This window comes from Magallana gigas, chromosome 7, assembly GCF_963853765.1.
Source record: "Magallana gigas chromosome 7, xbMagGiga1.1, whole genome shotgun sequence".
Classification (NCBI taxonomy): Eukaryota; Metazoa; Mollusca; class Bivalvia; order Ostreida; family Ostreidae; genus Magallana; species Magallana gigas.
The window spans coordinates 25,760,743-25,867,892 of record NC_088859.1 but is presented as its reverse complement, the minus strand read 5'-3'; the positions used below and the strand labels follow the sequence as shown (position 1 = coordinate 25,867,892).

The 107,150-nt window shown below is 33.9% G+C and overlaps 7 protein-coding genes across 21 annotated transcripts in view; 5 read left to right on the top strand and 2 right to left on the bottom strand.

Annotated features, from left to right (window-relative positions):
- The first annotated feature begins 2,900 nt into the window (after nucleotides 1-2,900).
- Nucleotides 2,901-25,157, top strand: LOC105317350 (interleukin-6 receptor subunit beta). Of its 3 annotated transcripts, XM_066066535.1 has the most exons (16): nucleotides 2,901-3,291; nucleotides 6,857-7,150; nucleotides 15,761-15,941; nucleotides 16,341-16,528; nucleotides 16,746-16,882; nucleotides 18,531-18,572; nucleotides 19,839-19,992; nucleotides 20,341-20,423; nucleotides 20,533-20,764; nucleotides 21,105-21,262; nucleotides 21,602-21,773; nucleotides 22,923-23,072; nucleotides 23,361-23,516; nucleotides 23,787-23,889; nucleotides 23,981-24,035; nucleotides 24,211-25,157. In XM_066066535.1, the coding sequence occupies exons 1-16, from the start codon at nucleotides 3,102-3,104 to the stop codon at nucleotides 24,865-24,867; spliced, it is 2,952 nt and encodes a 983-aa protein (XP_065922607.1). In that variant the 5' UTR covers nucleotides 2,901-3,101; the 3' UTR covers nucleotides 24,868-25,157. The 3 variants fall into 3 exon arrangements, with proteins under 3 accessions (XP_065922607.1, XP_034312167.2, XP_065922608.1); XM_034456276.2 differs by lacking the exon at nucleotides 18,531-18,572; XM_066066536.1 differs by lacking the exon at nucleotides 6,857-7,150 and having other exon boundaries at nucleotides 2,907-3,291.
- Nucleotides 25,158-26,202: 1,045 nt separating this feature from the next.
- On the bottom strand, nucleotides 26,203-27,041 carry LOC105317352 (uncharacterized). Its single transcript, XM_011413964.4, has 2 exons — nucleotides 26,614-27,041; nucleotides 26,203-26,493 (listed from the first exon to the last, which is right to left on the bottom strand). The coding sequence occupies exons 1-2, from the start codon at nucleotides 26,957-26,959 to the stop codon at nucleotides 26,348-26,350; spliced, it is 492 nt and encodes a 163-aa protein (XP_011412266.2). The 5' UTR covers nucleotides 26,960-27,041; the 3' UTR covers nucleotides 26,203-26,347.
- A 3,025-nt stretch (nucleotides 27,042-30,066) lies between these two features.
- LOC105317354 (regulator of MON1-CCZ1 complex) lies at nucleotides 30,067-41,145 on the top strand. The gene is made up of 22 exons (XM_011413967.4): nucleotides 30,067-30,285; nucleotides 32,571-32,647; nucleotides 32,867-32,951; nucleotides 33,129-33,191; nucleotides 33,504-33,590; nucleotides 33,721-33,792; nucleotides 34,289-34,357; nucleotides 34,500-34,603; nucleotides 35,001-35,087; nucleotides 35,210-35,315; nucleotides 35,724-35,835; nucleotides 36,151-36,201; nucleotides 36,335-36,388; nucleotides 36,507-36,565; nucleotides 36,837-37,010; nucleotides 37,246-37,344; nucleotides 38,553-38,630; nucleotides 38,837-38,941; nucleotides 39,266-39,334; nucleotides 39,730-39,800; nucleotides 40,310-40,464; nucleotides 40,927-41,145. Exons 1-22 carry the CDS (start codon nucleotides 30,178-30,180, stop codon nucleotides 41,007-41,009), a joined length of 1,968 nt encoding a protein of 655 aa, XP_011412269.2. The 5' UTR covers nucleotides 30,067-30,177; the 3' UTR covers nucleotides 41,010-41,145.
- A 352-nt stretch (nucleotides 41,146-41,497) lies between these two features.
- LOC105317353 (armadillo repeat-containing protein 1) lies at nucleotides 41,498-44,918 on the bottom strand. Its single transcript, XM_011413966.4, has 9 exons — nucleotides 44,793-44,918; nucleotides 44,312-44,417; nucleotides 43,817-43,891; nucleotides 43,498-43,589; nucleotides 43,177-43,296; nucleotides 42,766-42,850; nucleotides 42,541-42,657; nucleotides 42,270-42,344; nucleotides 41,498-41,901 (listed from the first exon to the last, which is right to left on the bottom strand). Exons 2-9 carry the CDS (start codon nucleotides 44,384-44,386, stop codon nucleotides 41,710-41,712), a joined length of 831 nt encoding a protein of 276 aa, XP_011412268.3. The 5' UTR covers nucleotides 44,387-44,417; nucleotides 44,793-44,918; the 3' UTR covers nucleotides 41,498-41,709.
- LOC105317355 (mitochondrial fission regulator 2) lies at nucleotides 44,863-49,636 on the top strand. The gene is made up of 9 exons (XM_011413968.4): nucleotides 44,863-44,958; nucleotides 45,454-45,544; nucleotides 45,815-46,030; nucleotides 46,412-46,554; nucleotides 46,646-46,911; nucleotides 47,360-47,520; nucleotides 48,030-48,169; nucleotides 48,706-48,889; nucleotides 49,309-49,636. The coding sequence occupies exons 2-9, from the start codon at nucleotides 45,470-45,472 to the stop codon at nucleotides 49,399-49,401; spliced, it is 1,278 nt and encodes a 425-aa protein (XP_011412270.3). The 5' UTR covers nucleotides 44,863-44,958; nucleotides 45,454-45,469; the 3' UTR covers nucleotides 49,402-49,636.
- Nucleotides 49,637-54,394: 4,758 nt separating this feature from the next.
- Nucleotides 54,395-88,123, top strand: LOC105317356 (uncharacterized). Of its 13 annotated transcripts, none has more exons than XM_011413969.4 (16): nucleotides 54,395-54,893; nucleotides 56,201-56,236; nucleotides 76,300-76,445; nucleotides 77,720-77,846; nucleotides 78,240-78,260; nucleotides 79,381-79,413; nucleotides 80,189-80,776; nucleotides 81,126-81,253; nucleotides 82,434-82,481; nucleotides 83,278-83,437; nucleotides 83,794-83,894; nucleotides 84,198-84,378; nucleotides 85,613-85,753; nucleotides 85,830-85,919; nucleotides 86,936-87,047; nucleotides 87,279-88,123. In XM_011413969.4, exons 1-16 carry the CDS (start codon nucleotides 54,645-54,647, stop codon nucleotides 87,458-87,460), a joined length of 2,343 nt encoding a protein of 780 aa, XP_011412271.3. In that variant the 5' UTR covers nucleotides 54,395-54,644; the 3' UTR covers nucleotides 87,461-88,123. The 13 variants fall into 13 exon arrangements, with proteins under 13 accessions (XP_011412271.3, XP_011412272.3, XP_011412283.3 ...); XM_011413976.4 differs by lacking the exons at nucleotides 54,395-54,893; nucleotides 56,201-56,236 and adding exons at nucleotides 71,681-72,085; nucleotides 72,245-72,274; XM_011413970.4 differs by lacking the exon at nucleotides 78,240-78,260.
- A 17,813-nt stretch (nucleotides 88,124-105,936) lies between these two features.
- The window catches only part of LOC117684384 (uncharacterized), a 4,073-nt gene continuing 2,859 nt past the window's right edge, over nucleotides 105,937-107,150 (top strand). Inside the window, exon 1 of the mRNA XM_034456239.2 lies at nucleotides 105,937-106,017. The gene's annotated coding sequence lies outside the window, so the exon portion shown is untranslated. The remainder of the gene's footprint in view (nucleotides 106,018-107,150) is intronic.

The window sequence follows — 107,150 nt, the reverse complement described above, 5'->3', positions numbered from 1 at the left end:
AATTATATTTAAAAAAGCCAATGAATACATATTACAGAAAAAGAAATCATTTTACAGTGATGTCACTTGAAACAGCTGTACAGGTAACTACGGAAGCTATGTGCAGTGAGGCGTGACTATCTCGTCTAGCCACTGGTCAGGTCAACACTGTCGGTAAAACTTCAAAGTGTGAAACTTACAGCAGAGTGTTTTTTCTCAGAAGAATGTAGCACGAGAAAAAAATGCTTAAGAAATTTTTAGGCTATCATGACTTAAAAGGAGCAGATATTATGCCTCTGTGATAACAATGACGATACACTTTTCCTACCAGGACACTGCAAATTTACTGGCATATTTTGCCAACTCTGGTTATGATTTACTAGCCCGACGGGCTACCACAGTTAAAGTTTTTGCTAGCCCGACCTCTAAAATCGGTAGCCCCGGGCGTCGGGCGATGGTAATTGCACACCCCTGCCAGTTTAATCAAATTTGACCCTTTTGTTTTCGCATAAAGGTCAGGTCAAGGTCACTACCTTTTTCCTTACCGCAAAGGATGTTAAAAATAAGTGTAGCTCTTTGTAGTTCTGTAGACATTTGTTTAAGATTTGAAGATTCTATTCTTCAATGAAATGATAGAATATCAGAATGTCTATCAGTTTATACTACTAAATTGGAATAAATATTTATACATGTACTAAAATTGATATTGCTTAGCCCGCATTTCCTCTAATTTTCTTAAATTTTGAAGAAATTTTGATTTTTTTTTATACTTCCAATAATAAAATATTTCTGATTTTTATGTATTATGAAGACTTTATTAATATATAAATTGACAGAAAGCTAATATAATGACCATTTAATAAGAAAGAAAAACTGATTTTAGTGATTTTTTAACAAAAATCAATGTATAGAATGGGCTCTATAAAAGGTTTATAAAAATGTAATTTGATAGGCAAATCATATTTCAAAAACATATTCTGAAACCCAAGTATCATATCATTTGTTCACATCAGTAAAAAAATCCAACATTAATGTTATTGTTTTTAAAATGCTAAAACAGACTCCTTAATCTGCAGCAATTCTGAATTGCGAAACATGTGATATTTTCCTACGCCAATATTACGCCAAAAATACAGTCCTTGTTAGATTCTAAACATTGATTACTTTTTCTATGCCAAGTTGTATGATAGTAAAAAAGAAAGAAAAATATACTATTTACTATAATAATATACTATAGTTATTAATTTCCTTTCATCTAGATTTAATGAACAATTAATCAAATTTACGTTTGGCACGTCGAAAACCAGAAAAGACGCCTTCCTTAATACGGTTCAGACTGACATTATTCATGTATACAGAGTTTTCCGAATTTTTGACAACTCGGTTGTTGCAAATCCCATTATACATGTATAATCAGTATCTGGGTTTCGAAAATCATATTTCGACAGGTACGTATATGTACCTGAAGCTATTTTAAGTAACAGGTACTTTCCACCCAAACACAGGTGTGGGCAAAAGAATGGGAAAATGCGCTATACCTCTCTTCGTCAAAGATTTCTCAGAAACTACCGGTATTCATGGAAGATGGGTGAAATTTAAAGTTTTTTTTTTTAGGCATACCATATGGTGGGTATCATATTTGAACAAATTCGATGACAATTAACTCCCCTTTACATGTAATTGTCGACTTCGCTTAATTTGTATATATTCACATCAGAGTGGGTTAGCATTGGCTCACGGATATCTGTTTGATCTTTGATCCCAGTGGAGAGGGTTCTCAGAGGCACCAGTCTACTACTTTGTTTAATCTACAATGTAAAGGGTTTCCAGGATGTAAGGTGAACAATACAGGTTTTGAAAGGGGAGGGGGAGAGAATCGTCCAAAATAATCTTGACAAGCCCCCCCCCCCCAAAAAAAAAAACCCTACAAAAAGACAACTCATAATCATTCATGAAAATCTTAATCCGCGTAATGTACAGTTTTATAGCTTTAATTTCACTTCAGTATTTTTACAAGCTCCTAAAAAAGTGGGAGGAGGGGACAACTCCACGTTAATTCACTTTTTATACCCCCGCCCTCCTTTTTGAAGAAGTGCATATTGCTTTAAATTGCTGTTGTCTGTCTGTCTACTTGTCTGTCGGTCGGTCCACTAACACTATCCGTTTATATTCTTTGCAGATATTGCACATTTTGAAATGAAAACTTGGTCAATCTAATTAAAAATAGACCTCTTCGAATCGATACGCTCCTCTACGATATGCTATACAAGCCTGTATATCGTACCGTAAAGGAGCAGATTTGAAACTCCAATTTTAATTAGATTGGAAATTTGGTATACAGATTCATCATAATAATATCTATGTCAAGTTCGATATTGGGTACGATTGAGCAATTTTGACAGTTATGTCCCTTGGACATTGTAAAGTTCAGTTTCCGTTCATTTTTTTTTTCGCAGAGGTGTCCAAGGGAGGACGGCATTAGTGTTTCACAAACTTTTTTGTTATAATGTAAATCTGCAAAAAGAGTGTGTGTGTTTGTGGGGGGGGGGGGGTGAATTGAGAGAGGGAGAGGGGGTCTCGAGGTTTGGCAAATATATTACATGAGATTTTTTAAATGAATTTACCAAGTTGGGTCTTGACTCCCCTTAACCCATTCTAGATCCACTCTGATGTTCCGTTTTTAAAAGTGTTTATGTCGTCCTTAAATTAGGCAAAAAAGCAATAAACTAATCTTTTCAAATCCTCTCTTTCACGGAAATTTTTAGAATATTCAGTTCAAATAATGTGTCTTCATGCACAAAAGCATTCGAGGTCATCTTCTAGTAATCAAATTCGGGCATGTTTTAAGCGGGTCAATCGCGATATGTACAATAGATCCGCTGCAATGCCTCGTTGCTTGTTTGGTTTTGGAAAAAAAAGGGACTTTAAAAGCCGCATGTGTTTTTAAAGTCCTCTGGATGGTTCTTCGATGTGTTTGAGATCAATATGTTTATTAGTACGTGAAAACATAATAATAATCTTACAAAGGTACATTAGGACATGTTGGTTATGCGGAATCATCCACATCGCTCGATTTTCGGTTGAAAAAAAAACACCCAACCGATCTTTAATTGCGTTAGTACATGTGCCGGATTGATATACTTCCTACTGATCCATACTGCTGTACAGTGTACATAATGTGTATTTGTTTACCTGTAGTACGTGAATGGAGAAGCATGAAAGCATTAAGGTGCACACTTCAAATCGTTTTATTTTTGTGTATTTGTACGCTTGTGACTTCGGAGGATCAATGCAATTTAACTTTAAAAACGGGTAAGTACGCTTGGGGTGACAAAGTAGTATAGGAGTATATTCTTATTTATTATTTATATATCTTTTTCTTCTTTTTTTAATTCTATTCTGCTAAAATTTATAACGACTATTATTGCATCACATTACCTATATTATTTTATTAAAAAATACATGTTTACGCATATTCAAATGTATACATGTAGGTAATTTTTTTTTATCAATGATCATGTATGACCATCGTAAAACCCCACTTCCTAACCCCCTCCCCCTCTAAAAATCTGTTAAAGATACATTATCCTAGACTTGTTCCAATGACATAAAATTCTGGATGGATGGAGGTAAAATATGCACCTTAAAAGCTTATATGACCGTTTCTCTTTCTTAAAAAAATATCTTTATATTGTCCGCATTTCATGAGCAAGTCTGTAGGTTTAATTGAACTGTACAGTGTCACATTTAAAACACACTTGCTGGGATTGTCCTATTCAATCGGGAGGAAGTTAATTCTAAGCTTTTGAAAAGTTTTTTAAATCCTAAAACTTAAAAGTTCAATGAACCAAAACCTTCGTGCGATTGATCAAATTGAATGTGTATGCATAGGCACTTTTTCAGTGAAAACATTCAGTGTAGATATCACCCGTTGATATATTTAGTATATATAAACATGTATCATGTTAATATTTAAAATTTAATAAACTCTTACACCTCCTGCATTCTCCTACAATCTAACCATGAATGGCCCTTCCGTTTTCTTTGTTGGTGATTTATACATATGTGCATGAGTAGATATAACGTATTCATTTAGAGAATTAAATTATATATTGAATAATATTGACGTACGTTTCGAAATTTTCTCTGTATAAACGACGCCATGGATCAAATCATCCTGCGATCTGGCCGACAACTCCATACAAATATTGCATACACGCAAACAGCTTACTATCTAAAATCTGTGCAGCGGACGAGTACTTCATTGAAGCTATTAAAGAGATTAACTACGTATTCAAGATTTAAGATCTAAGTCTGATGGCTTGATATGTTTAGACAATATTACAATCGTGGCAAGTATTCTTAAAAAGGTGGATCGAAAAAGGGAGTAAGTTAGCCGAGACCCATCCCCCAACTCCCATCTACTTATTATCTTGATTAATGATTTTCTTTTATGCGTATTGAAATGTTAGTGTATTGGTATTTTATCAGAAACTTCCTCTTTCCTAAAACAATTTCATATGTTCTGCCGTTTTATAAGAAAAAAACCCGATGTCATATCTGAGCAGTTTAACAAAAATACGGAAATGTAAGAATATTGTATTGTAATTATGAAACTATTGTGGAGCGATCTTTGTGCTGTCCTGGAGACAGTAGTATAACCTTTATTGTGTAAGGTAAAAAGCTGAAAGAATACAAAAAACAATTACAGCAATGTGACAATAGACTAGAAATAAAATGAATTATGACAGGAACAGTGTTCCATACTTTTTTAGAACAAATAGGGGAGGTTTGTAAATAATACAAATTTCCTAACAAATTTCTCGCTAAATTACTTATAGATAATAGTTAAATCACTTACAAAATATAGAAGACAGAATTATGAGTAAATCTTTCCTAAATTGCAATAATTAAAAGTTGACTGTCAACCACGTGTAGTACATGTGTATAAAACATCGAACAGTTATTTTGCAGAAATTAGACACCATGCATAAAAAAGGTTGCATCAGAAGATAGCCTACATTCATATCTAATCATTTACACAATGCATAAGACAAATAAACATTTAACTTACACTGTGGTAGGCCACAATTGCCTCGAACTACAAACAACGATCAGCAAACATGGCTGACGAGACTTTCCTAACAAGGGCAATAACTCCAACAAATGAAAAGAAAGATAACTCTTAAAAAACAAAGGCAACACAATCTTCAATTCAATTATAATGAATTCAATGAAATGCTTTTTTACATTTTCAAAAGAAAAATTGATCATTAAACAACCACACCTAACTCATAAGACTATAGTCTCAAAAAATATTTAAAAAAAACACACAAAAAAAACCGGGGTGTTAATATAAATGAAGTTATCGAATTTTACTTTTGAATCATTTTTGCTTAAGCAAGCTCTCACAATCCCCACCCCAGTGCCTTAAACCCACCATGCACCGTTTATTCCGCACCTACTGTAGTTTGAAATCGGAACCATTTTAAAAAGAGCTTGTACATTGGGCATCTGTATCATTCAAACAGCAATATGATGTATGCCTGTCTTTTTCGTCTGCCTTTTGAGCTACGACTATGCAATATTTAAGGAATCATTCTTTGAGTATTAAAAGGTGATACTTTCCGTCGGGGCGTGGTCAAATCCAATAAAGCCCGAAGGGCTTTATGATAGATTTGACCACGCTCCGACCGAAATTATCACCTCATATACATGCAAAGAATGATTCCTTATTACTTATATTTATATTATTTCTAATTTGTACACTTAAAAACAACATTATATTAAAACCACTATTTTGTGATGTAGCACATGCTATGTATTACTACGTGGCGCATCCAATACCGTTTTCGGTTCTGCTATAAGACACGCCCATTTTGTGTCACACATGTTTTATGAAATTATTGGTGGCAGGGGACAGTTTTTTTGATACAATTCATTGTAGCCAAGGGTTGCATGTCTTCGGAACTTTGTAACTAGAATTTCCTCAGTTCCCATTCAGCACAAATACCTTTAATTCACTCTTTATAAGGCCAATCACCAATTTCTGAAGAAAATTACTAATCAAAACCTGTAAAATTCTCTACATACTGGTTTTTATGAGATTTTGACCCTTTCATATTTTGCTAATTTTTCATGATTTTTCAGCTTTTTAGACCTCCCCCAGCTAATTCCCTGCAGAGGGTTGACCTTCCGTACCGCGTGCATGTTGCACTATCACATGTCACAAACTTACCGGTGTATAGTTTTCAATGTCCCCCATCCACCTACTTTTCGTGTTATTTCACCTCCCGTCTGTAACTTGCAATTTCACTGTGTAAAGTCAGCACAACAGTCATAGCCGCAGGTTTCGCATTTTACTTCTGATTCTCATGTACCTAACATAAGGGGCCTACATATTGCATATCAATTTCAACAAGAGACATCCCTCTAACTAATGATAATCATCAAAAATCATTTCATGAATTTTAGCAACACTCATAAGCCTTCAAGTACAGCAACTCTCAATTTTACAAAAATTTTGACGGCTACTTTATTCGAAACTGTCCCTTGCTACCTATTGGGCTTTAGGGTTCAAAATTGATTCGTAATGTTATCACAGACAAAGACAGTTGAAAATGTAAATATATGCACATAAAATATCACTCGAAACCAGCGTCATTTTTGGCTTGTTTTAATGCAAGAAATAGTTACGTCCAACCAGAAGCCCAATGTTTTGTTAAAGTGGTTCTAATTGTTTTTTTTTAAAATTGCACTCTATATTTTATTTCAGGAGATTTTTTTTTAGTTTTTGCACCTGCAATTTGAGGTCACTACACGTGTGTCTTCTTCTATATATCTTTGCTTTTCATTCTGTTCTCTATTATATTTGCAGATCCTTTATATATATTCTTAGGAGAACAGACAAATCTAACTTGCACGCTTTATAGATTTCGGACTGTTTACAACACCTCTGGCTCTGAAAATCACGTCTCAATCAGAAAATGGAATGAGCAAAATTTGAATATTTCAAGCTATGTCATAGAAAATGACAACTCCACTGTCACTGCACACGCACAAGATGTTGTTTCTGTTAATTCGGTCCCAGAAAGAGTGGCGTTTTTATGGTATAACTGCACCTCCCCGTTGTGCGAAGGCAAATCAGAGGAACGGTTCCTTAATATAGAGAGTAAGAAAATGTATTTCATGTGCCTGGTTTTTTTTAACTGCATGCATGTCTGCGTCAGTTTGTCTTTTCTTCCTAACTATTCCCGTGATAACATTTATCTTTTGGAAAGTAGTTACGAAAATACTTTTCCAAATTAGACATTGCGTTATTAAAAGTTATTTAACTAATGATACGAGTTTTATGACCGAACACGAAGGAATGAAATGATCCTGACCGACCTACTTTCTCCGCAATTATGTATCGGATTCCTTATTTTAGCTCACCTGGACGTATTTTCTAGAGAATTCTAATCGAATTTTTTTTAAGGTCAGACGCGACCTATCTTCAATTTTTTCTATCTTCACAATGTGAAGATTTCCACTTAGTCATTTTATAATTATATTTTTCATGTTATATGATTCTTTTTTTTTATTTAGATAAAGTGTTCAATTGAAAATGTATAATATGGCTTTATTTATAGGCATTCAAATGCATTTTGCATGCTATTTTAATAAAAACGCAAAATATTCTAGCTTCGAAAAGAGCATGGTAATGTACCATATGAATTTTGGGGAATTAACAGGTTTAAATTATAATAAACAAGGAATAAAATATCATAGAAAATTATATAAAACTGAGGAACGTCTCGTGTGTCATTAAGAACTGGGGTAACGGTATAGTCACTGGCACGATAAAGAAACCCCCAATGTTGTAATAGCAATCACCAACTGGCCAACAGAGATTTGACTGTGGAGGCCATTAAACTTATGTCACTTTTGATCTCGATAAATATCAATTTACATACGATATATACATATGGGCTCGGAGGAAAAGTAAGATTGAGATCGTATAAGTTTTTATGGCCCCGAATTCTTCTAACGTTTAAATGTGAGGGAAAGAATATTAATGGGACCCTCTATCGTAATACTTTGATAGGCTTTCTGCGTATGAATGAAAACTATAAACTGGTATTTAAAGTTTGTTCTTAAAAGCATGTATTTAATCGATGTGCAGTGTATTTAATCTTATAATCCTCAAAATTTCCGGAAGTGTATTAACATGCAATTTATTTTGTGTGATGAATACTATTTTAATAATATGTATACTTACTCACTCACTCAGGACGACATTAAAAACATAAAAACTAAAAGTATAATTAACAGCATTAATAAATCAAATATTAATGCTCACGTATTGTATTAAATTGTTTGAGATTTATCATTATCAGGCGAGCAAATTTTTTGTGAGGGTACGTTTCTCCTTTTTTTTTTTTTTGATAACGAGATGGGTTTTATTTTTGCAGAGCAGTTAAAATGTTTTAATGTTCTTGCGAATCAACCGCTTTATTAATCAAAGAGCAGACGTAAAAGTGACGTGCTTTATATTGCCTGCTATATTCTGCTATAATCCAAATCGAACGATTTTACTTTTTACGATACTCGACCTCGGAGTCTGTTGTTATACATGCATCAGTCGATGTTATCAACAAGTTTTTTCAAGTAAAATGTATAACGAGAGAAGAGGAAGAAAAAGAACTTGCAAGTTATTTAGGCATTGTCTTTGTTTCAATTTAACCACTGTTGGATACGCAGTAGTTGAAATTCAATCCCGAAACGGTGAAAACAAAACATTTTAAAACAACCCCCCCCCCAAAAAAAATAAATAGAAAAATAATAAAGCATGTTTTCAAAGACTTGTTTGTTGTCAACAATTGTATAGTTTAAATATGCACTTCGTGCCTTGTTTAACTTTTTAAAAAAATATAACTTTTGTCTTTAGTTGGACCACCGAAAATATTTTAGCTAAGATTACTGAGAACATTTGTGCTATTCTGTATCCATTTACTCGAAATTTACAGAGAACATTTGTGCTATTTCGTATCCATTTACTCGTAATGACTTGTCTGAGGAATTTTCTCTCGTAAATCTAAAGAAATCTAATTGTGTTCATACAGCTACGTACTGATAAAACCTGTCTGATTTTAAACGCAATATCAAGAAGTCAGTGTTTGGGGGGTTTTTTATTTGCAATTTTTTCACATTCATGCATACACAAACAGACCAAGTCAGTGTTTCGTTAATAATTAGGTGGCAACGTTTGATTTCAAGTGACTTTTATGTATTATGTTAACATATTTAAACTAGATGCTGTCATTAGACAGTAATACCCGCACCATGTGTTTGCCCCTAAATAACACTGTTTTATACCAGTTTAATTAAAAATGAAGGCTATACATGCAAACTCCGGTAATACATTTAAAAATTATAATTTTCATAACTGAAGGATGAGATCCCTGCCCATATGATAATACACATCGTGACATGAGCAGCACTTTATGTGCAATTTGGGGTAGAACTGTTTGCAGTGAATTTTCAGTTAATCAATAATCTTAACATTTTATGTCATAGGAAGTATAATGGTCTATATAATTATTACAAACAAAATTAAAAATTAAATTATGCCCCCTCCCCGTGGCGGTTGCCGGTTTTAGATTTGCTTCTGTGTGCCTACATGAACATCATCGTGTGCACAGATTTAGAGAAGGGGTGGGAGTGAGGGGTCCAGACCCCCCCTCCCCATGAAAATTCGTAAATTACCAAAAATACACCTTGGACCCCAATGCTCTTACAGACATGTAAACGCTCTAACCCATTGCGCTTCAATGTTAGGTAACATTATTTGGGGGGTAAATATTTAATCAATAGTCAACATACTTTATTGTTTATCTCAATAGGAAGTATACATGTACATCACAATATGCAGGTGTCCTGCACCACCTTAAAGCTGTTATTTACCTAATAAAATAGTGCAAGTGGATTTGAAGAATAGGTCATAAAAATACATGCATGTTACAAATGACTGATCTTTGTCTGAAGTTACGTACACAACACAGGTTTGCATGTCTCATTAGCGGGTACTAGTTTTACCCAGCTCTTCGATTAGATGGGTTCACGTGTATACATACATGGGTGTTGCTAAAACGCGGAACGGAAAACGGAACGGAAGGAAAACGGAAAATCTTATCTAATGTTATTTACCTCATAGATTTGTTAAGTATGCTCAAACGATATACTTTATGTACCTTTTTAATTTTTTTTGAAAGATTAGCAATATTAGATTATTTATTCAAGAATATTTATTTCCTCAAAATTAACAGTACATGCATTGACCACTATATTCTGTCCCAAAATATCCTCGATTCACTTTTTGCTGTATATTTATATATACCTCAGGGTTCAAGCGATTCTCTTTTAGAAGCATTAAACATTCTCATTATTCTTTCTTTAAAACGTCCTCTCTAGCTTATCAGCTGGTATAAATACACGGCTAAAAATAAAGAAGTCTACGGGGTTTTGCATTTTAACAGACCCGGATGATGGTGTTGAAAAATTGTGCAAGGTCTTCTGAGTGACTTCCAAATGGAGAAAAGATGTCAACATTTTCCATTATAAATCGTCCAAATGTGCTGCATGAATATTTTGGGATCGACAGACTATAGTCCCAATATATAATCGGAAAATCAAACCAGGCAACGTCTCGAGCTCTCTATTCGGATCATATGTATATAGTTGCTGGAATAAACAACTGCATGCTTTGTAATGCAAACGTAAACAAAATTGCATTGCTAAAAATACTAGTTTCACAAATTACTAGTTTCACAAATTACCGGGTATTTTAATGTTTACTGTATTTTAATTTTTTAATGTCGTCAGTCCTACAGTTTTTTTCTTCCATCTCAATGATACTGTATCGTCTGTATGATAAAAGATCGTCTAGAACACCGAAAATTCAATTTTGATGTAAGTATATACATGTACATCATATTTGAAAATAATATAAAAATACTCAAAACACGCATAAAACGCTTTCACTAACTGCGTACGTTACGCTAATATGCCAGCAATACCATATAAGAGAAATAAGTAAAAAGTTATAGCTAATTTGCTCGTTTAATCATGTTAATGTTTCACAATTCGTATACATTTGATTTTTCCGTTTCGTACTCAACTAAAGCCGAATGAATACAATGCTATAATTGATAGACATTCATATGAATATTAATAAGATAGCAACATGTTGATAATCATTCATTAGATATAAATAAAAGATACAAAGTAAATCGTTTCTGGCCAGTCTATACCCTTTTTAAGGGATAAACGTGATGATATTTTCCATTCCGTTCCGTTTTCCGTTCCGCGTTTTAGCAACACCCATACATACATGTCTGTGTTTTCCGTATGCAGAAAAGGATTACGGTAGTTAAGATCAGCTAAAGGAATTCATTATTGTGTTTTAATTGGATTATCATTATGATGTTGACCAATTTAGGTAAGCATAATACATGTAGTAGCAGTAGCACAATATAATAAGATGCCAGCATGGGATTCCTGCCAGCATACATACACATGTATATAAGTTCTACTTTCACTTTCTAAATGTAATCTCCCTTTGACAGCATACTGTATCATCATCTTTTTAATATTTAAATAAGCTTATCATCGATACCTATCCTATCGCATTTGTAAAGTTTCTGTCATTTTAGTTGCAAAAGTTATTTTTTTTCATTTGTCAGACTGCATGCACTGTTGAGTTGACCCCATATTGACCCTGTATAAACAATTTCTTATTAAATTTGTGTATTTCATATGTAAGTAAGTGTAGACACTTATATTTTTTATATGAGTAATAATAGGAAGGAAGGAGTATTTCTTTCTTAATGTATTATAATGCATCAAATACAATGTAGGTCATGACCTTATGGGACTGTTCTGACCCCACGAAACAGGAAAATACAAAATATCTTCTAAAGTCATTATGATGCATCAACTGGTGTAAAGTACATTAATGACCCCCAGGTGTTGTCTTTAACCCCCCCCCCCCCCCCCCCCCCCCCCCCCCCCCCCCCCGCCTTTATGAAATAGGAAATGATATGATACACTGTATATTTTGTTAACTTCTGAGATCTAAGATCCTCATCCCTAAACCGTTTAATTTATTTTTGCTCTTTGTGTCATTGCGCGTAAAATTGTATTGTAAGATTATGCCCCCTTGGAGACACCCTGACATTTTAGAACTAGAAATAATAATGTATTTTATCTTATTCATATGTTATACAGTAGTGTTTGATCCATGTGGGGAATTCCTAGCCTAATGATGTCACTGCTTTGTTTAGGAGACTTTACAATTGCCCCAAATAGGTGAATACACATGGCAGTGATGCATATAACATTTTGTTTATAAATCTTAAAAATTGAATTAAGCAATTTCCAAAATGTTAATGTGAATCACGAGAGAAAAAGCAATCAAGAAATGATTTAAAATTTGCTACTGTACACATGTAAGAATGTATTAAGAAGACTGAATCTTTATAAGCAGGTTAGATTGGGGGGGGGGGGGTGAATGTGGAGTATAAACATTTATAATTTGAATCATTTATTGTTATTAATTAATTTTAACTTGTCAATGAATACTACTTATTGATCCCAAGGTAGAAATATGACCTCTGACCGTATCTTAATAGATCATTTGTCAATTATGCAAGGTGTAATGTAATTTTTTTTAAGAATAACATTTTTTACCAGTTTATAAAAGTTTTTAGACACCCAAATTATATTTTGATTTTAATAGATTATTCGACAAGGAAGGGGGGGGGGGAGAGAGAGAACAGTTTATATTTGAGTTTGTTTGGGAGTGGGGGTTCCAAGTCATATATTTGACAATTTTTTAATGTAATTTAAAATAAGACTAAGCCATACTACAGTCATGAACATGAATAGTATAGAACAAAACACAAACTAATACATGTACATGTATATATACATAGGAAGTATTACAAAACAGATGATTGATCTATATCTGGGTTCTTAAATTGAATCATATATCATGTACATATTATATTATTGTTTCTTTGTTCAAGGCATTTAAGATGGTATGTAGGTCATGATCCCAAGTGCTCTTCCTGAAATTATCAAATATCATAAAAACCATTGAGATCCCCACCTTAATCCAAAGATATTATTCCTCCTTAGGTCATGCAGGCGCATCAGATCATTATGGCATGTAAGTCATGACCCTAAGGGGTCATCCTGACCCCCTTAGAATCAGAAATTGTCAATTATCTTTAAATTATTGATGTTTGATGATCCTATCTCTATTTAATCTTTATTAATTATTAAGTCTCCTGAATGAAGTTTGGAGACTTATTGTTTTTGTACGGTTCTTAATACATGTATATATTCTTCATCTTCTTTTTCTTCTTTCCCGCTCTGACTTGTTTCTCAGAGATGGCTGAACATAATTGTACAAAACTCAAGGATATGATAGGCCTGCAAATCTAGTTGTGCACCCTGGTTTGATTTTTCTCATTTTGGGTTAGACAACCACTTTTCGGGGGAGGGGGGGGGGGGAGGGGGGGTGTCAAAAGGGTGTGGGGTCTAACATTGAACCTTGTAGAAAGAATCATAGACTCTATTGTAAATGGTAACTTGAAAACGGACAAAGATAATAATATAGGGTTTTCATAATCATATATTGGCTGTTACTGGCAATATATAGGGTTTATTAGATCTGACCCCTGGGGTCATCCCCACCCCCCAGGAATTTGAAATTACCATATATCTCAGAAACTGTTATAATCATGACCCCTAAACCATATATATTCATGTTTCTGATGTCAAGGGGCATCAAATGTTATGTAGGTCATGGGCCCTGTGGGTGGTCCTGACGCCCTCAAACAGCAAGTCCCTTAATATCTTCAAAACAGTTGAGATCCCCACCCTTAAACCATATATATTCTTGTACCTTGTGTCAAGGGGCATCAAACGGTATGTAGGTCATGGGCCCCGGGGGTTGTCATGACCCCCCTTGAACAGGAAGTGCACGAATATCTCGAAAACGGTTGAGATCCCCACCCCTTAACCATATATATTCTTGATCCTTAAAGGGCATCAAAAGGTATGTACCGGAAGGTAATGGGCCTCAGGGTTAAATTTAATTTTTCAAAACCGTAATGCACATCTATGGAACAGTTCCTTTCATATCCCAAGATATGATGTGTCTATCCATTAAATCATAAAAGGAGTTCTAGGATCTATGTTTTTTTTTAAGTGATAAACGGTCAATTTTCTGCTACATTTTGACTCCCTGGATGAAATTTAAATTTTGAAAACCTTACTGCACATCTATAGAACAGTCCCTATCATATCCCAAGATATGATTGTCTATCCATTAAATCATAAGAGGAGCTCTTGGATCAATGTTTGATTTTTTAGTGATAAACGTCAATTTTCTGCTACTATTCGACTCCCAGGATGAAATTTAAATTTTTAAAACCTTATTGCACATCTATAGGACAGCCCCAATTATATCCCAAGAGATGATGTAGCTACTCCAAAAGTTGTAAGAGGAGTTCTGGGAACCATATTTTTTTTGCCAAAAAACGTCATTTTTTGTTGCCCACTGATCCCCTTAATTAAAAAAAAAATTCTGGAACCTGATCATGCCTCAATATGACACCCCCAATCATATTCTAGAAGATCATTTGGCTACTGCTTAAAAAAAATGACGTTTTTTAAACCAGTTTTTTTGTAAAAAAACGTCATTTTTTAGCCATTAAATGACCCCCAGGACAAAATTGAAAATTCCGAAACCTTATTGCGCATCTATAGGATACCCTAAAACATATTCCAAAAGATGATTTGTCTACTTTTGAAAATGTAGGAGGAGTTCGAGGAAGAAGGTTTTTTGTGAAAAAACGTCATTTTTTACCAATTATTTGACCCCCAGGACTAACAGAGAATTTTTGAAACTTTTTTACAAAACAACATGATACCCCAAATCAAACTCCAAGAGTTCAGTTTGCTGGTTTATAAGATGTAAGAGCAGTTTGAGAAAGTAAAACGTGACAGACGGACGGACAGACGGACGGACGGACGGACAGACGGACGGACGGAACAGGGTAACAACAATATACCCGAACTTTCTTTAGAAAGTGCGGGTATAATTATGATATTTTTTTAACTCTTCAGTTTGACCATGAATGTATCATTTCATGATCGAACGAAATTTTGGCTTCATTTTTAAAGCGAACAGATTGTCTTTAGACTTTCATGTACCCCGGCAGTTGTAGTTACTTCAAGAATTGGTTGAATATCTTTTTAGCGCGCTGGTCGACAATAACAATAAGCTATGTACTCTTTACTCACACTATATGAAAAATTCAGAGAGAGAGAGAGAGAGAGAGAGAGAGAGAGAGAGAGAGAGAGAGAGAGATCGGCCAATAAAAATGGTTATAATTATGCTTGATAATGCAAATATTAAACAATATATTATGCAAATGCTTTGCCTAATCAACAGGTTTTGAACAGTGTGTTTTGTTTGATTTTTTTTTTTTTTACATGTAATGCATTCAGAAGAATTCTGTCAAAAATATAATTATAACAAATGTAATTTTGTTTGCATGTTTTTATCTTAACGAATACTGTGAATTAATTGTCGCCTAAATTATTGTAATACGTACATGTTGTATTTTATTTTTCAGATAAATGAAGCACTTAACCTTTTTTCTTTGTATTAATTAAATAATGAAGAAATAGGGAAAATACTGTTTAATTTCACTGTTTTTGACAACAGATCGCCCGGTGAAAGTATCAAATGGCTCTTGTCTAGTCTACAACTGGCAAAACATGACGTGTGCCTGGGACCTGGGGGTGATCTACAGGAACACTCGTGACGTCAGCGTAACCGTCCAATACAACGACTCCGTCCCAGATTTTACTAACCTCGACTACGACGTTACGTTACTCTGGAGCGTGTAAGTTTCATCTATTGGACACTCAAAATTGTTTTGTGTTTCATCCTAAAAAATTCAATCGCTTCTGACATATATATATGTTCTATGGTAAATATGGAGTCCTATTAGGGTCATTTGCAATTTATCAAACGTGCGTTGAGAAGAATGTCACGTGTTTTGTGATGCTGATTTAGCGCAATGTGAAATTGTTTAGTGTTGTATGAAAGCGTTACGGCGTGTTATGTGACGGAACAGAGTAAATATGAAGGTGTGCTGAAGCAACGGCATTTTGTACGAAGCTGTATTGCCCAAGTGAACGGTGGGTCACTTTCAAGTGCATAAACGCACTTTTATTGCGAATGCGCCTGTCCTCATACAATGGGTAACATTATTTAGAAGTATGATCTTTATTTTCTGCAGATATACCCATTTGTCTCCTTGTAAACACATACAAATCAAAGGGAAATGTTTGACGTGTAAGATGTTGGAGAATGACGATAGAGAGAGTTACAGAAGGGGAACTTACATGTTTGTCGTCAATATCACCAACAGCAGACGACCGGAAGCAGGCGTATCGTCACGGTTCTACTTTAACACGGATGAACTAGGTACTTGATCATTTTAAGTACTCTTTAAATGGTATGTTTGGGAAGCGATGCATTTGTATCTTTTTTTCGACTTTATCTCAGAGAGAGAGAGAGAGAGAGAGAGAGAGAGAGAGAGAGAGAGAGAGAGAGAGAGAGAGAGAGAGAGAGAGCAAGGGTTCTGATTTATTCGGTATCAACCGAAACATAACACAATGAGAATTCAATTGTCTTTTTTCAGTTCAACCTGCGAAAGTCGAAAACGTTTTAACACGGGTGAATAAAACGGAAATAAATTTATTGTGGAGTCACTCCAAGCCTTATGTCTCACTTCATTTCAAGATAGAATACAAGTCTCAGTGGGAAAACGATTGGAAAGTAAGTCATTTTTTTAATAATGAAATTAATTAATTATATCCCATTGCTTTTTGTTTGGATATTGCAGTCTCATTTTTGTAGCTGGAAGCAATTAAACTGAAAAGCATGCCATTTTTTCAAATCTCCAATACATTTATTGCAAATTTGCATTGATTTCATCAAAAGACCAACCCGGTATCGTCTTTATCTGGATAAATTTTATTCACGAATTACACAAATTAACCAAAACAGTTTGAATTTGATTAATTTGTTTATGAAAGTCGTTGATTTGCTTTGACAGGTTAAAATGATTTTAACAATACCTTTTCTCTCCCTTTTGCACAATGTGGTTCATATTTCACCAACTAAGGCCTTTGAGTAAAGGGAGTGCAGTGACTTTGGTTCATCTTTCAATACTCTGTCCCGAGTTTTTGCTTCCACCACTTTTCCCTTGATATTTCGATAATAATAAATACCTTTTTGGTCAAACTAGGTTCATTCACTAATATGAAAAATGTCCAGATTATCTGTTTTGAAACGCTTCAGGTTTCAATACACATTCCAAAATAGAAAGTCTACGGGGATTTTGCATTGCACCAGCCATTAATAAGCCCGGATGATTACGTTGAAAAATTGCGCGAGGTGTCCCAAGTACTTCCGAATGGAGAAAATGTGTAAACATTTCCCATTATAAATCTCCGAAGAATTTTGTTTTCCTTCCTGTAAACTTTTATGAGTGAAAAAGGAAAATTAATCAATGAAGATGTCTTGGATATTTTCCATTTCATCGATTTCAACTGTACTTCTTTCACAGGTACTGTGGAATCATTAAATTTCGTAGGGGTCAATTTTCTTGGATTGCTTAAATTTTACAAGTTCGTGGAGACGTAATTTCGTGTATTCTGTTAAACCTACAGAGGAAATATGACTTTATAACCATAATTTATTAATTCGTGGAGGTGTTAATTCGTGGATGAGAGGTACATACGAATTCCACGAAAATTGAACCACCACGAAATCTAATGATTCCACAGTATGTGTATTTTTATTAAAAATCATGAAAAAGTGATGGAAGCAATAACTTAGGACAGACTTATAGATCATAGATTAAGGTCGTAAATAACAACTATTTATATGAAAATAATTTCTATCCTCCTTGGCCAAATTATTACGTCATGGTAATAAGCAAATCTTTGTAAAAATCCTTGTTTATACCATAATGTATATCTCTCTTTTGCACAACCTTGCTCAGACTTTACTTAAAGGCTGTCTGTATGCATGGTCTGTGTGGTGACCATCAATCGAGTTTTTTCCTGGGTCAAGTCAAAGGTCAAGGCAACATTTAAAAAAAATCCTTGTCCAAACAATAATTTCATTTTCTTTCTTTGGCAAACTGTTCTGAAGACTTTACTTAAGGACTGTATGGAAGGGATGTACAATGACGTCGAACAAATATTCTAAAGGCAAAGGTCAAAGCAAATTCTTTAAATATTTTTCATTGTCGTGCATTTATTAAAACATTGCCCTTTGGGATGGTCACCATCTCAATGATATGTTGCTTTCGATAGTCACCGATGGATTTTTATTGATTGTTTTAAGAATGGTTCATCATGATTACTGTATGGTAATGCATTGCAACTTTTATGAATATTATGTGGCCAATTTACAGGAAGAAATTTATAGCCGGGAAATCAGTGATTTTGATCCACGGGTAACTTTTTTGTCGGTGTAGATGTGTGGTATAGGATGCCTAAAAACAACAACAATACAGCAAGCTACTTTCATTCTAACAACAACTTAAAAAGCAATAACAATAATATCAACTGATATTTGATTTAAAAAAAACATCAGGTAATAGGATATTGAGAATGTGTTGTTAATACATGTGTTTTGTGTTTTTTAGTTACTTCTAACTTTGTTTTTGTTTCGTTTCCTTGTTGTCCATGTTCATGTATTTGAAAATCATATGTCATAGTTGTCGGTGAGGGGTTTTCACTTGCCTTATGTTTCTATGTGACTACCATTAAAATTAACACATGTATATGAAATATGTAATATTAAAAATTTATATATTGTAATATATAGTCAAAGTGTAACCAACATCATAGAAGGTTTTTTTGTTTGTTTTTGTTTGTTTTTTTGTTTTTGTTTTTTTACAATTTTGCTTTCTTGTGCCATTTTTGAGTGCAAAAACAAATACATGTACAACGAATGAAACATTTTCCCCCACTCATTGATCTCTTCTTCGTCTGAATATTCATACATACCGAGTATTATTTCCCTCCCAGTTCTCTCCAATTTCTTAAGAAATTTGATTTCATTCATACAACTACTGACAAAAGCAAATCACGGTCAATTTACAATAGGTTTGCATTCCTTTTCTTTGTCGTTTTTACTTGTTAGAAAGCCTTCAAACTTATTATTAACTTATTATTAACTGTATTCTAATTTCCATTCTTAGCGTACTCATTCCTATTTATCTTCAATATTCTATTTTTTAATTTGATAATAAATGTGTACGTTTTTTAAACGTTAGAAATTATCATTGGAAATCTTTAAAAAATCTTTGACGTTTTAAGGTTATTTCAGATTACATGTAATTAAGGTGGTATGGGACACTTCCATGTTGTGACGTATTGTTTATTGAAATAAACAATAAAATAAAGTGTAAAATTTTATATAAGTAGTTTCTTTCCAAAAATAGTCACCTAACTCCTTAGCGCAGTGGGTTAGAGGGTTTACTATGAACCTGTAAGTCATGAGTTCGAATCCCGCTAAGGGTTTTACAATTTTTACCTTTTCAAATATTTTCAAAAGCTATTTTTTGGTTAAATATTGTAAAATTTGAAAACTCTAAACCGGTGAAAGTTTTTCAATTATATAGTACTTTAATCCACACTAATATCGACAGATGTCCTATACCACCTTAAAAGCAACACATTCATGTACAAGTACTGATTTTGTAAATATCTTCTAGATGAAGCCTACTAAAGAAATGGGCATTACGCTGACTGATCTGACCCCATACACAATGTACGACATCCGGATATCGTGTATACCTATTGTCTCGGGGGAGGTCAAGGGCTTCTGGTCCGAGACGTTTATGACCACCGACAGAACTTTGGAGGATGGTAAGGAGATGTTTCTTTCTATCCTCTTTAGTAGACTCTATATGGGGTTCATTTGAATAGTGTAATGTGGCTCCTTTTTGGGTCTGAGTAAGAAAATCTAAGAATAAGACAATAAGATTCTGTTTTGAATATTAGTATTGTTTTTGGATTGCAAGAGAAAATGGCTAACAACCGGAAATGCTTTGCTTAGTTAAGCCTTTATTGTTTCTGACACATCAAAAAAGTCTCGTTGTAAATTTTGTATTTTTTGCCACCCGGTAAATTCAAAAATTACAACATGACATTTCTACGCATTTTATGGCGACTTAAACATCAACATGTTATTTTTAATTTTGTTCTTCACTATAGTTCCATCGGCAGTTCCTGTGGTACAACCGTCATTTTTCAGCTGTATTGCCCCGGAATGCAGCGAGATCCAAATCTACTGGCAGGTACTGGTATATCGGTATTTTTCCTTAAAGTATTTTCGAAAAAAAATATATTCCACGGTGAGAACTGTGTCTTTATTGAACTTTGTTTTTGTTTTTTTTTGCTTACAAGCCAATCAAAGAAGAAGACAACAGATGCGACATGATGCGGTACAAAGTAGAGCCGGTGTCGCCAAAATCGGCACACAGTAGACCAGTGTTTGCCACAGAAGACTCGGTATCGGCAAGGCTACCACTGAACACAAATGCCACCGTCCAAATCAGTGTCGTACCATTTAATGAAAAGACGAACGAGTTTCCGTTGATGGAACCTTCAATGTTAGTCATACCGCCGAAATCACAGTGTAAGTTTTTCTTAAATGATGATATGCTAAAATTCAAAGTTTTTATTTGTTTATTTTCATGGCGCGATGCCTTTTCTTCTATAATACATTTCTGAGGTATTCAGATGAATATTAACCATTTGGAACGGTAGAAAATAGAATAGAACCATTTTTTTGGTAAAGAATTTGTTGGAAAGTCCCTATAGCAACCTGACGGTACGATGATACATTGCATTCTGTTTAATGTCGAAAAAAAAATGTTATCGTTCTGATAGGCTCTTGCCAAATGCGATACTAGTATACTATCAAGCTATTGTTCATAAGAACATTCAATTGCATACGCTCTATAATTCGTTCTTAGGGCCAAGAGCTCCAGTCCACTTGGAAGCGTTAAGTGACGGCAAGGAGTCTAAAAGTGTCACCTTAACTTGGAGCTATCCTGATGATTTTAGAAACAAGCCCTTCAATGGAGACTTCACTGTTGTCTGGTGTAAGAAAAACATAGACGGAATATGTCAGGTAGATAACTTGTTGATAATCTTTTGTAGAAAAAAAAACTTCTGTTACAGATAAATAAACAAGTTAAAAGCAGGACACTTGATGATGGCAATGTCAAAATGTGGCATTAAGTTCCTATTCTATGTCCTCTTACCCCCTTGACTAAAGAAATACTTTCTGCTCATCGTGCACAACTTTGCTGCCAGAACTTATTATTTCCTTTCTTATAAGAATGATATTTTCACAACAGTGCAAGATCCAGCTTCCCTTAACAGCTTTTGGTCCTCATCCATGGACCCCCTCCCCCCACCCACGGAAAGTACACAAACATTGATATTGAGTAACATGATTTTATTGCAGAAAGAGTTAAATTGGTTAGGAGCTGTTGTCAACACAACGCTTCAATTAAAAGTATCTAACGGATCTACTGTTGACGACTACATTTACGGAATAGCTGCTGATGGATATTACGGGGGAGTAAGAAGTAGTAGTGGAATAGTGTGGGCTGACTGTGTGCATTTCACTAACAGAAGTATGTAATCTGATCCCTACTAGCAGTGGTGTGCAATTACAAAATTTGGCCACTAGTCCAGGGGGAGTACCAAAGTTACTAGCCCAAGATTCAAAGTTACTAGCCAGACTATTTCGGGCATGTCGACATTTCATTTTATTAAAAAAAAACCCTGTATGACACTAGTTAGTATATAATTATTAATATACGAAATATTTATTACTTGCATGTTTTCTGTGGTAGACTGGTTCAAAAATATTCAACTTAATTGATCTCTCACATTTTAGTTACAAAATTGGTTTGGGTACCGTTTATATAATAAAACCCAAACATAACACTGTGAATGTGAACAGACTCTATAAAATCACTGCAACTATCTATGTGTGCATGCATTTTATCCTGTTTAATTTCCATTTACAAAATACAACTATGCAATTAATTACGTAATGGTAAATTTAAATTAAAAATAATGGAAAATGCACAAATAATAATATGCAAAATATGAATTTTTTTTAATTCACCAAGCAGGTCACTTTAAAATGTGTTCATAAGAATAGTTAGTGCAGAAATTTATAATATCTCTGTAATGCATCTCTCTCTCTCTCTCTCTCTCTCTCTCTCTCTCTGTAAAAAAAATTATATTCAAAAAAGCCAATGAATACATATTACAGAAAAAGGAATCATTTTACAGTGATGTCACTTGAAACAGCTGCACAGGTAACTGCGGAAGCTATGTGCAGTGAGGCGTGACTATCTCGTCTAGCCACTGGTCAGGTCAACACTGTCGGTAAAACTTCAAAGTGTGAAACTTACAGCCGAGTGTTTTTTCTCAGAAGAATGTAGCAATAGAAAAAATGCTTAAGAAATTTTTAGGCTATCATGACTTAAAAGGAGCAGATATTATGCCTCTGTGATAACAATGACGATACACTTTTCCTACTAGGACACTGCAAATTTACCGGCATATTTTGCCAACTCTGGTTATGATTTACTAGCCCGACGGGCTACCACAGTTAATGTTTTTGCTAGCCCGACCTCTAAAATCGATAGCCCCGGGCGTCGGGCGATGGTAATTGCACACCCCTGACTAGTATTTGTTTTCTTATACATTTTTTGCATAGATATTATGACACATTGAATTTTAATTAATGGGATGTGCTACATTTGCAGCAATATCCGAGAAACTGGACGTGATATCTATAGTAGAGGAAATTGACCAGGGTATAATGAAGATTGCGTGGAGACGATACAAATGTAAGGAGTTCAGAGGCCAAGTCATACAATACATCATTACATATTGTGCTGAGCGGAATTGCAAAGGTATGTATAATTAATCTATAAAATGGATATTCATACGCTGGTCAGAAACTTTAAGACTTTTGTAAAAAAAATCTTCAGCCATATACCGTAGAATTTAAAGATTTGATAAAAATTGGTGACCTGTTAAAGCTTTTGATCGAAACATTTCTTAAAGATGTATCTTGCGAAGTCGAGTATTAGTACCTTATAGATATTCAGAAATGATTCGTCCAGTCATCCCGACTTGATTTCATGTGAAGTTCCAAAAAACAGTCTCGTGATGTGAGTGTCGTCCATTTTTCATAACAGATACCACTCAATCTCTGAACGTTAGTAAGGATGAGAGGAATTACACCATCAGGGGCCTAGCTCCGGCCAAATACAGACTGTGGGTGGGGGCTGTATCGGACGCAGGGAGAGGCCCCAGCCGACTAATCGAATTTATGATCTATAAAAAGCAAAACTGTAAGTATTAAAAGCAGTATTTTGAAAAACTCATACGCTGTTGTAATTTTTAGTGTAACTGTGGCTTTCGATGTCATCGTGGACAGGTTTGGAAGAGTTAAGCTGGTAATTTGACTGTTGTGCTTACCTTTCGATCAAGTTTCTTCAAAATTCTTACGTATTCTATATTAAGGAGTATTACCATTATAATCAATAAAAATTATTTTAGTTTGATCAGTCTTATATAACATGGTTGACCTAGAACTTTGAAAATCATTTCTCTTGCTACAGTTCTTGGTCAGAATGAAAATGATAGCGTCGCCGCGGCAGTTGGAATAACTCTGGGAATGTTGGTGGTCATTGCGCTTACTATTATGGTGCCATACTGCTTGTGGTAAGATTTTTTTATAAAGTCTTCGGTATTTTTTGCTTGACAGTAGTAAATGATTAAGATAGTGCAGAAAAGTTTTTACTTCTATCAACAGGAAGCATTTTAGAACACTGGGAAAAGACGAAATTGAATTACCTAAAATTGTACTGGTAAGTCAAAATCTCTCTCTCTCTCTCTCTCTCGCTCTCTCTCTCTCTTTTCATAAACTACAATAATGAACCATTTTAACAAGGCCTTGATAAAATGGTTCTAAAGTTCCATGCTTTATCAATAACATATAATTTTGTTTTACTGGACTGTTTATTAAATTGTGTTTGCTTGCAGGAAAAAAATTCTCAGACCACCAGCGGAAGGGAAAGCGGGGTGCTTAGTTCGAACGGCTCCTCTACTTCCACTCAATCGACGACCAACCATAGCGGCGAAACCCATGACTCCGGATTTGGGCCTATGAGAAGCGTCATGACCAGTGAGATGCCTACTCATTACCAACCTCTACAGATCATGAGCAGCGCGCGTGTCCCGGACCAGTACTACGACCCTGAATGTGTTCAGTTTGATGCACTTGATGAAGAAACGAGAATTATGGAAACAGATTCTTCGGAAAGCAGTCGATTACTGGAAATTAAAAATAATCCCATCTCTGAAGAAAGTGCTTACAAATCAGACTTGAGTTCTAGATACAAGAGTTCACAGCATTCGCAAAATTGTGACGAACTTCAGCAATTAGTGACAGGGACAGACAACAGTGTACACGAAGCAGACGACAGTTCAGTTGGTAGCGAGCGATATAGTATGGACGATATTAGTACTGTTTTAGACAATGATTGTGGCAATGAAGACATAACAGATTCAGTAACAAGCGGTGGTTCTTTGCCGGATTATCTCCCATCACAAATTAATATCAGTAATTCAAAGGGCCAGACAGTCGTTTGCTATAATAGTGATTACGTCACATGTAACGATTTCTCAAATTTTTCATGAAGGGAAATGTCGAATATGTTCGGTATGAGATTATTTAAAAAAAAAAAAAAAAAAACTCGGGAAAAACTTTTATTAACTTATGATAAACATTGTTCAATTTGGTTTTATCTATAAGCAAGGATACACGTGCATTGGATTGATATTGTATATTGAATAAAACATACAAAATATGCATGTCTATTGTAAATTTATATGGTCAGCTTTAAACGGACGAATTGTGGCATTATATTTACACCATATTTTTCTTCTTGACCTATACAATTTTAAACAATAAAATGCTTTCTTTTTTGTGATTTGTTCGGGGTATGAAGGTAGCATTGCAGAAAAAGCCATGACTAATTCGCGTCTTGTATGGGAATTTGAGTATGACAGCATCATGATTATTTCGTGCAGTCCCAGATTTTTTAAAAGTTGGTATTCGGTAGATGTAAATATTTATATCGTATAATGTACATGTATGTTATACAGTTTTTGACACGTCCGTCCGTTAGTCACTCAGTCCGTCGGTTCTCTGTTTTTAGTCCTTCTTAAACCACTGCATTGAATTTTCTGAAACTCTTAAAGATATTTAGGACTCAATGTAAAGATTTACATATTACCAGGAAGTAACGATTTTATTTATGTTTCTTGTTCATTGTTTATCGAACCGATTAAAAGGTATGTCATTATATAAATCATGTGTCATTTTCATTCTCTTGTTGTTAAGTCTTTATGAGTTGTAGATAAAACTAGTTACTTCATCACAATTCTCCACGAAGATTCGAATGTTATTGTACGAAGAAGAGAAAACGGTTGGTCTTGTTAAACGTTGCACCAGATATGAACATTGATCGACTATATCCAGCGAGATGAAACCAGTATATGATTTTAAAAAGTTCAAGATGTATACTGTTTCCGTGTGCATTCAAATGTTCTCTCCCTAGACGTTGACTGATAAAAAAAATCTTTGCGATAAGCTTAGAACCATTTTAACAAAAACTTGGACTTTGGGAAGTTGAGTCAAACGGCAGTGTGACATAGGCCTGTCTATTTCATTTTAGGCTACTCAGCCATGGCTCTTTGAAATCAAAAGGATTTGTCTGGCTTTTGAGCGAAGACTACGCAATCGGTGTATATTTCGCTTGAAACTAGCGTCATTTTAACTTGTTTTGACGCAAAAAAAATAGATCGTTACATCCTACTGAAAGTCCAAAGTCTTACTTTCATGGCCCGTATTTACTATCAAAAGGTATTTTATTGTAAATACTGTAGCTGAGTGATTTATAATGATGAACTAGCTTTTCATCTTTTATATTAAATAAATATCCCACACCCAAAAAAAATTAACACAAATCATTTAGGTTGTTGATCCCAACAATATATTTTAAATTAAATACATGTACTAGTATTTCAAAATCTTAAATCTTCAATATACCGTACAAAAATTCATTAGAAATATAATTATTGAACATTTGATAGTTTAAAATTGGCTTTTGTCTATTCAATCTTTCGAAGGAGTGCTTTCAATGGCATCTCTGGACCGGGCTGTCCTTGGTCTCTGGGCAGACAGCTTCTTTTCCTGGGTGATACGTTCTCTTCGAATCTTTGCTTTCTCGTGCTTATCGACCAGAAGTTTGTCTCTTTCAGCTAAAACAAACACACACACAAATATATTGGTTAAGTGTCGATACTAGTAATTTGACTGACAGATCATGTACCTTCTAAATTGAAACTGATGATTATTGTATCTGTTTATATAATACATACCTTTCCATTTCTCGTAGTCCTCGCCCCCAGCTGGAACCTGAACCCTTTTAGCGTTGATTGGAGGAAGCTTGGGTACAGTTGACTTGTACCCGATATCGAAGGCAACGCCTCCTTTCTTTTGCACAACTTCCAAAACTGGGCTCCCGGGGACCTCATCAGTAAAAGGTTTTGGGACAATAGGCTCTGTACAAAACATCATCCATGGTAGGGGCTTGGTCTGGATGTTATCATCCACTAGTTCCTTCTTTATCTCCTCTTCCATCTTACTGTAGGCCTCCGCCTCCTCTTCTGACATGACATCGACTTTGTTGCTTCTCTTACCAATACAACTCTGGATAAGACCCATTTTGCTGTTGATTGCAAGCCTGACAACTTGAAAACAATGCGTATTGTTATGGAATAATAATTATGTCACGGCATAGTGATGTCATTCCTTTGTGACGATTCAACGTCACAGATAAATGACGTCACTATATAGTTGTCAGGCAAGATAGAACAAAATGGGTCTTATCCAGAGTTGTATCGGCAAGAGAAGCAACAAAGTTGATGTTATGTCGGAGGAAGAGGCGGAGGCCCACAGTAAGATGGAAGAGGAAATAAAGATAGAGCTGATGGAAGATAACATCCAGACAAAGCCATTGCCGTGGATGATGTTCTGTACAGAGCCCAATACCAACAAACCTCAAGTTGATGGGGCCCTCCGTATAGTACATTGTCAGAGGTCGTACAGAAGAGCGGAGGCGTGGCTTTTAATATAGAGTACAAGTCAAGTGTACCCAAGCTTCCTCCAATCAACGCTAAGAGAGTTCGGCTGAATTCAGCTCTTACAGCTGGGGACGAGGAATATAAGAAATGGAAAGGTGGGTGTTTAGATGCTAACAATAATATGTTATCGTATTTTCTGAAATTAGAAATCCTGGGTTACTGTTTTTGATGGTATATTTTACTATTAATTTACATTAAAATATTATTATTTACAAGCTTATCTTTTAAAAAAGATTGGTGAGCTAGCGCTGTAGCAATCATAAAACCCAGAAGCAGATTTCTAAAACATTGGTTTAAATTTCTGAATCGATTAATTAACAATAGGAAGGCACAGTGGTGTACTGGAATTGTGCTGGAGTGGGGTCTCATGCAATTTAAAATTGTGAATTTAGAGTGGGCTTCACATCGGCAATGGCATAGCTCATTTACTGTGCCTTAATCATTATGTATCTACTGTAATTTCAATTTCGAGGTGAAATTTTTCAGGAACCATTGGTACTGTTTTGTAGCAATCGTATCTTCTCGGGCCTTTCCGGCAAGCTCGAAAAACATATCCGAAGTTGTCTTCCGAGCTTGAAGGAATTTAAGATAAAGCTATAGCTACATGTTATTTATTATAATATTGAAAATAACTTTGCTTTATAAGACCGACGCTACTGTTACTTTTTGACATTAACGATAAAACACAGAACTTCACTTGAAGATGATAAAACGAAATTCAAATGGTACAGTTTATCTACAGTAGTACAGTATTCCCAGAATCCCCTACTATGGAGTCGAGCATGCGTATTCCAGTGAAAAGGACTAACGTAGTTGCTAGCGCTCGAGAGCGCTAGCAATAATACACAATTCCCTACTATAAATGGAGAAAAAGATGAACTAATTATAATTATATAATATGGATTGTTTTTTAAGAGGAAAGAGACAAGCTGTTGGTGGATAAACATGAGAAAGCAAAAATTCGAAGAGAGCGTATCATACAGCAAAAGAAGCTGTCTGCCCAGAGACCAATGACAGCCCGGTCCAGAGATGGCAATGAAATCACTCCTCCGAAAGATTGAACAAACAAGAACAACAATTGATCAATCTGTTCAATAGCAATTAATGCATTTACTGTGCATTTATGTGGAAATTAAAACGTTTTATTAAAAGTGGATACCCGAGCTCTCTTTTACCTAAAAATAATATTATTTTTTTCCATTGAAATGTTTGGTTTCCATGGACCTTTCTATATACTTGTAAATAACCACAACATGTTTCCTGAAGTCAAAAAATGTTTATTATAGATTATATATATGTATGTCATTGTTTGTAACTACGCCTTGTCATACCGGTTATACCAGGTAAATAAAACCGTCTCCAACATTTTTATTTTTTTTTTCTATTTAGAGTACATGAATTGGGTGTTACTGATTCACATATAAAGAATTATTATAAAAAGGTACACGTTTCTTCCGTGGTTGTTTAAGAAATAAACAGCAATTTAAAAAGTTCACCGGGATATGAAGTTGGTTGGTCACGTGATCAAATCCTGTGAAGCCCGTAGGGCTTCTCAGTAGGTTTGATCACGTACCAACCAACATCATATCCCGGTGAACTTTTTAACATTGCTGTTTATTACTTATATTTACGTTTGAAAAAGAAAAATCGTTCAGAACTGTTTAAATCACCGGGATTTTATGTTTACAATAATCCAAGCGATAAGACCGTGCTATGAACATTGAGACGTCACGAAAAAGTTCATTATTGCATTGGAATCATGATTTTTTAAAGTAATACTATACAGTCTCATAACTGCAGCGGTGTGTGCATACAAATTGAGTAACGCGCGTTAGGGCGTTATGAAATTTATATGCAAACAATTCTGCAGTTATGAGACTGTATACTTAAAAAAAATCATGATTTAATGCTTATATTTTCATTATTTTAACTTCATGCCTTGTCTGCAAATTTGATTTATACCTTTAAATTCCTGTCTTATCCTAAGGGTAATATGTTTGAGATAGATCTACTTCTACGTGCATTCATTTAGAACACAAATTACTTTCTATATTGCATTTATGAACAATCAACTTGTAAACGACTTTTTAAATTATTTTTTTTTTTAATCGCACTTAGTTTTAAAATACTTTTTAATAATACATCTACTGAAACAATTTTGTATCATACAATTTTTTTACAAAAACTTTCAAATTATTCAGTGATACCAAACATTTTTACTTGATTTAGTAAAACAACAAAAATGAAATGCTAACGTTAGCCAATGCCTATTTAGTTACATGTAGCTACGAAATGACAGAAAATTTAATTTTTTATATTTTTTTAAAAAGCGGATTTAAGTAACAACTATAGAATATATATACAAGTAAATGAAAAAAAAAGTGCAATATTAGATATGGCTATCAATGAACAGTTCTAAAATTTATATATCGTATTGATAAAAATGTCGGTTTTATATAAAATTTATCACAGAATCGTTTGACCATTAAAATTCGAAACTCATTCGACAAATTGGTTTAAAAAGCTGATATGATTTATAAGGCTGAGTCTGAGACATACAAAATTCCTATATTTTATCAGAGACATAAATAACATTTACTAATATTATTTATGTTTCTGATTTTATTCTATCGGTGAAACATTTCCTATTCCGGAACCTAATTGGATTGGTTTGAAAATTTATTGTCCGTATTTTACTTCCTACTTGATTTTGATTTCGCCCCTTTCTTCACATATTGTTTACTCTGCTACCGTTAAACTTCAGATACAAATTATGTAGCGAAAGAACACAAATTTGCAATGGCAGACGAGGAGGGAAGCTTTTATATCGAACTCTGTAAAAATCCCATCAGATTTGATCCTGTGGACAAAGTTACCAATGTTTTTTACGATGATGCAAATAAACAGGTAAAACCAACTAAATTCAATCAAAATACAATTGCTTTGAGGACAATAAAAAGTGTCGAATTTTCAAAGAAATCCTAGATACCATTGGTTACAATGGTTGGTTATAAATCAATTACAAGTTGTAGTTGTAGCGTGTATAAAACTGGTAACATTGGTTAAAAAAAATAAGTTTGGGGTTGGGGTTAGCAGTGACAGGGTTACAATACTCTGTCCCGAGTTTTTGCTTCCACCACTTTTTGCTTGATATTTCAATAACAGTAAATACCTTTGTGTTCAAACTACGTTCATCCACTAATATAAAAAATGTCCAGATTATCTGTTTTGAAACACCCCCTATACCGCTTCAAGTTTCAATACACATCCCGAAATTGAAAGTCTATGGAGATTTTGCATTGCAGCAGCCATTAATAAGCCCGGATGATGTTAAAAAAGTGCGCGATGTATTCCGAGTGTATTCCGAATGGAGAAAAGATGTAAACATTCCTCATTATCAGGCATGGGGTAATCGTAATCGAGTAATCGTAATCGATTGTAATGATTACTCTTTTTGGAGTAATCGACAGTAATCTGTAATCGAAGAGATTTTCGATTACTTGTAATCGTAATTTAATCGATTACAGCCAAAAAGTTCAGTGTAATTATAATTACTTTTTCGATTACTTTCGATTACTCTTTACATAAACATATTGTGATGCACATATTGTATGAAAAATGCTCCTCAAGTGTTGTTTATAATACATTTGATAAAATATAAAATAAAATTGTTTACATTCATTTTTTATGATTTTCCATTTTCACTTAAAATATAACTATTGGTTCAAATGTCATTGAGTATATAATCAAATAATCAGTTCACTCTGTTTTTCACACTTCCTTGCAGAATTTTTTGATTATTTAACCTAGTGTGGCTTAGAAATATCACTAAGCTACTGACCATTATTTAAAGAGGGATAGAAAGAGGGAGAGAAAGAGAGAGAGAGGTTATATTTAGTGTCTTTTTTGCCAGAGAAAAAACAAAAGGGTGTGTAAGTGTCAGTAAGTGTGTTTGTTCTTGCCAGCTAAGAAATGCACGAAGCACTTAATGAGGTGTGACCACCCTAATCATGTTAAAAAAACTCAGTTTAGATAACTAATTGAAATAACCCCAACAAGGATCTATTAAATCAGAACAATTATAAGCTTCAAACCCAATTCATTCAAATCATGAAGCAAGGTTCCCTCAAAGTTCTTTGGATATTGCCGATGATATTTTCAAAATTATAAAATTTTAATCTAATTCCTATTGTAGAGAAATTATCAATAACAACAGAAGATTATGATGTTAATGGTGCAAGGTCAAGATTTCATACAAAGTCGTTAACTTCCAAGAAAAACCTTTGTTTTCATAATTTAAATGACAGAGCTTTCTTTATAATTGCTTATGATTTAAATAAACCGTAGAAATTATAAAATGTTATCTTATTAAAATTGAAATATAAAGTCTGAAATTTTCATATCATTCATATAATGAAAATACATCTTTAATAAAACCAAATTAACTTGAAGAGTTTATATGATATGTTCTGAAGAGGTACATGTACCATGCACATTTTAATGAATTATTTTTAGAGTAATCGATTATTAATCGATTACATGTTATAAAGTAATCGATTACAATCGATTACTGGACAAAAATGAGTGTAATCGATTAATAATCGATTACACAAAATTGCCCTATGTAATCGATTATTAATCGATTACATTTTTGAGTAATCGTGCCCATGCCTGCTCATTATAAATCTCCGTAAGGAATCTGTTTTTGTTCCTGTGAATTTTTGAGTGGAAAGGGATAATTGATCAATGAAGATATCTTGGATATATTCCCTTTTAACGATTTCAACTGTATTTCTTTCACAAGTATGTGTAATTTTATTAAAAATCATCAAAAAGCGATGGAAGCAATAACTTGGGACAGACTATAGTAGTTACGATTGATAGAGTTCATCACTGTATTTGGCACATGAGGTTAGCCCATCGGTTTTAGTTATTTATGTTTGCATTTCAGATTCAGACCCCTCTATAGTAACTGCAATTCTGCTATTTTTCAGGGCAAAATTACACACTTTGGTGAAAAATGATATAACATTGATTGGTGTCATTGATGTCATTTGATTAAATATCTACTAAAACTTTGGTAAAATATATCAAAATGCCCTGCAAGAAAGCAGTACCAAAGTTAACGTGAAAAGGTCTACTAATTAATGATTACAATTATTATAGATTTTCTTTCACTGTTTCAATTCTAGGTGTTCACAGTACGTTCTGGGGGAGCAGTTGGTGTGGTGGTCAAAGGGCCAAGTGAAAAAGACACCATTACATTTAGGTATGGACTCTACTTATGAGTAGATTTTGATGATGCAGTTTATTCTGGATTTTTTCCTCACATGTTTATGATATTAATTAAAAGTTGATTTAAATTAAATTTAGGCAAATACATTCATATATAATGGAGGTTTTAGCACTACATTCAAGCAGTATTCTTAAAACCCAAGCTTAACATTGAAATTTTCATTTAAATTAAAATATTTGTCTCTATTTGTAGAATGGAAAGCAGAGGAGATGTGTCTTCAATAAAATTCTCACCTGACAGAAGAATCTTGGCTGTACAAAGATCTCCTAAATCTGTGGTAAATAAAACTGCATGTCATACTTTTTATGGCAAATAATTTTCAGATTTATCAATTCTGGTTGGAAGGGATCAGGGATGTATAGTGAACTGATATACTTAGTACCTTTATTTTACTTGCATACAATGTTGGTATACTTAATATGTGCCTTAAAGCCAAGTAAAATATGTATTTCAGGAATTTGTTAATTTCAATGAGGATATGACAACAGATCAGCTGGAGTATTCACAGACCTGTAAGGTAAGGTTCCAGAGAGCATGTAAAATATGAATTGTTACATTAAAGACCATTCAAAGTACCTACATGTAAAAGGTAAGGCCTAAAAAAAAAGTTGTGTATTTAGGGTAACCCGACCTAACCTACAAAAATGCGTTTTTAAATATGACACAAACAAACATTCTTAGGATTCAAGCAGAAAAAAATATGATAAAATAAAAAAAAATCCCTACCTACCTAACCTAATTTTTTCATCAGTGTTACCCTAAACACACAATTTTTTTTTAAAGGCCTAATGTCACAGGATAAACAAAATAACCTTTCATCTTGTTGCAGGGGAAATCCACAATAGTCAGCGGATTTGTGTGGACCTCTCCCAATGAAATCGTCTTCATCACAGATCATGGAATAGAATTTTATCAGGTTTCATAAAAATGTTCTTTCTTTGATAATTAGCTATTATTATTGAGATAGATTAAATGATTTTTTGTCTTTTATTAAAAAGCAAATAGTATTGAATTTTTTCATATTTTTGGGGTACATTTTATTGCAGATAACTCCCGAAAGAAGGACTCTGAAGTGTCTTAAAACCATCAACATAAGTGTCTGCTGGTTTGTTTGGTTGGTAAGGAGATGTTTTACCTGTACCCCTAATATTGAAGAAGAGCTTACAATATAACTACCGTGGAATCATCTTTGTTCGTGGGGGACCAATGCTTGTGGCTTTCATGGGTAACCCTTGCCCACGAATTTACATCCCCACAAACTAATGCACAATCACTTACCGGTACTTACTATTTATCAAAATTATCCTGATTACACTACCAAAGAGATTACGCCCCCACGAACCAGAAAAATTGTTGCTACCCACGAACATTGACCCCCATGAATAAAAATGATTCCACAGTATTCTTTAAATTCTTTTAATCATAAAGGAATCAAATTATCAATTTTGATAAAAAAAAATGTAATAAAAGAATGAAAAGTACCTAAACTACAGAACAGTGATGCTCAGGTAAATTGAAATAAACTTGCATGGTACTGAATTTAGAATATTTACAAGAATTCTTCATTGAATACACATACAAATAAATCATTTATGCTTTTCATATTTGTTTAAGATGGAAAGCAGTTGCCTACTTCTAGCATCTGGTACTCAAGGGAACCAGCTAAATCCATTCTTCTTCAGAGTAAGACTATCAATTTTGTTTTAAATTAATATTTTTACAATACAACACCATTATTTTCATTGGACAAATGCAGGAATGATAAGCAAGTTTTTTTTACCCCCATGGACTGTCTGTTGATGTTTTCTTTGTTTTTTTTTTACAGCCCAGCATAATTACAAAGTTAACCAAGTTTGAGGTGGATCTGCCATCTCACCAGAAATCAACAAAACAGCCATTGTTAGAGAGAGATGTCAGCATGGCAAACATGTAAGTAAAAATAACGAAGATGTGAATCATGGAGAGCCATAATTACATAAAGTTCATTTCTTTGGTCTGTAATGCACTTTACAGTTGTTAAAAAAATATTTATTTTGTATAATATTTCCTTCAGACATATAATATTTCTTCAGACATGATGATATTTATAAATTTTGAATATCACATTGCTAATCATGTCAGAGGACAAAATTTAATATTTTCTGTATATATTTAATAACAATATGGAAGAAATTTACCAGATACCAAATTTATATTCAATCATATTTGGATCAGACAGCTTGTTCTTTTGTATAAAATGCTTTGTGATATATCAATCATAAACCAGCTGTTCTAAAACTCAGTTTATACTTTAACTCATAGAAATTTTTGTTTCATGAAATGTCAGATATGGTCAGCTGTATGTGATCGTGCTCAGACATCAGCCCAGACCTGGTTCTGTTGGAGCTGAAATAGTTTTATATCAGATTCATAGGTAGACATCTCTCTCTCTCTCTCTCTCTCTCTCTCTCTCTCTCTCTCTCTCTCTCTCTCTCTCTCTCTCCATTTTTAAGTCTGACAATTTATGGAAATTTTATTGTTTCCTCATTTATTCAGAGATGTGGCTGCACGGAAAACTGACATAATGAGATTAGAATTGAGTGGCAGATTCGCCATCAATGTGGTCAACAACCTTATTGTTGTGCACCACCAAGCTTCAAGGGTAAGAAACTTTATAATTAAGAACCAGCTACTTTTTTTTGTAATGATCTAAATAATTTTCTTCAAAGAAAAAGTCATGAATATGTGGGAATTTAGGTAAAATAAAAAATTGCAAGAAAAAATAATTAACAATTTAATATATCGATAGTTTTTATGATATCTTGAACCTCATTTTGCATAATTTTTAACATGCCCAATTGAATATAGTAAAACTCGTCTAGTACGAACACAGATATAGCAAAAAATAATATATAACAAGTGTTATGAAGTCCCTGACGAAGTGATTATTTTACTTTTCGGGTAGCGAAATCATCGTATTGATCTCAAAAATAGCTATACCGGGTAATTGTTCATTTGTATAATTACAGTATATACATGTACATGTATTTGATAATTTTTCCTTGAACAGACATCTGTGATATTTGACATTAATCTGGACGGTGAATCAGATGGATTTGTCCGCTATCACCATCCCGTGGTGTCTCCACTACCCATCAGGCCTTTCAGACTTATGCTTCCTTGTAAGTGTACTGTTTTATTTAGAACAATTAATCCAGACTTACACATAAAATATTATATGTTTACATATATAAATGTGTTCTACTGATATTTAAGTTTGCCAAGGGGATCTGATGCATATTTTCTATAACTTTACTTGTAAGTTTAAGAAATTTATATTTTCCAAGGGGTGGGGGTTCAGACTCTCTCGACCCCCCCCCCCCCCTTTTAGATCTACCCATGATTATATATTGATTTTATATTAGAATTCAATCTACTGGTACATAATTTGAATTTCAGTTACAATTGTATTTAATTTGCATAATTTTACATTTTAGCACTGGGTATTCAAGGTGGCCAGACAAAAATGGAATACAACTGTGAACTTTGTATCCTATCAACTAATATCTAAACACCTTTGTAATTAGAATTTAAATATTATGTATCATGTAAATCTGTGGTCATCATACCCAGTATTGAATAAAAGATGTGAGCAGAAAAAATCCTTAGCCTCGAAACCAGATTCTGCAAACTGGGTTGTTTTTCAGCCAAATGTTATCATTGATGCAAAATTAGGTAAGAAATGTCATTGAATTATTTTTCCTCTGTAAATGTCTGTTACCCTTAGCATATGTACACCTCAGAGTTACTCAAAATATCAAGTAAGTGATATTTTCTTTTTTCTTATTTTCAGGATGTTCATGGTACGTGGAACTGAAGTTGGAGCCCATTGTTACAATGATTCCAGATAAGGTACACCATATAACAATTACAAAATGAATATTTTAAAAGAAATGACTTCACACATGTTTTATTCCACCATGAGTGTAACTGATATCAGGAATGGACATCCAGGGACCTCTAATTAGACAATCATTGACCTTTTGATATCTAGTGACCCTCAATTTAATGTCTATAGCTGCCTGTCAGTAAATAGACAGACATATTCTTCACCTCTATGACAAATCACTTCTAAAACTGTATGAATTTATACTACCGGTAACCAGAGTAATTTTAATTTCAGCATGTGTTGGCGAAGTTCCTGCTGGCCAGGGATGACAGTAAGCGGGTGATCCTAAACGTCTGTCGTAGCATGCTATCCTCTGAGAGCCAGGCCACCTTGTCCACCATCTCTAAGGTGCTGGACATGTTGAACAAGGTGTACCAGGACTATCTCAACTCAGAGATCCATGTGCTAGTAAGTGTAATTCAATGCCTACAAATTACAACATCACAGGGCAAAAGTATTTTGGGGAAGGGGGCTTCTTTTTTTGACAACTCTTTGAAGATTTTTTTTTTTTAAAGTACAGGTAATTTTCATAACGATGAGTTGAAATAACAATACCAGAAAACCTGTGCTGGTTCCACTAAATTGCCTTTTTTAAAGGGAAATACATGCAGTTGATGCAATGTTTTGTTTGATGTTCATGTAGGCTGGTGATCCACCCTCCAAGCCTGACCCTGCCATGAAGGTGGTGATTGACCAGTCGGATATGTACACCCATGTCTTCTCTGTGTTTGAGGACAACAAGGTATGTCTCAGTGATTATAGCAATAGTCTGTTCTAGTTCAGACTAAGTAATTAAGAGTAATAGTGTAGCCCTCCTTTAATGTTTTGCTTAAATATCTCTGATTTTTATTGTTCTGACATCTAAGGTATTCTAATGATAATAAAAATCTTGCTCAACCATAATAGTGATCAAGGGTAAAAATAAAGCCCTCCTTAAATGTTCACTTTCATACATTTTCTAGTATGTATTTGATTTTTATCAGTCTGACATTTCTCTGAGGGGGGCTATTAGGGAAACATGGGGTGCTTTTCATTTAACCGGCATCGCCGGATTTGCCGGTGTTGCCTTCGTCGCCGATTGCTGGAACGCGCGTCGCAGGCGAGCGATTGTGGCAAAGCAATATACCATTGACGATTAGGAAACAATATGGCGTCGAGGATATCATATTCTACAAAACCAGTATTTCTAAAACTATAATTTGTCTTACTACATTGAAATACATTAAAACTGCAAATAGCCAAATTTTTTGGATCAAATTTTAAGATAAGTATCAGTTTAAAGCTGCAATCGTCATCGTTGGATCATTGTGACATTGCCAACCGTTCCATTAACGTCACTGTTTCCCGATAACGTCATCGGCGAGGCAACGTAAATGGAAAGCACCCTAGATAATAAAAGTCAGTACCGTAATCAGTTCTATAAAAACATCTAATAAAAAATTCCCAGGTATTTTAACAATAACATCTTCAGAGCCTTAAGTCATGTTGGCATATGCTTGCTGACCTTTGGCCAACTTTTTCTCATTCCGGTGAATATTAGTACATGTAATTCATGCTCTGTTCTGATAGGCTCCTTCACACTTTCCTTGAAGAAATCTCACACATCCTGTGTTTTTGCTTAACCACAAGGCTAACAACAGCAGCATGTTTTTAAAACATTAATGTTGTTTTCCTAGCTTTAAAAACTGAATAGTTTTGCTTTCTTATTAGTGAATGAAAAATAATTAATATTTTTGGAAACAAAAAAAGTTCAATGTCCAGGTTGGCCCACAGTCAATAAGGGTTAGTAAGACCGACTGTGGGTTTACAATGATGGTTTGCGTTATCTTTCCAAACTGTGAAACCCGGCCCTAATGTTTGTAATGTAGTAATTCTAGCTACACTGTACCTTACTTTTACCATCACAGATTCAATTTTATTTTGGTGGAAATTTTGATTTTTTTTTTCCAGAGTATAAAGTATAAATTTATGGTGGCTGTACTTATTGAGTACATCAGATCCCTGAGTGAAAACAACATCACTGTCCAAGTAAGATATTGCCTTAGAATAGTTTTAATAATTGTTTTATTCATTATGTGTATGTTTACAGATACCAAATTATTTGGGACACAGGCCTACACAGTTTCGTTGTCATCCTAAATTCTAAGAAAAAAATTTACCCGGTATCATCCTGTTGAGTTCCAGTGCTGTAAACCCGAAATAGCCATATAGTGTTAGATACCTTTGTATTTCAGCATTACTTGTATGAATTGATCATCAACATCCTAGTCCATAATAACTGCTTCTACCAGCTTCACCAGTTTCTTCAGTATCATGTCCTACAGGACTCTAAACCTCTGGTAAGAATGAATATCTATATAGTTTACCTTATTTGAAAGGAAATTTATTTTTATTTAATGAGGACAAAATTTGATGATGACACATGTAGAAAGAGGAAATTTTTCTCTGTAACATTTTACAAAACAATCATTGACTCAAAGGTATGAAAAACAATGTTTTTGTAATAAGGCGCTTCTAGATTAAGGAAATATACAACTCATATTTTTGTAAGAATGTTTATGGTGTAAGCTTTAGTTAATGCAGGATACATGTGTAATGTTCACACCTTTACAAGTTTGAAAACCGTGTAATATTGACACATTATTTGTTTTTTCCCTGCACAGGCTTGCCTAATGTTGTCACTTGAGAGTGTGTACCCCCCTGCTCATCAACTAGCTCTGGACATGCTAAAGGTAAAGTATAACCATGAGGTCAATGTCAAATGAATATGACAAAAGGTCAATAAAGTCAAGGTCAAAATCTGTCCCAATATTTCCAAGGTCACACTCCACAGCATAGTGTTCAATAAACATCTTGTACTAATCTTGGAACTACATGTATTTTTTAGTCAGCCTAACTTTATTTTCTAGCTTATCATTGAAGTAATAATGAATATGTAAATGAAATCTTCATATTTTCTAAATTTTTCAGTCATCAAATATGTAGTACATACAGTATGCTGTTTTTATTTACCAAAAAATTCACTAGAATGATTCTGGTTTAAAAAATTCATAATTTACAATCTAGATATTCCAGCTTTTCTGTTTTTGCAATGTTTGTAAAATTTAGATGGTTTTCATTCGAACAGAGATTGTCCACAGCCAATGAAGAAATCATTGAAGTCCTTTTGTCAAAACAACAACTTTTGCCAGCCCTGAGGTACATTTGACCACTGCAACAGTGTTTATGCTGATGAGAAAAGCTTTAATTGGCATGCACACCATACATCCTTATATTTCAGTTTATGGAGCAAAAAAAATAATAATTCAACACCAAATTCAAGAAACCTTGTTGATCAAATGTCATTATATCATTCATAGAAAAATGTTTAATTTGGAAATCCAAAATGTTGACAGTAATGTAAACTCCTTATTACACATGGGGAATTACTCAAAATCACCTGTGTAAAATCATGAGAAACTTTCCACGTAGATTCTAAAATCTCTCATTTTTTTTATATTGAATGATATACATGTAAGGAATCATTTCAGAAGTTCAGCATTTGCAATTTTCATGTTTTAATTATTAGATACAAATGACAGGATTGCAAAATTATTGATTCTAATTAAGAAACTAATTTACATTGTAAGCATATGCATGTATGGGAGACTAGCTGAAAACTACTACTTACATGTGTTGAGTGTTAATGAGTGTACCATATTTTGTAGATTCATACGCAGTGTCAATATTGTGGATGCCGTTTCCTCGCGGAAGTTCTTGGAGGCCGCCATGAACACAGATGATGCCATGTTATTTTATACTGTCTTTAAGTTCTTTGAACAAAGAAATGTCAAAATTAGAGGAAATCCTAGATTTCAGCGAGGTACATTTACTTATATAAAATTCTTAACATCAGTACTGCTAATTTAAATAATTTGACGGTTGAGTTCATAATTTTTTATCAATATATATTTTTTGTGGGGGGGCAGCAAGTTTTAAGAAAAGATTTACCGGGTATCTTGATGTTTTTGGGGGTTTTTTTAAACAGAAAAATAATGTTATAAAATCTATAATAATTTTTTTAAATATCCAAATACAAAATCTAAAAAAGTAGTTCACTATTAGGAGTATTATTTAACAATGATCCTGTTTAAAGGGAGGGGAAACTGCTATTGCTTGCTTCAAGACCAAGATTTTACTCTTTACAGACTCTACATGGATAATGATTTGCCCCTATTTTTTCTTTGAACTTTATAATTCATATTCATGTATTGTGCATATTTTTTACTGTTTTATATACCTGGTATGTACATGTTTTAGATAAACAACTTGACTTATATTACAGGAGAACACTGTGAGATGTATGTTAAACATTTTGAGGGATTGTTTGGAACAGATGCCTTAGCAGAAATGGTCGCAGCAAGCTGATGACTTTTGAATACTCAAATGCAAGAACTAGTTCAGGAACAATTTTTTAAGTAAAAGAATAAATTTTACAGGATACATGTGTATATGTAGCCATCAAGCTCAGCAATGACTGATGTTAACAATTTTGTACTCAAAACAAGCTTGAGATCATCTTTTTACAATTATTTTATAAAATAATGTAGTCTTTTATATATTGTGATGTTTTAAGACTTGCTTTTGATGAAATAACCAATGAAATAGCTTTTTTATCACTCCAATTTTTTTTTAGTTTTGCAATTTGTACCCTGATCCTTCTAAACTTTGAAAATGAGTGAAGATTTGTGAAACTAAAAATTCATGTACTGTGAAGTTGTATAGATTCATTATGTTTCGCTCCTAAATACCAAATATGGATGATAAATTTGTGCATACCAGTATACAGTACATGGTGTTGTTGGGGGCTTACTCCTTATCTTTTTTTTAAACATTAAACAAATACAATAGACAAATGATTGTTTTAAAATTTTAATTTATAGTATAAACCAATAAATTTTTTTTATCAACAATGAACATTTCTTGACTTGTTTCATTCACGACTCTTTTATACAGTTCAATCAATACATCATAACACATAAAATACATCTGTCATCGCTCAGTTCATACAAAATAATGGTTAAAAATTTTCTTCGAAAGTTGGCACAAAACAATATATATGGACAGACTACCAGTAGAATGAGTTGGTGATAAAGGTTGCTGCAGAGCTAAGCCAGCCAGATTTGTTATCATCCTTCTTGATCCGGGCGACAGAGTGGCTGTTTGCTTTTGGACTGTCTGGATCTTCTGGGAGGTAGTCGGGAAGAGTTGTGTTCTCTTTGTCCATATCCTGGGGATTGGCACCAAATGACACTAATACCTTCACAAAAGAGAAAGAAAAATGACTTGTAATGAATATGGCTCTTGGTTTTAGGACTGTGTGCTACAGTATTTTTTGGGGCATATGCCGATGCGGGGCAAAGGCAGAATTGCTCATTTTCAGACAAAATTCAGGGAAAATCCTTAGACTAGTCGAACTGGGGGATAAGCCGATTTTCAATCGATGATTACCGGGTACTATAGTGAAAGTATGACCGCTGATTAAAGAAGTCATGGTATTAAGTATATATACTTTCTGAATATCAATGTAGAAAGTTTAAAGAGTAATTAAAATTATTAATGTATGTACAGTATGTACATGTTTAAGTAAATACAGGAAGAGCAAGGAAAGATGATAAAAAAACTTACTTCTGCTCCATATTCGTCTTTGACAACCTGTTGAGCTGTCATTGTCATGGACTTGGCTACAGCCTGCACTACAGTCTGTAAAAGAATAAAACATATATGTATTATACCTATAGTGTATAATATATAATACATGTATAAGGTAGAATTGAGTGAAAACATTCACAATTATGTGAACATTGTAAATGTTAATTATGCTGGATAGTAGACATTGCTAAACTGCAATTCCATCTGTCAAGATACAGAAAATACAGGACAAAAAATTTCAAAATACCTCTGGTTTAATATCTGGTTTGACTCGCAGAAAGCATCGTTTCTTGTTCATGTCAAAGGTCACACTTATTACTCCTTTAACTTGTAAGACAAGTCGCATCAAAACGTCCCGATCTGTCTGCCAATAAAAGAAAACACCCACAGTAAATGATCCATTTACAATATTAACATGACTTGCGTTGCATATATATCCTGACAGACTTTGCTGTTTTATAAGGCTATATACCTTGTCCAGAAGACCCCTGATCTGTAGTGTAATGTGTCTTGTCCTGTGACCTTGGAGGCTTTTGTTTTTGCAAGCACTGTTTTTTCTGTGGATTGACCAAAAAAAAAATCCTTTTAAATAATAAGGACAAAAGTAAACAACGACTTGATTTGTATTTAACTATATTTGTATTTTTTTTAACTACCCATAGTAGGTCTGTACAAAGTATGTCTTTATAGATGTTGGAGATGTAACTTTACTTGTTTACATGGATATGTTAATTTTCAATGCTAGGACATTTGAATTATGAAACAAACAACTCTTAGAGTTTCCCCCCTTTTCCATCCCCCAACAAAATTTTATAAATGATGGTCTACCAGTTAGGTCTACATGTATGGCACAAAACATTGCAAGGAAGAGGAGACAGCATACCTGGAATTGGGCACGGAGTTGCTGGTATCTTTGAGTGGCGTCTGAGGTTCGCTGGTTTCTGTTATCATCACATATAGCTTCTCCGCAAGATTGTGAACCCTTGCATCACACTTTTTTTGACTGCAATGATTAAATAATATTCATGATGGTAAAACAAATAAAAACTGCATTATTTCTCCACAGAAAAACAATTCTAAATGTCTTTCTTTTTGCAAATTTTCTTAGTTTTAAGATATTTTCACTAAAATTATTTATGTTTTTATTAATTTATTGATAATCTTAGTACCGGTACATCTTGTACGTTTATAAATCTCTAGTCACCTGTTGATAATTGTCTCTAGCTGTTCCATCATTCCAATGAAATCTCTCAGAACTCTTCTGTGATCATTTGTGTCGGCCATCAAAATCAAAGTCTAAAAAAAAACCCATTAAAAATTCATTTGAATCCAATGGTTCATTTATTAATTTTGATGCAAATTGTGTACATGAAGATATAAAATGATACAACATTTGTGCAGTAAAATCATTTTAATTTCTGGTTTATACTAAAATGTGTTTTCATTTAGCAAAATTTAAGGTTTCCAGGGTAGTTATTATTTAATATAAGCCTGGATTACTACGCAGTGGATAATCAATATACCTCTAAAGCTGAGATGATTATCTTTGGATCTGGATTGGACAACACCATAATGAGCCCTCCCATGCAAGTGGCATCCTGCAAATAATAAAATCAAATTATTTACAAGATGTATTTTTAGAGTGAGCTTTAGTTCAATCCGTTTTCGTGAAACTTAGCCAAAGATGAGGAAGATATGGTAAAGACTTTTAAAAGAGTTGAAAGAACAGGCAGACTGACTGCAGAGAGAATAATTTGCAGAGTCAGAAAGGCCCTTATAATCAGCTATATAGTGTCTATAATGATGAACACTTTGAAAGCATAGGTGCTCGGGCCCCACCTAATTTTGTAAATGACAAACGATATCTGTAATCTACATGTCTACTCTCTATGCTATAGTACAGAAGGTAGATATATATATAAATTATAGATATCATTCGTCATTTAGTTTTAAAATTTATTAGCTGGGGAGTGCCCGTGTTTGAAAGACACGTGCACATTTATGATATAAAAATGCACCTTTAAAAGAAGCTTCCTTTTCAATGGATCAGCAGCCATCCCTTTCATAACTAGAACTGTGTCCGCAGATGCCATTCTGTTATACCTTGTCACAGACACTGCCAATCTAAAATGTGCATGGATGTTAATTGAATCCAGTAGTTGATCAATAGACATAAAAGTAATTGCAGTACATTTGACAATCGTTTAATAAACTTTAACAATTAAACACAGACATTACAATGATATTATCAAATTATAAAAAATTCATTGCCTTTTTACAGTAAACATTCGAATAGATATAAAATAAACAAAATGTTCAAATCCACCACCATGCACCCCCCCCCCCCCTTCCCATTCAGTGAGATCAATTCGTCGTTTTATGCGACAATTTTAAATTCAGAAAATGTGAAGCAGCTATACAGATATTATATTGAGGTAAAAATTATTTCTGTGCATGTGATCAAATCAAAAATCTGCAGTAAATTGCATATTTACTCACCACATGAAATAAACCTTTTTGAGTTGTACACAAATCAGACAAACGTTTTCATTGGTTAATGAGGAAAATACTGTTATTTCATTGGTGAATTCAGTCGCCGGAAGCCAGTTTTAAACTGAAAGCGGCATGGTGTTTACAAACTAACCGAAGCTTCAACTGGTTGTTGGTAATGTTTCTCCCTTTACTCAATGTAGTTAGCAAAAAATCTATTCTAGAAGTACGTAAGTGTCATCAGTGTACATGATTTGTCGCAGGATACAGTTTCAATACTTTATCTTGCTGGTTTAATGGGGGGGGGGGGGTGTCGGATATGTCTAATCTGGCCCTGAATTTGACCATGTTGAGTAATTGATCTCATATACGTTTATGCACTCTTGATTTCTTTATAGACTAAATTAATTATAATTGAGCGTTGTAAACCTGTCATATTTTAAATATTTTTTTTACAAATCTTGTTTGAGTAACTTTGCATTTACTCTCAAATTAATTGCATTTATCGTTGTAAATTATCAGATTATTGACATTCTCTTAAATTAACATCATCAATGTCTATAAGTAGTTTTATGATTACCAATTTGCAATAATATTACATATGTAAACTTGAGCAGTATGTCATTGAATTGATAGATAATTAGAACATTTGGTAAAATTATATTTTCAGACATACGCACCCTGAGATGGATGTTATAGATGATGCTGTTACTATTCTGAGAGTTATACTGGATTATGTAGGAGTTGATGCAGATGATTTGGTTAGTTAAAAAAATAAGCTGCACTGCCGATTTTCAGATTCTCACATCAAAGATCAAATTTAGGATCAATCTACTTAAAAAATGTTTTTTGAACATTTTTTGTTATAGAGATCTTGACTTCAATTACCTGTAACATATTTACAGTAAAATAATTCAATATCTAATTGGTAGTTTCTCATAACTGAAATAATGTAGATAATTATATCTTCTGAGATTATTATGAGATTTTCTTTTTGATTCAATGAAATATTAACTTATTTGTCTTAACAGGCTGACTATGTACATTTACTATATGTACGAGGATGCGATGCACAGAGAGATATGAGGGCCTCCCTTCGTAACAGATGGGACGTAAGTGTGACCCAAAGAAGGCGACGCATGATCCATAACTGGGTCAGGTGGCGGTCTGACATCCGACACAGAAGTTTGGTCAGGATTCTTGCCACAGCTATTCCAACAAAGCCGCCAAAAAGACTAAAAATCCAGGTAAATACACATTCTTCTTGTACAACTAAGAGAAATTTTACCCAATGGTAATTTTTTATGACAAAGATCCTGCAACAATGAAAACTAAAGGGTCTTTGTAAATATGTAACTGTAAATTGTTTGAACTTGCTTGTAGGCAGAGAAATACTGTATTACCAATTCAAATGTTTTAACGTGTCATTTCCTCTAGTCTTGTACACTGAAAAAAGGAGATATTTTTGGCCCATTAATCTACATGTATTTGTTAATTTTGGATCCAGCACATGAACATGCAAATTTCTTTATCAACACTGGATGCCATTAAGTTTTGGAAAGTTCAAAGTTCAAATTTCAATATTTTAAACTCCAATTTGATTTGAATTGCTGTCTCTGTCCTTGTAGCAACACTTGATTCGACCCCGACGGCAGAGACAGGATAGCTGGGGCAGTGACTCCTCCTTCCTTTCTCTGTGTACCAACGCTACCTCAGAGGGGGATCCACTATGGGTGGAGGAAGACCTAGGCAACAACCTCATTCGATTCAGGTCTCTACTGAAGCTCTCATGTTCCTTCATAGAAAATGTAGAAATTGTTCCATTTTGACATACATGATTTCATTGCTCAATTTTTAAACAGGGCTAAGAGAGAGGATGGTGAGAGCGACACAGAACTGGAGAGTGTGTACGGAGAAGAGGAGGGTGAGGGGGAACCAGGGGAGGACTTGTTCACTGTTCGACCGGACGACATGCCCCTGATGAACTCCACCATGATCTCCTCTGTCTCCATGACCTCTGACCCCCAAGCTGCCAGTAAACTGAACGCCCTACAGGACGAGCTGTCCAGTCTCCGACAACAGATCGCCATGTTGGTCATCAACCAGGAGCAGATCAACCGGTCTCAGTGTAGGTGTCACGCCTAAACTCAGTCATGATCACGTGTGATGTTGATTTGTTTGGATTGTTTACAGCATGTGTTTGACAACATACATTGTAATTGTTTTGTTTCTTTTTGATTCTAAGAGGAAGTGAACAAGTTAGTCTAACTGTACAATGTTTCATCGTAAACAAATTGTATGGCCTGTGGTTTTGTTTTAATATCAATATATTGTTAATATTAATATTTATAGTTGAATTGGGAAATTTTGGAAAAATCAACTTTTTTGGCATTGGGAATTGTTCTTTGTATCAGCACAAATTTATTCATAGGGAAGGGGGTTCGGATTTTATTTTCTTTAAAGTTGATCTCATTGATCTGTCAGTAAAACATATAGATTTCAAAAGTTGATTTGATTATAGATATCTGCATTGGATTGACCAAGTTAACACTTTATTTTTCTCTTGTTTTATATAGTGATGCCTCCATCGAATACCAACTCAGTGGCACAGACACCTCCCCAGACTTCTGGAGTGCCCTGTGCCCCACCCCCTCCTCCCCCACCACCCCCACTTCCCCCGCTGAACACGTCAACACCGGTCAAGAAGGAACCCAGCTTAGATGAAGTGTTAAGAAAGGTAATGATGTCACTGTTTATAGAAAAAATTATTTTGTATGTAATTGAATACAGTAAGTAATTATTCCTTTTGTTCAGTGTATTGTGCAATGAATGGAATTTACCATGGTATACATGCATATATATTTGTTTGTTGTAGTCTTTGATTTGTTTGGTATAGTCTTTGATTTGTTTTTGTTGCCATTGTGCTGTATGGCATAGTCTTTGTGCTGTGTGTTGTAGTTTTTGTGCTGTGTATTGTAGTCTTTGTGCTGTGTATTGTAGTTTTTGTGTTGTATGCTGTAGTCTTGGTGCTGTGTATTGTAGTTTTTGTGCTGTGTATTATAGTCTTTGTGCTGTGTGTTGTAGTCTTTGTGCTGTATGCTGTAGTCTTTGTGCCGTGTATTGTAGTCTTTGTGCTTTATATTGTGTGTTGTAGCCTTTGTGCTTTATATTGTGTGTTGTAGTCTTTGTGCTGTATGTCGTAGTCTTTATGCTAAATGTTTTAGTCTTTTATGCTGTGTATTGTAGAAGTTGGAGAACATAGAAGAAGACAGGGTAGAAAACAGAAACACTCCTGATGTTGTGCCAACTGCCTCAACAACAAAGGTTCCCACCATGTCTGAAGTGTTGAAAGGACTGGGATCAGTGAAACTCAGATCTATCCAGAGGTACAATTAAAAACTAAAGACTTAAATTGCAAATGGAAGGCTGTCTAAAGTTACGTTTAACATCACCTTAAAAATACCAAATCTAAGAGGAAGGGCAATAAAATTAAAATTTTCAAATGTGATTTTTGTTCATTTATAAATATTTTTTTAATACAAATACAGTATTCCTGTCAGTTTTAGGGACAATATCTCTAGGCATCCAATGTGTAATCCATAATGTGCCCTAAACATTTTGAATTTCTACAGATTTAAGTTGCAAAAAGTAAAATCAAACTGGAAAGAAATAAAATTCAAAATTTTTCTTTCTTTTTAAACAACAATTACTCCTAAACCTATGGACCGGGTGACTTTAAACATAGAATTAATTTTGGACAGCCTATATATGAAATAAAACAAATGAGTTACTTGTTTGTGTATGCAATCAATATTTAAAAAAGGCCCTTGGTCTAATATATTTACACTGTCAGATCATGCACTCAGGGGGTTTCGTTCAGATGTTTGGATTTTCATTAAACTTTTGTTTCAAATCAATGAAGGTCACCAGGGGGTACACCACTAAAGTCCAAAGTCCAGTCCCACCCCACCGCTGACCCCGCCTCAATGATTGCCCTGGCCCTCCAGAAGAAGTTTGCCAACCAGAATTTCCACAGTCCAGAAGTTGACAAGGAAAACGAAAATCACGATTTTAGTTCTGCTGATGAGAACAGCCCTCATGTGCCAGTAAGAACTTTATTAATACATCAACTCATACTATGGTTTCATCAATATTCGCTGAATACCAATTTTCATGGATTTCGTTGTTAAGTTTATTCATGAAATGAAATGTTCATTGAAGTGCAATTTCTACTATCATTTTGTATTGATAGGGTCATTGGCCACGAATTTACGTATCCTTGAAACTGTGATTTTCACTTTTTCCACGAAAATTGATACCCTTGAATATTAATGAATCCACAGTACTAATTTATTTCATTTGAAGAGGTGAGGGCAAGGATAATGGTGTTTAATAATTTGTTTTAGCATTTTTTTAAAAGGAAATTTTAGATTCTTTTAGAGAAAATACCCGTAGCTGTGAGTTTCCCTATTAAGTGAACTGGGAGCAAACAAACTCAACCATTATATTTGAAATTATTTTTCAGAAATCTTTTGCTGGAAAGAAAGCCAAGCGAAGATCCCTCCTGTTTGAAGAGAGAAGGAAGAGCCTCAATCCTCTTTGTGATATTAATGTGTAAACTAACAGCTTTTGTTTGAGGATGAAGTTTTAAAACAGCAAGACTTTTAATGGAAACATTTTGTAGCAAAGACATATCAAAAGATGCTTGAACATAGCACGGAGCAAGGCCAAATTCTTTAGAGCTTTTAGGGAGAAAATGTGTTTTATGTTAAGAAGCGAGTTTATACTATTGTATAATGACATCTTCTTTTTGCAAAATTTGCAAGAATACCAAATACACTTTTAACACTACATTTCTCTTTTTAGCATTATAACTGCAAATCAGCTCATCTTTAGTTTATCTTTAAATAGTTTCATTTTATTTTAGAAACAAAGACCATCAGTGCTATTTTTGATTTTATGTTAGTTGTTATTGGATACAAGTCTAATGATCATCAATAGTGGAAGAGGATGATAACTGCTTAAATATCATTGTCATTGCTAAATAAACATACAGCTATTACACTGTACATGCCTAATATAAATGGTATAGTCTAAACTATTGTCTCAAGGAAGGTGAAAGAATTTGAAAACTATTTCCAAGGACATATCTTCTACCAAGTGGCAATATTTTTGTTTCATAATTGAGCATGAAATATTTGGTTTTTACAAATATCTATTACATTTTAAAGCAATTGAATTTTTAATGAATTTTTATATATCACGTTAGATATATATTTGCAGTGTTTCTCTTCCCAAGTTTCAACATTTCGGATGATAATTTCAGGCTTTTATCTGACAACACAAGCAGTTTGTATGAAATATACAACTAGTTTTAGACCCTCAGGTTTGCTTCTGAAAAAAACACCTTCAACTTTTACAAAGAGTACAACACAAAGCCAGTGTAGTAATTGGACATACTGCATTCATTAGTACCCCTTAGTTTGAAACTTACTGTTAGCTAGTGAGGTAGATTAGATCCCAGATGTGGTTTTACACATCAAATTCAGTACAAATGTTTTATAATATATATCATATAATGTAAAGTTTTACAGGTGCATTTCTGAGTAAATATCCTTTATGATGTTAACACTTTGTTTTGTGTTATTTTTTATCCCCCCCCTCCCCGCAAACAAATATTTTCGTGGGGGGGGGGGGGGGTATATAAGGATCACCTTGTTCATCTGTCTGTCAGTGCACTTCACACAAAGATTGCTTTTTACCCGAGGATGATTTTGACCCAAGATTATTTGGGCAAGTTCAAGGTCACTGGAAGGAAACATGCAATATTCATGTTAGGTCTACATGTATATCTTGCGTATGGAGAAACATTTGAAGTTCTTACTTCAAACTAAGATTGCTTATGGCCGGATGCTATTTGTAAATAGTATTGTAGTATTGACCTTGAGCTTTGGTCATTTGTGCAAGTTCAAGGTCGCCATAAGAAAAATAGTTGCATCATTACTTCCAATAAGAGAAATACTTGAGTTACAATATTTTCTTCGCTGGGGGGGGGGGGGGGGGGTATCATTTGTGAGATTGCTTACAGTACCTGTACTTTCATTAATTATTATCAAGATAGAGAAATAATCAATGCATACACGTCATAGAACAAGGACCACTCTAGTTTAGCCCTGATCTTGACCGCTATTTAAGCATGTGTTTAAGAAACAAATTGTATATAAGCTTGTTCATAACAAAAAAGACCATTTATAAGGGGAGGGGATAAAAACGGAGTTCAATGATATAGCACAAAAGTGAAATTGATCAAAAGTGAGCACGTTAAATCAAGAGATCAAGTCCATTGAAACCTGGTCTCATTTTGTTCATATTTATCAATGGTTGTTCATCGGTTTTGTGAAATGAATAAAACACCTGTGATGTGTTACGTTTACTTAGTAGTTAACGCCACGTTAAATGAAAGACATGCATGTTATTTATGCTATTTTTGTCCACGCAACTGTATGGAAACAAATGGGACCAATATGCATTTATTTAAGGAATAAGGACTCATTCTTTGAGTATTATGAGGTGATAATTTCGGTCGGGGCGTGATCAAATCCAATAAAGCCCGAAGGGCTTTATGATATATTTGATCACGCCCCGACCGAAATTATCACCTCATAATATTCAAAGAATGAGTCCTTATTACTTATATTTATATAATTTTAAGCCATCGTACGATTAAATATTTAAATATAAATCAGCAAACCCCGCTGGTGCCTCAATTTGGCGTCATTTGAAGTTATGGGTTTTATAGTACATAATCGATACGTAGTGTTATCACAGGCAAAGACACTGGAAAATGTAAATATGATATAATGAATGCAACTTGTGATTGTAGGCATCTTCGCTAAGCCAAGGTTTCGGTCCACTTTGCTCCCCATAAACCCCTAAGGTTTTGGTCCACTTTGCTCCCCATAAACCCCATGCTTTATGGGGAGCAAAGTGGAGCGAAAACCCTTGGCTAGCGAGCAAAGTGGACCGAAAACCCTTGCTACAAAAAAAAGGTTTCCTATAAAAACCTTCTCTTCTCACCCCCCCCCCCCCAAAAAAAAATGGTGTAAAGTATTTCTATAATATACCATTTTCTGTGAGGCTAAAGAATCCACTGCTTTTATATTGATCCACCCATAATTCAGAAAGATTCAAGCACTGAATTTTTTTTCCAATATAGATTTAAGGTGCAAAGAGATAGAGATTCGGGAAACTTATCTTAATGAAGAGAGAATGAGAAACCTAGTACGACGACATCCGTTAAAATTTTTCCGCGGTCGTCTGTCTGATATATAATTCCCGCCCAATCGATGTCGTCTGTATAGAGTTACTATGTTCGCAGGTTTTCACCAACAGAGACTGCCAGAAAGACGAGAGCTGTTTGTTTTATTACTTCAATTACTCTTGTCAATATTACCAAAAACCGAAAACTTCTTGTAGGCAGCTCACCGCCATTATAAGTTATGTTTTAAGAATAGATTTTTTTTTCTCGCTCCCCAACACAGTCTTGGCTAGGCCTTTCCAGGACAGAAGGTACGATTTTGCAATAGAATGAAATTACTCTTTTTCAGCATTTTATACTTCCTCTAGAAGTTTTTCATTGTTTAGAGTATGATTTTTATATGTTTCAATAAGGGGTAGATGCTATTTGTTTCATATGATTTTGGATAATTGTTTTCGAGTTCATCTGATTCTGCTTCCACTGTAATATGTAGATGGCAGGTAAATCAAATTACTGTAATTTTGATTTAGTGTGCGAATTTTCATTTTTTTCCTATTTAACACACTCTGTATATGTGTACACATGTACAGTTATTTCATAGTTATTTGTTTTGTTGACCTACACAGTATTAGTGTACATGCTTTGTACCGTAGATGACTTGGAAATCTATATTCCCTCAGATTAATTGGTGATAACATAACTTCGGTAGTCCTAAAAAAAATTTAATATTAATCTTTGAAAATTTTTAAACACGTAAACGTCACCGCTATGATTAAAAATAGCGAATGTAAATTACTTCTCTGTTAGCTTGGAACCAACCGACCAATCCCCCCTCCCCCACCTCCGAAATGTGGTTTATTTCAAGCAGTAACTGATACAAATCTGTCTGATACAAACAAATATGTCTCGACATTTGAATGATTCTGGAGAAAAAAATTATGGGCCAATGATTTTGCAAGCGCATATCATGGATTCAAATGTATCGATCACCGAAAAATTCACGAAAAAAGCTAAATGCTAAAAAAAATAAATGGCTTGCTATCCCATTGTAGAGAATATTTGTCACCATTAGTACCAAATGGTCAAGTGTTTATGTATAGTCAGCATTAATAAATTCACCCATGATTTATGTTATGGACTTATCAAATTGATGCTGCTTGCATTGTTGTCCTTCGATTAAAGAGGATACAATGTAAAATGAGCAATTTAATTTATGCATTGAAAATCACGTAGCATGTAGTTTGCATTTCATTACTGATATTTCATACCCGATCGTTAAAAAATCGTTAGTATAATGGAAGGTAACGAATGCAATGTGCGAATACCCCTGGCGTGCATATTTGTTTTAAAATTGCCATGGTACATGTAACTCATTTGCTAAGGACCTAATAACATGTACATGTATATATATTTAATATAGTAGGGTCGGTTTTTTCAAATGAGGGGGCACATGTAACCCCCCCCCCCCCCAAAAAAATAAAAAATAAATAAAATATCGACAAACTCCAAATGTACGATTTTTTCTGCACTGCAAATAAAAATCAAACTATCAACTCAACAGTTCTCATATAATTCTATATAGCCTGTATACTAGTATCATCTTTCCATTTTTCATTAATTATTGTATTCAGGCGAACAATTCATAGCTTTATAATACATTTTCTTTGCGTGTGAGCAGGGTGGGTTCATTAATACATCAATTTGGTATATAATGTTTTAAACAAAACCTCCAAGATTTACTTTATTTTTATTAGTGTTAACCTTTCTCGCAAAATTCCGGCTTTATCCACAAAACAGAAAAATCTCCAGTTTCATAAAAATATTTCTTGCAATAAAACTGTCAAATAAATCAATAGGCAAACATCCCCCTAAAAGAGGAAAATAAATAAAATCTTTGTTTCATTTGGATATAAAAGACGTTCTGATTCATTAATTTTTTACACCTCAAAAAAAACCCCGCAAAATTAATCGACCCCCTACAATTGTTAGTATTTCCAGAGATTGATGTTTTTTCAATAACGCGTTTCTAGACCCAGCTGGCACTTTTTGAAGTATTTTATCACGTTTAACTCGCACCTTTGTTGCACGTGACTAATGCGGAAAAAAGTGACCCGATGCAGGTAATATAAATACGTTAATCCGATAACGAACCTTGTTTTAGCGTTAACTTTGTTTAATTCTTTATTTCTTTCCCGTAAAATCCTGTTAATATATACAACAGCTTGGACACAGAAGCGTCGAGTAGCTGAGGCGAAGCGGCGACAAACCCGGTTTCAGGTGACGGGGTGTTTACACATTGATTCGATTTTTTAATCAGTTAAGGGATTTGTTAACCAGACGAAGTATGTCTATCTGATCAAAGATGTATTCAAAGACCCTGTCCTTGTGTTAACGCAGGGCTGTAACACTGTAACCAAAAAAAAAAAAAAAACCTTACGTGGTTACCGACACTGCATTCAATTTTGGCTGATGTTGCAATTAAATGGATATTTAACGTTTAATTTTTTAGGAAAAATTCTGGAAATGTGATTTTAAGGATAAATAAGTGAGGAAATATAGTATTCAACTGCAAAAAAAGGAGACGAAAACATAAAACACACGACATGAGCGCCGTTGTCCGAGACGTCTGGCGTTATCACCACTGGCCTACCCAGAAGAGTTTCTGGTCCCGCCAGTACACGTCCCCAGGGATATTGACCCATCGGTCAGCCCCGGAAGTGGACACCCAGCCACAGGGAGTGAGCGGGGACTACGTGGGGTATGACCACAAAATCAGCCCCCAGAATCTGGAGAGGGTTCGCTACCATCACTGGCCGGAGCGGAGGCATAAACGCAACCCGATCTGGGAGAACGTGAGTCTTGGGGGGAAAGAAGTTTCTTTGGTATTCTGAATTGCTTTTACGGAGTTTTGTCTTAATTCATTCCAACCCATCATTGTGTTAGCACTGCAACATTTAATTTCTATGCATTGTTACTTTTTTTCCCTATGTAAAGGGATTTTTTGAATTTTGTGGGTGGGTAGGCGTTAAAGTTAACTGTAAGAACATTAAATTCACGACACAGTTATGGTATTATAGCTAAGGTAAAGCACAATTCGTTGTGATTTTGGTTTTATGTTTAATTAATATATGAGCCAATCAATGCATGCACTCTATGGTGATGAATATACGATTCATTCAAATCTGATTGGAGTCGCGTTTTTGAACTGATTAGGTTTTTCAACAGGTAGAACATAAACTGAATTGAACGACTTCGACGTACAAAAGGAACTATTACCTTTAAATCAAATGTCAAATCAAGTGTTGTCAACTTTAATGAAATTAAATTCCATCAATTCTTCCAGTTGGGCGTCAATTTTTGTTTAAGTTTAGAAGTGGCGAATGTGTTAAAATAGCAAATATGTAATGGTCTTTTACCGAACATAAACACAAAGGGTTTTTCACAGGGTCACAAATTCCCTCACCTTATGTAGCATACAACAAAGTCTTAATGCTCTTTACAGTATTAAACCAGTAAATCATCTTATTAACTGTCATTGATTGCAAGTTAAAGCAATTTGGAATGTGCTTGAAAAGATGTAGGACAAACGCAAGCCAAATACGATCTCGTAAAAGTTCTCTGTTTTAATCCTTTCAAGCAAAATACAAAACAAATACTAAATTCCACAATCGTTATTGGCGGATTAACAGGCAGCCCAGTTAAACGGTCAATGCCAAATATTTGTTTTCAATAGCATTTAGTCCTCCAAATCTACCCAAAGAACATCGATTAGTACTGCAGCTAATGAGCCAGAATCAACAGAGTCTACAATACACATGCCAATTTTTTAAAAATTTTAAATTGACAGAAATAGAATATTTTTGTTGTTTTTGCACATTATTTTGTAATTAGGTATACATGTATGTTAATTTACCAAAGTTTAGGTGTTTACACGCAAAGTTCCTTGCATGATATAATTACTTAAATATGAAGTATCTCGACAAGAACCTTGGTACGCCCGAACTAACTTCCCTTTACTTGTATATGTGTTACTTTATACTATAGTGGCATAGCTACATGCGAAATTATCACATGCACAATTCTGCTTTTTTTTTCTCCAATTAACAACTTTCTTAGTGTTAAAAACATTTTTTTTACGTCACATTAAAACTTTTTACAGGAGTCTCCAAGAAATAATAATACTTCTGTAAAACAAGTAGGTACTCAGTTCTTTACCTATGTAGCACCAAACAGCACAAATAATTACCCTAGCACATTACGTTAAGCACTTTTGCTTTTACATGTAGCACTTTTGCCATTGTTGTTTGGTTGTTGTGACCTCTTTAGCTTTTAGATATAGTTCTTTTTATTATCAAAGAGCTAGTTTAAGTTGCATACACTAGCACAAGAAACAGCACATCTGTTTACATATTTATAGACAGTTAAAATATATTATATTAAATATTAAATTGCGTGTATTGGTAACCTCCCTTAGTATAGTCTGTCAAAACTTTTTCAAAACTTTCAAAACCCCCAGATGATGAATTTTGAAAATAAATTTAACCTTTAAATGTTTAGTAAAGCAATGTTGGGAGGTTAATATTAGCAGCATTGTGGCAACGATTTGATGTCAAGATTTTCTGTAAATCTATAGCTTTTCAATTCAATTGCAAGTTTTGTCTGCGAATTAAGGTTTTTGTTCCTATTTTGTAAGAAAAGTAAAAAAGTAATTTTGAGAAAAATATATATACATGTATATTAACTTTAAAATTACATTTACATGTACTAGTAAAATATATTGGCGAATTTTATTTTTGACAGTATTGATTATACTTTATAAAACATACCCCAAAATGATATCGATGCAAACAAAATGCAAATCAAATATACAGACATTCACTATAAGGAAAATGTAAGACGTATCGACTTTTGAGATATACGAGTAGTTTGTTTTTATAAAGAGTAAACAAAATGTAGAATCGGAGAGAAAGTTTTTTCTCTGACATTATACGCACAAAATCATTAATATGACGCAGATATGTTCTTATGTGGTTCATTACTTCAATCTATAGCCGACAAAATCCAGATTTGATTCTTTACCAGCAATAAAAGTACGTAAATGTGACTTTATTTTTACACTCATGTTTGCAGTTATGTTTGCACATAAATGTGACTTTTGCACCCGTACAACCAACATTGCGTTTATTATAACACCATAAATACTTTTGCAAAGTTTAACAGAATACGAAGTAAAAGATTTCAATAACTACATGACATTATTCACTGATAATTCTAAACAAATTTGCCACAAATATTCTAATGCTCATCTTGGAAAACTAATATGCCAATAGAACAGGCCTTATAACCAAATTCACTTTTTAAGCAAATTATTCTACTCATTGACTACTCCATTCTCTCACCAGAGGTCGTGTTTCGCAAGCTTTGTGTAAGCGAAGCTTGCGAAGCCAGACCTCTGCATGAGAGAATGATACTACTTCGCCCGTTCACCACAATTTAGACTGTTTCATAGAAACCTTAGTCTACACGTATTTACTTTGAATGTTCTTTCTTGTTTTGTCATACTTATTGAAAAGAATTCACGAGAGTCAAACACACGTGTAACATTTTTCAGTCTTTCTATTTTTTTTAAAATTACTTTTGGAACATAAGCCACCACTCTCCATTGTGATCAGAGCAAAGAAAACGTGATCTATAAAGAATGAACGATGCTAATACATACTGTTGCAACTTTGCTAAACACGATTGTCCCCAATACAAGCATTTCTGAAATTTCACCCTTTTTCTGTTGAAGTAAATGTTCATATTTTCATTGATTGAATTGGTTATCTCACTGTCATGTTGTAAATTTTGAATTTATTGGGTGGGTGTAAATACAAAATTTACAACATGACATGTTGTAAATTTTGTATTTACACCCACCCAGTAAATTCAAAACTTTTAACATTACACCACCAAAAAAAATCCAATTTAAGAAGATCAATTACTAGAAGTTTATTAATATAGAGCGTTGTGTTTAGACTACGACATTATAAAGTAGTGTGTTTTAAAAATCGTCTTCTGGCGGCAGCTCAATAGACATTGCTGCTAGTTCTTCAGCTTGCCTCCCCTCTTATGGTTTCAATTAAGTAATCATATATTAACTTACTACGTACATTATGCATTATTAATTGTCTGCTGATCATATTTTCGACAATCAATGATATTTAAAAAAAAAATCCAATGACTAATCACGGAAAGTGAGTTTATATATAGCATGGAATATAAAGATTTAGTGTTTATATATTTATAAGTACATTTGAATAGTATATGCACATAGAAGTATAATCATAATGAAAAAAAGAAATGACAGATGAAGTCAAATAATCAAGTTCTACTTGTAAATTTTTAAAATGAAGTTTATTCATTAATCGCTCAAATTTCGGTCAACACAAACTCAAACGTAAATGAATTTGTTTTTCCTGGCGACGAAAAATCTATCTTAAATTGATATTGATTCTTTTCTCTCTCTAGTACTTAATCCAGCTCCCTCGTATATTTGCAACGTTAGCCAAAGTTTTAAATTTGTTTGACTTTCGTCGATTATACCATAAACTCGGCTACTACTATTTGCATAGAACCATTCCAAATATTGTTGTAAAATGATTGTATAATGAGCTATATGCGAAGGACTTTTTTCTTATCATTTTTTATTCACTTTTATGTTTGGGAGAAAGAATCAAGAGAATAATTCAACTTACATGCTTTGTTTTATTTAAACCCAGAATATCGGTAAAAAAAATTTTTTTAACTTTTGTCTCATCGATATTAATGAAAATCGAAGCAAAAAAAATCAACACGAGGTGTTCTAAAAGTTCTCGTTCATAATTCATGCCAAAAGTGTAAAATGCATTGACGGTTTAGAGAGAGATACTGACCTGCATAATTCATTAAGTATGTGCGATACAGGTACATATATTCTCTTTCTAAATCAATCTGTATAAAATTCATTCTCTATCTCTTATACAGTAGATTATCATTTTATGATTATTTATGAAATGTAGATTTTTTGAGATGGTAAGCGTCTATGGATACAGATGGCTAAGGAAAAAAAAAGACCAATTTGTAACTGAAGACTTTACACGATTTTGCATGGTTTTTGGGGTTTTTTGGTTGTGGTTTAAATTTTAACTTCTATAGCATACAAATTTTTTTCTGAATCGATCACTATTAGATATCTTGTTTATATAGAAACGGCAGAAGACCCTTGTCCCTAATCGCTAAACAATTGGTACCTATAGATACTTTCATGAGAGATCAAACAATGTTGTCATCATTTTCGGCCATACCTGTATAAATAATCAATTTTACTATTTAAGCATTGTTTAACAAGCATTGACTTTTTGTATCAGTATGGAGAGCTTTTACTCTAGGTTTATTGATTTTTTTAAAATTCAACCTACGAGTAAGCTCCCCCTCTCGCACCCAGAACGTCTAAAACGGGCTTTGGCGACCATTTGAAAACTTTAAATCGTCCGGCTTTACAGCTTTGAAAGTTTTTCTTTCGAGTCTCTGACCCCGCTGGTATTTTTTCTACCGTTTATGAAAAATATCAGCAAGTTACTTTAGTTTTGAGATATTTCATACGAAACAGTGGCTGGATCTAAGTTGGAAACGAAGTGACAGTGTAAACAGAAACGAGGCTACGGGTGACTGATTCTTTAATCATATGGAGCAATAGACGAAGAGAAAATGAATCGGAACTGATATCGTCCGCTAATATAGCAAAAGTGAATGGATAACTTTAAAAGCTAACTGCTGAAAACCTTTTAAAAATTCTGATATACTTTTTAACAAGGAGTGCTATTTAACAAGATTTTAAACAAAAACATGACATTTTAAAGGAAAAAAAAGAAAAACGAAATTCAATTTCATTTGAATGTTTTTTGTGAGAGGAAAAATACAGGAACCATGCCGAAACTTGGAAGAAGGGTATGTAAACGATGTTTATTTACATGATTTAAATTAAAACATAAATATGCTTCAGTACGCGAAGTTTTAAGCCAGTTTTGTTCCAATTAGGAATTAATCTGGTATTAATCTAAAATCGTGCAATTAATAATAGTGAACACTATGACATGCGTATAAAACGTAGAACCGTTTGAATTGTATTTATAAAGATGTGGCTTTAAGGGGTACATGTATTTAACAATGATAAATGATAAAAGATCAATTCATGCGCTACTCTGGGGATCTCTTTATGAATAGCGAACATTGGGGTCTGTCAATTTGACAGTCTGGTAATCTTGGAGAGTTTTAATATTTCTGGCAATACACTCTGAAATCCAATTATGCATAAAACAAATTTGCGACTTCAAACAGTATCGTCATGACAAAATATATAAAAGACATATTATACCACCAATAGATGAAAAAAAAATGTTGGCTATTGCAATGCATGCATGCGTGCTTTTTTTTTTTCTTGAGAAAAAAAAATATGCCATGTAGTCTTTAAAATTCTACCCTGATACTGAAGTTCAAAGTTCTATTAAAAAAGAATGGAGGGTGAAACGATCACGTTACAGAAAGGAAAAATACGGGTGACAAATCAACTGAAGTTTTTGGCTGCTTCTGCTGTTGTTAGGGCCGTGTCAGTTGTGTTTCTGTAGAATGAATAGGACCAGTACCATTCCTGATAAGCCGGTCCCTTCTGGAGTTTACACTCGGGGGGACCTTATCAATTTTCCCTTTCATTGTGTTCAACTTTCGGCTGATTATTGGAGTTTTGTTAACTGCCTCCAATGATAGGATTTTGTTCTTACCAACCCGTAGTGAGGGCTCGCCTCTCTGATTGTCTATACCATAGCTCAGGACCCTCTCTAGAACCTAGAAGGTGGCAGCCCCACGAAGACTTCGTTTAAAAGCTGATACACATATTTCATTTCTTTCAAGTGAACGCGAATTGACACGATCGCTTATTTGAATTTTATGATTTATTACTGACGTTATTGAATTTTATTGGCAAATATGTAAATTTGCCATTTAAAGTCCTATGATACAGTTATGTTTCTCCAAATCTGTATGAATGTCTTCAAAGTATACAGGCCATACAGTGGGCTGTGCATGTGTTGCCGCTGATAAAATAGCAATGCTTTTAATATATAGGACCACACATTCCTGAAAATAGTATTTCGTTCCATCGCGACGGTATCGCGGAATTATACAGGGTTAATTCTCAATTAGACCTAGATAAATAATTCACCTCGTTGTTTTGTGCTTAGAGAATTGGAGATCGAGGTCTTGCTACCTGTCGTTCTCCAGGTGTATAATGAAAAAAATAACATGCACCATTTATACTTTAATCCATTGGAACCGGACAATGAAGCACTTTGCACCGCGTAGGCTCCACATTTCCCTAATGCTTTGGATAAACAGAGATACGGCTTATCCGGGGGGAATTTTTTTGTCAATCAGTATAACGCATGGTCTTGCGGATTTCCGTTTTTTGTTAAGCGTCAATCGACACTTGCAAGAAAGAAATGGAAATTTAAATCGGAAAATAAAATACGAGGAGAAGATTCAAAGATATATTGTTACGGGGGATAGCTTGCACGGCCTTTGTTTGGTTTTGTGGTGTGGAAATGATATACGATTTTGGAGATATATTTGTCCCGAGTCCTCGAATACAGTTCACACCTGAAGAATGTTTACTCGGAAGGTTTTTAAAGAAGTCATTATCGTATTTGATGAGACTGGGGAACTTATTATATATTATTAAGTGACCTACTTCAGAGCCTGTCGATAAGGGGGTAATATCTGTTAAGTCAGTGCTATGTTGGACCATGAATGACTTATAGACTCTCGCCTTTTGACATCGATGGCTCCTGTTGCCTACTGCGATCGGTTGATAGGCGCAACTGTTTGCCGGGCCTGGCATCCTTAGATCTCTATGGGCAATAGTGTATAAACGATTGTGCATGTCGAATGCTTTTGATCCTCGTTAATAACGGAGCCGGGGTCATCAAAGTTCAGAACACCTTATCGATTTCGTTTTTATCATCTCTGATTTGATTTTTTTTTGTAATTTAAAACTGTATTCCTTCTACCATAGGCAACCATTGAAAGCAGATTAAATTTATCTATCGGGATTCTATTTGTTTCTTAGTGAACGTTTGAAGTCATTTATTATTTTGAATATAAATGAAATTGCTGTTGGTTGGGGAAGGGGGGGGGGGTCTTGGAATTATCTCCCTCGCCCTTTCTCTCTATCTCTCATACTGAATACATATTTTCTTTTCCCAACACTGCAGAGTAATTTATGGATTGTTATATAGTAGTTTTGTCACAATGGGGATTCTTTGTTCTTTGGATAAGGTGCATTGAAGCCGATATGGGATAGTAAAGATAGTATACACTTTGAAATGTTCTTCTGTTTATCTAATCGTTTGCGAAAAATGGAAGATAGGAACCTTTTCTTAAATATACGGTTTTTATATTGTCTTAACATTGATAGTTCTTACTCCTAAAGAAGCTTTTTGTGGATCACTCAATAATTGTTACGATTTTAGGATGTCGGTTTTCGAAGATTTTGGGTTTATATTTCTGACTTAATCGTGTTTTTTTTCGAATACGTAAACTTGTATCAAACTTTTCGTTGTATAAACCTTTTTTGATGGCGTTTGACGTTTAATAAAATAGAAGTAGTTATGTATACTAGTTTTGTGTATGTTTAGCTTTTCTCAATAAATATGTCTGATAATTTTTGTTCTGTAGTAGAATTGAACACTATTGGCATGCACTGTGAAATAATCTTTTTTAAAGGAATTCGATTTTTAGCAGATTATCAAGGATTTAAGACTTAACAATAACATTTCATCAACTTAAAATTGATTGACATTTTAATAAACACCATATAAGACCTACAATCATATTAATTGAATATTGACATTGTAAAATCAATATCTGAGATAGAGAGAAAAGAGTGAGAGAAAGTTTCGTGACATATTTAATATTCCATAAAGCTATTTTCATTCTGGTCTTGAACAATGAAAACAAACCTGAACCTTTTCCACTTGAAAAATTTTCTTGTATCTAATTGACTAACAAACTTTTACACATATGCGAACAATAGAAGGCGCAAACAATAACACGGGGTCTGCTATTCCAGTATTTGTTTTCAGACAGACCGTGTGTAACTTTTAAGAAGGACAAACCAAGCAGGGAACTTAATGGCCAATCTCTTTTAAGGATACACAGGATTTAGTGTAATACCTCACTTTAAATCCTATAAATAAAACAAAGAATGAGTGAATAATAAAAGTTACCGTTATTTGGTTTCCGAGTTATGGTCCCTGAAACAAGTTTTCTCTTTTTTCTTTTTTTTTTTGGGGGGGGGGGGGTTGATGGGCGATGGGTGATATCTGTCCTTAGTCTATATCATCATTGAATAAAAAAAAAAGAATACAACCTTTTTTTTTTCCAAAGTATAAGTGGAAAGGAAAACATTCAAAGATGGCTCACTGATAAGAACTGAACACAAGAATGACCCGACCGTAAAGTATTCTGTTATGTTGAATGAAAAACTAATGGTTGGAAGTCTTGTTGTCAGGCAAAAGACATGTCAATTACATAATGTGTCGTTCCTATTTACAAAACAGTACGCTTTGTCTATTTCAAGGCTATTTAATTATGAATATCACAGGTGATTAAGTAGGAGTCATAGAAATTGGAAAGAAAAGAGCATCAATTATGGGTGGAAAGTACCTTCACAATTTCTGCCCTTTCTTGTCCTTTCTTGTATTTGACATGAGTTGTAGATGTGGGTCATTTTTTAACACTTCACTGAAATTCAAAATAACATGCTTCTTGAATCATTACAGTTAAAAATAGATTCGAAGTTAATGGAAGCATATATTATGTATTTTGATGAATCGAAGTATTCCAACTCGCTGTATTCAGGTATTTGGAATGAGAGAGAGAGAGAGAGAGAGAGAGAGAGAGAGAGAGAGAGAGAGAGAGAGAGAGAAAATGTGTATTTTAACTTGATACAGTTAAAGAGATTGTACATAAACCATTTCCTTCTTTAAATATTCAATGGTTACCAAGAGTTAACTAAGGACAGATCTTTTGATCTTGGCGCATAGACTAATATGCAAAAGGGGTAGATGCGACGGAAGTCAAGAGATATCTGTATCAAATTAGCCACAAATCATCAGCGGTTATTGCTGGGAGAAATATGTGAAAATAAACATGCCTCTTTGTATTGGTAAAGGGTAGACTACAGAAACGCGACCGTCAAATTGACAGTATAATTTCTCATAAACGTCACTGTTTATATCTTTTGCCTGAAGATTTACGAATCTGTAATTAAAATTAGTTTTTGAAGTCGAATGAAAAGACGGGCATAATCTACCCTAATAATAAGCTATAACGGCTACGAGATTTTTCGAACGCCGTCTTAATGCGTTTGCAAAGAATTTCGATTTTCGACGCGGTAAATCTTAGATTTTTTGTTTAAAATGAGATGCATGGAAGTCATTAGAAAATTTCAAAAAAGGTGAACACTGTGAATAGATTTGTATGATTTTCCTCATTCGATATATCTGTTCTAGATTTTGGTCAATTCCGCGATGGAAATTCTTTTATGTGGCCATTAATTCTTGTTTAAAATCACGTGGGGGGGACAAAGTTTTAATATTTTAAGTGTTATCATTTAAAATACAGGGTTTGCCCTATTTCAATCAATGTATGGGTAATAATACCAACATACATATTAAACAAGATTTTTTTTAGCAAATCAACCACTCTATACTTCCTATTTATATTTCGAAGAGAAAAAAAATCAAACAAATCCGATAAAACACTTTAATCAGAGCGTTTCTTTAGCTTATTTTTCTGAATGGAACACAAAGAAAAATGTATACAGTGTGAATAAACCGTAGCAAAGAGAACACTCAGTATTTACCAATGTTTATTTTAAAAAACTACAACTCCTTTTAGGAATGTCCTATTGACTTGTTTTCAAGGTTCACAATTTTTTCTTTTGGATTTTGTAGTAGTTGTGTATGGATTTAGAATCGAAAACTAAAAACATTTCTAGCCATTCCTTGCACGTGTGACTTTGTCCCCGAGCTCCAGTAATGAGATTGCTAAACAAGCCGTAGTCAAATATTATTTTTTAATAATAATAAAGCCTGTGTAAATACTGTACAATTACGATACATTATTGGCAGTTCAATGAAGCATATTTAATAAGTAGCCCACTTTTTTGTTCCGATTCTATATGATTACTGGCTGGTTTAGTGTTTTCTATTACAAGCATTTTTTTGTGATCATGACTTTTTGAATAATGCGATTTGTCCAGAAAGGAAGAGACACATACATTTTATACAGTTTACTTATCAATGCGTAACATACATTTAATAATCATCAGCGGCTACACAGGCAATGATATAACACTGTAGTGCGACTTTCTGAGAGCAAATTAGTTTTTCGTTGAGTAGGAAGGAACACCTACTATAAAAGACATTTATTGATGCTCTGAAACAGACCATCAATTGCTATGATCTTAGTGGGCTATAAAGCTTGGTCTTTTTTTTTTGTTTTTTACTTTTAAACCCCTCCCATACCAAAAGTACATCCAAGGTGCATCGTCTAAGAAAGTTAGTTTCAAAAGTAGATCAGGTTAATTCTTGTTGTCTATCACCTGATTTGCATTGAAGGTACATGTGTGGATATATTTTTTGATCTAAAAAACAATAAATATATAACTCCGCATACAAAAGTTTCTTTTAAAAGTCTTCCTTAGCATGAAAAACTAATTTCGGTCGATCTTGTACTTGTTTTTGGATTTAAGATTTATGAAATTAGCAGATGACATCCAGTTCTGAAGGCCGATAGGTGTACCGGCTTTAGTAGAGTCCTGCCTTTGGTTTAAATTAGAGGTAATACATTGATATATAGATACCTCCAGGTGGACAATTTTTACCCGTAAAGTATCGATTAGACGTTATAAAACAACATCTCAGTGACGCACATGGTTGTCGCAAAGCAAGGTGAGTAGAGAATAAATGTCGGGTCAGAAAGGTAGTTGTCTTCCACCTGTAATCCAAACGCACTTTTAGAGACATCCAGCGAGTAGAAGACATGAAATCTACCGGCATTCTTTGGCGTGAAGCTTTAATTTCTTAGACCCCCGTCTTTACACCCATGACGTTTTGAATCTAGTTAACCTTGTGAGGTACATTTGCACTATGTTGTAGTGGTCCGCTGAAGTTGTTCGTCTTTTCAGTTTAACAGTGATTGTGCACTTTTGTTGCATTTTTTGTTGCGTTTCAAAGAATAAAATTTATTCACAACTAGAAGTGCTCTTTGGTAAATTGAGCACATCAGAAAATATATTATCAGTGCCATTGTGATGTGTATAATTCGGTTCATTCTAGATCTCGCCATAACAATAAGAGATGTTGGGAAAATAGTGTGGGGATCTATAGCTTTTGTGGAGGCAAATAGTGCAATTGTGTTTGCTCAATTCGGAGAACGCGATCCATCTGTACTATTGGCAGTTCGAGTATTTAACGAATGAAATCGATAGAAAACAAAAATGAATTTAAATGAAATACTAATAAACTGATCATGATTCGGAGATTCAAAAGATAATATTGTCAGTTTTGCGAAACGATGGTGAAATTTTGCAATACGACCCGTTTCCTATAATGAAGAACAGGACGAGTGTAGACATTGTACATAATTTATAGTTTCTTTAACTGTTTCGAGGCATAAGGTTTTTTGGCATGCAAGACTGTTAAGTACACAACTACATAAGTACATGTATTACTGCACTTTTATGGGTCGTGCAGGTTATTCCACTTCTGGTTAGGTATTCCCTGACTTAGGAAAGTCACAATAATCGGACTAATAAATTTCTCTTCGAGTATGACATGTGAATTGCAAATGGCTGCGTTGACGCTTGTGGATGAAGGTTGCATAATTCAACACTTTTTTTTTTTTACAAAGAAATTCCGAATGTCAGAAGAGAGAGACCAAAAATAGAGAGATTGATCAATATCTTGATTTTTATATTCGTCATCATTTGATATGCCTTACATATTTTAAATTCTTTATCTAAGCCGTCAAAGAAAACGATTCCCATACTAAATTATTAAAAAAGCTTGAAATAAAAAGCAATTTACAAGAATTGGATGCATAACGTAGAAGTTAATGCATAGAAAATGACGCTTGGGGGTTGCATAAATCCTTTATTCGTTTAACCATTTCTTGCAGGTAAAACTTGATGGTCGTCATAAAGAGAATTATTTATAATAAATGTCATCAAAGTGTAAAAACAAAGCAGCGCATCTGAAGAACGCACAGATTCGCTTAAGGTCTCGTTGAATGGCAAATCATTCTGTGTTTTGCGTTTTCAATGTTGGGGATTAGCGATTAAAAGACTCACCTATGCTTCTGGGGGCACCGACCTACTAACAGTGTTGAAATATAGATCGTAATCTGCTTTTTAAGAAAACATGATACACACTTGAATCCTAATATCATTTAGAATAAAAAAGGACCAATACAAAGGATTTTGCAAAACATAAAGTTCAATTGCGCATGAAAATCTCAGAGGTGTTCAGAAATGCCAATTGAAAATTAATTGAATTTTAACTTTTTTTTTCATCTCACAATATGATCTCCCAATTTTCATTACTCGCTTTGATTATGAGAGCAATTAATCTCAGACGATAGTTGTATGTTCAATGTATTCTCAATAAAAGTTTGTATGTTAAGATATGAGAACCAGAACGTCACTTCCTGTCTAAGTTTTCGCTTTACTCAAGTCTTTCGGGGTCAGTCTAGTTATTCCATATCGGTAAAAAAAAATGCTCTCTTGAGTAAATGGCAAAGATGGTGAATGGTATTTGAGAACGTTTTGCTATTTACCATGAGAGATAATCTTACATGAAATTAGATTCCTTTCTAATCATCTATTCACTGTTGACATTCACTTTTCACGCACAACGCAATTATCTTTCTGAACATACCTACAAACGTTTTTATCATCATACAACATAGATATTTCTAGCTGGTGACTTTTAAGTTTGGTCTGGGACTTTTAGCAGGCGCCCAATTCATATAGCTGCTTTTCTTCGACATTTAATTATTTAAGATATGCAGATGGATTCATCCAAAGATGATTTTCTTTCTCATGCAACGGACAGTAACGAAGTACGGCAAAATTATCTTCATAAACTTACAATATGTAGCGGCTTTTGTCTATTTTATTTAAACCGGGATGATTTCAGCAGTCGTCCACAACTGACCCGTCGATGACTTTTCTCTATAAACAGTAACGTAACACGGCAAAACTATCGTCATAAACCTATACCATATGTTTAACAACCTGTTTATTGGCAACGCTTATATTGAACACGGTTGCCCTTACTTGGTTGTTAACGCGTTTGTCAATTAAACTAAACAACTTGATTCCCATTACAAAACTTCAATAACCAATTTTTTTCATTATAAAAAAAACTTTTAAGTGTCATTTATTCATGAACTTGTAATCATGTTTAGATTTAATGTCGGCTTTATTGACAAAAGACATTTAATGACAAAATTTTATGGATGCATAATTTTTTTTTTCGATAAAGTTATAAGGGTATCAGACTGCTAGATGATCAGGACCACCATCTGTTTCTGCACGATACCGAATTGCGATCTCCTCGAAATAGGCATCCGTAATCGACAATTCTGTATAAGAAATGGAAACTTCCAGGGTTTCTGGAATGTCCCCAAAAGATTCTCTGTCCATCGTAACACGGCATTATATCGTTGCAATATCGATTCTATTAATAGCTGTACATTTGTATTATGAGTATTGCATGGAATTTTGTTGTTCGGGGGAGGATATGTTGGTAAGGTGGTTGAAAGGTAGCCTTGGGGGAGGAACGATGGGATCTCCTGTCCTCTTGAGTTCTAGTCTAAGTGGGTAAAAGTAAACCCTCACTATTTAATTACACCTGTGTAAGTATTTTACCCGACCACTTACCTGGATATACGTGTTTCTTCTTTTCGGGACTTTCTACCCTTTTGTCCACATCTTAGGGTTCTTCTTTGGGGATTTACTTTCTCGTGTCACAAAATTTAGTGATTAATCTCTAGGGATTCTGGGATTCTTGACGTGATAAATTACCCCCTTTTCACTTATCAAAAAGCGAAAAATTAGATTCATCTGATATGATTGAATTAGTCATATCCAACAGGTGACCATGTCCTACAAAAGTAGAATAACTTTAAGTATTGGATGTCTCTCAAATGCTCATTTGAAAAGAAAACATGGAATGTTTGGACAACAATCGGAGCGTGCCTTTAAAATGTACCGTATGAATGTTGCATGTAGAAAGTATTTGTACACCCAGCCAGGCGAGAATAGGAACAAATACGATAATGGTTGGATAAAAAAAAGATTCGTCTTCGAAACAGGAAGCATTAGTTAGATCAATTCAAAAACTTTTGCTTGCACCTAGTTGAAATATATAGCAACTGCTTCAGTTAAATGAAAGCCAATCTTAGGGTATCGTATTACATTGATTAAAAGGACAGCCTTTCCTCGTGTTTTTTTCTGTGCCAATCATTGTGTCTACACTAGTACCCCCCAATGTGGTTTACATTTATTCCGGTATATTTTATCTACCACCCCCTGACACCGAAATTTATCTCAAATGTCTTAATTACAGGGTTTTTCTTAAGTGCTTTCCTTTTACAACACACCAATCTTATTCAAGTATGTAAGAACGACACATTCCATATTTTGCCAAAAACAGATTTCGGAGTCATTAAATGAAATAATCATCCGTGCGTTTTTGTAAACGACACATGCCATGTAATAAGGAAGAGTACCGTGATACTTTACACGGGTTTGAATCGGATTTCGCCTCGAGTGGTCCAACCTGCATAGGCCTGTTCCCCCTTTAAATATGCACAGCTTGGTCTCCGGCAAAAATCTCGTCAAAAGGTGAACTTTGATGTCGTTATCTGGGCAAATTATGTCATTTTATGGCATTTGGAAAATCTATCAAACACTTGTTCTGCTTTTATGTTATTTCCGTGATCTTTGATTTTCTTATTTAAGATCCTGTCGTTTAAGAATGTGACGGTCAAGAAAAGAGAAAAAGATTCAATTATTTCTGAATGATATTTGGTTTTAAATTTTTTAGGGAAAAAATCGATTCTACGATAACAATCTAGTTATCTCACTCCCTCCTGTTTCTGTAATAAAGATAAACTATCAAGCAAAAAAGTTATGGGGGGATGGGTGGTGTTGAAGATATTTACGTAAGACACGGGTTTTGATCTAGATCTTAGAGTACCTTTAAATCATCTACTAGTATTTCATGTATGATCTACTGTCTGCCTTCAATCTCCGTGTTTTTAAATGTCTGCGGAACATATGTTAAAAAACAAATTGAATGTGTACTCAGTATAATGAAGATATGTCTTGATCTTAATAATTCTTTCCTGATTTAATGCACGCCATTGAAAAGTTTACGATATATAGAAATCAAAAATTCTATAATTGTAGTGGATTCTATTAACTTCCTTTTTAGCGTCGAATAATTTGCATTTAATGTAAAGAGATAGAGAGTTTTACTTTATGGTGTTTGTACATGGGCTTTTATCAGAAAACTATTACTAATGTGAACATAACCATTACAAATTCATTCAGTCGGTAAATGGTATTATATAGGTTTAACCCCATAGCTTAAACTGCATTGAATGTCGAGGATTCTTCATAATGACGCCAATGAAAAATCGTGGATGCCGCAATGAAAGTGCAATTTTTCTAATATATAAGTGAAATAGATTTAAAAGGACACACATTATGGGGATTTGATTTCAATAAAAAGAGTTTCCTTATGAATATTTCAGGACCCGTCCTTTTCTAAACCATCATAATCATTTTATAATTTCAGAAGAAAAGCAAACTCTGCCTGCCACCCCCTCTCTCTCTCTCTCTCTCTCTCTCTCACTCTCTCTCTCTCTCTCTCTCTCTCTCTCTCTCTCTCTCTCTCTCTGTAAAATGAATAGTACATCTATGCATTAAAAATTATGTTAGAATAAAGAGGTCTAGTGAGTCTTTTACTAATAGATTACAGAAGTGTTAAACTGAAACAATGTTGGTTGGGAATGTCATGCATGGACAACAGCGGACAATGTCACAATTTGAAAAAAGAGAAATTGCAATCATAACCTTGATAATATTCATCAAGGTATACACATATTTTTTTAAATTTCAGATGCTTAGAAACCGAAATAAATTTAAAGGTGTCATTGATAATAGACAATAAGCTATATAATGTATTTAAAATTCATCAGAAAATTCTTTCCTTTAGTTTTGGCAAATGTTCATATGGCATTTTCAAAAAGCCTTTCCTAAACTACCTTTCTCTTTTCTCTATTGAGTGTACCTGTCTTATTCTTCAAACCTATGCTCCAAATCCCTGTCTTTCAAGGCGATTTCTTTGCGATTCAAAGAAATCAGATCATCTTCAAGATGCATGTGTATGGCTATTTACCGATCAATACCAGCAAATTGCCAAAAAACATCGATCTAAACACCATGGAATTGAATAGGTCTGGAGTATCTGAGAAAGTATATAGACGTCGTTTTTGAAATATCTGTCGATGCCTTCCTTTCGTTTCAAACCGACAAAGGCCTCAGAAGGAATTGAGCGACCTGGGATCTTGTTTATCGAGCTGTCAATTTGTATTTGCTCGCCGTACTAATATGCTATTAGAGAACGGTGTATCCCCAGATTGAGGTAGTTGCTATTGGCACTGTTTTTAAAGGGATTTAAATCTTAGAGGCTGTCTTTGGGCAAGGAAGAAGCTCTGTGAAAAAAGGAGGGTTTCTTGCTGTGTAAGTGATTGGAATCTCGCCGCCATGGCATGGGTTTGGCCGGAGGACGCGGGCCAAAAAAGTCAAACCAAGTTCGGTTCCACTGCGACTTGGCCCACCCCCGGGGAAAAAGCTCTAACGCCCGCCAAGTCAGTAAATGAAACGAAAAAGGTTGGTTTCTATTAACTTCTAATGAGATATCGATCCGCGCGACAGGTTTCTCCAATTCTTGGTCCATGTTTAAAGAATTCAAACATTTTCATGACATTTTAAATATATTTATTGATATGATTCATATGCTGCAATTTTTTAAGCGTATATATGTTACAGAATTATATCCTAGATGAAAAGGCGCGTTTGGTGAGTTCTATTCCGCATGCGACTCGTCGTTTGTAAACTTATTAGCAATAACTGCATGAAAAAAGTAACCAATCAACTTATCCATTATGTTTTAATGGGGGAGGAATGGATTTTTTTTGTGTGTGTTTTTTTTAGTTGTTAGTAAAACAGACTGCTAACTATATCGTTTGAATGATTATGGAACTATGGATTCTTCTTCTTCATTGTCTTTATACTGCAACTATTGTTCAAAGCCTTTGCATTTCATGGCGTACCCTCTGATACCCGATCCCTCTCCATTGTTCTCTTTCATTCCATAAAACCCTTTAGTTGTTGACTATGTGTAGTCCTAATGCATTCTTAATTGTTTACTTGTATGTTTTCATGGCATGCTTTTTTTTTTAAACCGGTGATCTGTTATATACGTCTAAAAGCGAAACAGAAATCTAAATGAAAATAAGCTCTTTCTGATCGATGGAATTCTATTATTTGTAAAATAAAAATGACTGTGGTTCGCTGGTTACTATGCTGGTAAAATCTCTCTGTTTACAATTCGTTTATTGCTCTTCGCCGTTTTGACATACTTCTTCTTTCAAGAGCCTGTTAAACGTGTTTGCTTTGCTCTTTGGGGTCCAAATATTGTTCTTGAAATTAATACGATTTAACACTGTTTTCACAACAAGGACATATTTGGAGTCTTCCTCTTAGTTCGACCACTATGTCGGGCAATTGTTTGACCAATATAACTGCTAAAAGTTTATATGGATATAAACTTTAACAATAACAATATCTCTTATCGTATCAATCCAACTTTACAGTCATCTTTAACGTTGCTATGCTGATAACTTTTATCGACCAGGCCAAATAATGGTTGTGTTTTGGCCGGTTTTTTTCGGCCCTTGCGGCTGAAATTGATCATTAATTATGTAAAATACATCAAAAGTGATATTCATCCTACACTTATGCAGAGAAAAAAACCCCTATAAATTAAGGTTAATGACTGTAGATTAACAGATTGAGTGGTGCCAGATATCTTTGACAGACAGACAAAGTTGTTTCTGAAAGGTCTTATTCAGTCACCAAGAAATACAAACGCTTTCACCATTTGTTAAACACTTTTGACCACAGAGCTTGATATTTTTTTTATTGTGAACAGCAATGTTCATGCTCATGTTCAATGTTCATGTTCAACACTAAAAAAATATTCAATGATTTAAAATTTCAACAACAAACACTCTTATAAACTGAAAAACCCCTCTCGATAAATTATTCCTAGCTGGTGGACTAAAATTAGTTTCTCTTTCTTGGCTATTTCTAACAACTTCTACTTATCAGCATGGTAGAAATGTGTCATTAGAATAGTGACAAATCTAAAGAAAATCTAACACTTCTCATTTCAAAGGAACCTCTGAAAACCTTCACCTTCCTAATTTGTATTCATCTAATGTTGACCAAATTATAAACAAACCAACATTTAATACCTTTTAACATTTTAACAGGATTTATTGAATGTCTTATTCGTGATTACGTGCGAAATTCTTTAAATTGATGATTTTTAAATGGACTAACCAGCTTCGGACAGTGTTGGTTTTACTTGACCATGAAGTGGTTGAAATATGAAGGATTAGATATTTTTTGAAATGTTTGAAAGTCGTCTATTTTACATCAATCATTCCATGTACATGTGTACTCAATATGACAATTCAGCACTTATTTTCGATCAACTGCCAATGGCAACGCCTTCAAATACAAATGGGTCAGGGGTTGTGTTCAAACTGATCTATTTGTCTTATCATTTTGGGTGCAGGTGGGAAATTTAAAAACAAATTCATTCAAAAACAGGCAAAGGGAATGGTCTTATCTTTGTATGTCTTCAAGTAACAAGGAATTATGGGTGTACTAATAGCCCAATTATCAACCTGCCATAGGGAAAAGTTCAGATGTTCACGATCTATCAATAACTACCGAGCAATTATGTTTTATATTTAGAAGGACTTTGATACAAAAATTGATATACATTATTACAGGTTTGGCATATATAACAAGGACCCAGGTTTCTGCAAATAGAAAGCAATCAAGGTCTATACGGCGACATAGGGTACGATCTCCCAAAGATTTCTGAATTTGAATTTAATAACTATTTTTAACACGTATTATCAACGGCGGGCTTTTTGCTATCGCGATAGACATGTGAACAAATTTGATCTATTAAAGTGTTCAAAACGACGTGTTATCGATTAGATCAGCATAGGACAAAATTTAAACCACTTTTACATTGTATAAAAAAAAGTAAAAAAAAAAAAAAAACAACACACGAATATTCTCGAGGTTAGGCACCCATAGATCAATGGCATTCAATATCGAGTGTTTTCTGGCTGACGAGTTCGAAAACTTTTCACCAGTTGCAATACCTTGTTCGCACAACACTCAGAAAAAAGTAATTTACGACATATTGAAAACCAAACATCTTATTCAACATTGCCTGCATTTATTTTTGTTCATAATAGTCGGGGTCGCTATGGTGAGGCTACCATTAAAAATGAATTAGCATTATATGTAATGCTTGATTCATATTGAATGGAAATCACCATTCACTTTTGTTCAAGCTCAATATGAAGTACACAACTCAACACAATAGGAAAATGGGAGGTGTAACGGTAAAATTAGGAGAAATCATTATAATCTTTGTTATAGGATAGATTGGGTTAGTATTGATTGAAGATATTTTTTATATCTCTATCTCTCTCTAACACACTCAGTATCATTTTCATTTTAATGAAATGAAGGAAGAATTTGCTAACTTGCCCCTCAGCCAGTGTGAGATATCTCTGTTATTTTCTAGATCTATCATCTATTGTATGTCGATTTAACCCCGGTCAAATTAGTTGTAGGTTGATGACATGATTATAGGTTAGAAAAACTAATATTTAAAATTCCCCCTACATATTTTCTCTTGGAAGTTTTTTTTCATAACAGATTTAAATGTCGGTTTCAATATCAAATATATACCATCAAAATGTTATTCAAAGCTGCTAATGAATTGATTTTAATAAAAGATTAACAATACACCCGTAGCAGCTTTTTCTGAAGAAAATATAATGAAAACAGATTTTTTTTTCATGCGTTGTAATGTTCAATTTCTGTCGGCCAAATTATCTGGGACGAATTTTATACTTACAAGTAGATGTTGTGTAAATGATTTCACTTGTGCAGATGTGTGTATACTCTGCTGCTTTTTGGGGTCCAGTTTCTATTTTGAGAGAAGTTCTATGCGTCTATGTAAATGCAATATGTCTGAACTATAAGAATATAGTATATTGCTTTATATCTGCTTTATATATATCCAGTCTTTTACTATTAGCAGGCAGGTATATGTTAATTGGAGAGTAATTGCAATATTTGTGCTTTATGTAGAAATATTTACATTTTCAAATGTCTTTTTCTGTGATAACACTTAGAATCAATTTTTTGTAACGTATAGTTCAATACATTTCATCAGTGACGCCAATGACGCACTGTTGGGGCCCAAGCGGGGTTTGCATATATACCAAAAGACAATAATGTGTCAATAATTAAATATTAAATCAAACAGTTTATGGGAATTATTTAATAAAAGTAATAAGAATCATTCTTTGAATATTATGAGGTGATTATTTAGGTTGGGGTGTAATCTAATCTATCATAAAGCCCAACGGGCTTTATTGGATTTGACCACACCCCTACCATAATGTCCGAAGAATGACTTCTTTTTCTTTAAATAGATAAGTAATATCTCTTAGGTAATTGCATCGAAGGTGTTTTGTTTTACAGAATAAGCATCAGGAATACGAGTTATATAGATACTAGTACATAAGCTATATCTCTATAGCTTACTATTAGTGGGTTTTCCCCTCTACAATGAAAGCAGCAGGAAAACGACTTATATAGATAGATAAATGATATCTCTACAGTATTTACATTACTGCTTTTTCTTTCCTCTACAGAATAAGCATCAAAAATAAATATCTATATAATATAAACATTGATGGTTTTTATTTCTCCTGTAGAGCGAGCGCCAGGAGTACGACTTTATGCACTCCAACAACATCACCACACTGACGGCGCCCTTTGGAACCAACGACACGCCCAATATATCCTACAAAATCATAGGTAGTAAGCCCGTCCACGTCATAGAGAGCCTACAGTCACACAGGTGAGAACTATGTTAGGCCCAACGGAATTTGGACTTCTTTTCAGCCCCTTCCCAACTCCTGACATTCGATATACTTTTATTCATCCAAACCCTATACATCCTATATACAATTATACATTATGTATATATACAGTACCAATTTCCTCCACGACCAATGCATGCACATAATATATCTATTCCTTCTATTAGCCTATACCTGTGTTTTCTATTACTTAATCCCCTCTGCATGAACATATAAACCCTGTCCCATACCACATGCTTAACATGCATTTGTACCCCTTACCATGAATACGCATAAGTAAACTCTAACCCCTTGGCTGTACATGTGTTCCCCTCCAACGTCAATGCCTTGGCTATTAATGTGTTCCCTTTTTCATCCTTTTACACTGTATAAGTGTTTTTCCTTCTTATTCTTTGCTTTATACATATTCATCCTTTCCAATTTCCTTTGCTACGTATAACTATGTTTACTGCCTTTCTACATGCACCCTTTCAAGTGCCCCCTTCTTCTCAGTTTTCTATACATATTGTACACCTTTCTTTCCGCTACCTATGATTATCCTCTTCAACCATTTGGTAAACAAGTCTTAAACAACCTTTCCTTACACCTTCAATATACTCGTATATCCCTTTCTCGTCCCTTTCATGTCTCTCTTTATGCATGCATCATAAGTGCTCCTTTCCAGTGTTATATCAGCAATCTTTAATAAACCTACGCTAGTCACCCCTAATTCCTGTCCTCGTTCTTCTGTACCCAAGAATCTCAGACACATTCAATCTTCACATGATCATGAGAGACTATGAAGAAGTTTAAGGGGGGTATTTTTCATGCTCAACTTAAATTAAAAATGTTTTTTTTTAAAACATACACACATGCACAAGAGTGCATTGTCGAAGTTATTACAGGTTGTAGTTTTGGTTTATCGTGAACTGGATTAGTAGAGCTCAATATTGAAATAACATACAAAACCAGGCATGAAAAGCTCGAAAAACACTTAACACAATATGGCCTTCGCTTGACCAAAACCTACAGATTAAGAGGCTATTAACCTGAATATCAAGTCCAACTCTAAGGGGAAAAAAAGCTTTTAAACGTATATATTTAAAAATCTTAAAACCTTAATTACACTAGCATTCCTTCTGTAACCATTCATTCGATATTTCGACTTCTTGGCAACTGATCTCTTTGTTGACAGTCGCCATATTTGATTCTTTGAGGACAGATTTTTCTCTCTGTGTTTTTTTCATTAAAGGATATATTATTATTGTTTTAGACCACAAGACGACACCTTGTACACCGGACCACGAATTCACAATCTAGACGGAGTTACAATCAAACCAAATCAGGTGAATCCGAGAGTTTTGAACGAAAAAGTCAAAGGATATTACAGCGCTCAACAGGTAAACAAATAAAAGGAGTTACTGAGAAATCTAAAAAAGAAAAGAAAAGAAAACCCTAAATCTGTGTAGATTTCACCTTTCCTGTTTATGAAAACTGAACAAGACTAAAAATATACAGTCCTCATTGCTATCTTGTCTTCACCAACTGGCAACAGTTGATGTTCAAATCTTTACATGTTCCTTTATTTTATGTACTTGCATGAGTAAAACAGTTGTCCTTCATCAGCGCTGACCTTTTGTTTAATTTATTAAAGATTAACACTTGCATATTCACATGCATATGCTTCAGCAAATTATAATTGTTTGTAATAGAAGGGTCTAAGTCTCTTTTCTTTCTCCTCTTGTCGTTTGTCATCATCTCTTGATTCATCATCACCCGTCATTTCTTCTCAGCATGACGTCTCTAACGATGAGGTAGGATATGTATACGTAATCACATGTTTATACGTCATTGTAAACGCGCACACGCATATCCATGTATACTTACTGCACTAATGGCTGCTTTTGTGTGTGGATCCTGTTAATTAATGATAAATATTGGATGGAAATTCGAGGGGATAGAAGTAGGAAATTTGGGGGCAGGGTGGGGGTTAAGGGGTCGTTGGTTGGTTGTCACTTAAAGGTTCAGCATTTTTATACAGTGGATTTAACATTTTTAAACGGTAGATCAAAGTTACAAAGAAAAGGATTCTTTTTGTTTGTTACACAGAATTCAACATTTTTATACAGTAGATCAATAGTACGAAGAATAAACATCTTAAAATATATTACAAAGAATTAACATTTTTATACAGTAGATTTAACTTTTTTTATACCCTAGATAAAAGTTACAAAGAAAAAACCCCTGTATATTTGTTACAAAGAATCAAAATCTTTATTTATTACCCAAAATTAACATTTTTCATACAGTAGATTAATGTTACAAAGTAGCACTGTCTAAGGGGGTCAATTGAACTTGTCAGTTTACCTATAAATGTAGATCACATGAGCCCTGGCATTAAACTATTGTTGATATGTTTGGTCTTGTATAAGTATATGGCTTGTTTCAAGGCAACTGGCACTATTCTTTGGAATGTTTATCAAGGGATTCCATCAGTGTTTCATACCTTTTTTTCAAATTCTTAAAAAGACAAAGTTGCTTGCAGGCGTTTGAAAAAGGTAGCCATTTAAAAAAAATGAAACTAACCCCCTAGCAAAAAAAAAAATCAATTCTAACCTTGCTATTCCCTTGTTTAATTCTGTAGGTAGTTGTTAAATCTTGTGAATTTCTTTTTACTAATAGGCGCCAGATCGCGGTCGCTATTGATAGTAGCGTCTAGTAGATGTACTTTCATTCCATTTCATTGACATATGCAACACACATAGAACATACTGTAGTATCAATTCTACTAAGTAAAAGAAGACCCTATCAAAATTTTTATACCCATATATAAACGTATATGCTATACATGCATTTGTCACTACCACCTTATTGCACGCAACAAAATAATGTTTGGGAGCGAATGGGTCTTGCTCATGGTTGTCTGTGTTTTAGAATTACACGGGGCTTCCAAAAATTGTGACATTGGTAAGTACATGTACAGCTGTAGTCAACTTTCACCGCTTAAAATGCGTAGATTCACCAACATTTTGTTTTCCATTGATTACATCCACACGTTCCGTTAATTAAGAACCTCTAGAGACTTATTCTGTATCTATTTAACATTTCCATTTATTTCACAAAGAAAATTTCCAATGGATACTTCCTAATAAACATGGCAACGTTTCATCTTTGTAATAGTTCAACAGTATTCAGAACACGGACTTGGACCTAGATTTGTTTTGTTTTGCAAGTTGTGTTGCTGCTCTGCTCTTTTGTGCTTCTATGTTCGTTTATTTTAACATATGCTAAAAACAGATCATCAAACAAAAGACAAATTAACTATTAATTAATGAGAACGTCACAACAACCTCACAAGAAATATGCACGTAGTTATAAAAAAAAACGTATTCATAAAAAAAACAAAAGAATATTTAAAAGATGGTAATTGCATGACATCAAATATCTTAGTTTTGAATATTCATCAATTTGAAGATACAAAAGAATGATTAAAGATGGTATTATTGAACCATCAAGCATTTTTATTTTAAATATTCATCAATTTGATGCAACTCATTTATTTGAATTAGTAAATTCTTTTTATTTTCTTTTTGAGTGTGCGTGTGTTAGCTAATTTATTTTATAATTAATTTTTGATGCAGCAATATGGAGCTTATTATTTCTTTCTTTTGTAATCTTTAAAATGAAACATTGCAGAAGAAACTAAATGATGTTTAGTGTAAAGATCTTGACCATTTTTTAGGACCAATTTTCTTCCGAAGTGCACGGAAAACCCACATATTCAAATCCAGTGACATACCGAGGATCGAGACCAGACTCCAAATCTCTAAACCCTTATCCCAATCTACCTCCCATTGAGGCCAACCGAGGCAAGAACCAAAGATCCACCGTTTTCGAGAAAGAAGCCTGGATCCCACGGGCGGACCCTGAACCCAAACTATCCACGGTAACCGAATACAAGCAACAGTACGAAACAGGACGACCGCACAGTGAACGGTACGAACCCACATATCAAAACAATAACAATTACTCGGACGTGTACCAGAACGGTGATAGAAGAGCGTACAGCGAGACAGGAGCCCCCACAATGGAACGGTCATTCAAAGACTCTATGTTACAAATGCTACCCCCGGAACCTTTCCTGCCGTCCGATCCCGTGAAGTATACGAGCGACCAGCGACAGAGGCTGCTGGATACCACCGCAGAGGAAATGCGGGGAGTGACCACAGAAAGGCTGAAGGGAGCGTACCACCTCCTGTCCAGGATCGACAGACAGCTGAACGGATTGTGTCAGTTCGAGAACGTCAAAGACATTCTTAGGCAAGAAAGGGTAAGTTGTTGGAGATTGTGGCATAGAAATATTGATTGTGGTTTTAATCCATTTGGCAACCATCCAGTAATGGTCTCTTTTCTTTTGTAATTTTCCAATGTACGATTGGAGACAAGGGTTATGTAGATAATATATTTACCAATATCAATTAAAACATAAATTAAAACTTTTTTAAGGGTGTTTGCTATGTACTGACGGTTAACAACAACTTTTTTGATTTCGAGTACTTCTTTTAAATGTTGTAGTCATAAAAAGGTTCAATGAAAAATCTATAAGAGCGATTGCCACCTTTCCCAATTTGTTTCTTCATGAAATATGCATTATCATTAACCATTTGACCTGTACTCAGGCGGATCCAAGTGAAGACACACTGAGGCTGATAGCAGCCATGTGTGTGGTCCCCAAAGTCCAGAACATGGTCAACTACGAGGATATCATCACGTTCCTAAACGAGGCGATTCGTCTGACTCAGAACGGGTAAGCTTAAAATATACCCTAACCCTTCATCTCAACCCCCTCCCTGCATGTCGATGAGAAGTAGAATTATCTAGGCTTTAACAGCTACAGGCAGAAGATCTCTATTATTGCTTATATTGTCCCGAACATGGATTGCGGGAGTCACTGATATATCTATTAAATGCATGCGTTTTAATCTGTGTAGCTTTGGCCTCTTTGCTTGCAGACTGACGGCGAGTAGCTATTTAGGATCAAGGAGATCAACTGCAAAGAACTTTTGATGTGTGTAATTTGTTGGGCACACGAGTAAAAGTCTAGCAAGATCCAATCGGGATTATGTAATATTGTCACATCAGATTGACAAATTGACGAGTAATTGTTAAAACTTCGATCATTAGACTGCGAAAACTGCAAGCCAACCTTCTCATATAACGCCAATAAATCGTGCACTTCAATTATTAAATCATAAGTTATCTGAATAAAGCGTTACTTTGGAACGATATTTTGAAACGTTACAGATAAAGTCAGCGCTAGTTCAAAGCATATTGTGGTTTATGAGTAATTCAGTGATCCCTTTAATAGAAGTTTTGACTTGAATATTATTTAAAATATTAAGATAATAATTACATTTTTTTCCGAAAAAGGTTTAAAGTTTACCAAATTGGCCGCAAAAGTGTGCATGGTTTATAGTTATGGGCTGTTGTCAATAATCGCTGCTTTTTTGTTTAACTTTATAACTATGTAAACACAAATTTAGTGTCAAAACCAATATTGATGTCTCTTAAAATTAACATCGGAATTTAAATATTTAAGACAACAAGCAATACGAAGAAAAACACTTTAAAAAAAACCGCACTCACAAGTGACTACAGTTGGTTTTGATTTACTTGATTTGCCAATGTGCATTACTGTAGATTCCTTATTTTACGCGAGTACTTAATTTCGCGATTCTATCGATATGCATCAAATCGCAAACACAATTATTTTTATCATTATCCCTAATAGTTTACATCTCTCCGAAAAATTAAAGCGAGATTTTTAAATCTGCGAGATGTGCTTCTCGCGATTTTACGCGGATGTTAATTCCTCGCGTTTAATAAGGAATTTACAGCATGTATGTGTAATTAAACAGTCGAACATGTTACTGTGTTACTGAATGTGTGAATTGGTGGCGCTAACAACAGGCTTTGTATGGTTGTAGCCCGACTGACACTAGTCGCCATCAGTATTACCAGCCAGGAGGGGCCCAGTAAGTTACTTGTACTGCTTAGAATTCTGGGTAATCTTCTGCATGACCTTGTGGACATTTCTTTTGTCATCTCAGCACTTTGAACAATCTCTCTTTGTAAAGTCATTTTGAAAAAAAAAACTTAGTTACTTGATCGGCATTTTAAAAAAGTCAAGATGTATTTGGAATTGAAGATGGTTTGAAGAATGTAGTTTTGGGAAGGTAAAATATGATATTCAAATAATAGAGAGATGGCTTGTAGAAAAAAGATCTTCTGTAAATTAAAAAGAAGAAAGATAACTAAAAGAAAAAATGATGTGTTCAAAATGACCAAAGAGGATATCTTCCAAATGAATTTTTGACGTCACTATATTTCCAGGTTTGCATTATCAATTAACTTGTCTGAATGCAGAAACTCCTTATCTTTTTAGTTTATAAAAAACAGATTTCAACACTTGATATCTTGTATAATCATCTTCTCTTCTGACCATTTATACTACAGTTTCAATTCTTAAAAGATTTCCACTAACTGGTGTGGGGCATATTTTGGTGTGGATCATTAACTTTAATATGATTGTTATGAATCATCAATAAACCACATCATTAACAGAGTGATTTATGAACTACTTTGTAGATGTTCATTGTCATTGTTAAAAGCACATGTCAGATATAAATATATATATTCTAATGTGTGCTAATGCATGTTTTTAGATATCATCAACTTGCAACTTCAGTTTTGCTATTTTCGATTTTTACACACAAGTACTTTTTCCTTTTATTGAATACCTCAAATTTACACATGATCTGCTCATTTTAGTGGTGTCAAAAACATCTCAATCCCAAGAGAGAAGGAAACGGCGCTGCTTCTCCAGAAAACAGCACAGCAACTGGGAACTAGTAAAATCGACATCGAGGCTCTAACTAGAACTTTCCAGTTTTATGATAACGAACGAACAGAGATGCTGTCAGCCAATGAGGTAAATGACCTCCGTGTCATCTCGCCACGTCCTGTTTTTGTCAGTATTTGACAGTTATTTTAGCATGAAGCTTAATTATTAGTCTACAATATTTTGCAGAAGAAAGGTTCAAATGGGTTGATTGTTTTTACCCCTCGGGAAAAATTGAATTTTTTTTTTGGTCAAACAATTAAATATCTGAGATACCAAATATTGTTAACAGATGACTGGAATTGTGTTTGAACACAAGTATACCTAATACAGATTTGGGAACAAAGAAGCAATTGCGTTATATTTTGTTTTCTTATGTTAAAACAAAAAAGAATGGTACACTCTGAATGAGTTATATTCTTGCAAACATCTTTTTTAAACTTCAGATTAAGAACGTCCTGTTTGACAATAAAATCCAGTTGTCTGAAAATCTGATCGACGATATTCTGGCGAAAATGACAGACGCAAACCGAGACGGCAAATACAAGTATGCGTGCTGGTTTATATAATGAAGGAAAATAAAGCGAAGAATGAGTGTCATATCTTGTAAAGTGAGAGATAGTTGAAAGTTTATTTTAGTACTACCAAGTCTCATTGCTGTGACATTCGAAATATTTGCATAGGCCAAATTTCTGAGTTTCGAGAGTTTTATTTTGTTTATATAAAAAACCAACAAAATAGCATAAAAACGACGAACTTTTTGAAAAATTGTAAATTCACGAAAAAATAAAGCCCCCCCCCCTCTCAACTTTATATGGTTTCACTTTGACTTGCCTTTTTTCAAACGTAGTTGGCGCCGGTTTGTGGACTTCCTGGAGCGAGTGCAGCCCGCCAAAACAGGCCTCGAGATCACGTACAACAAACGACCCTTAGAATACGCAAAACAGTACCCTCAACCCGTGGAATCCTGGCCCCGGGCCAGGGAATCCCCCCGGTACTCCTCCCCTCCACCAGCTAATCAATATGGACAGGTAGGTTTTCTTAATGCACGAGGAAAATGTGGGAAGTTGTTTTTTGTGATTTTTTGTTTTTGCATGCAATTTAAAAAAAAATAATTTTCAACTCTCTTAAAAGTAAATTTGTTTTTAAAGTTTTTAAAAGTTAATCTGTATTTTAAGATTTTGCACTAAAGGGCACAAGTAATTTCTTTTAAGAAACAGTTTTTATAAAATACATGTAGATAGCTAAACTGAAGCAATGAGGAGAAGGTAGAGCCATTCTTTTAAAATATTCTGTCAGTTTCATAGCTTACGTACGAAAAACACAATACATGTACTATATTTACCTTTTCACACTTATTTTCGTACAATTTATTTCAAAAGCACATAGCTTAAAAAAATCAACAGCCAAACTTAAATAAAACTACGTATGACAAGATCAAATTGTTGAACATGTAAACTTTTGATCATAAACATATTTAATTTCGGCTTGATAATTTTGAAAACCGATTGATTTTTGAAAGATTTTGAATAGAAATTGTAATGCGTTTTTTTTTTGTGTGGAAAATTTACAAATTGAATGTCTATATCAATTTTTCTTAAATCTCAAAATCATAAAGTGTACAAAATTTTTTTTACTTTATTGGTATGCAAAGTAATGTTTCCCAACTAATCATTTTTAACATAATAGTATAGGTTTTAATAGTGTCTTGAAATTTTTACTTATTCTTTGCGATGCACTGTTTTGGACATTTCTCGGTAAACTTTGTAAATACTTAATAGTGCAATAAATCTACAATACCTGTATATTTACATGCACTTAAATATATCAATATATTCACATGCACTTCTTCCTTCCTATATAAAAAATAACGTGTTAATGTACTTTTATAATACACTTCAACGCAGAAACATGTTCCGAACATTCAAATGAAAACAAAAATTACATGCAAAACAATTTATCTTACAATTACATAGAAAGAAAAAATCCAGAAGGAATATACCACTTCCCCTTTCTTGCATCATATAAGTGTTTTTGTTGTTTTTACCTTTTTAATTTGCAAAATTAATAAAAAACGAATTCCAAAGTAAATCAGATTTAAACCGTGAAAGCATGGCTCTATCTTAAATGAGATTTTTCCTTTTTATATTTCGTGGTATTAATAAAAAGGTATTGTTAAAATGAAAGTGATACTCATGTGTAGAAGTAGAAAATCTAGCAGTAGACTTCAGAGTAGAAAATGAAAGCTGTTTAAAACTTCTACAGAGTTCTCCACTATCGCCCAGAAAGAACATGAGTTACTCTAACAGCCCTCGGTTTGGCGGTCAGTCGGGCCCCAGCAATGATATCTGGCGAAAAATCCAGGATATCGAGGACGAAATAAAAAATTTAGAGCAAAATAATCAGGTACATAAACGTCATGTCATGTAAAAGCTTGTTTTAGTCATTAAGTTGTATATCCTCATGTCTTCTGTCTCCGCAGACCAGTAAAAATCGACAAAACCAGAAGGACATTAATCATCGCATATCTACTGTCCAGGATGAGATCAATGAGTTAGAATTCAGCAATAAGGTAGTCAGAACTAGCCAAGGCTAGTCCTAGAGATCTGTACATCCTGCTCCTTTGTCTCATCACACTAGAAAATGACTCTAGATTACAGTCTTTAATACACACTGACCCCGAGATTCAGTCAGAAAGACAAACCGACCGGCCCAGGTATGCAAAAGTGTCAAAATGTGAACAGAAAGCTTCGTAGCCATTACTATACTGATCTTTGATGGATGGTCTTTTTCGTAGTCAAGACGATGTTACAAAGCTTGTCTGTCACATTGCTGACATTATGTTGCGTCTTGTTGATAAACCTGGTCTGTTTGTTCTTCGAAACTGCCTCACAGAGTCAATGTCTGGTATCCATTCAGTAATCTCGTCTCGTTGTCTGTATCTCATTACTCCATTGCTATATATGTTCTTTCTTCTGCACATGTTTGGTTGTTTTGGTTCTTGTGGCACGTACCCTACATTCTGGAGGTCTGTGTTTTGTTGTTTGTCCTGTCTTGTTTCAAATTTTACCCCTATGGTTGGGAGGTTAACATGTCTTCGCTACTTTATACTTTGATCATCTATCCATGTTTCAGCCTTTGTAAGGCAAGGTAAGCCTTTAGACCTTTTTGGAGGTTGTTTCATTGATTGTTTCTTCATTTTATGCTAGCAAATGCCGTTGGTTTCGTTTTTTCTAGAAACTTTATTACCGTACACGAATATTTTTTTTAAATATTTGGAAGTTAAATTTCCATTTATTAATGTCTCCACTTGCCTCTTAATTCAAACTTTCTTCTTTTATCCCTTCTATTTTTAATGTCGTTTCAAAGAAGATTAATTGGTGATATAACATGAACTATATTCATCTTAATAGATTACTAAACTGTGCATATGATCACCATTGATAATCCAACATTACCATCAATATTTAAAAAAAGAATAAAGGATAAGTACAGAAATTCACCGAAGACTTTTATGTTCATAAATTCAACTTTTTTTTATGACTGCAATTAACTCTTGTATATTGATGCACTTCCCACTGGTTGCAGTTCTTGAAACAAGGACTTGAGTCCAATGCCAGGGGCGACTCTTGGGAGTCAAAACTCATCCAGCTGGCGGGGCAATTGTACAGAGTGAACGAAACGCGCTACCGGTCAAGTGGTATGTAGATAAATGTTCTATAGACATACGCGGTAATGGTTTTTCTTTTTACAATTGAAAGACATTAATGTATCGGCATGATGACAGTGAAAAATTCAACAAAGCTTCGTAAAAAATATTGATTTTCAAATGTTATTTCATAAATGATTTTACAAATATATACTTGGCAAAAACAAAGAAATAATGAAATAATTAAAAATTAAAATCAAAATATTTTTTCATATCCTCTAGGGGTTTTGCCTTTCGAATTGATTGTGGACCAAACGACTAAATACAATGAAAACGCCAGGATGGGTCTACCATACGACGTCATATATCGACTTGCTCAAAGACATAGCAACGACCGTAACCAAGTAGATATTGATAGATACCTGAACGACCTAGGAAATGATAGAACTTGGTATATGAAATAACCTTTTGGAACTGTAGACTGTCAGTGCTGCCAAATCATAGAACTATTGCGTTTTCATCACACTTCTGATGACGTTGTCATAGTATGAGGACCTTCACTACAAGCAAAAGTGCACAAGAGACGAACAAATTTTCGAAATATTTTTTTTCTTTCGATGACTAGAGATAAGAATTGTAAGAGTCGTATCGGTAATTCTATCAATTGGAAATATAAAAATAGAATGATAGAAAAATATAATGTACTAGACAAAATTGTGAATGCTTAAATTTGTGCTAAGAAAAACGTTTTTACTGAAGGAAAAGTAATTCTGTGATAGATTATAAAACCAATTATATACTATAGACCTCCATGTTATTGTCTGTGATATTTTCTCTCGTCATTTTCGTCTGATTTAGTTCGTTATAGACCATTTCATTCATAACTGTCAAGAGCTTTAGTGGGTTTTTTTTTATCTTCGTAATGGCTGCTGTACGGGAATAAAAATATTATATAACTCTTTAGTCAGGGAGGTTATGATAGGATCAAAGGGAAATAACTCCAAGTGACTTGATTTAGATTTAAACGTACGATTCTTTGTCTTGTACAGTAGTTATGAGCCTGTGATATTTTGGATATATTTATACTATCGTAAATATTTATTGAATAAAGTTTAGATTATTTTCCAGGTCTGCATTCTGTATTTTTATATTAAGGTTTATATTAAGATATATAAAAAAGTTTAAATATATATGATAATAATTGCATTTAAAATATCATAATTTAAAAGATATATTAAAAGCATCGAAACGATGCATACCAGTTTCCCAATCAATAGATACATGTCTCTAAAGAGTTGAGATGTGCTTCATCAATTCTAATTGATTAAATGATGAAACAGTGTATTGAATAAATCGAATTTCTCCACATACACCAAAGAACAACTCTTGCATGAACAACCTTTGAAACTTTTGTATAGAATGATGCAAATTCGTGCCGCTCGTAAATAATTTTTCAAAGATGGCCGTTCATCCATTGTTGTGATCTTAAACATATCATAATAAATGAATATTATCTCATCTTTAAACGTTTAACTCAACATCTGACATTCAAATTTTGGTTGACTGTTAGAATTACTCTACTTTCGAAACTAATGAATTTTTCAGCAATCCAGACAAAGAGGCAAAATGGTTTTGCTCAAGGTTCGCCATTGATTCAAAAGATCTTTCTAGTACTACAGTATTCGATAGCGCATCACGATCTGCTGCCGTTAACAAATATTCGGATATTATTTTTTTTTTCAAATTTACGTTTTTTGATAACTAATGCGTTGAGGTTGTAAATGTAACTCGCCACCCTTATTTCAGTTTCAACTAAATCTCAGTCATTTTCATGTTAAAATACACACCGTGGTTTTTACAATCATGGATGCAAAGCAGTGTACGGTACTTCGAATGTTTAATCCGGTCATTTATAAAGTTCACTCGACCACAAAAGTTAAGTGGAGTTAATACTAGTATTAAAAGTTCTTTCATGGGTAGTGTGAGGTATAATTGCTGACTGTAATAACATAATGACCTTTATAAACTTAGACAATGCCTGTATATATCCCACAAAGCTGAAAGGCTATACGATTTCCTTTTTTTTGAAAAGATGGGACATGAAAAGGCGTAAACTGACGATTAAGCGTAAATTGAAAATGATAAGATTTTAATTATCACAAATATACAAAGTGATGTCTTTTTGTTTAAAAATTTCTTTCAAACAAGAAAAAATGGAATGTTTTACATTGATTAACAGAAACATTTGACTTTTACGGAAAATGAAGTAGCTGAGAAGAGGTAAGAAATTAATGATTGGGGAACTTTAAAATCTAGAGGTTTGATAAGAGAGATTTTATTCCAAAAGAAGATTATGCCCTTTCTATTTAAACATTTTCAAGCCTGTCTTAGTTAAAATTTTAAAGATATTTAGTTTATACTACACGGCATGTAGGTACTTGAATAACATATCTATTCTTACCCATGTCCAGAAAATATTTCTCGGTAAGTCTCGTTTAAATCTTCCTAGATTCGAATGTTAACAAGCAACTTTTGTGTGAAACGCTGACCAACGGAACAGGTAAATATGCTGTATAAATTGAATAGTGTTGCGATCTACTAGTAATACATGATAATTATGATCACTTCCTTCTATTTTTGAGTGTTACTTGTATTTCTATTCAAACATTGTATTTTTAATCGGGACGGTCAAGTCAACACTGTAAGTAATTTTAGGATTGAAAGGACATTATAATCCTGACAACAGGGATAAGTCATGCGTAGTTTAATTTTTTTTTTTATTTTTGAAAGTATTAGGGGAAGAAAAACGGCACACGGCTTTTGATAGCATTTTAAAGGCTTAATTATATTTTTTTCTCAGTGAGTTTTAATAAATATAAACAGATATTTGACTTTATCTTTACGGAAAATTAATTTTGTGGAGCTTAATAAATATTTAGAAGTAGAAATTTATTTTTTAAAAAATTGTAAATTTGGTATTTTGTTTCACAAATCATAAAAAAAAATAGATTCTAATCAATAAATTTAGATGGCATTATCCAAATCCGAAACACCACTCACAACCCAACCCTATTTGGTGTGTGGAACCAAAGACTGCAAGAAGGACAGTCAGTTTTACTGCAATCCTTGTCACAGACCAATGTGTGAAAAATACCGAGATGAACATCAAAAGAGTCCAGAACCAAGAACCATGAAGTGGTCCGATATCAACAACGCCAACGACCGGTGGACAAATGCAAGGTTCACCCACAGAGACATGTTTTGTGAGCAATATCAAGCCCCATTATGTCCCAAATCTGCCACAAATTATCATCGTGGACACATATTTGTAGACTTGGAAACAATTATGTCTGACAGTTATGACAATCGTTATGTCTGGTCAGCTAAGCAAGGATGAAGTCGCCAAATTACTTGAAAGAATAACTGTTTCTGACACTAAATCAGGAAACAGAGAAATAACCCCCATGGAATCCGCCTCAACACAATTGAAAACTACAGGGACACAGAAGGCACAAAGCATAGAAAAATGTCCTAAAGAAAAAATTGTGCCAGTTTCCCACTGTAATCGAAGCATGGAATTCAAAGTACCAGATATTAAATGTGCATTCCATATATCAATTGGTAAGGATAACAAACCATGGACCAGTGATGATAGTGGTATTCTGGTCCGAACCGATATACATGGGAATCGATTTCAGATTTTACTTACCAATGGTAGATATGAAAGCTTCCACTCAGTCACACGGGAAAGTTAATTGGTGTACACGGACAAGAAAATGCGAGTCATCAAGAAGATAACGCTTGAAAATAAACTCACAAAATTCATTGAAAAGGTGGACTGGACCCCACTCAGCATATGCTGCTCCCGCTTCAATGGGGACATACTGATGGGAAATAAAACAAAAACAGAGGGTAAAGTCACCAGGTACAATGACACTGGAGCTGAAATACAAAGCATTCAAAGGGACAACCAAGAGCAAGAGATATATAAGTACCCCCACTACATCACAGAAAACGTAAATGGTGACATCTGTACATCAGACTATGGCAAAAAAGCTGTAGTGGTCGTAGATAAATCAGGACAACAAAGGTTCTCATACAAAGGTCAGGAGTCAAAGTTTGATCCTTACGGGATATGTACCGACATTCTTGGCCATATTCTTGTGTGTGATTTTGGAAGTAATTCCGTTCATTTGTTGGATCAGAATGGCCAGTTTGTGTTTGTACTACTCAACACCACTACACGGGGTAAAACAGCCCCGTGGCCTGTGTGTGGATGAAGATGACTTCCTTTTTGTGACACAAGATAACACCAACACGGTTAAAGTGTTTCAGTACCTACAGTGATAGTCACATCGCTGCAACAACCTAAAGATCCGATTAAACAGTCTTAGATTTAACTCATATACAACTGTTCAAAAACAATTAATATTAACATATGGGTTTTAGCTTAATCATAACTGTCATTTACTTTGACAATATCTATTATTTTCTTTCGCTAATTGTAAGCATAGTAACAGTTTGACCTCGATATACGGTATGTTATGTAAGATTCCGCCATAAAAGAAATAAATATTGTTAAATTCTTAATCGCAATCAAAGAGCTGTATATGATGTACGTCTTTGGCCCCTATATTTTGCAATAGCATGTATTGAAATGTTTACGTACATTAGATTATTATGTTATTTTTTAGAAAAGTTAATATGATGAATGCTTTTGCCTATTTATTTGATTTATTTGCATTCACTGGAAGTATGTTGCGCCAGAAGTGACGCTATTTTTGTAATTCAATCAAAATCATCAAAAATTGACATTTTTCTTACCTTTTTTCTTGATTGGGAAATAAAGAGCAAACCTTTAAACAAGAACACCCTTTTTGGTACTTATGAGTCTTGGATAAATTCATCTTTGATAAAATACGTTGTTTTTTTCAAGCAGTCGCTTAATGTTTCCTGAAAGAACAACTGCAAGAAAACAGGCCGTTTTATGCTACAGATGTAAAAATGGCGTGAAAAGGTTATTTTTTTATGTCACATTTCACAATTTTGGGTATAGGATCAAACTAAATATTATACAAAAAAAACCACCAAAACTTCACATGTATATCCTAACAAAGGAAGCAAAGAATTACAGTAAACCGATGGTGTTTATTTTAGGGAGCCGTATTAGGCCTATAACATACCGGTATATTGTCCATTACTTAGATTTTAATTGCTTAGTATGATATGATATCAATGTAGTACTTGCATCCAAAGGACAAATATAACGAAACATAAAAGAATAAAGCTAGTTTATAATATGAATCGCTCCTTTCATTTAAATGTTATACATTTATTTACATATGCCGAGTATGATTCCCTCTATTTCTTACGGAAACTGAATAGTTAATTCAAAGCTCAATGGAAACTGAAATCTAAACGCCCCATTTATCAATTGGTCGAAATCTACAGAAGCTGAAACTGGTGGGAAATTGACAGGACTAAAATCTACATGCCCTGTCTATCGATTGTTTGAAACCTACGGCAAACTAAGAAAAATCACGGATTGCACGAAATAACCATGATGATGCCAAATTCCGATAGGAGACGATTTAGCTGTTTCTTTAAGCTAACATACGGATGTACATTATCAGTAATTCATTGAAATTTACTTACTTTTTGTTATCAATTTATTACTTAGTTAAAAGAGAGATGTAAATATCAATAATAAATTGCTTTCTTTGATGATTCATTCGGGGTATTTATGAAGGTTGCGATCATTGTAGAAATGTATTTTTTTCTGCAATGTCGCCACCTTCATATCCAGCATGAATCACTAAAGAAAGCTTTTCATTGTTTAAATATTTACATTTGCAAATATATTAACAGACCTGAAAAGCAGTTAAGTAAAATTCAGAATTTAAAATGGGACTTATCAACAAATATTTCCAAATCAAAACCATTTTTGGGGTTCCTTTTCCTTAAATTTAAAAGTTTTAAGGATCATGAAAACCTAATCGTGTCAAGTTAAGATTTATGACTATCAATTTGAATAAACAGTGCAAATTCTTATGATTCTTATGAGGTTATCTATAATATTAAATATACCTCAAATTATTCACTCACAAATTAGCAAAATTAAGAGAAGTATGCTAAGATATTAATCAGTACATATTTAATGATTTCATTTTGGTCTTGATATGGGGACACGACTAAAATTGCACATATTTCAGCTTGCCTGTAAATATGTGCCGTTATCGAAGCAAGTTTTATTTACAATCCTTAAATTTTATATGATAAACTTTCTCAAAATCTATCATTGTAATATTCTAAGCAATTTTGGCATTCCGGAAATATATTTTGTTTACGGTTGATAATCCGTTTTTACATTGTCCCTTCCTTTTCTATTTTGATCAGCTTCAGTGAAGTCGGTAGATGATGAAGATATATATTTCTTTATTTTTTTTTTATAGGATGTGCTTGCTTCCTAATGCTGTTCAATTTTATTGAATAAAATATTGTTCAGAGTCGGCAACATAGTTCAAGTTTAAATTCAGGAACAAACTGCCCACAGGTATATATGTTGTATGACCTTTAAATCTATTTCAGGAAGTACATTTTAAATTTCGTGAAGTCTCGTTTAAAATTTATCTTGGATACCAATGTTATAACCTTATCTGTTGGACTAATTTCCTTTCATTACATAAGAGCATATCGTTAGAAGGTAGGGTGTTATGTATTAAACATGTTAAAGGTCATGGCCATGATCTTGGTTAAAATTATTTTTTTTTACTGTTTTCAATGCTTCAGTGAGGCATTTCTAATAAGTAATCAAAATTTGATTGTCAAACGTCGATATTTAAGCGAGCTACAGAGCTCAGGTCTTTGTTATGTAAACACAACTGAACTCGGGTCAAATGTTTGTTTACATTCTGAATGTTTCAGGATGAGACCTACATGCACAATAAAAGTGACAAACAATAGGAACTGTTTATTTATGTTTTAAACGAACTAGGAGATGGAAAATCAGCTTGAAAAGGAAAATGTATCGTTATATTGAACCATTACAAACAAAACATATCACAGCCTTGTTTTACGAATAAAGAATGCTAAGCTCTGAATCTTGCTTATAATTCCACTCAATTTTTGTTGATCATTACAAATGCGGCATAACTGAAGCATTATAAACAATAAAAATAATATATATATATATAAAGTTGACCAAAATCGGGACCAGGGCCTTTTTGAAGGCGCTGAAATTGATACAAATAACCTTTTATAGAGAAGTCAATAGTGATAAACCTTTTATATAACACATTTAACAGTAACACAAACGTCAATGGAAATATTTGGTACGGTTGACATCGGCATAGCTGGAAAGAAAAAATGAAAATAGGAAAATTTTACAGTTTTATTTTCACCATATGGTGAATAAATTTGTTCTGCAAAGATTCATTTGTCAAAATTCAAAATGATTTTAAAGTTTTAATGGTAGGAGTTCATTTTAATTGTTAATTTACTGTCCATATACATGTAGTGGGTAAGTTGCATTTAACATTGACATTGATCAAGCAAGGAAGAACCATGCAGTTTTGTTCATTAACTAGAATGCTGACTGATTTTAATAAGGATTACGTAAGAAAATATTCAGTGGGCTTTAAAATATACTAGCACATAACAAATTAAATCTAAGTTCCAGTTAATATGAGTTTTTTCAAAGTTATGTACATTTTCAGAAAATGTTCATTTAAATAGTTTCAAAAAACTGTCCCAGTGTATTATTTATTATACAGATGGCGTCATCTAAATCAAGTGCACTGCTCACACCCCAGCACTATTTAATGTGTGGCACTGAAGACTGTGAGAACAACTGTCAGTTTTATTGCAATAATTGTCACCAACAAATTTGTGAACAATGCAGATATGATCATCAAAAGAGTCCAGAAACCAGAGACCATGAAGTCGTCCCTTATCAACAACGCAAAAGACAACTTCCTGAAGTTAGATGCCAAATCCATGTAAACAGATATGTAGACATGCTTTGTGAGCAATGTCAGGTTCCGGTCTGTTCAAATTGCACAACAAAAGACCATGATGGACACACATTTATAGATTTAAACACAGTGTATGCAGAAAAATGTGCTATTTGTCTTGATGAAATTAACAAAATTGAAAAATATTTTCTCCCAACTTCACAGGATTTGCTTAAATTCACTAAAAAAGATTGCACAGATATAAAAAAGATTGTTGACAGTATAAGGGCATCTATGAAAGCTGAAGCTGAATCTCTGAAGAGTATGGTTGACGCAGTCACGTCAGATAAAATAGAACAAGTCACCGAAATAGAAGAGACACTCCTTCAATTGTTAAAATCCCAGGACATAAGGTATAATGGTTATATATCGTACCTATATGAGCTTGTGAAGAAGTTTCATGACTACCTTTCGTCTAAAGATATTCAAACCCTTATGAGTGAAATTACAACAAATTTAAAAATAGACCTCATACCAGAGACCACCAAACCAGTCTCTCCAGTATTTACTGCTGGTGAATACAGCAAGGGGGATGTCAACAAACTACTAGGTAGAGTAACTGTTCCTGCAACTATACCAGAGATAAGAAAAATAAAACCCTTTGAGACTGTCTCTACACAGTTGATACCTACAGAAAAACAGGAGAAACAAGACAGAGACAAATCTGATGTAAAACAAACACTGTCCCTGTCTTTCTCTGTCACCAATGTCAGGAAGTACACAGTGCCAGGTGTTAAGGGTGTATGGCATATATCACAAGGTAAACCAGGCAAACTGGGGGTTAGTGATGATAAAGGCCACCTTGTCCAAACAGATTTACTGGGGAACCAGCTGCAGATGATACAAACCAGTGGTGGACGTGGCTACCAAACAATCACACAAGACGGGGATCTGATGAACGCAGACAGAGAGAAAAAAATCATCAATAGGATTATACAGGGTAATACTATAACTGAGTTCATTAAAACAGGAGACTGGAAACCACTCAGCATACACTCCTCCCACATCAACGGGGACATACTGGTGGGGATGGAAAAAGTGGAGAGGCAAAAGTCACCAGGTACAACAGGACAGGAGAAGAAATACAGAACATTCAGAGAGACAACAAAGGCCAGGAACTTTATTGGTATCCGAACTACATCACAGAAAACATAAATGGTGATATATGTACATCTGACAATCAAAAACATGCTGTAGTGGTGGTGAATAAATCAGGACAACACAGGTTCTACTACACAGGTCAGGGGTCAGAGTTTTTCCCTAGGGGTATATGTACTGATCCCCTAGGTCATATTCTACTTGTAAGTAATGAATTTTCCAGTTATCAAATTAAATCTATTCATTTAACAAATTTTTCAAAACAGCGGTTCCCATACAATTCGCCCCAGTTTAAATCAGCCAGTACCGGAATTGCATGCTTCCAGATTTACTTTTTTGCGTACTGCGTCATCAAAAAGTGGTGTATAGAGCCACCTTAACCAGGAAATCCGTATACATGGTGCTTATTAAAAATAGTTAGTGGCAAATACGTCGTTAGGTCCGAAACATTCTGTATGTATAATGAAATTAGGTATACAAAAATTTAAACAAATTAAATAGGGTCATACAATTACCAGATAACCCAAATTAAAGTTATGGACAATCACCAATTCTACGAAATCAATGATTAAAACGACCTATTTTCGACAGAATACGTGACTTACACACTGCAAACTCTACTCTATTAAGGTCAAGATCTAGTAAATGAAAGGTGCCTACAGGTTTGTGAAATTCAAGATATAAGATATAAATTCTTTTAATGGTGCTTCATATCAATACCTTTGTTTCATAGGGTGTACCGGGGCTAATATTTTTGGTAAACACAATGAAAAATCATGTTCTGAACAACCATTTTCTATGAAATATGAGGGATAAAAGTAACAAATCTCGGAGTTTTGTCCATTTTTGACTAACGAAATATATCTAGAATGCCTACAATCTCTCCAAAAACGGAATTAAAGAAGCCCTTGACCTCCTTTTTAAAATGATGTCAAATTAAATATAGGTACCGGGGTTACTTTTATCGTGATTAAATATATAATGTCAAAATATTGTTTTATTTTCTACTTAATTCCTTTAAAGCCGTAAAATACGGGAAAAGATTCATCAAATCAATTATGACGTCATAATGGTTCTAGCACCATAAAGACACTCTGGAATCATTTACTAGATCTTGACCTTAATTAGGGTTTTTTCTCCACGTTATTACATGAGCGCTGCGGGAACAAAATAACGTCACACAACGGCATATGACGTTAAGCTCTTATAACGTCACAATCAGCGTAAGGGGGAAAAAGGTTAAAATAATTCTGTTTAAAATTTAGGTCAAGATTTAGTAAATGAAAAGTGCCTACAGGTTTATAAATTTTGAAATATAAATTCTTCTAATGGTGCTTCATAACAATAGTTTTGTTTGATAGGGGGTACTGTGGCTAAAATTTTTGGTAATCACAATATAAAAAAACTATTTTAAATGAAATATGAAGGAATTTAAGGACAAATTTCGGAGTTTTGGCAACTTTCGACTAACAAAATAAATCCAGATTGCCCACAGTTTCTCCAAAAACATACTTAAACAAGCTCTTGACCTCTTCTTTAAAATGATGTCAAATGGAATATAGGGATCGTGATTACTTTCCCATGATTTATAATAAAAGGTCAAGAACTTTGTTAAATTTTCTACATAATTTCTTTAAAACCATAAAGTACGGGAAAAGATTCTTTACTTTAATTATGACGTCATAATGGTTCTAACACCAAAAACCATTTACCAGCCCCCAGGATCATGAAGCAATTTTAGACTTAAAATTTTAGTGAGCCATAAACTCATTGTTGATCAGAATATGGCAATTGAAATTAGGAAATAACATCTTTATATTAAGACACTTTTAATAGCATTTCTATTTTGTCACTGTTTTCCGTCAAGAGGCATTAAGACAGTGTAAACATTTTGACTTAGTCTAAGATTGCTTCGTAATCCTGGGGTCAGATCTTGACCTTAAGAAAAAAAATATTGCTTGATTTTATGCATCAATTATTTATTCTTTACTGTTTATTATGTTAATTAAAAAATTGAGCGACATTTTGAAAAAATATTTCAATCTCTGTAATCTACCGAGCTCATCCCGGAAAATCCTGAGCTCTCAGGCTCAATTGTACATCCGATACCTTAACGTTAATATACGGAATCGCATTTAAATATATAAACACAATTTGCATAATACACTAACACACATGACATTCAATACTGAATATGACTGCACAACGCTCATATATCAACTTTTGACAGAATTTTATTCAGAAAATTATGAGCACTACCATAGCTTTATTGTGATTAAAAGAGGACCAACAACTGATAAAACAATATAGGCATTTTCCGGTTCTTGTATGCACAATTTGCATACAAAACAACATGTAGAATCTTATATTTAAAGCTTTTTGTTTCTTGGCAACAGTTTTGATCAGCTTCTGGCAGAAACAAGCCAGTTCAAGAAATGTTTACATTCTTGTCCTCAAATGTTCAAGATGGCCACACATCCTCCTAAACGTAAAATAGATTTCACAACAACGAATAGAATTTATTTTCCCGGTGATCTACAATTTACAGCAAGCTTTTGTGAGCAAAAAAAAGTTACCACAGTCTGTTCAACTCATGCGATATTCCACATATGGTAATGTAAACTATGTTTTCTCACTAAACAGTCTCTGACAAATTACTTCACAAATAAACTGAATTACGTTATTCGATAAGCGAAGAACAAATGGTGATTATACATAATTCGCCATTCCCTGCTTTCAGATAACTTTCTCTTTGTTTCCACTTACATCATTTAGATACATTTGTACTTTAAAAACATGCATTTGATAAATTGGCGGGTCTATAAAGATGCGCCAATATTATAAGAATCTTTGTTTGCGAATTGCAAGTGAATACACACCGATTAGAAAGTGTCACTCAATGCATGGCTATATTGGCCGAGGTGTATACATACAATCGAGATTTGCGATAAAATTATATGACAAGATGTTATGATAGGTGAAACACTAAGTGCAAATCTTAAACACATGCTTTACAATGATACTTGTTAGTATTTTTTTTTATATTTAGATGTTTTTATAGCTGAATGAATATAGTTTCATGACATTATTATTCAATGTAAGACATCATATTATACATTCGCAATTCGTGTCATCAAGAGTTATCTTCAGATATCCAGGAAGTAAATATAAAATCGTAAAATCTCGTAAAAATCTTTATCTTGCATTACAAAGTCTACAGTCATATCTTCTGTGTGATTTCTCCTCATTACATAAGAAAAATATCTTCTTGAAGGTAGGATGTTGTGTATTGGAGACGATAAAATGCATGAAATTAACCTCTTTTTTTTAAAACTTAATAGTGATTACCAAATTTTTAAGTAATTGTAACAAAAGCCAGGTGACATATCAGGCAGTGTAGAAATCTGCGTAGTTGGAAAGGGAACATGAAAATGAGGAAACATCAGTTTTAATTTCATCGTGTAGTGTATGGATTTGCTCATCAAAAATTCATTTTTTTTCTTTTTGAGTGGGGGAGGGGAGGGAGAAAGCGCCAGAATGAATTGCTAGTTATATAAATGGAGGACCCAGAAAGTCGAAAGTCTGTTGTTAGTCATGCTTTTTTGCTGTTGTCATTCTTGCTAAAACCTTATTGATAGATCTAAAAATACCCCATAACACTACTTGTTTTACGTTTTTTAACAGACGATAAATGATAAAACTTATTAAAGCAGTACAATCGATGCATATCATGCGGGTTGAATAACCGCAATCATTTGGGGGACGAAACCAAGCGGTTTCCTTTTCAAAATATTCCCATGATGCTTTTTGGTTTGTTTTTTCGTTTACCCAAATAGAAATTATTTTCATTTACTTTGAGTATTTTAACTTCGAAAGGAGACCAATTCTCCTAGTGTAACTTTTTAAGATAAGTGGTTTGTATGGAAAATTATTTGATACTGTAATGACAAAAAAATCGGACCAATCAGCTTTAAATATTGAATCAAATAAAATTGGAATATGAAAATACTGTTTTTGTTCACTTACAAGCTTTTCTTTTATATAAATCATTTTAATACAGATGGCATCATCGAAATTCATTGCACCACCAACAGCCCAGCACTACTTGGTCTGTGGTACTGAAGACTGTGAGATGAGCTGCCAGTTTTACTGCAATAATTGTCACCAAAGATTGTGTGAACAATGCAGAGATGAACATCAGAAGAGACCAAATACCAAGAACCTTGAAATGGTCTTTTACCAACAACAAAAAAGACAACTTCCTGAAATTAAATGCCAAACCCATGTAAACAGTTATGTAGACATGCTTTGTGAGCAATGTCAAGTTCCGGTATGTTCAAAATGTGCAACCAAAGACCACGGTGGACACACATTTACAGACTTAGAAACAGTCTATGCATAAAAATGTGCCATTTGTCTGGATGAAATCAATAAAATTGAAGAGTTTTTCCTCCCAACTTCACGGGATTTGCTTGAATTCATCAGTTTAAACCCACAGAAAAAAAGGAACCAAAGCAAAGAGAAATCAGACATGAAACAAACACTGTCTCTGTCTACCTCTGTCACCAAGGTCATGAAGTATAAATTACCAGGTGTTGACAGTGTATGTCATATATCACTAGGTAAATCAGGCAAACTTTGGGGCAGTGATGATATTGGTAATCTTGTCCAAATAGATCTACATCAAAATCAGCTACAGAAGATTAAAACCAAAAAAAAAAAAAAAATCAATCACCAGCAAATAATTTAGAATTTGCATATTCAAAAACATGATAGAGTTGCTTTGCGCCGAGTGTGATACACAATTTACATGCAGTTGCTTTAAAAATCAAATAACATATATACTGTTGAATAAAAGCAGATCTCGCCTTATGAAATAAAACGGTAAGATGTTAATGGTTATCAAATCCATCATAGACCCTTTCGGCTTTATTGCATTTTAGCACACGCCAGATGTTATGATGGGCAAAAATTTTACACAGGTCTGCTATGCGTTTATGACCTTGACATTTTAAAAGATTCAACTTTTACTTGATTCAAGCTCACTCACCCCTGCGAATGTTATTGTCTATTATTATATTAATTGGTGGATAAAATGTGTTCTAGAAATAAATGTGACAATACAAAAAATAGTTTTTTTTTCTGCTGTTGCGACAATTATCATGCGTAGTAGAGATCCCCTAAGAATTAATTTTCGATCCGCGCCTGACCTAGTAACAACATCAATAGTGAAACAGACAGTACTATTTTATGCAGAATGTTCATTGAAAATTGCACGATACACTAAGTTTTTATCCAAAACATTCACCCATTATTTTTTTTTAAAAACATGGTATTTCACACAACAAGCATCAAACATGGCTATGATTTTATTAAGCAACCCAATGTTTATATTATCAACCACTCTACACGTGGTTGTACACGAACGATAACTCTGTTCTGAATATCATCGTTTAATTTAAAAAACTGCTAGATAGTGAATTAAGACATACATCTTAAAAGATGTTGATGTTTTAACATAAATCAAAGTAGAATATGATATGAAAATCAACCAGTACTTACGTATTTTGAGAATATTATCGGAACATTTATACTTCCGCTCGAAATTTCACAGGAACTGAACAAATCTCGGTGAAGTCTCGTGATCTTTCATTCGAGCACCTCTGGATTTATTACATACTTAGCAACGATAAAGAAAACATTCCAAACACATTCGCAGGGGTGTCACTGTAAATCCGTTACGTGCAGACAAGTCTTTTGGTGAAGTTTGGGGAGGATTAGTCAAAAGAGAAAACATTCGCTCCAAAACAGACTGTTAAAGAGATCTTACCTTTACATTTGACATAAAAACATGGTTCGGCGTCAATGCATACCTTCCGCGAAAAGAACAATTACTTATAAGTAAAAACCAGACAAGATTTGGGTAAAAGTACATGGTATATATGATCTACACAAGAATTTATTAAACCTTGACCTTAAATATTTTTTCAAGGTCACTGAACACTCTTTACCTGTAGATACTCTATCAGTGAGGTATGAGCAAGATTGGAACAATGGAGTTGATTCATGGCCCATGATTCATTTCATAGATAAAATAAACACATCTATCTGTCTTGCCGTAAGGGTGACTAATTTACATTTCACTATCATATTGCATTGACCTTGAACTCAGGTTGCGACAAGAGATGTTGACCTTAGCGATATATATCACTTCCGGTTTGGTTGAATTTTGCGCAGAGGTTTTGGTTTGTTTGAAGTTGCCAATGAAAATGTTACGCTTACGAAATAGAAAAATTATATCAAATTAATGTTTCCTTTGGATTGTCATATATTCAAAACAATGTCGAGGTCAAAACAAAAGGCAACTTTAAAGAGAATACTATCTGTTGTGGAAACAATGCAGACATCAATATTACAACGGCTCTGGCTCTATTTGCGGTGATCATTTTGGCCATGTTAAAGCTGACATGAATTCATAAAAGCATTTGGTCGCCATATTAGTTTCGATCGCTCCTCTACTGTCACTGGGGTATATATACCGGTTGACAAAGTTACGGTTGGTTGCTTTCCGATCGAGGCATTCAGGTTGCATGGACTTCTAAATGCATGAACTACACAATCTAGTAAAATGTTTGTAATAAATAATAAAGGAAACAACAATCAATAAAATACAAAACATATTTATTCTTTGAAAGAATTTCCAAGGTATCCGTATTATTTTGCACAGATAGTGCTGCCTTACTTCGCATGCACATCGAACACGTGTGTCGTTCATACAGAGTGCATAACGTCTGCACCCCGGCGGCACTACATCCAACACAGTAGCTAAATGATAGTAAATCCAAGAAAGTAACAATCTAACATTGATTCCATCGGTTTCTAGAAAAACGCTCCGTTTCTAATAAAATCCATGCGATCATTGAATTTGCTCGATCTGCGACAGTGTGTGGTTTGCGCATGTGTGATGTTATAACATACAAAGGAAAACGGTCTACAATTATTGAGGATTTTTGAAGTATGTGTGGCTGGATTTTAGTCTGTCTCGTTTTGTTCAAAACACGTTTCTACACGTCTTTTCGTCCAAGGTAACGTGTTCGGGTGTATAAAATACCTGAATGCGATGAAGCATGAATAGCACTTTCGGTCTTATATAGGGGGTGTGTAGCGATGAGCAGAACAATAGAAATCGACAACTAATAGTCGGAGATAAAAGGGAAATAATGCGTATTTATGAATTCATGTCAGCTTTAAGTGGTTTTCTTTTTAAGCATTAGAAAAATACTAATTTTATGTTTTGATGTTTTGTCACGGGTAAATGTTTTCAATCGGTGTTTTTTTTTTATCTGTGCTATTGAAGAAAAGACAAATCAGTTACGAAATGTTAAAAATTTCAAATCATTTTATTTGATTATTTCAAAATGAATCTATTAATTAGGGTGAACACTTAGAAGTTTTGTTGAGTGTATTTATTTGATAGGTATGGATATGTAGTTTCTAGAAATAATTTTTCCTCGCTTAATCATATGGCAAAGTAATTCTAGCGATTCAAATCATGCACGGTTTAATCCTTTTTTTTATACTACTGTGGTTTCATCAATATTCGTTGAATACCAATTTTCGTGGATTTCATTGTTAAGTTGATCCATGCAATTAAATGTTCATTGAAGTGCAATTTTTATCAACATTTTAGTTTGATAGGACATTGGCCACGACTTTATGTATCCTTGAAACTGTGATTTTCACTTGATCCACGAAAATTGATATCCTTGAATATCAATGAAACCACAGTATCGAAAGTCATATTATACATGATTAAATTTTGACAAATGAAAATTGCCAACATATTTAAACGATAATAAAATTTTTAAATAGATGTTCACTTTATCTTTTTCCCCCTTTTATCAAATTACAATAAACCTGTACTTGACAATCCGTATATGCATGATACTTATTGAAAAAAGTTGGTGGTAAATAAGCTGTTATACGCAGTCTATTTTGAATTTCAAATGCTTAAAATATTGAAAAAACTTATCTTACGTAAATAATACTTTGTTTTAGTCCAAATGATAAAACAATTGTTCAAAAATCTTTGTGTTCAAAGTGCTCAAAAGTTTCTAGTCCGAGTTAATGTGGGATGTTAGAATAAAGGTTGGTCACATCAAATGCTACTAGAATAGCATCTGGTTGAACGGTCTCAGGAATGGAATTTAAAAAATATACGGTACTCTAATGTAACTTTTAACTTTGGAAACGAACAGTTTAAATAATAGATCCAGTAAATTGCTGATTTTATGCGTCTCACAAGATGGTCCTGAAACTATGGGTCGCAGTTTTTAATCCTCGGGTTTAGAAACATATTTAAATGAAGAGAATGATTCTTTACACAAGTAACTGATAATCTGATTTTTATGAACCTTCGGTAATCCGTAAAAGCTTGTCCTAAATGGGCATGGTCACGATTTTAATCAAACATTATATTCCGATTTTAATGTTTACAATGCTTTAATAAGGCGTTTTAATAAGCAACCAAATTTTGAGTGTCATTTGTTGAGTTATAAGCAAGTTACAGAACTTATAATTCTTTGCTATGCAAACAAGGCTTTTGTTTACATTTTGAATGTTGAAGTAAAAATTTCAGTTTAATACCTAAGATAAATAAAAAACTTAGGTTAATCAACTTGAAAAAAGATTTTTACTGGTATATTGGGTCTATATAAACAAAAACAGGTCACGGGCCTGTTTACATCACAAAGAGTTGTGAGCCCTGTGTATTGCTTATAACTCTACGACTGACTCTCAAATTTCATTTGATAATTAGAAATGCATTCTTAAATCATTGTAAGTAATAAAAACAGAAAAATAGAATTTTACCAATATCGTGATCATGCCCTTTTAATAACATCAAACGATAACAAGTAATTAATTTTCTTTTTGTGGTCCACATTCTTTATGATTTTACTCAGTTTGTCCATAATATTTTTAGATTGGTAATTTGTTTGTTTTTCATAGCAAAGTTCAAGGAAAGATACAATTCACTGTACATCAATCTTACTGCATCGCCTTCGTCAGCTTCTTTTATGATTATGTTTTTGTCCTTTTGTAATTTTCAATGGCCTCCCATTCTGATCTTCCTGTATTATAAATTATTTTTTTCTACTAACTGGGAATTTTTTTTACCATTGATTTTTTAAAAAAATTCTTTTAAAAGCTAATATAATTCAAGATTATTAATTATAAAGACGATTATTGATATGGTAAAGTTTTGATTGTACAAATATCTAATCCAATATACAAATGATTAGAAGTAAGTAAGTAAGTAAGTAAGTAAATATTTTATTATACTGAGATGTGTATGACTAAAGTATAGTACAATACAATATTATACATCATCGAATTACACAAGGCACATTGGACTTATATGTCACTTTGAAATCTTAGAATATACAAATATAGTATATACATTTGATTGAACACATGAGTTTACTTTGATTTGTACAGATAACTTTGTCTAACTGAATAAATCGAATTGAGATATTTGGAAATTTGGCAGGTTGATTAGAAGAAACACAACTTTTCCTCATCAAGTAAATATCTGCATAAGTACTTCCATTCACAGCAATAATTGGGCCTACATTTAAATCTCTTTTTAATGCAATAAAAGATAAGTAATACTGAGTATATGAAAACTTAAAGTAAAGATTTAACAAATGATATCAAGATTAAAGATACAGATGCAAAAGGGCTCAGAAAGATTAGACTTACATCACAGGTAGACAATTTAAATCTATTTTAATAGCTCTCCAGGAAGTAAATTACAAATCTCGTGAAGTCTCGTTTAAATCTTTATCTCGGAAACCAATGCCTACAACCACTCAGCCATATTTGAAGAGTGAAATTCTACCATTAGATAGGTAAATATATTTTACAAAGTTTGATGCTGTGTATTGAATGCAGCAAGATGGCTAAAATATGTACTGTTTGCTCCAATTCTTTAGCTTTAACAGTATCGAATGCTTTTCTATACAAATCAAATATCTTACAACGTTATAGACTTTCGCCTATTAACACCAGCAGAATCGATCGGTTTCATCTCAAATGAAGAAATATTTGATGTACATAAAGATAGTTTCTGTATGAAAAGCAAAAATAAACCCGAAAGGAAATGCAACATAGGGCGTGTTTAGAAAAGGTAACCCGTCGGCTTCGTTCCTTATTGATCGGTTTATTCAACCAACATAGTTTGCATGCAGCATCGATTGTAAACAAAACAAACTTAAGAAAAATTATATACATACCCATTATACAGTTCATATCTTCCTGACACAAAATTCAGGTGACATATTGGGCAGATGGATATCAGCTTAAGAGGTAAATGTAAAAGAAAATGAAAATGGGGACAAAAATCATAGTTTAAGCTTTACTATGTAGTAAATTGATTTATTTTTCAAATCTTTAATCTGCTTGGTCCGATTACATATCTTTTATGTATGCTGTACAAAGATCATGTGTAAAATAAGATACATTGAACTAGTTTTCCCGATCAGTTACACTTTACATAAAAGGATGCCGCATTATTTCGTCCAATATTAAGGATTCGCTCCAGACGTTGTTGCATATGATTGTATTACAACTTTGTCATTCGCTATAAATAAAGGTTATGAACTTTTAAAAATGTTTTTGGAAATAAAAAATATATCTGCGCAATCTTCTTCACTAATCTTTCTGAAGTTTGTTTGCAATCGATGCATAATGTGCTAGTTTTAAATCCAATCAATGGGGGATGAAATCAAAAGGTCCCGTCTTTTAATATGTCCATGATGTACATTTATTTGCTTGTTTCTTTTGTTTATTGTGTCACCCTACAACAAATATTATATTTACGTTAAAAGGAGAATGATTCTGCTGGTGTAAATATGTTTAAGTCTGTTACTTTCTAAGATTATTGATTTGTATGGACAATTTTTTGATAAAGTATTTGATACTGTAATAGCCAGGCAGCTTTAATATCTGTAAACTTTTTTTAAAATCTGTTCCTTTCTTTTTT

Bases quoted from the DNA above. Each gene is read 5' to 3' on its own strand.
- LOC105317350 (XM_066066535.1), top strand. From the start codon at position 3,102: ATGTGCCGGATTGATATACTTCCTACTGATCCATACTGCTGTACAGTG. The intron at 20,424-20,532 runs GTACTGGTATAT...TTTGCTTACAAG, and splicing joins AGATCCAAATCTACTGGCAG to CCAATCAAAGAAGAAGACAA. The intron at 23,890-23,980 runs GTAAGATTTTTT...TTCTATCAACAG, and splicing joins ATGGTGCCATACTGCTTGTG to GAAGCATTTTAGAACACTGG.
- LOC105317352 (XM_011413964.4), bottom strand. From the start codon at position 26,959: ATGGGTCTTATCCAGAGTTGTATTGGTAAGAGAAGCAACAAAGTCGAT. The intron at 26,494-26,613 runs GTATGTATTATA...TGTTTGTTTTAG, and splicing joins GGACTACGAGAAATGGAAAG to CTGAAAGAGACAAACTTCTG.
- LOC105317354 (XM_011413967.4), top strand. From the start codon at position 30,178: ATGGCAGACGAGGAGGGAAGCTTTTATATCGAACTCTGTAAAAATCCC. The intron at 33,192-33,503 runs GTAAGGTTCCAG...ATCTTGTTGCAG, and splicing joins AGTATTCACAGACCTGTAAG to GGGAAATCCACAATAGTCAG. The intron at 39,335-39,729 runs GTAAAGTATAAC...TCATTCGAACAG, and splicing joins TAGCTCTGGACATGCTAAAG to AGATTGTCCACAGCCAATGA.
- LOC105317353 (XM_011413966.4), bottom strand. From the start codon at position 44,386: ATGGCATCTGCGGACACAGTTCTAGTTATGAAAGGGATGGCTGCTGAT. The intron at 43,297-43,497 runs GTGACTAGAGAT...TAATCATTGCAG, and splicing joins CTAGAGACAATTATCAACAG to TCAAAAAAAGTGTGATGCAA. The intron at 42,658-42,765 runs GTATATAGCCTT...TTTTATTGGCAG, and splicing joins TCAGGGGTCTTCTGGACAAG to ACAGATCGGGACGTTTTGAT.
- LOC105317355 (XM_011413968.4), top strand. From the start codon at position 45,470: ATGGATGTTATAGATGATGCTGTTACTATTCTGAGAGTTATACTGGAT. The intron at 45,545-45,814 runs GTTAGTTAAAAA...TTGTCTTAACAG, and splicing joins GAGTTGATGCAGATGATTTG to GCTGACTATGTACATTTACT. The intron at 48,170-48,705 runs GTACAATTAAAA...AAATCAATGAAG, and splicing joins AAACTCAGATCTATCCAGAG to GTCACCAGGGGGTACACCAC.
- LOC105317356 (XM_011413969.4), top strand. From the start codon at position 54,645: ATGAGCGCCGTTGTCCGAGACGTCTGGCGTTATCACCACTGGCCTACC. The intron at 83,438-83,793 runs GTAAATGACCTC...TTTAAACTTCAG, and splicing joins AGATGCTGTCAGCCAATGAG to ATTAAGAACGTCCTGTTTGA. The intron at 83,895-84,197 runs GTATGCGTGCTG...TTTCAAACGTAG, and splicing joins AACCGAGACGGCAAATACAA to TTGGCGCCGGTTTGTGGACT.